This window comes from Pelodiscus sinensis, chromosome 5 (genome assembly GCF_049634645.1).
Source record: "Pelodiscus sinensis isolate JC-2024 chromosome 5, ASM4963464v1, whole genome shotgun sequence".
NCBI lineage: Eukaryota > Metazoa > Chordata > Testudines > Trionychidae > Pelodiscus > Pelodiscus sinensis.
In genome coordinates this window covers 79551511-79695689 of record NC_134715.1, presented here as the reverse complement: position 1 = coordinate 79695689, position 144179 = coordinate 79551511, and the positions used below count along the sequence as shown (strand labels likewise).

The 144179-nt window shown below is 42.0% G+C and overlaps 1 long non-coding RNA gene across 1 annotated transcript; it reads right to left on the bottom strand.

The window, feature by feature from the left end:
- Window positions 1-26212: 26212 nt before the first annotated feature.
- Window positions 26213-77551, bottom strand: LOC112546683 (uncharacterized). The gene is made up of 3 exons (XR_003090398.2): window positions 77450-77551; window positions 27557-27594; window positions 26213-27148 (listed from the first exon to the last, which is right to left on the bottom strand). It is a non-coding gene; the product is annotated as an uncharacterized LOC112546683 (long non-coding RNA).
- Window positions 77552-144179: the final 66628 nt, after the last annotated feature.

Genomic DNA, 144179 nt, shown 5'->3' with positions numbered 1-144179 from the left:
GTTCAAGATTTCATAATATATGGATAGGCCCCAAATATAATTTATATCAGACTTCTGACTTCTTAAAAGTGCATCCACTTCTAAGCTCCCTTTCCCACACACATGCCCTTTCTCATAACTTGCCATAACATTCCACTTTACTTCCCTCTCTTTTTCATTTATTTCCTTTGTGTTATCTTCCTTTTCCTCCCTTCAATGGCCCTCCAGTTCTTTTATGTGCTTCTCCCTCCTTTTACTCTAAGAGTACGTCTAGACTACATGCCTCTGTCGCCAGAGGCATGTAGATTAGGCTACCAGACATAGTAAAATGAAACGGCAATTTAAATAATCACCGCTTCATTTAAATTTACATGGCTGCCGCTCTGAGCCGACAAACAGCTGATTAGCTGTTTGTCGGCTCAGCGCGATAGTCTGGACGCGTGGGGGTCGACATCAAAGGTATTTGTCGACCACCCAGGTAAGCCTCCTGGGATGAGCCATGTAAATTTAAATGAAGCAGTGATTATTTAAATCGCCGCTTCATTTTACTATGTCTGGTAGCCTAATCTACATGACTCTGGTGACAGAGGCATGTAGTCTAGACGTACCCTAAGATATTCCTCTTTTCTCATCCCCTCTTTGTTGTCTTCTCTGTTCAATTCCCTATTCACCAGATATTTTGGTAGTTGGGCAGGAAGCAGTCTCCTCCCTGTGTTTTGCTCTCAATTCATTGCTTCAGGAACTGCTAAGGAAGGATGTGAGCTGGGTTTCCCCTTCCCCCAGAGCAGCAGTTAAGTTTTTTTTTTCTGCTGACCTGAAAGCATCAGACAGGGAGAATATTTCTATTGGCGGAATGGATGCAGGCAAGTTTGCGGTGCTTCTTCTCCAGGATTGGAGACCTCTGCTGCTTCTCCAAGTCCCTTTAGGAACTAATCAGAAGCAGCAGGGAAAGTGGTTATCTTGGAGACTTTCTCTGAAGTATGGGAGCAACTATCACATTTCCCTCCTGACATTACTTCCAGATGGTTGGACAATGCCCAATGAAAAGATAGCGTGTTCAGGAATTTGCTTGGGCTTTGGTTGCACAACCTCCTAGTGTCACCAAACCCCGTGTTTCTATTCATAGGAGTTTTTACAGAGTTTTGGGTTTCTGTCCTCCAGTGGCCTGAAACCATGTAGTGGTGTAGCAGTAACCCCAACATGTAGATACCAATATCTTTTAATGTACAAGTGTCCTGGCATTTAGCCACCAATGTCATGAGGTGGTGTGCCTCAATTTTCCCTTTCACACACTGCAGTGCAGGCTTCTTACACCTTTGCTGTTACTTTCTGATCCGAGTCAGGTTATAGGTCTCTGCTTAGAAGCTGCATGTTCATGGGACTCTTCTTCTCCTGTCCCTAGCATGCACAAAATCTTTTCCCAAAAATCAGATATGTTACACACTTTCAAGGGTTTTACCTTCCATATGAGTTCCTTTGTGTTGATCCAGAAGTGTTGAAGGAGAAGACATAAGGTTACCAGCAAACCAATGACAGTTCCCATACTACACCCTCTCTTCAAACCATTTGTGTAGTGCAGTACTTCTTTCCCCTTTTAGAGCCTTGGCATAGCAATGTATGCATTCAGTCACAGGTTTTTCTTGTCAATCAGTAAGGAAAATCAGATCTGCTAAATCAAATGCAGGGGATTCCCCCACCATTGTGAGGAGCAAGGGAAGTTGATGGGAGCATTTCTTCCACTGACCTTCTGTTGTGGGGCCACCCAAGAAAATTGCTGCAAGGTACGTTGACTCCAGCTACACAATTCATATAGCTGGAATTGCATTTCTTGCAGTGATTTTAAACAGAACATTTAGAATACATTTAAAATCACTACTAGCACTGAGAGCAAACAGCTGTGAACATTTATCTTGCTCACTGTGCCACTGTGATGGGGTGTGGTCACAGATGACTCTTTGGGGTTATTCCCTGAGTGCTGATTATGCATTGACTCTCACCTTCTTGCTCTCTGGGTCTCCCCACTACCCTGTCCAGCTGGGCCAAATTCTCTGGTCTGCCCCAGACAAGGGACAGAGTTGGGGGTAACCATCCCCCCGAAGGGCAATGTAGACACTGAACAACTTCAGCTCTCAGAGAATGCAGTTCTAGGGCGCAGCATCTGGGAAACCAACCCTTAAAAGAGATCAACCCTCCCTCCCCAGTAAATCTGTCTTTTCCTGAGTAAAAGTTTTACAAAATGAAAGCTCAGGGGGATGTTTACCCTCTTTATCACTGAAAGAGAGACTATGCACACTGATTGCTCCCCCCAGGTAACAATTATTTACACTGGCTTTGGTAGTAAACAAAAGTGACTTTATTAGGAACAAATGGTAAGATTTAAGTGGTTGCAAGTGAAAACAGACAGATCAAAGTAAATTCATAGCTATTTCTAATTTACTAAAAAACTTATTACAAGTAGTTCCTTACCATCTGAGGGTACGTCTAGACTACATGCCTCTGTCGCCAGAGCTGATCAGCTGTTTGTCGGCTCAGCGCGGCAGCCATGTAAATTTAAATGACGTGGTGATTATTTAAATTGCCGCTTCATTTTACTATGTCTGGTAGCCTAATCTACATGCCTCTGGCGACAGAGGCATGTAGTCTAGACGTACCCTAAGTGCTTGTTCATATTTCAGGCAAGTCTTCAAGTCAAGGATGATCATTCAGGCTATGTCTAGAGGTCAGCACTTTTCTGGGATGCCAGAAATATCCCAGAAAAGCAATGCCGCATCCAAAGAACGCATCTGCTTTTTTGGAAAAAATTCTGAAAAAGCGAATGCATTCTTTCACCATCCCTGTAAACCTCATTTTACGAGGAAGAAGGGATGGCTCGAAAGAGCAGGTTTTTCCAAAATTTGGCACCGGGTAGATGTGCCAAATTTTGGAAAAGCCTCTTTCGAAAGAAAAGTGGAAAAGATATGCAAATTACATTGTGCAATTTGTGTATCTTTTTCCGACTTTTCTTTTTAGTCTAGTCATAGCCTTACTCTCACTTGGGTCTCCAGTTCTCTTTATTTCTTTGTATCTTAGTATGCCAGCCCAAGACAAAAGGCTTCCCGTCATTTTCACAGAGTCTTCCTGGGTGGGAATCTTTTGTTCTCTCTCCCTACCTTCCATGGAAAATTATCTGATCAAACTGGTATCCACTACCAGGTGGTATGATCACATGTCTTCCTAAGACTAACCAGTACACAGACTTAAAGGACAAACAAGGCAGTTCTTAATTCCTTAAGTTGATCACTCAGTCATGAAGGTTTACTGGGAGCACCACTGATGGCTCACATTTGCATGCCTAAAACCATAAATAATCTCATACCTCATATCTATAACTATGCATACAATAATGCATACATGCACCCAAATAAGATATACAGATCCAGAAGACTCTAACATTAAAATGGATAAGTTACATGAAGCATTTTGTCCAAAACATATTTACATTCATAAGCCAACTTCATAAAATATGGGGAAGGGCTGTCCCACATACTTAAGCCCATGCAATATGTATTAGCAACCATGACTAAGTATGCTTTAAATGTTCTTTAAGTCTATCTGGGTTATACTCAGTCTTTTTATAATATCTTTTGTTGTTTTTTCAAACTTAGTTTTTTTCTCTTCCAATTTTTATATATTTCTATATAAATGTCTACTAGAGTCCAATGGTAAATAGTAAATAAATAAACATTAGTGTTATCTGTTTTTCCTACCCCGTGGAGTCAGTTTTATTAGAAATAACTGTAGGAATACAAAAAGGAGAGAGGGTTAGATTCTAACATGACCATTCTGAGAAAACATTATCCAGTGTTATAGAGAGATTCGGGGAGTAGCCCTTATCCTGATGAATCTAACCATGGGGTTTAGTTGTCATGCTTAAAATCTAATTTGACTCAGTTCAGAAGATCCACCATTTTGTGAATGGGTAGCAATCAGAGAAATCACAATACAATAGTATGCAAGTGTTCCAGAAAATATTTTCAAGTACTTTTGTAAATTTAGTATAGAAAAGTTCTGAGATCAATAGGATAATTCAGTCCCTATGACTGTTCCATCCTTTATCTCCTTCTGAGTTGTCCAACAAGCATAACAATTAATACTAAGTCTTATGTGGATAGATATATGATAGGATCACCAATCCACTCCACAGAGATAGATGAACAGCCGTTGGATAATACTGTTTTCCATTTCTCATTGCTCTAGTCCATATTCAAACCATCATTTTGAGACAATCTTTTTTGGTTTATTTCTTGTCTCGCAAGCTCATATATGTGAGTACATTTTTGGTAAGGAGCAATAGCTATTTTTTACATAATAATAATTCATTAGCTAATTTTGGCCATTCTAGAATGGACACAAGGAACTAAGTTTCAGCATTCCAAATTAATTGTCCTCTGTTGATTAAAAAATAAAAGAGAATACAGGGATTTAACCTACTGCACAAACACCATTTGTGAGCATTCATGCGCCTAACTGTTAATTCAAATCAGTGGAAATTGCAGTTCCAGCTGTGTTTGCAGCTGTGAGAGCTGAGATGATATCATAGGAAATGCCCCAAATGAACTTTTTCTATCAAGCTCTGAAGGTAATAATACTGATGCACTTTGAAACTGTAGAGAAGAATGAGCATGGTAACCAGATAGGAAAAATATATATATGATTTTGGGGGTGCTGTGCTGAGTCCAGTGTTACAATTATTTCTTTAAAATGTTTGCTATACTCGTTACTTTTTCAGAATTTTCTTTCGAAGGAAATTCAACAAAAAACAACCCAAATGTTTTTTTCTTGTGACTGGGTAGTTTATGTCTCTTGCTAATCCACCTTCAACTGGATTCTGTCAGATCTAATCAAAGTCAGGGTGGGCCATTCTGTGTATGGGAGACTTGGAAAGTGCTCTTATGTGTTGCATAGTGTGGCCTGAGGTTCAGTAAGTGGAACCCTTCTCTCTAAATCAGTATTAAATGAATCCCATAGGGTGGTGGCAGTAGGTGGAAAGGCACTTAGGAAATGTCTTCTGAAGGAAAACTAAACCAGAAGTTCTGATTATTTGCTGGTCATTAAATATTCAACTGCACTTGGAGAAGGATCTTGACCTTGGTGGTATGGCTATTTCCCAAATTAGGCAAGTACCTTCTATTTAACTACATATCCTCTGAAGTTTTGGTTGGAATTCACCCCACTCCCCTTAATTTATGGTCCTATACAATGATATGCTTAAACTGTGCAATGCTAAGAAGATAAGCTCTGATCCTGTAATGATCCCCCTCCCATAAGAAGGCTCGGGAATCTACTCACACTGAATCAGTTGCAGAATCATTGTCTTTGAATGTAAACCCTTCTGTCTATTACTCTATGAATAACGTGCAGTGCAAACATATTGTTTAACATTTGTATGTATGTGCAGTAACAACTAGTGATGGTACTACCACTTTTTTCACTTTTCACTGTTTTCTTGTAAAAAACATTTCTCATTCTTCATGCAGACTGGCTTTGACTCAATTTTTTTTTATTTTTTTTTGCTTTGGGGCAACTTGTAAAGTACTTACATAGGGTGGGACCTCTGTACAAATACCATCTTCTGGAAAAGAAAAAGTTGGAACAAGTTTTGACCTAGGGAAAATTTTTTTGCATTAATAGCATATTGTGGATTTCCATGTACAATCTGAACGATTTCGTATCAAAACAAATTAAAAAATAAGTGTGAATGGTATATATATCCATTACCCTTTCCTTTCAAATGTCTTTTAATATTCCATTTCTCTCATGAAGCCCATGACAAATCAACCAATTAAAAATAACTGGGTTTAGCAACAGTCAGAATTAGCTGCTGTTATTTATTATTTTTCAGTATGCCTTGAGGTCTCCATGTGAATAGGACATGATATAAACATGCAACACATTCCGGGCCTCGAAGAGAGAGCAATCTAAGTCCAGTCCTTCTTGTTATTTTCCAAACTAATTTATTGCATTTTTTTATTTTTCAAATTAGATCATTTAGTTTTGGGTGAAAATACTTTCCCTATCTGTTAGTACATATTGAACCTCTCCAGTACAGCATCCTTGGAACCAGATAAGTTCTGAACCAGAGTATTTTCCAGATCACAGGAGGTCAATATTGTCTAGCAGCATTACCAATACTTCCACTACTTACTGGACTTTTAAAGGACATTTAGGGGTAAATAAAAGCTGAATAACAGCACAGAACACTGAAAGCCAGGACTCATGGCTATAAACAAACTTTATGGGATGGCAGGAAACTTGACCACACCCAAAGTGGACATCTGTAACTAAAATAATTCCAGATGACACGTTTCCAGACCAGAGAGTTCTGGAATAGAGAGGTTCAGCCTGTACAGCATCTTGCACAATAGAGTCCCAATCCTGAGTGGGAACTCCATTGACATCAACACAATACAAATAATAATATAACAATTAGAAATTTTAAGAAGTCCGCTTCTCGTACTAAATGTCTTTCATCAACTTCAACTCATATTGAAGACAGGACAAGACCAGATCCAAGGTTTATTGTTCCAGGAACTACCATTGATATTATAGACATTAAAGGTAACATCTGGTTATTGAAATTTTGGATGAGGCAGGAAATAGGGTGTGTGTGTGTGCTTATGCAGAAACTAATTTAAAAAAATGATCAGCAACAAGGAACGTATCCAGTTAGGTATTTGATATTCTATTTATTATAAAAATAGGACAATAGTAGATTCAGGCTAGATAATTAATTAAGAACAGAGTAAGTGTTATGGATTTTATGATCGTTTCTACACTACAGTGATTCATTCCTTTGACTTGAGATTTGCTTTTAGTATGATGTATTTTAGGAATATCAGTCTATTCCCATGTACTTAAAAGAAAGAAATAACAGAAAGATAAAGGGTAAAATGAAACTTTTATTGTAAGTACATTCAAAAGTCTATTCCAGCTGAGAGAATTCTTGAAAATTGTGTAGTATTCTCCCCCATAAAATGACTCTGATGTTCCACCAGTACAATGTCCTAGAAAAGATACAAATTGGTGTTCTGTCAGTCTAACACATCCCTGAAATCCTTTAGGAATTATAACCAAGTTCAGGGTTTTTTCATTTAGCCTGCTACATGTTATACATTTATTAACAAAATGGAACTTCAGTGGAGCTACAGTGAACTGTGTTCTCCCTTCAGGCAAACAAGCCCCTCAATACTCAAGGGCTTTAACTCACAAGCTGTCTGCTGTTATGTCGTCTTCTCATTGCAAACCTAAATGCACTCAGCAGGAAAACCAGAAAGGGAAAGCTTAAAGGAAATGTGCAATAGTTCAACACTGAACTAGGGGGTAAATTTATGCTATGAAAAGGAAAGGAATCAACACAACCACTTTAGTGTAAGCTGATAGTTGGAAGGAGATCATGGCAGGTAAATATGATTTTTGGAGGGGAAGTCTGAAGTAAGTCACAATTCATGTTAGTGACTGTCAGAGCAATGATTACAATAGAAGTAATAGGGAATGAAGGCTGAACACAAATTATTTGGTAGCCAAAAAACATCAGACTCAGAGAAGAAGAGAAATTGGAATGTGTGGATGAATTAAAACAAATGTTCTCAATTTCTGGATGCTTAAGCTGGACTTTGCAAAGCCCAGGCTAGGTTTTACAGCAAGATCAGTGAATGCTGGATAATAGAACATTGGGAATTTAGCTGCTGTAAGAATACTTAGATACATAACGCTGACATTGCCTGGATGTTCAAAGATCTGTAGCCATCCAAGTTGGACATTAAATACTTAGCCTCATATAGGTGCCTAGATGAAAATTAAGAGATTTTCTGACAGGGCTCTATATTTGAACCTGGACTCCTATGTGTATACTGCTAGCAGTGCCTATATATTAGGTATTTTGGTATAGACAAGGGCTTAAACAGTCAACTGGGGGTTTCACAATGGTTAGGAGAATATATAGAAAGGATTGTGTGCCTGAATATTAGCTGTAGATGGGGCATACCCCATTAAATATAAGGACATGGGGGCTAAAAATCAGCTACCTATTGGCTGCTGGGCCAGCAGCTACATTACAAAAAAGATTATCTGAAACAGAAAGCCCCAAAACAAAAAAGACTTTCTGACCAAAACAGTCAGAAGACTAAGTTTACTGATAAGGGCAGATGGACAGTCAGATGGAGGTTTGGGAAAGCTACTATGGGTATGTCTACACTTGCTCGTTAATTTGAGCTAGTAGGCAAATGAGGCAACTGGAGTTGCAAATGAAGCCCAGGATTTAAATATCTCAGGCTTTATTTGCATGTTCCTGTCTGGTTGCCATTTTGAAATTTCACTAGCCTGAACTCACTGCCGCGTGGCTACACGTGGCAGTGAAACATTAATTCTAACTAAGTCCTTAGTTTGTATTAACTGTTATTCCTCATTCCAACCATGTAGCCACGCGACAGTGAATTCAGGCTAGTGAAATTTCAAAATGGCGACCGGATGGGAACATGCAAATAAAGCCCAGGATATTTAAATCCCGGGCTTCATTTGCAACTCCGGTTGCCTCATTTGCCTACCTAGCTTGAATTAACGAGCTAGTGTAGACATACCCTTTGTGAGGTATAGGTAGATTTCCATAGAATAGAAAAGAAGAATTGCTGGAAGAGCTGCCTGTTGGTAAGACCGTGATTCTTATTTGTAAGAGGGGAGGCAAGCAATGGAGCAGCCTATATAGTTTGGCCACAACTTCTCAGGAGGTTGTGGAAGAAAAAACAAACAAACAAATTTTACTTCTGACAAGGTTTGCCATCCTTGCTAGAACTTCTTGGGTCTCATCAAGCAGGGAAACATTTAGAGGTATAGGATCCACCATAACAATGTCTAAAGTCTTTGTGACTTGCTCAAAAATGACCTAATAAATACAAAATGCAACAGAGGAGTTACATTATCACTGTTCTAAGATCACCAGAGAACTAGTATCCTTATAACACAATCTTTTTCTGGGAGCTTAGAGAAAACACCTCTTGACATCTACAGGACCAACATACAAGAACTCAACGTTTCGGCCAGATGTTTTTGAGAAAATAGGAATACTATATATTCTATTAAACAATTCCAGTAGACTCATGGACAACCAGTCTTGGACACCTAAAACAATGTCTTGGTGCTCAGTTAAGCAGCTTTACAAATTCTTTCTATGGTCAATAAAGTTTGTAGCTATAGGTGAGTACTTCAAAAGTGGAAATCCCAGAACATTGGGACATCACCTGATAAAATGCATTTTTTCCATAGGCATGTCAGAGAGTGGGGCAAATGTTGTTCTAGGCCTCAAATTACATGTGTTAAACCAATGCTCCTCAAAATGCTCATAACTTTAAAAAAAAAAAAAGAGAGAGAAAGAGATTCCAAAGGAGCACTTTTAAAATGTTTCCCCACGATTCCTCATCCTAATAACGGGCACCAAAGATACTTGCAGAGGACTATTCCTGGAGACTTATTCACTTATTTTTATATCAGTCAACACAGAGACAGAAAGACTCATATTTCTGTGGAACAAATAATAAAATAGCAGGTTTCACTGCTGTTATATCTCACATCAGTCACAAACGGAGAGAAAGCACTTACAGCTTCATGAGTACATTAAACTTTAAGGAGCACTGTAGTGGCATGAAAATTCGATTTTGCTGTACTCCCAAGTGGTGATAACAAGTAAATACTAACCCTTGAGAGATGGAGAATACATGGGGTGCTGCTTTCAAATTAAACACTGCCAGACAGATCAGACCAGGTTGGAGTGCCTCATTACCATTGCTCTGATTTGGTTTTAAAATATCTTTCCAAACTGTTTTTTTCATAGAAGACAGTAGGGTGGATACAGCGTGTTTGATGTTTCATCAGAAAACCCACAGTGTTCTGGTATCCATTGAGATATATTACAAAAATTCACACGAACCCTTTTCTTCTTTGCCCAAACTGTGTAGTACAAGCCTGGAATTTCCTTGAGCAGGGATTGTCATATAATGCAAACATATATGCAGTTCTTTAGTACTTTTGGTATGACTGATAATCATGTTCAGGCTGTTGTCCCTTTAAGAGTCCAGGCCAGCTGGCTTAATAGCCCCAAAAGTTCTTGGCCCTTACCCAAGGCATCCATAAAAATGGAAAACTTGTCTTTCAATGAAAGGCTAAGGAGGCTCAATCTATGTAGTTTGTGGAAGTAAAGGTTATTTGGTGACTTGATTAAAGTCTATATATGTACAAGATACCTGGGCTCTTTAAGCTATCAGTGCAGGCATAAGTTCCAATAGAAGGAAACTGTAGCTATACAAATGCTGACTAGAAAAAGGAAAATTTTTAATAGGGCAATTAACCATTACAGGAATATAGTTAATGATGTGGTAGCTTTTCCCTTGAACTCCTTAATACTGGATATCCGTCTTAAAGATACAACTCAACCAGAATTTTAGGTTTGATGCAGAAATCCCTTGATGAACACTTTACAAAATCTGAGTTTTATGTTTTATAATTTAAGTTTCTATGCATTTTAAAAATTGATTTAAATGTTCACAACTGTGGGAAATGATGAGAGGTCAGAATGGAAGGAATCACTTAGTAATTGTTAAATAACAATAGTCTTTGAGATTCAAAAAAGTTAAAGGTTTATAATCTCTAAAACACAAATTGTCAACATCACATGTCAAAATGATAAAGCAAATACACTTGAGTCAATTCTAAATTCTCAGGCAGCATTTTTCTTTGCATATACAGGCAGTCCCCGGGTTACGTACAAGATAGGGACTGTAGGTTTGTTCTTAAGTTGAATCTGTATGTAAGTCGGAACTGGCATCCAGATTCAGCCGCTGCTGAAACTGATCAGTTTCAACAGCGGCTGAATCTGGACGCCAGTTCTGACTTACATACAGATTCAACTTAAGAACCCCAGGCATCCCCAAGTCAGCTGCTGCTGAAACTGATCAGTGGCTGATTCCAGGAAGCCCGGGGCAGGGGCTTCCTGTAGTCAGCCACTGGTCAGTTTCAGCAGCGGCTGACTTGGGGACGCCTGGGGCAGAGCAGCTGGGGTGCTGCTGGGTTGGTCCAGTAGCGCCGCCGCTCCTCAGCGCTACTGGACCAACCCAGCAGCACCCAAGCTGCTCTGCCCCAGGCGTCCTGATTCAGCCGCTGCTGAATCTGACCAGCAGTGGCTGAATCAGGACGCCTGGGGCAGAACAGCTGGGGTGCTGCCCGGTTGGTCCAGTAGTGCCCAGAGCAGCGCCCCAGCTGCTGTACCACAGGTGTCTGGAGTAAAGCCACGGAGCACGGGGGCAGCGGGATAGCCCAGACGCGCCGTGGCTGTCTGCTGCCCGCGTGCTCCGCGGCTTTGCTCTGCTTTGCCCCCCCCCCGTCCTCCTGGTCTGCAGACCAGGGAGATGGGGGGGGGGCAAAGCAGAGCCAAGCCCCAGAGCGCCCGGCCAGCTGACAGCCCAGACGCGTCTGGGCTGTCAGCTGATCGCGCGCTCCGCGGCTTGGCTCTGCTTGGCTCTGCTTTCCCCCCCCCCCGTCCCCCTGGTCCCCCTGCAGAGCCAAGCAGAGGCAAGCCGCGGAGCGCGTCTGGGCTGTCAGCTGGCTGGGCGCTCCGGGGCTTGGCTCTGCTTTGCCCCCGCCCTCCCCCTGGTCTGCAGACCAGGGGGACGGGGGGGGGGGGCAAAGCAGAGCCAAGCAGAGCCAAGCCGCGGAGCGCGCGATCAGCTGACAGCCCAGACGCTCTGGACTGTCAGCTGGCCGGGCGCTCCGCAGCTTGGCTCTGCATTGCCCCCCCCCCTCTGGTCTGCAGACCAGGGGGAGGGGGGGGGCAAAGCAGAGCCAAGCCTCGGAGCGCGTGGGCAGCGGACAGCCCTGTCCGCTGCCCACGTGTTCCACCACTTTGCTTCCTCTCCCTGGTCTGCTGGAGACCAGGGAGAGGAACCCCGTTTGTAACTGCGGATCCGACATAAGTTGGATCCGCGTAACTCGGGGACTGCCTGTATCTGTAAATTTTCATTATAATGAATGTTTTCATCTGTGTGGGTATGGTGAAAACTTTAACCGACAAATCTAATCTTTCCAAGTCTAGTTATTCAGGAGGTCAAACTGGATAATAAGGATACCCATAAAATCGATTTATCTACTCAGTTTTCAAGCTGCAGGTTTGCTGCTCACTCTCTGCTGCTTCTCAACAAGTTCTGTAAGTTGTAGCAGTGTCTGTCACTCAATGATTGCTTTACATATGGTTTTCCAGTTCCTACTCCAGCCTGCATCTCAGTTTAGCTTCCTGTGATGCATGTGGCTCCTTGACTTCTGAATCCTGTTCTCCTTTGCTGTCTTCCTTCTCCTTCAGCAGCACTCTAGCTCTGCTTCCCTGCTCAGCTTCCTGTTTGCCAGCTGACAGGGCCTCCTGTCCATAGAAAGAGCTAACTTCTGGACCCTCTATAGAAAGGTCCATTCCAAAACTATCAGCATCTGACTAATATGAAAGAGGTTATGAAACATGGGTAGGCTAAGACAGGAACGGTTATGAGTGTTCATTTTAACTCTGCAAATACAAATCACATTCTTAAATAATCATTGAAATAATTTTCCTCTGTCACCAAAGCTATACTATATGTTTGCAATATTGGCAAATCCATTAATGAACCTATAATAGGAGCAAAAGCCTGATAAAATATTCCGTATCTGAGGAGTTGGCCAGTTCTATACTATCACAGCTTTCCTTTTCCTTTTTCCTCGGTGGAAATTGCCTCCTTACTGCTTGTGTGCTGAGGTATATTAGGAAAATAAGAACCTAAAGCCAGGTGTTCAGTTACCCTCAGGCTATGTTTACACTGCTCTTATTCCAAAACAACATAATTCATGTCTACACTACAAGCAGTTATTTTGAAATAATGTCAAAATAAAGTTGAACTGAATGATGGCTTGCTCCACTTCCTGTAACCCATATTGTATTAGGAATAAGGGAAGTTGGAAGAGAAGTACTCTTTCTCAGACTTCCTGCTGTGTAGACAGTGCCAAATGCCAAAATAAGTTATTTCAACTTAAGCTGTGCAATTGATTTAGCTCAAGTTGTGTAGCTTATTTTGGCTTTAGCCCTGCTGTGTAGACGTGCCCTCAGATCAACACTCCAGAGATCTAACTTCCAGGGTTTGATTTAGCAAGTCTAGTAAGGACTGACTAAATTAATTGCTAATGGTATTTCCTTCAACCTCAGTACTCTATCAGGTTGCAAGGAATAAGTGAAGTTGATGGGAGAGTTTCTCCCATAGACCTCCTGCAGCAAAGCTGCTGCAGAAATTTGACGTCCATCTAGAAAGTTCATAGAAAGGTCCCTGGATTTTACTCTTAAAACTGGCCAACTACCTAACTGGATCTGATCTGCCAATTCAAATCATCATTACTGGTAAGTCCTTTCTGAGAGCCTTTTGATATTATCTGGTTTCCTTCTTTGATATCTGCAGTCTGTTCCATCTCAGTAGGATTACTAACTCACAGTATCTCTGCTCAGAGATGTCTTTATGAGTTTCTGAGGAGCAGTGCTCAAAACTACGCTCTGCCCTACCCCACCGTTTCCTGCCCTCACCTCTTCATGTACCCACTCTTCCCTCACCCTGTCCTCTCCCCTAAATGGTTCTGCCCTCACTCCTGTCTCTCCGCTCCATGCCTCCTTCATGATACTGAACTTCTGATTCCCAGCAGGTGGGAACTGCTTGGAGGGAGGGGCAGGAACCAATCAGCAGGGCCACTGGCAGGCAGGAGGCAGAATAAATGATGTGGGGGGAGGCTTCCAGTGGGTGCTCAGCACCCACTATTTTTTTCATGGGTGCTCCAGCCCCAGAGCACAACCTGAGTCAATGTGTCTACTTCTCTGCCTGGAAATGCTATCCCACTCCTGTACCAGTGCTACTCCTTAGGATTTTGGAATATAAACCATCAATGAGGAGAATGGGCCATGTATTTGTCCTGAGCTACTGTGTACAGTCTTATTACTCCTTCCAATATTGGTCCTGCTAGAGGTAACAATGCAGTAGACATTTGCCACACACTTCAGGGGAAAACCATTGGGGTCTAAAACAGGATGTGCTCTGCTCCTGTTATCTTGCTGAATGGAAACTTACTCAGACACCACTGGTTATAGAATCATAGAATAATAGGACTGGAAGGGACCTCAAGAGGTCATCGAGTCCAGCCCCCCGCCCTCAAGGCAGGACCAAGCTCCATCTACACCGTCTACACTGTCGTTCATTTATGTTCCCTTCACCAACACCGTTAGTTGACCTGCAACAATGCAGTTTACAGCATCCCCTGTGCTTTTGGCCCTTTCCCGGGGCTTGAGAGGAGCAGAGATTTCCCTTATCTCTGATGCTAGGCTCCACTAGTCCTGTACCCTTTGTATCTAACTTCAGCTGAGTGGCTAACTGTTTTTGTAGCTGACCAGGTCTGTCCCCACCTGATTATATAATTAATTTAAATTACTCAAGTTGGTCTTCATCAGAGAAACTAACTGATAACAGGTAACCTGCATGATGATCACTCTGAGAACTTCCTGCACTCTGTCACAGGGATCAAGTGGTGAAAAAACAGACAGCTGTTATTATAGTTCTTAAAATGCTACACTGGGACGTCACTGTAGTGCTTTAATGAAGATGGTCTATGCCAGGGGTCTCCAAACTTTTCAGCCCGAGGGCCGCATTAACTATCAAACAGCAGTTCGGGGGCCGCTTTCACGACGGGGAATTTCAGTTGCCCATTGCGCCCTCTGTCGCAGCGCGGCCGGTACTCTGACCATGCACTCCCTCCAGTGCTGAAGGGGAGGGAAAGGGGGGCCTGGGCCCACCCTCACTCACGGGCCCCAGCCCAGGGCCCTAAGGACACGGAACCAGCTGGCTCCGGTCCGGCTGACGGGGCTCCTGCCGTAACTCGTCAGCCCGCCAACTCTAACGAGTTCTGCCCTGGGCTGCTTCCTTTCCCTCCTCGTGTGACCCTCTACCTCCCCCCACCGTGGGGCGGTCACCTTTGATTCGTCCGTCAGGCTGACGGTCGTATATCCAGACGCCCACCCCTCCCGCCGGGGCTGGTCCTGCCGTCTGGGTGGCCGTCGGGTCTGGACTCCTGAGAAGGGGGGGGCTTTTCCCCCTGCTCTCCCCTTCCTCTGCACGCTGTCCTCCCCTCCTGCTTGCCACCGCTCACTCCTTCCCCCCCCCCCGGGCGGAAGGGGTCACCTTTTTAAAGTTCCCGCCGGGGTTCACATTCCCCCGCACGTCGCCGGGCGGGCGTTACCACCACCGCCCATCCTGCCCCCTGATTGGCCGGCTGCCCTGTCAGTCTGGGCGGGGGAACGCCGCCCGTGCTAACCCCCGCCCCCTGCACCGTTTGCCGCCGCACAGCCGCTTGTCAGCGGAGCGGCCCGCTTCTCCTGCCCCGGCGCGGCGTGAGTACACGCCGCACACCCCTGACAGGGCCCCCCCCCCGCGGCAAGAAGGGCCCGTTCGGCGGCGCCCCAGGGACGGGCGGGGGTCACGGGCGGGGGTCGCCTCGTCACACTGGCACGCGGAAGAAGGCGGGGCCAGACAAAAAGGTCTCCACGGGCCGGATGAGAGGGCCTCGCGGGCCGCATCCGGCCCGCGGGCCGTAGTTTGGAGACCCCTGGTCTATGCTGATGGGAGATAACTCTCCCATTTATACAGTTAGTCCACCAGTGTGAGAGATCATAACTATGTTGGCGGGAGAAGCTCTCCCTCCAACATAATGGTGCTATATTGGTACTTAGGTTGGTATAATTATATTGCTCACAGGTTTGGATTTTTCATTAAAATCTACAAGATCTGAATAATACCAACTGTGATGAATTCAGTGGCCCTTCTGAGAACCTGTTTTCAAATATGCCCTATAAATAAGATACATTAGATACTATTTATGGAAGAAGGGGTAAGGTGATGATTTAATGGGGGAAAAGAAGACAATTAGGAGAAAGAGATGATTGAAATGTACTATCTGAAGGATTCCAAAATTCAGCAGAGTCATCAAACCTGAAAAGAGAACTAGAAGAAGAAACACAAAAAGTTGCAGAATACTTCAGAAGCTGGTGATATTAGGGCCAAATATCTAAGTAGAATAAAGTGAGAATGAACTGAAGAAGAGCTATGTGTAGTTCAAAAGCTTGTCTTGCTAATGATAGTAGTTCCTATAAAAGAGATTACCTTAACAACTTGGCACCTTTGGGACCTAATTGGTCCTGAATGAAGGGATTTGCCAGACCAGCAAAGGTCCCCCTCCTCAGGGCTGTGCTGCTACCGGGCTGTGGTTCCAGCCTGTCCCTGCTACTGTCTCAGCCCCCCAGAGCTCTCCCTGACCCCACTACTGCTGTGGCCAGAGCACCTTGGCCAGACTTGCACAGCAGGGGATGAGCTCAGCAGCTGTCTGGCTCTGTGGCCAGGGTGGAGGCATGGGAATGGAGCTCTGCAGCCTGGGTCAGAACTCCCAGGCTGCCACTGGGACTAAGGATGGAGTTCCTCGGCTGCTGGAGACAGAACTCTGCTGGAGCTCCATGGCCATGGATGGGGCCAAAGCTCCCTGGCTGCTGCTGGGGTTGGAGCTCCCTGGCCGGGGCCAGAGGTCCACGGCCATGACCAAGCTAGAGCTCCCTGGTCTCAGTGGCCAGGGAGCTCCACTGGGGCCAGAATTGCCTTCCATGCCACGTGCCCTTCCCCCCCCCACACACACTCTGGGCTCCTGTCTGAGCCACTGGTGCCCATTACCAACCTCCTGCCCCACTGCCAAACCTGGCAGTGGAATGAGGAGTAACGGTAGTTCGAACTAGGAAGCCTAGTTCGAACTACCTAGTTTGTGCCGCATGTAGCCGCGTGGCACGGGGTTCGAACCAGCCGGGATTTAAAAATGGCGGCGCCCGGCTTATGCTTCATTTGCAAGTGCGGTATGCCTACATTACCCTCCTAGGAGGGTAGTGTAGACATACCCAGAGACAGCCTCACCCTGTTAGTGTAGACTCTCCAGCTTTCATACATTAATTGGCTTACAGTGGGGAAAAATCAAAATATGAATATTAGTAACTCTCTCCAGAAACCTTTTAGGAACTCAGTAGGTGGGTTTTCAAAAGGTCGCATAATCCCCTATTATGCATCAATGAAGAGTTTTAGGGAGAAAATATACAGTTTTAAAAGAGCCTGGAGCAAGAAGTAAAGGCATGTGGCCAAAATGGATATTTTTAAAGAAAAAAAAATCAGAGCATGATGTTCTGTTTTAAAATAATGGAAAACAGGATATGAACTCGAGAATCTCAATTTTACAGTCTTAGGAATAAACCCATAAATTCTTGGCCAAATTTTTCTCTGGCTCTCCCAAAGCAAGAACAACCCATTAGAAATCACAGTAGGCATTCTTATTCCAAGTTTTAGGAAACTGTAAAAATCTTTGCTAATCCCTACCAAAGATCTTCACAAAGGGAATTCTATTACTGAATTCAGTGTTGGCTTAACTCCCATTGATCACTTTTGAAACTCCTTATTCTCTGTATATGTTTATTTTACAACCCACTCTGCTTCCAGATATGCTATGACTAGTTAATGACATTTTGTTGCTAAACAAAGGGAAGGTTCTTTCTAAATTTACCTTCCACTTTCCTAATTGAACACAAATGCCAACGTTCTTACTAAGGATTCAATTCTAGCACTGCCAGGTGGAAAAGGATTGTACCTCAGGGAGACTCAGTCTCTAAGGGCATGTCTACACTAGGAAAGTATGAAGTAATTATGAGGTAATAACTCCCGAAATAATAATTTTGAAATAGCATGTCCACACGACAGGAAAGTCTCAAAATTAGTTTGTGGCAGGTTTCCTTAATGTGGATGTGCTACCTTGACTTAGAGTCCCCGGATACCCTAAGTAATTACTCTGCAGTGTAAGTCTACACTTGCTCCCCATCTCGAGATAGGGATGCAAATGTAGTGTACCAAAATTACTAATGAAGCACAGGATTTAAATATCCTGCGCTTAATTAGCATAATCGTGTCCGGTAGCCATTTTGAAATCACATTATTGAAGAATAAAATGCCCCATGTAGCAGCATTATTTCGAGAGAAAACCTTTTTCTCGAAATAACTGTTACTCCTCATACAATGAGGTTTAACAGTTATTTTGAGAGAAGGGTTTTCGCTCGAAAGAACGCTGCTACATGGGGCATTTTATTTCGCAATAATGTGATTTCAAAATGGCGTCCGGACACAATTATGCTAATTAAGTGCAGGATATTTAAATCCCACGCTTCATTAGCAATACTGGTACTCTACATTTGCATCCCTATCTCGAGATAGGGTATGTCTACACTTGCTCCCTATGTGACTGTGGGGAGTAGTTATTTTGAAATAACAGCAGTGGAGTAACCACACTACTGCTATTTCAAAATAACTATTTTGAAATAAACGTTATTCCTCAAGGAAAACAGGAATTATTCTTTCAAAATAACCAGCCACTTATTCTGAAATGATGGGCTTGGTAGTGTGGATACACTGCCTGTTATTTTGAAATAACTCCTTAGTGTAGACCCGAACTAAAAGAGCTTTCCAATGTGCAGTAAGAACGCACAGGATAACACAGTCTGCTGTCTCTGGGCATCTGATCCAATCTACACCTACCACAGAAAAAGCATAAGACCGTGACCTAATCTCTTTTCATGCTTTGGGATAATATGCTTGACTTTTCAGGGAGCATGTGGCAAGTGCAGCTGGGCAATGCTAAAGGTTGTAAGCTTTTTCCTCTCTGGTTTTGTCCCGAATAAAAATTCTATATAGCGACTTATAGGCAGAAATCTGACTGGCAGTGAAATCTCAATGCATTTCAATTATTGCAGGAAAGGCTGACTGTCCCTTCTGACCTTGCTTTAGAACTTTTATCTAAAGGAGTTGAGACAGTCCTATGCATTTTAAATACTTACTATTGGCTTAATAATGTTTTGCTTGTTCAACTTAATCTGAACTTGGCTTTATTCTTGGCAAATAAAACATGGTGGCAATATCTGAGCTGAATTTGCTGCAGTGTAACAACAATGTAGCTTTCAATCCCATATTTTTAAATAAAAAATACTTCCTGTACACAAACATTTGCTAATAAACATCCCATTTGGCCTTTTCACATAGAAATCAGTGCAATATAGTCCTTCATTTTAAAATTTCACATCGATGTTAACAAGCTACTGTGGTAGTGGTCAGACCTATTTGACTTGCTGCCAGAGCACCAGAACGATGCTGAGGGTAGCAGGGCACACCACAGTCAGAAGGCACTAAGTGCTGACTGCCCTCAGCCTAGTACCTTCTGCCCTCAGCCCTTCTCCTTCCAGGGTATATTGCAATTTCATCTAGAAGCCACTAGATTCAGTTTTGCTAGGTACTATACAAACAGATTCAAAATATTTTCTGCCTCAGAGAGCTTGCAATATAAGTATTGTAAAGTGTATAGTTCAACCAAGTTAAAGAGAATGATGTAAGCAGAAATTTAAACTAACATTCATTCCTTATCCCTTTTATTTAATTTATTTAATTTGGTACTGTTTAACTAGAGCACAAATCCTTCAAGAGACTTAACAATGTGGTTGTATACAAATGTATATGCTTGTTGAAGAAATATATTAAATAGTGCCAAAAACAAAAGTGGATTGGTGAAGAACTTAATGCAAAAAAGAAAAGGACTAACTTAAAAACTTCCAAAAAGAAAGAAAACTTTTAATTAATTCCAGAACTGTCCTTCAGACTGAACACCTTTGACATGCAAGCTCCCCAGCCAAAGCTGTTTTAAATAAAGCCCTTCACTGTTGAAGGAAACAGGCTACAGGGAAAGTTTTCTGCTTGCAGCCCAGAGAGTTGAGATTTCTGGAAAATATGGTTATAGTACTGAGGGGATAAGAGGGTATGAAGAATCTTCAGTAATTCTCTTCATTGCCTGGATATTGAGCTCTAATATGGCCAACAAATTCTTATAATTTTCACTAGACCTGAACAGAAAGAGTTGGGCTTAAAACAACTTATGACTTGAGCTGGGTGAATAATGGATTTTTCAATTCACAGACACCTCTTGAAAAATAAATTAAAAAAAATGTTTTGGGTTGAAATGAAATACCCATTTGTTGGATTTAAAAAAAAAATCTAAGTTGTAAAAAAAAAATGTATCAGGTGTTCTGCTTGATCCTAAACAAATTGTTTCATTTTGCTTGCAATGATTAAAAAAACACAAAAATGTTTCCTTCAGGATTCAAAATATATTTTTAATATTTTTTTCAGAACATATTTTTCATTGTTGTGAGAGGTGGGTTTTTTTTGTTTTTAGCTAAAGTAGTTTGGCAAAATCAACAATAATTTGTGAAAAGTTCTGGTGTCTATCAGATCTGCATTTCTTGCCTACATTTTTTTAGCTGATCAATTTCACCCACCTCTGCTCCATAATATTTATATAGGGTTAGAGTATCAATTTGTATATTGCCATTTGTAAGAAGCATTATGTTGCTTGGAGCTGCTTCCTAGAGTCACAGTCTCCCTGTTGGCCGCCTTATTGCTTCAGGATGTAGAGTACACCATAATAGGTATCTACCTGCACAGAATACAACTTCCATTGTACCAATGTATCCCACCCATTTCATCTTTTTATGGTCATTTGCATGTGTGAGGAACATAGCAGATGTGATCCCTGCTAAACTCTGCTCTCTGAAAGTAGCAGTTTGGCACACTGGTGCCTCCTTATTCCCTTGTGGCAGCATAACACAATTGCAGGCCATAATCTAGCCTATGAGGATTTTAGTGTGCTAGATGCCTTCTAGAATATTTAAGACCGTATAGAAACCCCAAAATACTTACCGTCAAAGAACAGACAAAAATAAAAAAAGGCTGATTTAGAGTATGTTAGATGCCAAAAGTAGACAATATTGTGAAGAACAGCTTCCATGTAAGTGTTTGCTGAATAAGAAAGTAGCCTAACAGTAAACCACATCATACTCACAAACTAGTTTTGTACTAGCAGTACCAGAGGTGAAGAAAGTAAGATCTAATTCTCTCCTACACAAAGTTTATGAGGCTGTATGCTTTATAAAGGACTCAACTTTAGTATAGTTAGTTTTAGTGTTTAGCAAATAGTCTGTATAATTTGCTCCTCACTGATTACTGTTGCACCTTCAAAATAAATTTCTACCAAAATAATACAATATTGTGCACTATATTGTAAGATAGGTCTACACTCACAATGGCATATAAAAACATGGAATACCCAGCTAATGTGTGTATAAATAATGGCATGGAATGTGATACACTGCTTAGGCAAGTAGAGGAGGGATGCATCAGAATCCTAAGGTATATACCTGCATGACTCTTTACAAAGCTTTAAAAAAATCAGTGTAGGGTTTGCAGCGTCCCATAGCCTCCCTGCTGCAGTGAGGAAAGGCTCTGAGAGTAGGGAGGCTTTTTTACTGCTGATTGTAGTTACACAGTGCAGCGTGAGCACAGTGTGCTTTTCATTTCAGCATATATTCCACATGCCACCACAAGCATAGACAAAGCCTAGCACCTTAAATTCCACAGCAACAATTACAAAAACATCTTCATTACTATTACCTGTACAATACATGTTCTCATCTAAAGGAACAGAAATAAGACAGTCTCCTAGGCTATGTCTACACTAGGAGGTTATTTCGAATTTACTACATTTGAATTCTAGGGACTTGATTTTACAAATTCAAAGTTCAGTGTCCTCACTACAGGGAAGAATCAAATGTAATCAAAGGCAGACTCTGTTAATGTAGACTCAGAGCCCCAGGAAGCACTCTGGGGAGTGGTGGGAGACCTTCCAGAAGCCTATTAGTTTGAATTAAAGGCACCAGAGCATCAACACTAACGTTATTTTGGTCTTACAAGTTCATAGCATTACTCCTTGTGAAAAGAAGGACTACAGAGTTTGCATTCCGCAGCCCCTTAATTCCAGAATAACAGGCTTTGTAGTGTGAATGCATCACTTAGAAAATTGACCTTGTGGGACTACTTTTGGACTAAGGTTCTAGTGTAGACCAGGCCCTACTTTATTCATTGCATTGGTTATATATATATATATATATATATATATATATATATATATATATATATATATATATATATATATATATATACAAATAATGTCTGTTAGTGTTAGCATAGTAGAATACATTGCTAAAGATTACTAGCTATAAAACTCTTTTATGAAAATGATATGATGTTAAAAGTCATGGGAGGACAGGTTGTTTATTTGCTTTATTATCTGTGGACCCAATCCTAAGAGGTGCTGCTTCTCAATGAAGCCAATAATCCTTGAAGTTGCTTGCCAATATAGGAGATAAGGTTTGTTTGTTTATTTTTACATTTTTTATATACATAATAAAAAGAGGATTGGTACTCACCTGAATTATGCAGAAATTTGGGGACTTCACTTTTTAGTGACAAAAGTGTTTTGACTCACAAATGTTGACAGGGTTATTTAGAAGAAATGCAGAACAAAGAGAAAGTGAGGTATTTTTAAAATTAGTCTTATATCAAAAGTAGTCCTATTATTAGTGACGATCACATGTACAAAACCATAGTCCTATTGACAGGTTTCTGTACTTGTGTGGCCTTCATCTACATTATAACTGAAAACCTGATTTTTTTTCCTCAGAACGCTCCCGTTAGATAAGGAATTGTCACTCCTGATAGAGAATCAAGACACAGACAAAGTAAGGTCCTGATTTAGCGAATAACTTGCGAAAGTTTAATTTTGTTTTGAATAATATGGATGTATTTAAGCAAATTCTTAGGTGTTTTGCTGATTCTGGACCTAAGTGATTTACATAAGGCCACACAAGATTCAATCCAAAGAGATTTAGGAACCTAAGTCCAAAATTTAGATCCTCAAATCTCTGCTCCACTGCCCACCTAATTGTTTAGGGGTATAAATTCCAGATTCATTCAAATCTTGCCTATTGAACCTGTGGAGGACAGTGAAGTAAGCATGCTATTAGCTAGGAAAACATGTTTTCTTTGGAGAAGGCATTTGAATCCAGGTCTCCTGTATCCTAGACCAGTGCCCTACTCATTGGGTTAATAGGTATTCTTTGGTGTCTTTCAATTTCCTCTGATGAAGCCATTTCACATTATATACATAATTAAATATTCTGTAAGCAGGGTCTGAATCAATGCTTCCATTACAGATAGCTAGAATGAGAAAGGAATCCTGGGTGTGGTTATGCCCACTCAGTTGCTTAGTCTTCTAAGGTATTCAATGGTTGTTATGTAATTACAGTTTTTGCTGGAATGGGAAAGAAATCCTAGATGTGGTTATGTAAATACAGTTCAGTCAGTTGCAATAGGCTTGATAGATATTCAATTATTAGAATGGTATTTTGCCTATTGTAACTAATTTGGCTGTTGTGGGGCCACAAATCATGTTGTCCTTAAATGTAGGAATTGTAAAATATGACTACCAATGCTTGCAGTTATTGGGAATGCAGAATAACAGACTGGCTGTGTCTACATTGGCATCCCTTTCCGGAAAAGGGATGCTAATGAGACACTTCGGAATTGCAAATCCGCGGGGGATATTTAAAGTAGGAATAAGGGATTATCTGGAAAAGGGCTTATTTTCCGGAAAATTGCATCTACACTGGCGCTTTTCTCTGGCAAAAACCCCGAGCCGGAAAAAAGCGGCAGCCATGTAAATGCAAATGCCGCGAGGGATATTTAAATCCCCCGCGGATTTGCAATTCCGAAGTGTCTCATTAGCATCCCTTTTCCAGAAAGGGATGCCAATGTAGACACAGCCACTGTGTTTAACTCAGTTCAAAGGAGAGACACTGTCATTGTAAAGAATGTCAGATGGACAAGCATTCTCTTCCAGACTCTGTGAAGTGAACTGGGGGAGAAGGGCAGAGCTCTGAACCAGCAGGCTACATTTTCTCCAGGTGTGAGCTGAAAGATTGGTTCAACCTGTTTTTCTCCCCTACTTCTAACGAGAGAACTAAACAGACTCCATAAGGAGTCTCTTTATTGCTTTAAATCTGTTAATCTCTTTATTACTCTTAAATCTACTGGATGCTGGAATCTTTTGGCTGCAGGCCAAGAGCTGAAATCACAGAGAGCTGAAATCACTAGGTTTGGCCCAGAGCCAAATCCGTCACAATGCCAGTGGCAACAGCTGGCAGGTGGTCAGCAGGAGTGGTTGGCAGGGCTGCTGGCATGAGCAAGCATGTGGCCAGCAGGTGGCTGGTGGGAGCAGTGGCAAGTGGCCGGCAGGCAGCCGATGGGAGCAGCTAGCAGGAGCAGTTGGCAGGCAGCCAGCAAAGTGGCATCAGAAAGCAGTGATCAGGTGGATAGTGAGTGACCAGCAGAGTGGGTGAGATGCCACCTACCTATCCCCCCCCCCCACCACAATGGGAGGTGAACTCTGCAGATCACCTCTGAACTCTGGTCTGCCATGACTAAGGGCAGCAACTGTGAGTGGGGTGCAGAGAAGGGTTGGGCATCTGAATGGGACACTTACATTGCTGGACTTGTGAGCCTGAGAGGCAAAAGGACATTGCCCTACCTACTTGACCTGGGACATTTACTGATGGCTTGGTTATGAACTCTGTTTGTGGTGTTTTCCCAAATTAATGCCATTTTCCTTCTCCCCCTCTTCATTAAAAGTTTATTTTCTACTCTCAAATTCTGTGTTTGTGAGTGGGGAAACATTGCCTCTCAGAGGCACCTAGAAGTGTGTGTGAATTTCCCAGGTTACTGGGTGCTGGTGGGGAGGTAGGGGGGGAGGAGGGAAGGTGTCTAACGAGTTCTTTGTTGGATAGATGGAAAAGAACCCTAACCCTGGCTGTTGCCCTTGCAGTCTGACAGAAGGGTTACATTCCTTGGAGCATGGTCTGGCAACTGCATCCTCCTACTTCCAGGTGGGTGCCCAAGCTAAGGCCACCAGTCTTTCTTTCTGCCTTTATGGACAAACAACTATCCAAGATAAGTGTTCCACCTGTAGTATACTGGGTGAAAGGGATGACTGCATCCTTGACATATCTTAAGAAATGGCTGACCTGGTTTAGCCACTTAGCTCTAGGAAAGGGTCCATAACTGTGAATTCTGAGTGAAGAGAAGCATTTCTATCTGACCTGGATTTAGGTGCCTGATTTCCCTTTCATGGGAAGGGCTTAGTATTTTCTACTGACTAATTTAGGTGGCTTCACACTCTACTTATCAATAGTATTCCTAGATGCCTAACTGTTTCCATGCACTGTGAAGGAAGACTGGATGCCTAAATTGGGGCTCAAAATTGTGCTGAGGTATAGGGCTCCTTAAGGTAGGCATTGTAATGGTGAGACCCCATCTTTGTGGATTCTGTCCACAGGAAATCTGTGCCAAAGGCAAGACTTAAACTTAGCAGTCCTGAGTCCTAGTCTAGGGCCTTGTCCACAAGACCATCCTTTCCCCCTTCCTCCTTGTGTAAATAGTAAAACTAGAATCAAGTATCAGGTATCCCAGTCAGAGGAGACAAAACCATGCTTGCTCTGATTCAGCCATCATGATAAAACTAGAGTGCTTCCATGAGCGTCAGGAGGATCCTGATGCCAAGTGTTCATACCTATCCAAGACATGCTCAGGGTGGCTAATCCCTCATGCCGTTCAAGTCACTGTAGCCAAACTCTAATATGAACATATTAGCTCAATCACCGCTAGCTCAGGTATGTCTGTCTGAGCTGGGAGTTTATATCCACTGCTCAAGGGGTGGACATGTTCTTGGATGGTTGCTCTTAAGGTATTTCCAATGTTGCTGTATGTGTGCTGGTCCCAAGCTATTAGAGAGAGGTGAGTGAGATAATATCTTTTATTCGACTAACTTTTGTAGGTTGAAGAGACAGAGTTTTTGAGCTACATAGAGCTCTTCTTCAAGTCTGATAGCCAATTTACTCTCACTGGAACCACACCATGATTCAGAAATTTCTCCATTTTTTGCATTACCAGACATTGCAAAAACATATGAAATTGATATGAATGGAGTGCTACATAGATTGTACCATTATAGATTAAAATAAAAGTTTGTTACTATGTTATGCTTTATGTATATAAAAGTACCTTTCATTATCTTTCTGCAATGTAAAAGAGAATGTTCTTACAGCAAATTCCACATTTTCTTACGATTTCAATGCACAAACGAAATTTTATGACTGTAACTACTATTTAATGCTATACAACAGTAAAGTACATTAAAGAGATTTTATTCACTTTAATTATAGATAAACTAAGCAGGTAATAATGGCAGAAAGCAAACTGAATGTGACCAGTTGCACATATTGCAAATCAATAATGTTACAGATTGTACACTTATAGCCCAGTTATTCAGTGATGAATAAAACATACACATCTATAAAAAGTCAGTCTTTGTTCTCTAAAAAACATAGGCTACATTCATGCATCCAATGTTAAATTATAATGCATCCTTTACAATTCTCCTTTGCTAAAAGTATACTTTGTATATGAAAGCCATTGTTTAATGTGCAGAGAGAGCAATTTAAATTCAGTAAATTTTGTATAGTACTTGCTCATAGCTAAAAACTTGGAAATGTGACAACAAAAAATGAAGGAAATCTCCAAATACCTGTTTCTTCTCTTGTGTTAGATAATGCATCATAGAATGATTGACATTACTGCAAAAGGATAAATTATTAACTCTTTGCTAATACATAGATATTCAGTCAGGATTCCCAAATGTGCTGAGGAACTCTCGGCCTGATACAAAATCATTTCCTTTCTGTGCCTACTCTTTAGTATGTAACTCTGATTTCAGTGGGACAATTCACAGTGCATAAAGTTAGGCATGTGTACAAGTCTTCACAGGCCTTGAGTCCAAGAACAGCAGACGAAGTATATAAGCTATCTAGATATATTGCAAATATCCTGTACAGATGGTAGTTGGTCTTATGTTGGCAGGGGCTTCTGGCCCACCTCCAGCACCTGTAAGCCCTCTTGATATGCCTCCTAACTTGATGACCTTATTTCTGCAGTGTCTACTGCTTCCTCCTCTGAAGCTGTGCTTCCTCTTTGCTCTCTCCTATCGTCCGGATCCTTCAGAAATCAACAGTATCCCTTCCTTGTGTCACCTGCCAATCAAACAAAACAGCAACAGTAAAGACCTCTCCATATCTGCTGCAATCCACTAAGCTGTTCTGGCTATATTATGAATTTCTTTTTATTCGCCAACTGGTGCCAGATTCTTTGTGATCACTGTTTCAAGTTTTTCTCTGCAATCATGATGGCTAGCAATATTTTTTATTTTAAATAAAGCAGAAATTCTCATGTAATCTTGTAACTCCAGTAGTCAGGGTAGTTTTATGTAAAACACCAAAATATCTGTCATGAGACTCATGATAAAATCACAAGAATTGGATATACTGTGATTTTCAACATCCATTTATCAGAATATTTCTCAGTCTCTCAAATGTCTTTAGTCCTTTGTGTTCCTGACTGTGAACGGTTTAATAGCATGGACCAATATTAGTTAACCTTACCTGAAATCATCTGGAATCAAAAGGGCACATTAAAATGCCTAGGAAAGATATAGACAAAAATAGTTAGATATGTTGATATTTCCTTTACCTTCCTTTTTATGGAGTCCCCTTCTCTTTTAAAGAAATGGAAACAGAAGGCAGTGCATTGCAGCAGCAGACATTTACAAGAATTCTAACTCCTCAGCCAACTTAAGTAGTTTGTTAAATGACATTAAAAATCAGCTACATGTTTCAGGGCAAGGACCTAACAATTGTGTTTATTCTTCTGATATAGAGAACCATGATTTCATAGACAATGACCTTGAAACCTGAGTGCATATTGTCCACTTGTGTATATTTTCTGCTTTAGCCCTACAGGCTTCAGTGAAGTTTCATCCAATTATACTAGCAGTGAACCTGGACACCACATTTTCTTGTAATTATTTGTATAAAATTCATTCAGTTAAGACTAAATATATTTTGCACTAATGGTACTTAGCTTGTGATGGATATTGGTCATTGCAAAGTTTATGTAAAAATCATTCTTATAAAAAAATGAGTGATATTTTATAATGACTCATATATTCCAAAGAAAATAAGGTAATATAAAATATATTTTAAAAGTTACAGTATTAAACAAATGTGATGCATCATTCTTAATGTGCCCTCTATCTATCTATCTACAGAAACACACACATTCATAAGAATGAATATAACTTCATTTTAGTGCACTTATTAAATAGTTGTCATTCTTGAACAGTTGAAAGCATTCATATTTGGGGATGTTACCCCCCTCACATTACATGAAATGAGCAGATACAGGGTACCATATAACCTGTAATAGCATAAAATAAAAACTAGTGCAGTCACATTAATCTAAAGCTTCTCATCTTCACAAAAAAGCATTCTACCACACATTTATTAGATAAACAGGATATTTATATTAGAGCTATTCTGAAACAAAATTCTAGCTCCAAAAGCCATCACATTTTGGGATAGTTTGGATCTGGATATTAATCTGGATCTAAACTTTGCAGCTTGACACAATTTTTTAATAGACAAAATCCATCAGAGTGCATTTTAGGAACATCACATCTGCATTCAGACTAGGTTCTTTTATAATTGCTTTAAATCACTCTGTGACAGTGCTCCAAATGTTTTTTACTTCTCACTGTTAGTCAAAATATGCAGCAGAAAGAAGTTCAGGCTTTCAAATCCAAAGGCTTTAACACAACAGCATATTGTCACCAGCCTCTTATTTTCTTTGATAATCCTGTGACAGAACACTGTAAGTTAAAACACGGTTCTTCTCTTTTTTCATCCCTGAGCAGATGCGCTGACTCAGTTGCATTGAATAATGCCATCAGATTCCATCTGTACAGTTATCAATGCCTGGCTCTGTGAAGTTCCTGTCTGCTGAAGAAATACGTATTTCTGAAAGCCCCACTGTTCTGTAATATAGCAACATATGATAGGAATAGCTACTTCTTGTTTAAATTATATCAGACCAATTGGTCTGAGAAACACACTGATCTCTGAAGTGAGAACCTAATGCTAAGAAAAAGCTATACATAATTTGACACAGAAATTGGTCAGTACCACTGGACCCATTTTGTTCCAAAATATATTTCCAGATACAGAACAGATTGTAATTATATTGTTTTAACAGATTGAATTAATGCTTCTAAAAGTGAGAGTGGGATTCAAAACTTTGTGGTAAGTATTTTAACAGGGCTAAGATTTGACATCAAAGAAGAGAGTAGGGATGTTTTAAGAGAGGCTGCCCTGAAACTTGCTGTAAACCAGCATAGTTGCACTGAAATCAGTTGAAGTCATTTTACGTCAACTATAGATTTAGTTCTACATCAGGAACTATTCTTTATTTGCATTACATCAGATGGAATAATCTTCTGCAGAAGTCAGGCTATATATATATATATATATATATATATATATATATATATATATATATATATATATATATATATATACTATGGAAGTTAGAGAAGGAATGGACCTATGGGTATTCTAGCTTATTTCCCTGCCAGTGAAGTAGTATTCCTTATGGTATATTTTTCCAGCCATATTTGAAATGTTCCAAACTATTATTGGATTGGGAAATATTCCACAGCAGAACAGGGCTCATTGTCAAGAAATTGTCTTTTTCCATATACATTATATCCTCATTGTTACTTTTCCTAGTTTCATGCCATTTTGTTCAGCTATATTTCATTTCAAACATTTCATTTCAAAACTATCATATCAAAATGTTTCAATTTTTTTCAGATTTTTTTTCTGACCAATGCAAGTCAGTGAATTTGATACCAACCTAAGAAATACTTTGACCTGAATCTGATCTTTATAATGAAATAAGTTGCAGCCCTAAAAATTCATCCAGGTCTACTGTGTACCCCCTTTTCCATATCTCTAAAGAATATACAAGACAAGACCATCCATGACAAGTTCAGGATTGATAAATTGGAGAAGGTTCAGAGAAGAGACATGAAAATGATTAAAGGATTAGGAATCTTAATTGACCTTGAGTCTATTTAGCTTAATAAAGAGAAGGCTAAAAGGTTACTTGGTTATAATCTATTAAGTACCTACCTGGGAACAAATATTTAATAATGGGCTCTTCAGTCTAGAGGAGAAAGGTATACTATGCTTCAAAGGATGGAATTTGTAGATTTTTATAAAAGACACATGCTCTAGAGATATTTTGGGGAAGTTCTATAGCCCATGTTATACAGGAAATCAGAATATACGATCACAATGGTCCTTTCTGGCCTTGAAGTATATGCATCCATGACACTCTCCAACATGCATTAATATAATCTGTCTATCCATTATATTTGTCCTATTTGCAAAAGAAAGCAATCATATTTATCTGTCAAGTTTATTTGTTTTTAAACCTGTTCTTGCTCAATGCTCATGAGCATGGTATCTGTTAGATGTTTATTTTTATATCATATTGGTTCTATTATTTTACCAGGAATTGAACTAAAAATTAATGGAAAATAGATCATTCAAGGCTGGCACCATATTAGCACTAGTTTCCCTTTCCTACATTTACATTATTTCCCCTACCTGTTCCCGATATGTACCCAGTACTCCATTACTCTTCTAAATGAATTGTCAGCGGTTCAGTAAATCTGTTAATTAATTCCTTTAAGCTTCAAACATGCACGTCAGCCAGACCCATTGATTCATTTATAAATATATTTTCCAGATATTTCCTTGCCTGATTTTTATCTATAGCTATCTGACAAGGTCTTCTTTAATTCTGCAGTGCTCTTCTTTTTCCCATGAAAGATGGAATTTAAAAGAAAGTTGCTTTCTCAGCCATTTAAAAATCATTATTGGTTAACCCTTCTTCCCCTCCATTATTAATGGATCTGCTGTCACCAGTTCTTAGCACATCTTGCTGACTATTACATTTTTTACTTATGCTCACTAAAAGTCTTTCTTCCTGATCTTTGTTAAACTGTATGCTCCAAGCCACTCACAATTGCTAAATACTCCTGCTACAATTGCCATCATTGCCTCCTTGTGTTTCCAGCCCTATCTTTTCCATTGAATACTTACAGATTTATAGTTCTGTGAGGATGTTAAATTAATATACTTTGTATCTGTATTTTTAACCGTGGGTTAATAGTGTCCTTAGAATGGCTTCACAAATTCTTGCCCTGTGTAAGAGATGGATTAAATAGCCTCTCTCATTTAGGAAAGTAATATTACACGGAGAAAATGCCCTCACAGGTATGAATCAACCTGAATTTAAATCTGGACATGGATTTTGTAACTGGCTATTATCTCTGTAACTATCCTGACTAGATCTCCTGATCAGAACATCCCAAGCCCCTGGAAGTTCAAAATCTAGATTCAATCCAAATTGTATTGCTCAAGCACATCATTGCTTTTTGGAGGAGGGCGAATGGAGACACTGCTAACTGAAAGCCAACTGAAATCAGTGGTAAGCTTTGTATGGATGTGAATGGGCACTAAATTAGGTGCTAGTTTAAGCTACTCCCACGATGTTCTTCTCTTTCTCCATATGGCTTTCAAGTAAGTATTCCACAGTTTCACTACATCCCCTTTATTAGTCTGAGCATTGAGCAGAGTAAATTAACTGCCTCACCAGCCTTAACTGAGCCTTCTTTTAAGTCCTGTAGCACGACACTTTCTCTGCTTTCCTTTATTTGCCAATTTCTATCATAACAGAATGTTACTTAGATCCATTTTCAACTTCTTTATACAGTCTCTCCTTCTCTTTACAAGGTGCATGCTCTTCACTCATCTGTACACACTTAGTATTTCAATCACAGTATTATTTGAGAAGATAGGAATTTGTCACTGGCTCTAGTTGAGTGGTGGGCAATAATTTTTCATGGGGAGACATTCAAAGAATGTGGTAATTGGTCAAGATGTGGGGTTTGGGATGGAGGTTGGGTGAAGAAGGGACTTAGGGAAAGGAACTGGGGCAGGAAAGGATGTGGGGTGAGGAGGGACCTTATGAGAATGTGGGGGTTGTGCTCTGGGACAGGGATGCAGAAGGGGGTGCAGGGATTTGTGTTGTGATCAGGAGTTGGGGTGCAAGGTCTGGGAGGGTGTTGTGACCTAGAGGAGGGGTTGCAGGGATTTAGGATGTGACCTGGGGCAGGGGACTGGAATAGGGGTACAGGAGTTAGTGTGCAGAGAGCTGGGGGGAGGGAGAGGCTGGAGTGCAGAAGCAGGCTCTGGCTGGGAGGCACTGACCAGGGTGGCTACCAGCCACCAGCGCAGCAGGTTCCACAGGCCTCTGTCCCATTTGTGGCTGGCACTAGCTGTGTTCTGAGTTCTGCAGTGGCTGGTCAGTGCAGGCAGGCAGCAGTCAGTTACTTGTTGCTTTTACTGCCCTTTAAATCCTCCTCTTCTCAATGTTCTCTTCACCAATACCACCTTCCCCTGGCAGCTCATTCCCTGTTCTGTGTGGAGAAACAGCTGCTGATCAGAGTGCTTGGCTCACCAACAGCCTGACTAACAGGTTCCTTCCTTTCCCCACTGCCGTAGGCTGGGCCAGTGGCTTAGGAAAGCTCAAGCCCATCCAGCCCAGGGCACTGGCCAGGAGTCACAAAGCACTGTGTGCACCAAAGCCTGGCACTGTGCTGACATGGTAAAGTCTCTGCCTTTCAGCTAACCTCTGGATTGCAGAGTGAGGAAATGTGACTTCCAGTCTGTTGGTGCCCCAATCCTGTAGGCTCCACAGCCTCTTCACCCAGCTGCCCTCCCTCTCCCTGTATGTGACTGGATAGTAGCATGATGGCAACCATGTTTTCATAGTCAGTTCAGTCAAGGGGAAATCCAGTGGTGCTGCCTCATCCCCCCAACTTTTTTGCACCCCTCAGCATCCCAGGCTGGGTCACACCTAGAGTTTCCAATTCTCCAGGAATGGACACCATTTGGCAACCCTGCCACAGCTGGAGGCAACTGCAGAGCCTAAGGCCAATAGCAGGACCTAGAGCAGTGGTGTAGTCTTCATGGCTGGTAGTCTGAAGCCCATGCATGGCAGGCTGCAGAACCCATTGGGATGGTGGGTGGCAGAACCCCAACGGGTGCAGAAGCTGCTAGGGTCCAGCAGGACTGCAGAGGGTCTACTTGAAAGTGTGGACACAGGCCCAGCTTCCTGAGCAGTGTGGAAAATCAGAGGGTGCTGCAGCCTCCCCCCCCCCCTTACTTCCTGCGGCTATGGACAAATAGTATAGTATCACATCAGCTAGTCATGGATGAACTCTGTAAGGCCAGGATTTAATTATGTCTACCAGATACAATAGTGAATATGACTTGTCTTTTTCTGTACAGACATGATCATGACATGTTAGCTAAACTGATTCTTCAGCTGTGCTGTAGCCCAATAAAATTATTTAGTGCAACTGCCTTTGGGAGACTTAACACATTCGCTCTCAAAGGGAGACAGCTCACCGTCCTGATTAAGTACATGTGAAAGAATGGGTAGCAAGATGTATCAGCTGAAGAGATCCTATATCACATCCTATATGCATGTTCCCCAGGAGTCTCCAGTAGGTATGCTGCCTCTGGATTTAAAAGTCCTCTTTGAAATCTCCTTAAGGTGGTATGGTTTTACACTGCTTCATACAGAGGCCTATACTTGCTGGTACAACCTGATTCTAAAACTATATAAGAAAAAATGGTTGATTCTAATCTCTTCTGGCTTTATATTAGTATAATTGAAATCAGAATCAGTCTTTTAATTTCTTAGGGACATTTAATATGAACAATTCATGTCTCAACAATAAATACCTATTAGGGATATTTTTATCTATAATTAATATATATGCTTTGTCATGGGTTATTCCTTTAGTTATTGTTCAAAGCTGAGACTCAGATGGGTACTTAGTTGAACAAGTCACAACAAAACACTAAATCTTTTGGATATTCAATTAGACAATGTTCAGTCCAGAGTAAGACAATTAGAATGAATAAAATATTGTTCAGTAAAATATCAGCTTTACATATCAGGACCTTGGTTTAGACATTAAAAAGATATGATAGATATTTAAAGGGAAATTTCAAAATAAGACTTAAAAATGAGTATGCCGTATCTATAGAGAGATGATACAGATAAAGAGATCAGTCAGTGAATCATCTATCCTGGAAAGTTATTTAGAGAGATCAAAGGATTTAAGTGAGAGAAACAAGACAAATTATTTGTTTGTTCTCTAGTCCTTCTAGACTTCCTGTGATTAAAATGGTAAGATCCTGGATAAAAATGAAGTTAAAGCAGTGGGGATTGATGACATGAGTTTCATTCATTAAGAAGGTTTCACTAGCTTTGTCTATAATAACATATTTAGATATTGTTTTTGGGCTGTCAGCAGCTAGGTCCTCTAGCTCAAAAACTGTTGTGAAACATTAATGAAGACCATCAGATACAGAGACATAATGGACCTTGATTGCAATCAGAATCATGGACAAGAGGTTGTCATATCCCAGAATGTAAAAGTAGGCATTTAGTTCTAAATCATATGAAAGAGAATTTATGATGACATTTATGATTAGATAAGTTTTCCTCTGCCACATGATAAATCGCTATTTTTCGCAGCCAGATATATTAGTATAATGAATCTCATATCTGGTTAATTTTAGAATTAATGAAATTCTCTAAGTTTTTTTTCAGCAAGAAATCTTATTTCCTTTTAGAGACAGATTCACTGCTGAGAAAAGCAGAAGAGTGAGGATAAAAAACAAATTCACTGACTTTCATGATGATGTTTCTTGGAAACTAGAAACATACACCAGCATTTTCCAAAGTGGATTCTACGATGGTGTAGTGGTCAATTGCGGAAGAACTTTGTACGTGCTAGTTTAGGGGTGGTGAGGCCTGCTTTCTTTCTGCCATTTCTCCCTACATCTGATGAGTCAGAAGCAAGTCTTTGAGAACATACGCCACTTAAGATAAGCATTGTTGCCAGTATAGCAAGAACAAGTATAAGATAAGGGTAAAGGGCAAGAACGCATAAACAATTCTGTTTACCCTAACATACTGATTACATAAACAGGGCCGAAGAACAAGAAGATCCAGATCAGAACCAGATCAATAACTAACAGCTAAGCCCTACCTACATCAGCACTAATGAGTAAGCCCTGGAAATTTCCAAACTGCCAAACAAGGCAGGAAAACTGTATTTAAGGCTGCCTCAGAGCCTACCAAATTGGACCTCACTGATGGGCTTTGGGTACCGGTGCCTCGGAAGCTGAAACAACCTTGCACTTTGTCCGCAGCCTACCTGGGGTCCCAGGCTTGCAGGAAGGGACGTAAGATATGCCGCTTCTTTGTTATAGTGTTCTTCCATTTATGGGGCACAGCTGTTAGCTGTCAAGAAATAAACTACTTGTGTTTGACAGATACCTGTGTAGCATCCTTTGTACTTTGGGAACCCAGTGTTGGACCTGAGACTTACTCTTGCTGACTACAGATGGGATGTTTTTACTCTTGGGTTTGACTGTGTTTGGAGTATAGCAGTGAGTGAAGCATCAGGGACAAGGAGCTCTCAGGTAGTAATATGAAAGGTACAAGACTCTGAGCCCTTTGAACAGTGTGACCTCTGCAGAGAAAGAAACTCAAGAGCCTGAAGAGAACCATGGTCAGGTTTCCAAGAGTCAGTCTAATTGCACATTGGAATCCAGACCAGAGATCTAATAGAATGATCTTGATGTCCTTTGTGTGTACTTTATAAGAACATTCTTTGTAGGAACACAATTCCAGAAGAATGTTGATAAATTGGAGTAGGTTCAAAAAACATCCATGGAAATAGTTATTGGCTTATCAAACCAGTCTTTTAATGATAGACACAAGGAGCTTAATCAATTTAGTTTAACAAAGAGAAAATGGAGAGGTGACTTGATTACAGTCTACAAGTACCTATATGGGGAACTAATATTTAATAAACTCTTTAATCTAGAAGACAAAGATGTAGTACAAACCAATGGCTGGAAGGGTAACTTAGACAAACTCAGATTGGAAATAAGGTGTATATGTTTAATTATGAGAGTAATTGACCATTGAAAAAAATTTAACAAGGATTGTGGGGATTTCCAATCACTGACAAATTTTAAATCAAAGCTGAGTTTTTCTCCTACAATATGCTGGAGGAAAGTTATTTTGGGGAAGTTCTATGGCCAGTGTAATACAGGAAGTCAGAGTAGATGATCATAGTGTTTCCATCTACCCTTGGAATTTATCTGGAAGGAGCCATCTTAAAGTAAGTTGAGGTAAGATATGCCTCACTGTCTTTTAGACCAGCCTATTTTTCCTCTCTCTGTTTTTAGGATTTTGTGTGTTATTATTCAGAATGCAAAGAAGTAAAGTGTCACTACATGAAAACCTGGCAAGGGCATTCAAGTTTTTATCTAATTTCTTCATTTGTTTGCCATCTACATAACAGATGACCCCGTATTCAGTTGGTCCATAAATTATGGATCTACTGGACACATAACCTTACTGGTGGTAGGGAGAATTTGGCTGTATGCCATGAGCACTATTACAGCTTTCTGTTAAAGTAGAAGATTTGGACCTGCTGCTTACAGGTTGCAGGAAAACTTGCTGCTTCACTGATTATATTTTGCTTAATGAGAAATGAGTCACTCTCCTATCCTCATTTACTGCTAAAGAGTAGATGAGAATTTCTGCCAAGCTTATAACTGAGCATAGCTCTCCATCGAAGACAATGATTAGACCACCACTAAAGGAAATGTTGCAGCAAATACATCTCTGAATTCTAAAGATCATGTGATCTGGACAGTACTACATTTTCCCCCAATGAGTCAGATGACATTCCAGTTATAAATCAAAGTTCACATCACCATAGAGGTAATCAGAAAATTAAAACCTAGGCCCTTTTCATCATCCCATTCTCTATAAATCCCCATCTTAATCTCAAAGAAAACAAACCAAAACTTCAGAAAATATTCTCCATAGTCCTTGAGGAGAAATCTCATGGGGGATTTGTTTGTTGTCCATCTTGCCATGAATCTCTGGTCCACTCTATCTTGTAACACCCTTGTGCTATGTATGTGATTCTCACCAACAACTTGAGACAACACCAAGAGACAATAAGTCCTGTTTGGGGGCACTACCAAAAGGGAGACTCATCTAGCTTGGGCAACACGTGTTCCCCCCACAGAACTTAGAAAGTTAAAGATATTGCGGATGCTCATACATAATTTCTGTGAAGTCCACACTCTCTCAAAATCTATCTGTTCCTCTCACCATGTCTTGAAAAAGCTACTTGCTTTCTCATTCTGGAATTTTTATTCTTGTGAGACTGTAGAACAAAGAAGTCATCAGGTTTGTGAGTCCTTGTGGACCAGAGGAGTCCTTCAAAGGAACCAGTAGAGCAGAGATGCATGCTGTACGTGGAATTGATGTTTCTTTTATAGCTGAGCAGCTTCATCTGGCAAATTTAAAGTAAGCACTGTTTTGCTCCCGAGAGTTGCCTGAGGCATCAATGATGTAAGGATATAGCAGTGTTCTGAAGCACAGCCACTTACCATACATTCAGACAGCTGAGGAGCAAACTGGTTTACAAATCCAATGAAAGGATCAGCCCATTTGACAAATGCCCAAGACTCTATTCCAAATGTGGATGTCAGAAAAGTGATTCTGGGTCCAGCAAATTCAGTGCTGTCATGGACAGCAGTATTTCTCCTTGAAATATGATAGAGCTATCCTGTTACTTGGAACACATGACCAGATAGATTCTTTCCTGTAGCTGTCTCTCTCCTATGGAAAGAGTACAGTGGAGTCAGAGATTTACCAAGCCCCAAATCTTTGTCATTCATACTGCATCATGGTTTTAATACTAAAACATTACTACTAGATGGGATTAATTAGTGTCTTGTTAATATTTGCCCGCAAGACCTCACTTTCAAACTGTACAATCATACACAGATTCAGAATGAAGCACACTTTCAACACATTAAAAATGTACTGCAGGTTGAACCTCTTAGTCTGGCACTTTCTGGTCTGAGAACATCTGTGATTAAGCTTGATTTTAGTTAACCAGATGTCCACTTATCGTGGGTGTGGCCAAGTTTTCCCATGTTGGTAACACTGCTAGACAATATTGACCTCCCATGGTTCAGCAAATTCTCTGGTTCAGCACTGGTCTGGTCCCAAGGTGCTGGAATAGAGAGGTTCAACTTGTACTGTATAAGGATAATTCCTGCATTATTGAGGATGTGATCTCTAAATGACTTACTAGCGATCACTTTCAATTCTAATTTCTATTATTTTGTTATATTATGGTTATATTTGTGTTGGCATGGATTTATTCATTAAAGCATACTACACAATGAACAGAAATCATATGAATTATGAAAGATTTCATGGTAGCTCAGAAAACAAAGCATAAATTACACACTAAATTAGTTTTGATTTGTTGAGTTGTCATATAGTCTAGAATTACACAATGGGCAGAAGACAAAGTAGTTAAATGACACAAACACAACACTTCAGGTTTATCTGAGAATTTTGTGATAATAAATATTTCATAATTAGATTATTCCTAAGCTATTTAAAATGTGTCAACTGCCGTGAAGAAACCTACATGTACGTCAGAAAGAGAGAACATGACTGGATGGTGTCAACAAATTAATTTTGATTTTCTCCAGTGATCTGAAGAAGTGGGCTGTACCCAGGAAAGCTCATGATACCATCTACATGTTTTGTTAGTCTATAATGTGCTACCAGACCAAAATTATCATTATATCTCCATCTCTGCATACACACACACACACACACACACAGATGTAGTTTCAAAAATCCTTGCTTTTGAAATTAATTTGAGAATATTGGTTCAGTGTATAAGTATTTATCACGTGTATAACTGATGAAGTAGTATAATAGTTCCTGACAGCGTCCTTTAAAATTCTGCTCAGCTTAGTAGAAAAACAGTTATTCATACTACTGTAACTTGCACTAGTTTGGAATTGTCATCCAGAACATCTTCAAAAGTTTAAACAATTTCCTAAATGTAGATCAAGAAACTTTTTGCTTAGAGAATTCAGTCCAAAGTTCAGTCCAAAGTGAATTGACAAAACAAATAACAAGGATGTGATTTCCTCAGTAATGATACTCATGAGAAATCACTGAAGACTACCTTGATCAGACTCTTTTTAATGTGGTGAACAAAACCAACAGAAGAAATGTATGCTAAACATCAGATCTAAATTCACTGGAGTGGATGAAGGAAAGTGAACATAAATATACTGCAACCAAATTGGCAGATAACTTGATTTCTTTTTAGATAGCATATGGGCAATTTGGTGAATTTGGGTTAAAATTTTCAATAATTGATGTTTTACAAATTGCAAACAGTTTTGCTCAATGGCCTTCAAAGACCACATTGAAATAGCCTGCAGTGGTCACTGAGGTTATGTCTAGAACAATTTCCAAAAAAGCAGGCACATTCTTTCGGCATCCCTATATTCCTGTTGTTGAAAGGAATAAGAGATGTTCCAAAAGAGGAGATTTTCCCGAAATTTGGCCCCATGTATATGGGCCAAATTTTGGAAAAATCTCTTCCAAAAATAAAAAGCGGTAAAAGATACACAAATTGCAGTTTGCAATTTGCATATCTTTTTCTGAACCCCACCCTCTGCAGTCTAGACGCAGTCTGAAGTACTGGAGGTATCCAGTAGCTATCCCGTGTCTTAACAGCGAGTCCATTATTTGGAAATATAATTGGCTCACTATTTCGACATCCCTGTAAATAAACCTCATTCCACAAGAGTAAGGGACGTTTCCGAATAGTGGATTATTTACAAATAAGCTATTTTGGAATAAGATTTAAATAAGATATGCAATTTACATAGCAGAAATTGCATATCTTATTTCAACACATGGTGCAGTGTCAACATACCCTGCGGATACATAATCTTCCAAAACTCAGATTTCTACTGTAGGCTGACACACTCATTTCTGATAATCCAGAAAATTAATATCCTGTCTATGGCTCTTGACCAGAATCATCTGAAAACTCTGTTCTGAGCCAAACAAAATTTATCAAAATTATATTTCCTTCTAGTCTTTCCTTCAGTAACCCTTTATTGTTTGTTATTAATTATGCCAATTTGGTGCTTAAATGTTCAGAATTAATGATGTTTTCTGATTAGAAATGTATACGCAGAGACAATCCCTGCAGACTGAGCAGCAGCAATCAATCAGAAGAAACTCACTACATTATAATAAAAAGGACTGCTTATTGTAAAGATCAGTAATTTAAGCACTGGCATCACACATAATGTGCTTACATCATCTCTGATAGTACTAATAATTACACCAGGGATGAATTTGACTGAATCTGCTTCAATGCATTTTTGAGCTCCTTTTTGTAAAGTCAGATATCTGTCCTGTACCTTACAGATTATTTTAGATAGCATTAGACGAGAGGTGAACAAAACCAATTACTGTGTGTCACAAAGCACTCTGTGCCCCCTTTATGCTGGCCTGTTTTGCTCAGTGATATGTCTTGAACAGTTCAGACAAAACCATCATCTGCAGTCTCCAGTCTCCTTGCTATTGCCTGAAGTTCCCCTGTGACCAAATAGTTTTGTGCAGCTATTCTCTCTGTGTCAGCTGAGCTTCTGAGGTATAGCGAATAGGCACTCAGAAACAGTGGTGATAGGCTCAGGGAATAACTTCATTTCAGATAAACAGCAAAGGCTGGGGTTTTATATCCTTACTCATTTTGAATAGCAACATGTTCCACAAAAGAAACATTCACAGTCAACTTCAGTGGAAAAAGGTGCTAATTGATGGGAATGAGGAAAAGAGGATGTGTCGTGAAGGGTTCAGGTTAGATAACATCCTGTCAATTACCGTGTATAAGTCATGAAAAGAAATCTGTCTGTGCATTACAAATAACAAGTAACTGAACATCTATATTGTCACCTGGGTGTAATTCTTAAAATCATTTGTGGTTTAATAACCCCCCAAATGGTGGCTCTTGATTCCATGCATTGTGCTATAGGGAGCAATGTTGGTGTTGAAACATGTTCCCTGAAATTTGTGCACAGAGCTGCCTCCTGGCTAGAGGCCCAACTATTTTGGTTACCCTGCATAGCTGTTATTCCCATCTTCACTGAGCAACTGTTATATTACAACTACTACAAAATCTCTGGACATCAGCATGCCATCTGGTTCTCGTGGGACCTAGTAATGATTGAACTTGGTGCTGTTTCTAAAAGAACTCTCAACCACGTATGTAGCGATTTCCATCACTTCACAAAGACAGTGCATAGATTAATACTATTTTTTGTGTCTGATAATTCTCTATGTTAAAAATGTTGCTTTTATTTTACAGATAACTAAAAACATGTAAAAACAAAAATAGAAAAAATGAAAAACAAAAATTTCCTTGTTATACTGGGTCAAAATAAAACTTGTGAGTAAATACAGATCAGTATATACCATCTCATAAGTTGAAAGTTTTTTTCTCTCATGGCAGCATTAGCTTCATTGACCCTTCTGAGTTGTGTGTTTGGCTATCAAACTCTTCTGGGATATATAAAGAATTCTTCTTTTAATGAAACAATAACCCTCTATAAAATTATATAAGGAAAAACATTATAAAGTGCCTTGGCTACAGACTATTTGGGGTCATATCCCTAATTAATGTAAACAGGTTCTTTGAAGTCAATGGAGCTATACTGATTTACACAAGATGAGGATATTGTCCTATAGCTTTATTTTAAAAATGTACTTGCCATAATTAATTATCAAATGCATTCCATACACAGGCATTATGCAGAGATTCCTATGAACTACATTTATGACAGTTGTCTTCACCAGGTATTTCTCTTAGAACTTCAAAACATTTTCTTTTTTTCTTTTTTAATTTAACCCCGATAGTAACTGGAATACATGTTTGAGACACTATAATACAATTTAATGCAAAACTTTCATTGAATTTTTAGTTAGATAAATTAATTTTCATTATTATAAGTGAACTGAAGTTCTAAAATTCTAAAAGATTGAAGATCTGGTAAATAAATATATTAAACAAATATATGTTTGAGCTTTGGGTAGAGTGCTCAAAAAGACCCTTCCATGAATTTGCATCCTGAAGTAGATATAGCTGTAGCCTGATTTTAAAAGATCTTGATTAATATATTCAAAAATAACTAATGATTTTGGGTTCCTCAGTTTTGGGGTGCCTGCTCTGAGAGCCTTTTAAAAGTCTTGAGGTAAAATCTTGGTCTCATAGAGTGTATCTACACTGCACCCTTACCTGGAAATAAGCTAAGCAATTTGCACAACACAAATTGTGTAGCTTATTTTGAGTTAATTTCAAAATAAAGTGCTATTCTGAAACATCCCTTAACCCTTGTGGAATAAGGGTTACACAGATGCCAGAGTAGCACACCTTTTATCTTGAAATCTATTTTGAAATAATGAGCTGCTTTAAAGACGCGGAATAGCTATTGGGGGATATTTCTGGTATCCGAAATAGCTCAGCAGTGTAGACGTAGTCATAGAAATAAATGGCAAAACTCTCATCAACTTCAGAAAATCCAGGAATTCACCATTCAGTTTTAAGAGTGGGGGCTCAGCACTTTTTGAATGTTTTTTAGTTTCTTAAATTATGTACACAAAAATGGGGGTACTTTAGAAAATCTGGGCTATAAAAATACTGGCATAAAGGCCCTGGTATCAACAGCTTTAACTACAGAGAGGATGGAAACAGGGTGTTTTGGGGAAAAACTTCTAGTCTTTTCAAGTGTTTAGTAGACCTTTCAAATATGAATCTCTATTATGCTACAATTTCAAGAACTGAACTCAGTTTTTTAATGATTAAACTTTCTGATTGCCAAAAAGGTGAAGAGTTAACAGCACAGCATTTGAATTGTGTGACCCAGGGAATTACCTTTCTAGATAATTATATATTATTTATTTCACTTTTACATCATTTATAGGTATGTCATCAAAATTAAATGACCTAAAATTGTACATAGTATTTGTATTATGTGTTTAAACATTTGTCTGCTAGCATTAATTAATGACTTAGATCAGCTTAAATATGCTACCCAGTGTTGTGGATTTTTTTCAGACCCTTGACCAACAAAGCTAACCCAATCTAATTTTCTAATATAGATGAGGGATTATTTTCTTTCTAAGTAGATAGTGTGAGGATGATAGAAGAATTTTTCTATTGACCTAGCTACTACTACTCAGGGAGAATCCCTTCCATCAGTGTAGGTAGTATCTACACTAAAGTGCTATAACGGTGCACAGTAGGACATGCTCCATCGACTTTATAAAATCAGATGCTAAAATGTTGACATTAATAATTTTAACCTTATCTAGTAATATGGACATGGCCTCAGAAACAAGCTGTTTTAATAGAATGCATTTCTATAATTAGTTTTTTTATTTAGCAACAATTTATTTTTTATTTATTTAAGAGTTGAACACACTGTGAGCTTGATGCTTTAATATTTTTGTTAAATATTATGGAGTTAGTAATGGTTCAATAACTGTTGTCTGGGTTGCAGATGAAATCAAACAGAAATAAAATAATGTGGAAACATCTCAGAAATCAGCTGGAGGAACAGAAACAACCTAGCACATTTTCCTCCTTTCCCTGAGCCCATGGCAGAGATGCTGGAACAATCTGTATAGTGGGGGTGCTTAGAGCCATTGAACCAAACTGTAAAAATGTACATAATAGAAACTACTGCAAGCCAGGGGGTTCAGCAACATCCCTTGCTCCAGCATGGAATTTTTATGCTCCTACTCCACTGGACTACATAGTAGGATTTCAGGAGTGTGCAGACAGTAGGAGGAGGCAGAAAAGGGATTCCAGGAAGATCTTCCTCTACAGCATTCTTCCCTCTGGAATACATACATAACTGAGCAGAACGTCAGTGCTGTTCAATGCATCATTTATTTCACTTCTATATCTGTTTCATCCTCAGAGGAGGAGTAAAAAGTAGTACCCATCTCAGAACATACTTTCTGAGAGCAATCAGTCAGGCACAGAGAATAGCCCAGATGTCTCCTAAATAAAGCTGCATGATTTTTTGATGGATACTTTATTTTCTGAAAAATACAGTTTTGTTCAACCTTAAATTATTTGTGAATTTGACAAAAAATGCCAAATTGTTTTGGTCATTGTTTTCAGGCTGAATTCACAAAATGGAGGAAGAACCCTTTATAATTTTTAGCCCAGTGGTCGGAGCATTAATCTGGGATGTGCAGAGACCCAAAATCAGATTCCAAGTTTTGGGAGAGACATACAACCCAGTACTCCTTCTTCTTAGGGGATGTGCCCTAACTACCAGACTGAAGTTTATGAAGGGGGCTGCTACCATTACTGCTTCTGGCCATCTTGTGAAGTCAGCACAGGGGAGCCAATGGCTTGCTCACCAAGATCCTGAGCAATATGGGAGGAGATTGGTTTGTACTCCTGTAAGGCCAGGGTCTTCAGTGGCAGGGGAGGGGCTGGAGCAGCCGATCTCAGTGCCACCTCGACTGCATCATGCCCCCTCACTCTTCAGCACTGCCAGGAGTCTGGCTCACAGTGCTCCAGAGGCAAATTAAAGGGCTCAGTGGAGGACACTGTTGCCACAATGAATCACTGACTCCTGGGGCAGTTGCTTCTTTTGCCATCCTCTGCTGGTGGCCTTGATCTTGCCCTTAAAATTCATGGGAAAAAAACATTTCAAGGCAAACAAAACATTTTGTTCAACTCAAAATGGACATTTCTGATTTGACAGAATTCTGAGAAGTTCAGATTCTGTCTAGCTGAATCATTCTCCCCACCACCAGCACCATTTTTTTCAGAACTGCCAACAAGACACAAATGATTTGCTTAGCTCTACTTCAGTTATTCTCCACAGAACTCCATTTTCCACAGGGATGATGGATGAGGCCTTCTTGCATTGAAGAACCAAGCTAATAATCTGCATTTAAAATTTTTGGATTTCTCTATATACTCTTGTGGGTTTCTCTGAAGAGAGGGAAGATAGGCTTAGGTCACTGTACACAGAGCTTTCTGGAAAAAAAAGCCCACATCAATATTAGCTTTGTTATACTCTTCATTCTGAAGTGGAAAAGTAGGTCTGTAAAATCTTATGTCAAAGAACCATAAAATGATTCTTATAAAATAATGGAGGGATATTTCACTCTATCCTGTACTTAGCATTCAGTTGTTCAGACTCTCTAGATATGTAATTATATAATGGACTGAATAAGCCTGGAAAAAATAAATATGGAATGGAGAACAGAGTGTTTCCTTCAGTCTTTTATACAAGTGGAGAAAACAAATGTTTCTTGTTATTGTTCAACTCATATTTACATCATTCATATATCTACCTCATGGATGAATTCATCAAACAGCTCTTATAAATTTCCCAGCCATGTAGAGTTAATATTATTTTAATGCTGTATCCAAAATTATTCTAGGCATTTTATAGATCAAATACAATATTTGAAAATCCGTTCATGAGAGAATATATATGTATGTGTATATACATAATGCTCATATACTTATTACATATATAAAAACCATCTTAATAGGATTAGCATAAACATTTCAGCATTTTACAATAACTCAAATATTCTCCTTTATCTTACTTTATCTCCTATTCCTCTACACATCCTTGCACCCATGTTCCCGATTAGCCTGCTAACTTTGCTTATAATCACATATTACTGCCGACTGTCTGGGGATAGAGGATCTAGAGTGAAGTGAAGAACCAGACCTGGAACCTCTGGAGCCTAGTGGATGAGCCTCTATCACTTGAGCTAAAAGATAGCTCTCAGCTAAGGCTATGGGGCAAACTCACTTTCTCTGGCTCTAAACTCTCCAAGTGCCATGACATGGGATAGTATATCACACCCAGAAGGTGTGTGGATTACAATGGCATTGTTGAATCACATCATTAAAAGGTAGAGATTGAGGAAACAATTAGGATAATTAAATATTGTAACCATTTACCAAGGGTTGTGATGGATTCTCCATAACTAGCAATTTTTAAATCAACATTGGACTTTTTAAAAAAAGATACGCTGTTTCAAAAGTAATAATTTCAGATAGATTCTATGGCCTGTCTTATACAAGAGGTCAGACAACATAATCATAGTGGTTTCTTGTGGTCTTGGAACCTGTTAAAATTTACTTGTATACTAAGAATATCCTAAAAGTTATGAGTATGCATATAGTTTCTTCCCAGCTTTGCATGATCGAGGCATGCTAGACTGTCAGGCAAAAGCCATTATTTCAACAGGAAAATATATTAACTGAAAGTTAAAAAGGCAGAGTTAGGCATTATATTGATCACAATATTTTCTGATTATGCAGAGTGAAACATGTTTTCGCTATATAGAAAATCACATATGCTGTATTCTAATCAAAGTCAGTTTTAGTGGCAGCATCTAGTGCCCATTCCAACACATTGCTTGTTTTAAGTTGTTATTTTTTAGTAATGGTACTAAAAAATCATGTACCATTTTCTGGTATCTTGAGCAGCAGGAGGAGGTTGGTTGCTTTCTCATTCTAACAAGTCACAAGCTCAGTTACATTTTATTGTCTATAACGTTTGGTGTGTGAATATTTCAAGAGCTTTTGCAAATATCAGATAGTATGTAACAAGGTGAAGTTTAGTATGTAACAAGGTGAAGTTAGTAAAGTATATGGCTCAGTATGCCACGGGCTTTAATTTAGAATTTCTACACATAGTGACTTCCAGAATGGAGCATGCAGCAACTGGTAAAATCAATATTTTCAATTGCCAGGCAGTTGGTGTTAAATGTTAATAGTATAATATAGCTCTCTCATATAACATACACACTGCAAAATGAATCTATATTGATATTCATGCAGTAAAGATGAACTTCTAGTGAAAGTGTATGGATATTAAAAAAGCTGAAATGTCACTAAATATTTCCATCTAATAAAGAAATATAGTACCACTAAAATCTATTTGGTTTTCCTCATAAGTGGCCTCCATTGAGATTAGATTTCTGAAAAGAATATATGATGTAATAAAAATGTTAAGTGTGTGGAATATAAGCCAACAGCTTGTGTGTTGGAGTAAGAAACTTTACTGGATGTACCACAGCTCCAAGACTGCACTGGAGATGTGAGGCTATTGACATGTTTTCATTGATGAAGCTTTAAAATGCCTGCCAACACTTAGATATGGTGATTTCCTTTTCTTTTCTTTGGGTCATATGACTTAAGTTTCCTGAGCACATAAGAAGAACTCCATATAGAATACATGACATTGTTAAGATTTAAAAAAAGTGTGTACAGGTTGACCCTCTCTAGTTTAGCACCCTCGGGACCTGACTAGTTCTGAACCAGGGAATTTTCCAGACCATGGAAGGTCAATATTGTCTAACAGCATTACCAATACATCCACTGCTTACTGGGTTGTTAGAAGACATTTAGGGGTAAATGAGAGCTAAATAACAGCACAGAACATTGAAAGCTAGAACTGATGGCTGTAAACAAACTTTACGTGTCCACAGGAAACTTGGCCACAGCCATGAAAAGTGGACATCTGACTAAATAAAATCATTCAACAGATATTTCTGGACTAGAGAGTTTTGGACTAAAGAGGTTCAACCTGTATTGCAGAAAGGATGTAGAATAGGTTGTTTCAGGTAGTAAACAGCCTGTGGCCCAGGCTACTGAATAATTCACGAGTACTGCATTTATATATTTCACTTTGTATACTCTATTCATAGTAAAGCACAAAGAAACTCAACTAAATCAACTAATAAAGGACAGAATTAGAGAGTGAGAAAGCATTAGCTGAACCATTTAAAAGTAAGTGATCTTAGTTGTGTGGTCACAAAGGGCAACCCCTCAGACTGCACCTCAGTAAATAGAAATGTTCCCTTGCAAATTGCAAGGTGAGCTTAGATCAAATGTGCAAGTCAATAAGCTGATGATTTGGGTCTAATCCTGGTCACTGGTATCTTAACAGATGTACAGGCTAGTGGATATCAAACATTCATGATAAACCACAAAAGGTTTATGATAACAGAACTTTAAAAAATGTTTGTAAATTGCACAAGAGCACTATACACTGCAGAGTGGGATAAAGAGATCTAGTATAAATAAGAATCAAACCCTTATAGTTTCTGAATAACCCAAAAAACTGAGAGCCTTATATTCAAAAGTTAGTTTCCTAAATTGTGCATGAAAATGTACAGATGAAATGGACACACTCAGGAGTCATGTTCTGTATCTGTGGTGGGCCCAGCGTGCCATAAATAGCTATTTATTAATGCCCACAGGGCAGTTATGGGCTATGGTGCCTAGATGTTTGTACAAATTCCCAATGTTTGTGCAAAATAGACATATTCAGCTGATAAACGTAAAATTTCCAGGCACAAATTAGTCACTCCCATTAGAATTTTTGCCCTGATATTTAATTATTGACATTAAAGCCCCTATTCAGCAAAGCACTTGGATAATTTAAACAAATAGTCCTCTTAAAGTTAATGGTTAAGCACTTAAACAGCAAACGTAAGTGCTTTGTTGAATCAGGGCCTAAGAAATCATAAGCTTATTATTAATTTTTGAGCTATTGTCAGGAAAACCATGGCTGAAATCTGAGCTTTCCCCTTATTTTGTCCATTCTGTTTTTCCATGAGGAACCTGTGTGATACTTGACTTAGTGGTGCTTCAGAGCACTGGCTGCTTTAAGAGAAATCATGATGGGGGAGGAGGGGAGGTCCTTTTACCATGGGTCATTGGGCAGAATGAAGAACTGTGCCCTATATTACTAGACAAATATTCAATCATGGCTGACGAGCTCAAGAATTCTACCATATAGTCAATACAGTTCCAGCTGGCTGAATGAGCTGTTGAAGGGCAAGAGCATATTACATAGCTACATGCAGACAAATATCTCACAGGCATGAATGAAAAGTATGTAAAAAGTTCTCCTTGGCTGTGTCTGTAGTGTCAACTGGAAGGGCTGTGTCACTAAAGCAAAGGCCTAAGAGTGTATAGTATGCAGCCTCCTCTTTTGAATGTGGAAATAGATCATGGCACTTTGTAGACTCGTAAAGTTTAGCCATGTGTTTGAATATATAGGGAGGAAATGGGGAAGATGCAGCTCTGAAGCATCAAACTTTTGATACCCTCCCTCCCTCCCCTGTGGTTTAGAGAGGTAAAAGATTGCCTATAATTGAGTGATCAGAGACAGGAAATAATAGTTTCAAGAGTGAGTTACCCAGAATGCCACTGCATTACTTAGATACAAAGGGAACATCTGCACAGCGACTGGAGGTGCAATTTTCATCATAGATAGATGCACATGTATTAGTTTTGATAGAATAAACATGTTAAAAAAAGAAGTGTATCAGTGTGAGTTAGACAGGCAGGTACATATTGAATGTATCAGACAGGATTATGCTCAGATAGCCAGCCAGTGTTGACACCTACACCACCTTGGCTATACTGCTATTTTTATTGCACTAGTTCAACAAAACTAAGTGCACATACTGGAAATCTTCATGCTGGAAATTACACCTCCCACTGCCATTTAGACTCATCCAAAGAATATGGGCACAATGAGAAAGTGCAGTGTTCAGTTCAGTGCTTAATTAATTCAGTTCAGAAATTATACTGATTTAAATATTTAGTTCTTGTCTCCTGAAAATGAAGTGTATATTGTATTTGCAGTGCTTTCTGAAACCGTGAACAGGTACAAATGGGGACAGCTCTAAATTACAACAACCTTAATACAGTTGCCTGTGAGCTTCTGCACAGTCCAGAACTGCTAATGAAGCGTAGTTTATTTAAATCCCAGCTTCATTTATTATTTTGAATGCCTACATTTGCATCCCTATTTCTAAATAGGGTGCAAGAATAGACATACCCTAAGATATTTCAACTGTGATGTGCAAACCATTCCATGTATATAACAGTAAGGGTGACAGAGGACTACTGGTTCCTCTCTAAATTGTGATAGGTTTCTGAGAATAGGTTCTAGTATCATAACTCATCTTAAAAGATACAATGGTAGTGGTGGAACAAGACAGATAATGATTGGAAAGACTGTTTCAAGTCTTCCCTGAAGACAATAGATTTACTATGGTGTGAAATTAATTTAAAATGAGTCTGTAAAGCTACATCTATACTATGGGTACATCTAAACTACATGGCTCAATTGATGGAGCCATGTAGATTAGTTTACTTGGCAAAGGGAAATGAAGTGGTGATTTAAATAATTGTTGCTTCATTTAAATCAAAATGGTCGCCGAGCTGTGCCAATCAGTTGATTGTTGACACAGTGCGGCAGTCTAGACGGGGATCTGCCGACCCCAGAATCCTTCGTCATCAGATCCTGTAAGCCTCGTTTCACGAGGCATAAAAGATCTGCTGACAAAGCATTCTGAGGACGGCAAATTCCCGTTTAGACTGCCACACTGTGCCGACAATCAGCTGATTGGCACAGCTCAGTGACCATTTTGATTTAAATGAAGCGGCGATTATTTAAATCACCGCTTCATTTCCCTTTGCCGTTCTGCCTAATCTACATGGCTCCATCGACGGAGCCATGTAGTTAGACACACCCTATATGTTTAGGGGTGTGAGTCCCTTCCTCAGCTCCATGTACGCATGCTAGATATCATGGAGCTAACAGAATAATAGCAGTTTAGTTGTGGTAACAAAGATAAGAACATGAGAACGGCCGTACTGGGTCAGACCAAAGGTCCATCTAGCCCAGTATCCTGTCTACTGACAGTGGCCAGCACCAGGTGCCCCAGAGAGGGTGGACTGAAGACAATGATCAAGCGATTTGTCTCCTGCCATCCCTCTCCAGCCTCTGACAAACAGAGGCCAAGGACACCATTTTATCCCCTGGCTAATAGCCTTTTATGGACCTAACCTCCATGAATTTATCCAGCTTCTCTTTAAACTCTATTATAGTCCTAGCCTTCACAGCCTCCTCTGGCAAGGAGTTCCACAGGTTGACAACACGCTGTGTGAAGAAGAACTTCCTTTTATTAGTTTTAAACCTGCTACCCATTAATTTCATTTGGCGTCGTCTAGTTCTTCTATTATGGGAACTAATAAATAACTTTTCTTTATCAGCCCTCTCCACACCACTCATGATTTTATAGACCTCTATCATATCCCCCCTCAGTCTCCTCTTTTCTAAACTGAAAAGTCCCAGTCTCTTTAGCCTCTCCTTATATGGGACCCATTCCAAACCCCCTAATCATTTTAGTTGCCCTTTTCTGAACCCTTTCCAAGGCCAAAATATCTTTTTTGAGGTGAAGAGACCACATCTGTACACAGTATTCAAGATGTGGGCATACCATAGTTTTATACAGGGGCAGTAAGATATTCTGGGTCTTATTTTCTATCCCTTTCCTAATAATTCCTAGCATCCTATTTGCCTTTTTGACCGCCGCTGCACTCTGTGTGGAAGTTTTCAGAGAACTGTCCACAATAACCCCAAGATCTCTTTCCTGATTTGTCGTAGCCAATTTAGCCCCCATCATACTGTACGTATAGTTGGGGTTATTTTTCCCAATGTGCATTACTTTACACTTATCCACATTAAATTTCATTTGCCCTTTTGTTGCCCAATCACTCAGTTTGGTGAGATCTTCTTGGAGTCCCTCACAGTCTGCTTCTGTCTTGACTATCCTAAACAGTTTGGTATCATCTGCAAACTTTACTACCTCACTGCTTACCCCTTTATCCAGATCATTTATGAATAAGTTGAAAAGGATTGGTCCCAGGACTGACCCTTGGTGTACACCACTAGTTACCCTCTCCAATCTGAAAATTTACCATTTATTCCTACCCTTTGTTTCCTGTCTTTTAACCAGTTCTCAATCCAAGAAAGGACCTTCCCTCTTATCCCATGGCCATGTAATTTACACAAGAGCCTTTGGCAGATAGTGGCAGAGAAGCCATGATTGAGCACATGTTCATAACCCCTATTTATATATTAAGAGTGATGTGTTTTTACTTTTTAAAAACTATCTCAAAATGTGTTTCTTAGTGGTACTTGTTTAACTGTGCTAGCTTAGTCTCTGATTCAGCAAAGCACTTAAGCATATCATTAATTTTAAACATGTGCCCCTCCCCATGAAAGGTGCCAGGTATTTCAATGGGTTTTCTCAGCTGAATTAAATTAAGTATGTACTTAAGTATTTTGCTAAATTATGGTCTTACATTAAAGATGAAAAATGATCAATATAAAAGAGAAGTCTTTTATGGATGATACTTTAACATCATTTTAGCTATTATTTTGTGTTCAGAAATAGTTTTGTGTGATGTTCATTTCAGAATAGCTCATTAATGAGAAATGTACTTTGAAAAGGAAAGATATGGAGACTTTAAAATACCACAATAAATCTGCATGCCGAAAGGTAATGGCGGAAATACTGAACGATAGCTAGGGGCTGATTTTGACAGATGCATGTGTACAGTTGTGCTCCTATATTTGTTTGTGCCTATGGTCAATTGGCTATGCAAATACCAGATGTTCCTGTGAAAATTTAATATTTGAACATGCATTTGGCTGCAGGAGCACATAACTGACATATACATTCACAAATATGTGATGTGTGTGTATGCACATCAGGGATTTACATGCAAAATTACATGCGTTTATTTTCTAAACTCAGGCTCTTAAATTGCTGTCTGTGTTTTTTTTATTCAAACCCATCATTTTCCAATTACCATTTTTACGATTTAGGAACTTCTGCTACATTTTAAGCATTACAAAGAGTTACTTTATGGAAAGTGGGTATATATCTTTTTTTAGAATAGCATTTTTAAATATTAAATATTTTCAGGTTGATCAGTAAACGTTTATGGAAAATAAATTTCTTCTGTTAGTGCATGCATCCCTATTTTTCTCAATTATATATATTTTATTCGTTATATATTTTATATTTCTTCTAGGAACAAATTATCCATGTGGCCAGTCTATTTAAAAAAGGGAGGTATATATAATTGGATTTTATAATAATGTTATGGCAATGTTAAAACCTTTATAATAACTATGCTTGCACACTGTATGTTTTATGCAGAACAATCTACAGTATAATAAGCACACCAAAGAGCCATTTACTGGGCTGGCAAGCAATGAAAACATTATAGTCCAAAAGGCTTGATTTAGGACAGGATTAAACAACATGATTTTGAATAGTACTGCAGAAGTGGGTGATGTAAAGACTGTATCTGTGGACATATGATGTTTGCAATTTGTAAGGCTGTCGACCCTGGTCTACACTAAGGAGTTATTTCAAAATAACCCCCTTTATTTCAAAATAATAAGCAGTGTCTACACTACTAAGCCTGTTATTTCAAAATAAGGGTCTTCTTATTTCAAAATCAGTACTCCTGCTGATTATTTCAAAATTAGTACACTTGGGGAATAACACTTATTTCAAAATAGTTATTTTGAAATAGATTTAGTGTGCATGCTCTGCACTAGTAATTACTCCCCAGTGTTTCCTGGGGTTCTATGTTGAGGTCTTATCTCTTATCCATGAGTCTTGTGGAAAAGGGAGAAGTGGTGGATGTGGTATGCCTAGACTTTAGAAGGCGTTTGATACGGTCTCGCATGATATTTTTATCAGTAAACTAGGCAAATACAACTTAGATAGGCCTACTATAAGGTGGGTGCATAACTGGCTGGATAACCCTACTCAGAGAGTAGTTATTAATGGTTCACAATCCTGCTGGAAAGGTATAACAAATGGGATTCCACAGGGGTCTGTTTTGGGACCGGCTCTGTTCAATATCTTCATAAACAATTTAGATATTGGCATAGAAAGTAACATAGAAAGTTTGCAGATGATACCAAGCTGGGAGGAGTTGCGACTGCTCTGGAGAATAGGGTCATAATTCAAAATGATCTGGACAAATTTGAGAAATGGTCTGAGGTAAACAGGATGAAGTTTAATAAAGACAAATGCAAAATGCTCCACTTAGGAAGGAACAATCAGTCTCACCAGGTCCGGATATAGGGAGGGCAAGCGGGGCGGCCGCCCCGGGCCCCGTGCTTCAAGAATCCCGGCGCATGATCCATGGCGCCACCGCGCATGCGCCATGTCAAAGCGGGGGCCCTGCAAAATTGTGCTGCCCAGGGCCCCGCAAAATCCTCATCTGCCCCTGAGTCTCACACATATAGAATGGGAAGTTACTGTCTAGAAAGGAGTATGGCAGAAAGGGATCTAGGGGTTATAGTGGACCACAAGCTGAATATGAGTCAGCAGTGTGATGCTGTTGCAAAAAAAGCAAACATGATTCTGGGATGCATTGCTGGGTGTGTTGTGAGCAAGACACGAGAAGTCATTCTTCCACTCTACTCTGCGCTAGTTAGGCCTCAGTTGGAGTATTGTGTCCAGTTCTGGGCACCGCATTTCAAGAAAGATATGGAGAAATTAGAGAGAGTCCAGAGAAGAGCAACAAGAATGATTAAAGGTCTAGAGAATATGACCTATGAATGAAGGCTGAAAGAATTGGGTTTGTTTAGTTTAGAAAAGAGAAGATTGAGGGGGGACATGATAGCCATTTTCAGGTATCTAAAAGGATGTCATAAGGAGGAGGGAGAAACTTGTTCATCTTGGCCTTTGAGGATAGAACAAAGAGCAATGGGCTTAAACTGCAGCTTTACTGAGGTTTAGGTTGGATATTAGGAAAAAGTTCCTAACTGTCAGGGTAGTCAAACACTGGAATAAATTGCCCAAGGAGGTTGTACAATATTTTAGTGTAGGTTAGATAAATGTCTATCAGGGATGGTCTAGACAGTATTTGGTCCTGCCATGAGGGCAGGGGACTGGACTCGACCTCTTGAGGTCCTTCCAATCCTAGTATTCTATGATTCTATGAGGTAGTATGTTCACATTAACAGAGCCTGCCCCGGACTAATCCAGTGCTTTCTGGGGCTCTACATTGAGATAGTGTGTCCATATTAACGGAGTATCCCTCAGACTAATTTCAAGGCTCCCCTATAGCGGGGACACACTACTTTCAATTTTTAACTCCTACTTATTTTAGGAGTCATTATTTTGAACTTAGTTATTTTGAAATAATTTCCTAGTATAGACATGCCCTTGTTGAGCTGAGGCTGCTCAGGAGTCTGAGTAGAATACCAGCACAGACCTTTTGTGATTTGTGATTTATAGTGATCATTTATTTAAATCATATTTACTTGTAAATCAGTGTCTTTCTGTTTGTTTTTCATTGTAAGAGTGCTTGTAACATACAGGTGAGAATTGCTCAAAAGTAACATATAGTTCTGATTTATACTTACAATGAGCCTGGAGAGGCAGATGTTATTGTAAACAACATCTGTGTCTTCAGTTGAAGTGCAGGTAATGGAACATATTCTGATTTTCTTTAACGTGTTAAATAAAGATCAAAATATTCCTCAGCTCTCTACTTAGCTTACTACCAAAATGTTTAAAAAAGTGAAAAAAAACCCAACAACTTTGTAATCAAAATGTTTATGAAAAAGTAAGATTGATGTGGTGTTTTTTATTAAAAAAAATCCTACTATAAAACATTAGATACAACAAAACAAGAATCTTTGTCTTTACAGTATTATATGTTTCCATTTAAAGAATGATAGAGAAACAGAAAGTGTTTGCAGGAAGCCAGGAGAGAAAATGAGAACAAAGTGTGGGTTTTTAAATTGGAGGCTGTCTCTTTCTGCTGCAGTCTTTGTGTGACCAGAGGAGAGCTGGACAGACATAAATTAAGCCAGGAAGCAAGACATGAAGAATCCAGTAACATCATGGCCTAGGGAAGGACTAAACCTCTGAACAACAGATATCTGAGTAGAACAGAAAATGTTTAGTCAGACTCAGTCAGGCTTTTTCTTTATTTTTGGACTTTTTGGACTTCTCTGTGCTGAGTCCATATCCCCCCACCTCCTTACACTGTAACTTTTAAAATGAATTCCAGAGAAGCAATTTTCTTTTTTTAATTTTGCTTTTTTCAGTTGTAATGTAACACCTTGCAACAAAGTAATGTTTTGTGAATATGTCTTCTTTGTTTAGTTAATAAAAATCATCCCTTTAAAACCATGTTCTGAATCCTGTGTCCTAGAAGGTGGGAGGTTCAATGTGCATTTGCCCAAGAATGCATTGTCAGCTATTAAGTATTTTACAGGAATTTTTAAAGCTCTCTCCAGAGGGAGGGTTAAGGAGCTTGAGGGTACCTCACAGGAAGAAATTCCCAACTGCCTCTTCCTGGGTTTTCAAGGGGGTTTTAGCATTTGGTTGATGGCAGTGTACCATCCAAGGTCAGAGGATCTGTGACCTTGGGGACTTTTTAAAGAGAAGCCTTTAGTGGCAGAGTATTTTAAAGTGTCTTGCAGACATCCACCTTCTGCATTCAAAGTGCTAGCGTGGGGAACAGCTTTGACATGCCACTCAGTCAATAACTTCTGATAGGTACTTTTCTGCCTTAGGTGAGGTGGATGCTTACAGATAGGTTAATTAAAGGAAATGCTCACACATATATCTCAATGGGTTTTTGAGTCAAAACCTTTGACCCAGTTCATAATAATATCTTTAAAAGGCAGCAACGGGCAAATATATAAATTATATTTGGCTGTATAGTTTAATATAATTGAGCAATTCAAGACTCATCTTTGGTCCACTTCACAATCAATGCAGGATTACTTAGTTTTAAATAAAATTTTATATCAGTGAGTTTAAGATAAGGCCCTTACTATGAATGGAGGATTTCTAAAACTAAAATAGGCATTGGATTATACCTTATTTCTCAGAATTATTTAGGAATTTTGATACAATCAGTGCTACATGTATGGTTCCACCGCCCCAGTCCTCTTCTACCTTCTGTTCTCTAGTTGCTCTTTAATGATAATTTCCAACAGTAAATGTATTAGCTAATTCTCTTTACCTTAAGGCATACATATTATTTGGACTTGCATATTTGTACACTGTATATATTGAGGGCAAAAGTCTCTAACAAATGTACATCCCCTTTTCCTCTCTAAAAGAATGGGAATGAAGAAAGGGTATGATGGAGCTAGGTTATGCCTATCCTTCACTGGTATAGGGATCACAAATGAGTGAATTTTGCAGTGCACCCTGAAAATTACAAAAGTGAGATTAATGCTTCTCCATTCCTTTGGGGTATTAATAAGTATGACCATAAATGGAGTATAGAAGGATTTCCCTGACATACATCTGCCTACTCTCTAGGGCTGTGTCCAGACTCAGGGGTTTTTTCGGAAAAAGTAGCCTTTTTCGAAAAAACTTCATCTGCGTCTAGACTGCAGTCGCGTTCTTTCGAAATTAAATCGAAAGAACGCGGCTTTTCTTTCGACGCCGGTAAACCTAATTTCACGAGGAAGAACGCCTTTCTTCGAAAGTGCTCTTTCAAAAAAAGGCGTTCTTGAACGCAAACAGGGGTTTTTCGAAAGAGAGCATCCGGACTGCCTGGGTGCTCTCTTTCAAAAAAGCGGCTTGCTTTTTCGAAAGTTCCGCTTGCAGTCTAGACGCTCTTTTTCGAAAGAGGCTTTTTCGAAAGTATCTTTCGAAAAAGCCTCTTTCGAAAGAGGCTTGCAGTCTAGACATAGCCTAAATGCTCTTGTTCTAGAATAATTTACATGAGTATTCTAGTTCCTCAACATTGTAGTATACTATAACTAGCCAGTCTTTATCCTTTCTCTCTGTCCAGGGAAATCACACCTGTCTTTACCTTTAGTTTGTCACTTTATCATTTTTGAAATCCCAATTGCTTTGTTTGCCACTTTTGCTTGGGGTGCAGGCAGAAGAATAAATGCTTATTTATAAGGTCTTCAGTTCCTTAAGTCTTTCATACAACCAGTTGGGTAGAATATATTTCATCTCCACTATAGTAAAGCCAAAAAGCTTTATAAAAAGAAGGTAGAAGTAATTTATGGTTACACTGGCTTGCATGGGTTTTGTACAAAACACAGAATCAGTGTCCACCTTTGACCCAACGTACTCCAGACTTTTCTGTGTTAATGGTGTACAGTTTCAGGCAAGAAAAAAGAGGAGCTCAACACTAAATGAAAAGAGGCAAAATACATTGAATATTGAATGTCAAAATCAAGAGGAAAACATGGGAAACACATTAAAAGTTCTTCTCAGGGGATTGTGAGAGAGCCAGCTTTAAATGGAATACAAAGGCTTTCATTTCCTCAACTATAACAAAAAAAGAAAAACCACAAACAAAAATGAACTTGCAGTCTTGTCTCAGAATAGAGGTAGTTAAGTGTGCTGCATAAAGAACCCTCTGTAATGTTTTTGGCTACATGAAATGTTTTGTGTCTCTGGATGAATACAACCTAGAGGCAGTAGCTACAATTTCATAAATAATTTCAGTTAGAGTCTCATAGAGAAATAGGCTTTACTCATTCAGTTTACAAAAAATGTAAGTTCAGTAGAGCTGTCAACAAGCTTTTATTTGATATTTCAGTGCTATAGGTTTTGTTAAACAGAACTAGTTTTAAATATTTTTGTTTCCCAATATATTAGTTATCATTTTCAGTTGAGATTTCTCATGTGTTCTTGCCTTATAGTCTGCTCCATAATCATGATACAAGTATGTGTCTGCAGCTCATACCCTTTCTCACCAACAAAACCATTAGGAGAAAAAAACCCTCAGCTACCACCAAGATATCAATAGCATACAACAAAACAATATTGAAGATTTCTCTAAAGTATGGTTGTGATTAAACAAAATAAAAAGGGAAAACAGGATGTGTGCAAATATACAACAAACGTGATTAAATATTATAAATACAAAACTATGAAAATATTAAAAATATTTATATTAAAATGGAAAGAGCAACCTAAAATCCATAAAATAAGTGGTGATTATATTTTTAAATGTAATCTTACACAAAAAAGAACCTATCCACGTTCATCAAACTGCTACTGTAATTCTGCAAAAACAAATGTACATGACTTCAGTGGATTAATCATCCTAGTAAATTTACTCCTCATGTTTTTAAGGATTTCCAGTGTTGGATCTTTATGTATTTATACAAGTTAACCCTGTTGGCTTTGTGCATTCATTTGCCTATGCTGAATAAACATGCCTTGCTTCCAGGTACAATTTATGATACACATTTTTAAAAGGTCACTTACAATGTAGGAAATCTTGGTTTTATGTGTCAGTCAGTTTGGCAGGACTCTTGTGGGGACTCCATTACCAGATAGAATGACTTCAGCAAAAATGTTAAGGCCTGATCCTATTGATTTGAATGAAAGATTTCTAAATTATTTTAGTTTCACAACGTTCAGGCCATTAAAGATTAGATGACATTGGGTTCAGTGAACTTGTTGATTTGTTGTCATTGTGTCTTTATTTATGAGAATGAGAGGTTCGAAATAATATTTAGGATCATCATGGCAAATTAAAATATATTGCCACATAATTCATTAAGTAGGAAACAAAATATTGGTGTTAATTTTCAGACTAAATAATTGCCTTTTATAGGAATTTACATCTAGCGGCTTGAGTAGCTCTCTGAATATATGTGAAAATATGGCTTCATTTCTCTTGGAAAGGTAATTATTATTACAAGCACCCTGGGCAAGATAGGCATCAGGTAAAGCACCCACTATCTGCCACATTCAGGCAGTCAGCCTTCTCCTTAGCAGAGATTTAGGTTTGTCGTCTTCCCCTGGGGTAGAGAGCCCAGCCTATCCTCCTAAAGCATCTATCCAGGCATCTGGTCACACAAATGATTGTCACATTTCTGGTATCAATGAATTTTAAAGCTATATGGGAAAGTTTTCATAAAGTGACATTAGCATTCTAATGATAAACGTATGTGGCCTTTGCAAAGCCGTGGGAGAAGCCGGCGGCAGGACAGCCCAGGCGCGCCTGGGCTGCCCCGGAGCCCCAGCCCCTCCGCGGCTTTGCAAAGTCATGGGGGAAGCTGGCGGCAGGACAGCTCAGGCGCGCCGGGGCTGCCCGGCTGCCCGAGCCCCTCTGCGGCTTTGCTCCGCGTCTTCCTGGTCTGCAGACCAGGGAGACGCAGAGCAGCTTTTCTCGCCCCGGAGTACACGGGCGGCGGGACCGCGAGGTCCTGCAGTCCGTGTCCTCCGGGGTGAGAAAAGCCGCGTTCGTAACTGCGGATCCGACATAAGTTGGATCCGCATAAGTTGGGGACTGCCTGTATTAGACATAATTAGCTAATTGGGCATCCAAATTATTTGATGCCTTTGAAGGCATAATTTAATGTAAACCACTCTGTAATACATGGGGCTCTCTTTCCTATTGATCAAATTACATGTGGTCAGTTTAGGTTTGATTTGTAACCATTTAACAACCATTTTCATGATATGAAGTGAAAATAAACTGGACAAAGATGTTTTTATCCCACTAATAGTGTACATAGGAAAACAGATTTAATACTTTTAGAAGCATAGCATAATTTTACAAACTTTAGTTTCAGTTACAATTAATCTAGAGAAATGTATATTTTCATATAATATTATTTCTCCTTATATCAAAAGTTACTTTTACTTCTGCTCGATTGTTGTTTTTAACTGTGGTCATTGAACCAGATCCTTTTGTGCTGATGCACCTCCATGTTTGTATGCAAATATGTTTTTGAGTATCCATAGGCATAGCTCACATATGCTTCATGAAAATTGGGGCATGTAAACTGTCCTTGGAGAGCTTCTAATCATCTGAGTGCTCTATTTGTGTGCATGTATTATTCTTGAATCTGAAGCTGAGTTATGAATCATAAAGCCACTTCAATGTAGATGTTCTAATTGAGGTCATTAGCAGCAATTATGTTGCTCTGCTGTGGGCTATGCCTTTGATGGGGGACACCAGAGTTGGCTCAATGGGATAAGGTGATGGGGTGCCCCAGAGGACAGGTATTCAGCCTCTCAGATGACAGTCATAAGGGAACCTCTGTGACCTAGTCCATCTTATCTGTAAAGCTTTATTCACACACATCTTCCTTTACTTATATTTGGAAGAAGGGATAATCTTGTGGTTAAGGAACTAGATGGAGTCTCCAGAGATGTGCATTCAATTCTTTTTGTTAATTGGACTTAATGTTCTGTGCCTTGGTTCCTTATCTGTAAAATGAAGATTTTATCCTACTTTACAGAGGTGACTTTAGGATAAACCTTTTAAGTACCTAGGAAGTACACAGGTGGTATTGTGATGATAGTGTGGTCTTCACCATCAGAGCTATCTACATAACCTAATATATAAAAATGTATGCAAAAATAAGAACCAAACACAGAAGAGCAAAAGGATGCTCTCCCAACAATTAGCACATTTTATGGTCTGCTGCTGCATTATTGTAATCATCCCCCATCTATTGCCTTGTATCTACAGTACTGCATTACAGTTCATTGACTGCTGCTCCCCTCTGCCCCTCCCATCCTTCAAAAGAATTAGCAGAAGTGAGGAAGGATTTTTCCTTCTAAACTAAAAGGCACAAATGAACAGATCAATTGCGGCTGGGGAGAAGATAGCTTCACCTCTCTTTGGTGCACCAGGCATAGCCCACTGCTGGAAACAGAACAGTGGATTTGATAAACCATAGGTCTGGTCCAGAAAGGCTGTGATCCAGCAAAGCATTTACGCATAGTATCTAAACACAAGTCATCTAATTAAAGTCAATTACTTTTTCACTGGAATCACACAGACTGATTTCAAAGAAAAGCATGCACTCATGCTTTGTCAATTTTGATGCTTATAACCATATATTTCTCCTCATTCCACCAGTTCTCTGAATGCTTGTTTGTCTGCTCTTAAACTGTGAGCTCCTCAGGGAAGAGACCTTTTTTTCTTCTGTGTGGAACTTTCCTATCCCCTAGATAGCATTAGCAAAGCCAAATAATAATAAAAAAGACAGGGTAAAAACTTCTGTAATTAGAACTGTCTATTTCTGCCTGTAGTTGTAGTATTTCCTGTATGTTTTTTCCTGAGCACAGAAGAATAGTTCAGGTTCTTTACGTCAGGGTAATAAGTGAGGTATAATATTGTGGAAAGTTGTTCTTGTTTTGCTATTTTTTTCCAATTAATTGTAAAATAAGCACGATTGGAAATAAATATAACATTTCATGAAGTCATCCAAATCAGTCAATAACTTCCCAGGAAAGTATCAAGGGAAAGAGATTAATGAGCCAGAGGAAACAGTAAGAAACAACAACACAGACTGCACCTCTATAAACTGGGACTCTCTTGTCTGGCCACGTGTATTATTCGATGTTCCTGGGCCAGAGAGCCCCAGTGGCAGGTGTCGGATGGCAGGAGGGCCAGCAGCTAGAAGCCCTGCAGAGCCTGGGCTGGGGCCACCACAGCTTGGCAGTGGACCCGGGGGAGCCTGGGATGGGGCCAGAGCAGCTCACTGAGTGGGGGCCAGTGGCAGGCAGCCCAGTTGGGACTGTCGGCAGGTTGACCAGCCAGGCCAGAAGTGGAGCTGGTGGCAGGCTGGGGAGCTGCTGGCAGGAGACTTCCACTGGTTGGCCAAATCCCTTCATTCAGTCCCAAGGGTGCTGGACAAGGGAGGAGCTATACTGAGGAGCTATACTGAAAAAAAAAGTGTTATGCATTATGGCAGGTCAAACAAGACAACACAGACAGGTCACAAAGACAAAATATTTCACTTTCTGCAGCTTCTGATCAGTAGGCTCCCAATTTCTTTTCTGCTTTCACCTTTCAAGTATAAATGTTCTTGAATTTAATAATCACATCTTTATTCAGAGGGCTTGTAGCTAATAACAGCATCCCAGGATATTTTGTTTAATGAGCTTATTTTGGAATCAATTTCTTATGAAAAGGTATCAATGAAGCAGCGTCTTTCTTCTGAAAGTGCCACACCTCCTAGTTCCGTATAACAACCATATGGAATATTTAAATAGATGTTACAGAAAAACTATCCCTTGTCAATCTTCACTACAGATCTTTTAGGGTGTATCTAGACTACAGGATTTTTTCGACAAAAGTTGGCTTTTGTTGAAAAAACTATACCTGCGGCTATACTACCGCCGCGTTCTGTCGACTGTAAGTCAACAGAAAGTGGCAGTTTTGTTGACAGAGGGTGCGTGTGGACACAGGGAGCCAGTTCTTCTGAAAAAAAAAGGCCTCCAGGAAGAAGCCCTGGTGGACAGTCCATCTGCATGCCTGGCACCTCTATTGTTCCTGTCTGCAGCCATCTTTTAAAGGGATAGGCACCTTGCCAGCCATTAGTGGCAGGAAACCAGCCAGAGCACATGGCTATTTCTATCCCACAGGATCCCAGGCATGTCCCAGCCCCAAGATCATCCTAGCCCTAGCAGAGAGCCTTATGAGGACACACCCAGGAGCTCCAAATGCCGGGCACTAGCATGGTCTGGGCCAGAAATAAAGAGTCTTCTCGAGCTGTGGTCCTAGGAGGAATCCTTACAAACCCTCCACACACACCTCAGGAAGGCAGAAATTTATAGCTGCCTGGCCCAGGGACTGGCCTGGAGAGGGCACCACCCCCACACCCTGGAGCAAGTGCGGGCCAAAGTTAAAGAGTTGTGCCAGGGGTATGTAAAGGCCTGAGATGAGAGCTCCCACTCTAGGGTAGTCTCACACTACTGCCCATACTACGTGGAGCTGGCACACATCCTCAGTGGAAAAGCCCAAACTCCACTGCGTCTCATGCAGTCTGGGTTATTGGAGCCTGTGGTGGATGAACCCCAGAGCAGGACCATGAGCAGTCCAGGGAATCTGGAGAGCGAGACCTCTTGCTGAAGGAGGAGGAGGATGACAACACCATGACCCTCACCCTGGAGCCAGACCCCAGAGGCCTCCCAGGTGTCTTCGGACATCGGGGAAGAACCAACACATGAGTGCTGTGAGGTTGTGCCACACACAGGATGGAGGTGGTGGGTGCACAGTGGGTGATGCACAAGGGAAACGTGTCATGCTCTGCCTGGACATCATGCAGCTGGCTGTGCATGTGCAGTGGTAGAGTGTGACACGTGGGAGGGAGCCATATGGTGCCAGGAGCCATTTCCACAACACACACAGGTGGGTTGGCAGTGTGAGGGGGCATATGGTCCCATTTGCACTTTGGGGCCCCTGTGTTGCTCAGGCTGATGCCCAGCTCACAGATGGTGTTACTTTCAGAACCTCTGAGTCCCCTGTCTGAAGGAGAGTCCCTTACAGCGAGGGCATGCCCTCATGGACAGTCCCGACACCGAGGCCATGGTGGTCTCCGCATGCAAGGTGGCAGGAGCTTGTGAGCAGGGAAGCACTGTCCCACCTGAACCCGCTCCCCTCTCCAGGTTCTAAGCCTCCTCATCCCCCCAGGTTTTAAGCACCCCCCACTACCCAATTACAGACTGTGACTGGCCCACTTGGACCCGCACTGCCCCTAGGGGGACCTCACCCACTCTCCCTGCAGAGGGGCAGGGCAGGGCAGTGAGGGGCGGCAGCACTCTTGGCACTCGGCCCGCTGTGGCCGAGTTTGAGCGTGGCAAGACACAGCGAGTTTCGCCAGGGAGGAGGCGGGGTGGAAAAACACCAGTCTGCGCCGGCTGGCCGCCGCATCACCAGCCAGCGCAGAAAGTCCCTCAGCATGGGGGCCCAAACTCGTGACCCGACATCCCAGGGCATGAGGACCCCCAGGGGGGCGGAGCACCGTGATGCACTGACCTCACCCGAGCCGTTTGAAAAGTGGCCGGGACATAGGCAGCGAGGCGGCTCAAGGGGAATGAGCTGCTGGCCAGCCTCCAAGCAGGATATCATTCCTCCGCATTGGAGGAGCATGAAGGGGTGCACCTGTACACGGCAAAGCCTGACCGAGCCCAAGGAAGACGATGGATGGGTAAGCCCCCAGGACCCATCGGCCGGGCCAGTAGCTGGGGAGGGAGATAGGAAGCAGCACAGGGAAGAGCATTTCTGGCACCGGTAGGCTGATGCGCTTCAGGGTGGAACCCCATCAGCCGGGTAAGGGAGTTAACTCTCTGACCCTTAGGGCCCCGGGCTGGGACCCAGAGGATAGGGCAGGCCTGGGTCCCCCAAGTCCCTCCCCATCACTCTGCCCTCACCCGTGCGACATTGGGCACCAAATCCAGGTGAACACAGGACCTCAGGTCACTAGAACATGGACCCTGGGGAGGATCCATGAAAAAGGGGCAAGGGACCCCATAACGTTAACAAAGACCAGATGGTGTGTCCACTGGGCCCCTCTCTCAGCCAGGAGGGGGTGCTCGTACCCTTAAAAGTCTGTTGCAGGCTCAGACCCCTAGCAAAGACCAGACGGTGGGTACACAGGTCCTCCCTCCTTGCCGGGCGGGGGGGGTCACTCGCACCCTTAAAATCCGTCTCACTGACAATGTTGGTTATTTAAGAACATGTTTATTTTTGAATCAGAAACTATGCACAATGAACAAAAGATTTTATATTTTAGCTACATTTCTAGATGCCTTCAGTTAATGATATTGATAACAATAAAACAGAATGTATTCTTTTCAAACAAAACCTGATGTTTATTATTTCTAGAAAGAGGGTCAAGGTGAGGGTTACGGAGGGAAGATTGTATTGGGTCAGGGCCAACCCCCCATAGAGAAGACCCTCAGGAGACTCATTGGTCTCCTTCAGAGAATTGCTCCCTAGGGGCCTCCCCGATGCGAATGCCAGACTGGTGAGCCTGGCAGATGGCAGCTGTCTGGGGCTGCTCAAATTGCTTCTCTGCGCCATCAGCACCTGTACCCCACCCTGGGAGGAAGACCTCCCCCTTTCTCCCCACAAGGTTATGGAGAATGCAACACGCGACCACCACCTCAGGGATGTTGCATTCCCCCATTTCTAGCTGTGTGAGAAAGTAACAGAATCTCCCTTTTAAATGTCCGAATGCGCATTCCACCTGCATGTGAGCTCAGCTAAGATGAGCATTAAACTGCTCCTTGCTCGTGTCCAGGTGGCCCATGTAGGGCTTCATTAGCCACGGCATCAGGGGGTAGGTGGCATCAGCCACAATGCACACTGGCATGTCAACGTCCCCAAGGGCAACGTCCTAATACGGGAAAAATGTTCCTGCCTGCAGCCTCTGGTAGAGGTAGGAGTTCCTGAAGATGTGGGCATCATGGGCCCATCCCGACCACTCAACACAAATGTCAGTAAACTGTCCCAAGTGGTCGACCAGGGCCAGGAGCACCACTGAAACGTAGCCCTTCCTATTAATGAATTGGGCTGCTCAATGGGGCGGTGCACAGATTGGGATCTGTATCCCATCGAGCCCTCCTCCACAGTTCGGGAAGCCAAGGGCAGCGAATGGTGTCCAGGTCTCCCAGATGGACGAGCCTGTTCTGCAGCTTGGAATTCATAGCCCTCACCACCTGGAGAGAGAGACAAATAGACAGACAAAAAAAATGTTAGCCTGAGCCCTTGGGAGGAGAACACCCTCAACTTTCCACCCCAAACACCCCAGGAATCCCCTCCTCAGGACTACACCCCCCCAGAGCAGCACAGGGTGAGTGTAGGAGCTCCCTCCCACTCTCACTCCACCCCATCTCCCACTCCTCCTTGTCCTTTCCTGACAGTCTCCCTTTTTCAACCCTCCAGCAGTGACTGTCCCCCTAGAATGACTTACTTCCATCAAGATGGTCAGAACAGTAGACTTGACCTCGCCAAACTGGTGTCCCACGGAGCAGTAGCTGTTGGGCATTGCAAGCTTCCAGAGGGCAATAGCAACCCTCTTTTCCAGAGGGATGGTGGGACACAGATGTGTGTTCTGTCGTTGGAGAGCAGGGGCAAGCCAGGCACACAGATCCTGGAACATGGCCTTCCGCATCCAGATGTTGCGGAGCCACTGCTGGTCGTCCCACAACGCCATAACGAGCTGGTCCCACCAGTCAGAGCTGGTGTCAAGCCTCCAAAAATGCCTCTCCAGGAAGAAGTTTGGAGGCAAGAGCATGGTCCTGCATCCCGGGTGAAGCTTTCATATCTCTGGTCTGGGTCCAGATGGGGAAGGAGCATCATGACTGTGTCATGCAGATGTAGTAGAACTTGCAGAATGATGGTGTGAGGCCACCGCCTGCCCAGGGGCAGTTCTGGCTCCATGGCAAAAAAGGGATCAAAATCAGAAAAACCTCCAAAAAATCCCAAACTGCTGTGGTGTCCCAGGAAGCAAGGGATTCACAGCAAGCACTGCAAGACCTTTGCTTTCCTTCTAGGAGGTAAGCAAGGCAGCTGAAGGAGCAAAGCAATGGCTGTTCGGGCGGGGGGGGGGGTCTCCTTAAGCACACGTCTCTGCAAAGGGCAGGCAGCAGCACCAGGAAGTAAATACTGCCCCCATACCCTGCCAGAAGCAGTTCCGGATGCCTTCTTTTTTCGACAGAGCATCCGGCAGTCTGGACGCTCTTTTTTGAAAAAGCAGATCAATTTTTTGATCTGCATAATGTAATCTAGATGCTCTTTTTCGACAAAGGCTTTGTCGATAGTATCTGTCGACAAAGCCTCTTTCGAAAAAGGCATGCAGTCTAGACGTAGCCTTAGTAACAGAAGTTCTAGAGGCAGAAAAAATGTGTCTGGTGGGGCGAGGGGGAAGAAATGGAAATAGCAGATCTAGTTTTGGGTACAGGAGAGAATTTTGGCTCATATCTTCAAAACCATTTAGGTGCCTAATTCCTATAGATTTCAATGGAATTTATGATGCTTAAATACCTTTCAGGATCTGGACCTTTGCTGCTAAGTGAGCTTTGCCTGAGGTAATTCTTTAAATGGACCAATAACATTTAATATCACTATTCTTCATTGATAAGAAAGCTATCCTTGGGTGTGTCTAGACTGCAGGCTTCTTTCGAAAGAGCCTCTTTCGAAAGCATCTTTCGAAAGAGGCTCTTTCGAAAGAGCGCGTCTAGACTACAATGCGCGGATCGAAAGATCGATCCGCTATTTCGAAAAAGAGCGTCCAGACTGCCGGACGCTCTTTCGAAATTGAAAGCCACCCGGAACTGCTTCTGCCAGGGCATGGGGGCAGCATTTCCTTCCGGGTGCTGCCTGCCTGCCCTTTGCAGAGACGCGTGGTGAGAGGGACACTCCTGAATACCCGTTGCTCTGCTGCTGCAGCTGCCTTTGCTGTCCCTTGAGGAATTTGGCAAGGCATCGCAGTGCTGCTTTGGAGTGCTCAGCTTCCTGGGACACCCCAGCAGCTTTTTTCTTGTGAGGTTTTTCTGCTTGCAGACCCTTATTTGTGGCATGGAGCCAGAGCTGCCCCTGGGCAGGCGAGGGCCCCACACCACCATACTGCAGCTGTTGCTGCATCTTCGTGAGACAATCATGAGGCTCCTTCCCGAGCTGGACCCAGACCAGAGGGACGAGGGGTTCCCCTGTCCGGCAGCCACACTGCCCTTGCCTCCGAACTTTTTCGTTGACAGGCGTGTTTGGAGGTTTGACACCAGCTCTGACTGGTGGGACCGGCTCGTGATGGAGATCTGGGATGACCAAGACTGGCTACGGAACTTCCGCATGAGAAAGACCACTTTCCAGGAGCTGTGTACCTGGCTCGCCCCTGCTCTGCAACGGCAAGACACCCACCTGCGGCCCGCCATCCCCCTGGAAAAGAGGGTCGCCATTGCCCTCTGGAAGCTGGCAACCCCCGACAGCTACCGCTCCGTGGGACACCAATTTGGAGTGGGGAGATCTACTGTCGGGGCCGTCTTGATGGAGGTAAGTCATTGTCTGGGGACAGTCACAGTTTGGGGTGGGGGGAAGGGAGACTGTCAGGAAGGGCCAACTGGAGTGGGAGTGGGAGTGGGAGTGGGAGGGAGCTCCTCCACTCACCCTGAATTGGGGGGGGGGGTTCTGAGGAGGGGATTCCCGGGCTGTTTGTTTGAGAGGGAAGGTGGGCGGTGGGTTATCCTCCTAAGACATAAGGCACCCCTTCTAACACTTTGTTGTCTGTCTCGTTCTGCAGGTGGTGAGGGCCATCAATTCGGAGCTGCTCAACAGGCTCATCTGTCTACCGGATCTGGACAGCGTCATGGCCGGCTTTGCTGCCCTCGGCTTCCCAAATTGCGAAGGAGCGCTCGATGGGACACACATTGCCATCCGTGCACCGCCCCATCGAGCAGCCCAATTCATAAACAGAAAGGGCTACTTTTCTATGGTTCTCCAGGCCCTGGTCAACCATCGTGGACAGTTTTCGGACATTTGTGTTGGGTGGTCAGGGCGGGCACACGATGCCCGCATCTTCAGGAACTCGTACCTGTACCGGAGGCTTCAGGCAGGAACTTTTTTCCCCCATCGCCAGTTTGCGGTTGGGGATGTGCACATGCCGGTGTGCATAGTGGCTGATGCCGCCTATCCCCTGATGCCGTGGCTGATGAAGCCCTACACCGGCCAGCTGGATGCGAGCAAGGAGCAGTTTAATGCTCGCCTTAACCGGGCTCGCAATCAGGTGGAATGTGCGTTTGGCTGTTTAAAGGGCAGATTCCGGTGCTTGCTCACACGCCTCGACATGGGGGAGACCAACATCCCCGAGGTGGTGGCCGCGTGTTGCGTCCTCCATAACCTCGTGGAGAGGAAAGGGGAGGCCTTCCTACCAGGGTGGGGGAGAGCTGCTGATGCCCAGGAGAGGCTCTTTGCCCAGCCCCGGACAGCTGCCATCCGCCAGGCTCACCGGTCTGCAGTTGGCATCCGGGAGGCCCTCCGGGACCAATTCTCCAGTGGAGGCCACTGAGTGCACTGAGGGGCTTCTGCCTGGGGACTGGGCCCTGGCCCCCAATAGAAGCTTCCCTCCACAACCCATCTCCTGACCCAGTTTGGACACATCACTTACACCAGGGTGTGTTTCAAAATAAAATGTTCTCTTTACTTATTTATAATTTTGTACATATAATCAAACAATGTGGCAAAATAACAAAACTTTTCTTCATTTTTGTTGTGGCCAAACTATATACAATAAACAAACAGTGCCTTTAACCCTTTGTTTGTGCTTTAACTGGGGTGATGGGGGTGACTGAAACCTGGACGGGGGAAGGGGCCTGGAAACCTGGAGGGGGGAAGGGGATCAGGTTGAACGGGGCTTGGCTGATTTCCCTTTCCTGGCTGGGCCTCGTGTTTGGGGTGCTCCCCGGCTACGGGATCGGGTGATGCACCTGTCGGTTGGCTGGCTGCTGGGGGGCTCTTGGGACGTGGAAGCCTGGGGGAGAGGAGGGCCAGGGGGAGAGAGGGGCTGGGGAGCTTGGGGGGCTGGGTGAGAGGGAGGTCCAAGGGGGGAAAGGGCTGCTGTTGTGGAAGGGGGCTTTGGTGGGGTGGGGTCATGGGGTGCTGGAGGAGCAGGACCAGGCACAGCAGCAGGCAAGCCGCTGACCTCCCTCAGGGTGGCGTACAGCACCGTGCGCTGCAGGACCAGCTCATTCATGAGCCGATCACGCCACCGCTCCTCTGCCTCCGCCCTCTGGAGCAGGATGGCGTTCTGCTCCTGCACAGCCTCGACATGCTGCCGGAGGATGTCGGCGTAGACACGCCTGTGTCTGCGGCTCCCATGTCTCCGAGGTGGAGATGGAGATGGAGGTGGGGCTGGGGTGCTGCGGCCCTCTTCCACGGCTGGTCCGGCTGTGGAGGAAAAGAAGAAGACACAATCAGTCCTATAAACTGGACTCTGTAGCACTTACAATACTAACAGGATGGTTTATTTGGGGATGAGCTTTCCAGGGCCAGACCCACTTCCTCAGATCAGAGTAACATGGCTACATTTCTATCACAATCAGTCATGTGTGCAACAGCTGTCCAAAAGGGCATGCCCTCTCCCTTGAGACAGGGGAAGCAGACATTGTGAAGGTCACACTGTGTGTGTGTGTGTGACCTGGGCATCAGCCTGAGCATGACAGGTTTCCCTTGTGCATCACCCACTGTGCACCCACCCACCTACCTCCCCCCCCCCCGGGTGTGACACAAACTCACTGTACTCACCTGCTGCTTCCTCTCCCGTGCCAGATGACGCCTGGGAGGCCTCAGAGGTCTGGGTGACTGGCTCCAGGGTGAGGGTCGCCGTCTCCTCGGTGTCCTCCTCCTCTGGGCCCATGTCCCCGTCTCCAGACTGCTGTAGTTCCCGCTCTGGAGCGTCCACCACGGGGTCTGCCAATCCAGACTGGACGAACCGCCGTGGTGTGCGTGCTTCTGCACTGCCACCCAGGATCTGGTCCAGCTCTGAGTAGTAGGGGCAGTAGTGGGGGGCTGCCCCAGACCGGGAGCTCTCCTCCCTGGCTTTGGCGTAGCCCTGCCGCAGCTCCTTCACTTTGGAGCGCACCTGGTCCTGGGTGCGGGGGTAGTGGCCCTTCTGGGCCAGGGCTTCAGCCATGTGGCCATAAATTTCGGCATTTCGCCGGCGGCTTTTGAGGGCCTGTAAGGCCTCCTCCTCTCCCCACAGCTCCAGCAAGCTCTTTATCTCTGCGCCGGACCAGGATGGTGCCCGGCGCTTGGAGCCCTTGGCTGGGTCCCCAGAAGGCTCGGAGGAAGGGCCAGGACGCTTTTGGGGCTGTGACATGCTGCAGCAAGGTCGCCGTGTGCTCTGGCTCCTTGTCTGCAACAAGTGGCTGTGAGGGTGCGCCTGTCCCTTTAAGGAATGGCTGCAGCCAGGAACCACAGACGTGCAACCCATGGCCCAGATTGTCCACCAGGGCTTGTTCCTGGAGGCCAATAATTTTGAAATAAAGGGCTCCCCCCGTCCAGACTCACGTTCTTTCGACGGATCTCCCTCGAAAAAGCCGTTCTTCCTCGTGAAACGAGGTTTACCGCCGTCGAAAGAAAAGCCGCGTTCTTTCGATTTAATTTCGAAAGAACGCGGCTTGAGTCTGGACGCAGGGGAAGTTCTTTCGAAAAAAGGCTACTTTTTTCGAAAGAACCCCTGAGTGTGGACACAGCCCTTGTGTTTAATATACTGGACTAGAAATAAGAAGATCTGGGGTTAAATTCCCATTCTGCCACACACTCCTTCAGTGATCCTACACAAGTTCCTCAATCTGTCAGGGATGGTGGGTGGCTAATAAGTCTTTCTTTATCCCATGTTGTCTGTTTCAGTTGTAAGCTTTTCAGGGCGGGGCCAGTTGCTTATTATGTGCATATACAGCACTGAGTACAATAGGTTTATAATCTTGGTGGATAGGTTTCCTAGCTGGAAACTTTTCATAGCAATTTTGAAAGGTTGGGTTAGTTAAAGGAAAGTCCAAAATAAAACCCCTGGTTCATACACTGCCAAATTTGGGATAAATTCAGACTGAATTCCAATTATGATTTTTTTGTCTTGGGTTCATCTCTGCCCTTAATGAGGATCATGACTTTTATATGGAATGAAGAAATGAATTCAGTTTATAAGGACTTTGAAAACTATCATGATTTTATGTAGAGAGACAACAAGAAAATGTAATATTTCACGAGATTTTCTGTATTCAAGTCTGTATTAAGTGATCTGTCAGCCATATCTGAGTGCTGATATTTTATCAAGAAAAATGTGGAAATATTTAAAGTAATGTGAACAATCCGAACGGTGAATTCCCTCACTGGATCTGTCAGTTTCACTATATTTTTCAGTGTCAATTAATTTCTATCACTATTAATGATTAAAATAAAATCATGATCCGACTAAGGTCACCTTCTATAAAATAACAGCAGTGGAAGCTTCTTTGAGCTGTTCTATATTTGGAAAATGCCTTTGGTATATAAATATAATTTGTCAGAGACAACAGGCCTTGACATCTTTCAAAATGACATACATTGTTACTGGCCACTGTGTCATAGCAGTGTAAAAGAAAAAAATCCAGCAAATTCTATGAAGCAGTAACCTCCAATAATCATACATTAAAAATAGTTATATTAGGGCCTGAGCTTGCCTTCTCTATAGAGAAAATTGAAGGAAGTTTTCTCTGAGGTTATGTCAATACTATAGAGTTTTTTAGAAAAAACTTCACTTACGTGCACTCTGCAATCACGTTCTTTCAAAAAAAATCAAAAGGACAGCGGGTTTTTTCTGACATTGGTAAACCTCTCTACGAGGAAGAAGCCTTTTTCTGAAAGAGCTCTATCGGAAAAAGGCATGTGTGGACGGGAAAGAGGGAGTTCTTTCAAAAGAAGAGGAAAAAGGAAAAGCACAGGTGCCCTGGTGACCACTCTATCCATAGTAATCACAGCTAAAATGCGAGATAGCATCTACACAGAATGGATGCTATCTTTCAAAAAAGCAAATCACTTTTTCAACGCGCTTTGGCAGTGTGGATGCTCTGTTTCAGAAGAAGCTTTTTTGGAAGATCTCTTCAGTCTAGATGTAGCCTCAGTAAGAAATATAAGACTGGACTATGAATGACACATTTACTAAAATGCAGAGTTGTTGACTCAAGTCCCATGATGAACTCGAGTCCAACTTAAGTCGCCTAGGTGATTTGACTTGAGACTCGACTTGAGACTTGCTGATTTTGTTCAATCGACTTGGTGAAAAAATTGTCAGAAAATGCCAATATTGATGGCTTGTACAAAAGTGACTTGACATTTTTTAAATTAAGACTTGAGACTCGACTTGGGACTTGACTCGCAAGTGACTTTAGGGACTTGAGACTCGACTTGAGACTTGAACTGTAGTGACTTGAGAATTGACTTGGACTTGACAATGACGACTTGAAGACAACACTGCTAAAATGAATATACCACTACTTTCCAAATGGCTCTGTCTCCTTTCTATCATAAATAGAACCATGGGTACCACTCTCATAGCACTTTGAAGTAAAATATTAGCCATATATCTTTCTTTCTTTCTTCCTTTCTTTCAGTTTCAAATTGGAAAGAGGAAAAAATGCAATTGAAAATATAAATTTTATAAAACAAATGCTAAGGATGAGTAGTAAAATGCAAGAATAAAAAAATGCAAAAGGCAGTCATGAACATGTAAACTAATTACTCTGGCCATTTATGATTCATGACAAACACCTTAATACTTGTATTTTAAAATAAAGTATCTACCGCTATTTCTCGGCCAAACATAGACAGTCTCAAATTAGCAAAGCAATAAGTTCAGTAAACCATCACAAACTCTAGTTTTAACTCTAACTCAGGAACCAATCCATGCAACAAACCTTGGTGCCTACTCTGCCCACATATCTACACCAGCAACACCATCACAGGACCTAACCAGAACAGCCACACCATCACTGGTTCATTCATCTGCATATCTACCAATGTAATATATGCCATCATGTGCCAACAATGCCCCTTTGCTATATACATCAGCCAAACTAGACAGTCCCTACGTAAAAGAATGAATGAACACAAATCAGATATTAGGGATGGCAATATAAAAAAACCTGTAGGATAACACTTCAGTCTCCCTGGACACACAATAGCAGATCTAAAGGTAGCCATCCTGCAGCAAAAAAATTCAAGACCAGACTTCAAAGAGAAACTGCTGAGCTACAGTTCATCTGCAAATTTGACTCCATCAGCTCAGGATTAAACAGACTGGCTACGTCTAGATTGCATCCCTTTTTCATAAAAGGGATGCAAATTAGATGTATCGCAATTGCTAATGAAGCGGGGATTTAAATCTCTCCTCTTAAAATAAGGGATAAGGGATCTTTCGGAAAAGGCTTTATTTTCCAAAAGATCCACATCTAGACTGGCGCTTTTTTCCGGCAAAGCTCCGTGCCGAAAAAAAGCAGCAGCCATTTAAATCCCCGCTTCATTAGCAATTACGATACGTCTAATTTACATCTCTTTTACGAAAAAGGGATGAAATCTAGATGTAGCCACTGTGAATGGCTAGCTAACTACAAAAGCAGCTTCTCCTCTCTTGATATTCACACCTCCAGATCACCTGCTAGAAGTGGGCCTCATCCTCCCTGATTGAATTAACCTTGTTATCTCTAGCCTGATTCTGGCCTGCATGTTTATACCTGCCTCTGGATATTTCCAATACATGCATCTGACAAAGTGGGTCTTTGCCCATGAAAGCTTATGCTCCAATACATCTGTTAATCTATAAGGACTCGTCGCTTTTGCAGATCCAGACTAACATGGATACCCCTCTGATACTTGAAACCCGAGTTCAGTAAACCATCACATTATATTCAGCTCTAACCAGAGTATCTGGAACATTTTCTTGATGAGGTTGTTCTCCATCCCATGCAGAAAGCCTGTCGTACAATGATGCAGACGGGCAAATATGTATTAAGCTGTTGCAATTAATTAGGTAGTAGTTCTTTGGAGGGCAAAAGAGATAAATACTTTAGCTGAAACGTGCATCCTCTGGCTGCTATGCACATCACACCTTGTTAAGTAATGATGCCCAAACTGGTTGCCTAACACCTGTATTTGGGTGATCATATATTAGTTTTAACCACTAGAGTGCTGACATATTCAGTGAACTACACAGAATTTAGCAGTTGGACGGCTAGTCACCAAGAGAGATTTCTTGGCCAACGTCAAAGGCACAAGCCTCTATATGAAGCCCAGAGATGGCATCACCTCTAATATAAGAACAAAATATGTGCTGCTTTGGTAAATCATAATTTCCCTAATTTTGTTATTTAATTTACTTGAAAATATACTTAAAATATGTATCTGAGGATTAATTTGATCTTGTTCTTACTAACTTGCACATATTTCTGAGCAAAGATATTTCACATATGAAATGTAGAACAGAGGTGGAAAATTATTTTTTGTTCTTAAAAGTACAAACATTTTATACAGCACACATCATATGCTCTGATTTTAACTATTTGGATGGGGAATGAGGAATAGGGGACATTTTTCTGACATTTCCTTTGTTTATTTCTTTGTTCCTTTACCCAGAGGATGGAAGAAAACAGATAAACTCTCTTTTCTTCCATTCTCTGGGAGAGTGCAGGAGTGATTGCAATGTAACATTATTGCAACATTTCAAGAACAAATTTTCCTAGTAAATTGTCTGCATAGAAGTTGTTATAGGGTCTGGGTACTTTCTGGTGACCTGCTAGTTATTTCTTAAGTAAATGTAATAATTTCACCTCTCAACCAGTGAACATGCCTCTCAGCAGCCAGTAGAGTGCTGCTGGGAGAAAAGAGTAGGTATTTTATTTAATTAAGTGACAGAGGACCACAAGAGAACGGTGACATTTTTTTTCTGGCTTTCAATAACTCCATTGGATAAAGTGGTTTTCCAAGTCTCTAAAGCTGAGGATCACTGTCCTTCCATAAATATACCTTCCAGCAGAGTTTCTTTTAGAAAAGTCAGTTCTCGCAACATAGATTTATAAAGGCATTCTCAGGAGAGATGGACAAAAGCAATGCATAAAAGAAGGACCCACCAGTGCAACTGACCAATTTGGAGAGGAAAAGTCATCTGCTACACAGTAGACAAACTGCTGATGTCAGTACAACTCTACTGATGCAGAAAGGTAGCATTGGGTATCAAAGTGCCAGCAATATCAAGGATATAGTTGCAATATATCTAAATTACTGATTATATACTGGAGATGAATTTAAATTATACTTTTTATGTTTCATAATAATCATTCTCTGCTTCTCATTATCCTCTTAAGTATAACACTAACAAGCTGGAAGACAAATGAATCAAATACTGCCACAGTATCACTGGCATATCTACCAAACAAATTGTGTTGAAAGTATGTTATGGAGATGCCTGTGGCCATTTCATATTATCCTGTATGACCTATGTATTGTAATATGTTTTGACTAGCAGTATACTTTATTCTGTCTAGAAAACTGCAAATCCATGTATACTGCTTATAGCACTGCCCAGGAAAAAGTTGACACATTTCTGTCCCAGAATATTTATTTTTTCCCCATCATGTCATATCAGATTAAGCATATAAAAATTCCAGGCTTTAACCCTGAAACTGTTGGGATATAAAATAATCAGTTTAATATGTATTGCATTTCAACAGCACTCTAGTTTCATTTGAATACTAACAATAAGTAATGAAGACCTAGACCTACAGCTTGAATATCAGCAAAGGGAGGTGTGACGAAGCTAATTCCACACAGTGGGTCCTGCATTCCTAGACAGCAGGCGATTGAATATTATCTTTCCCTGTCTGGCAGGAAACAGCAACTCACTGTCTAATTTCTCACATTAGTGGCTGACTACAGCACTCAGTCTAACCCCTTTACTTCATGTTAGGGGCAAGCAAAACTCTAATTTATCCACTGTCATCATTGGTGTAACAGGGGAAAAAAGGAAGTGGAAAAATTTCCTAGTCTGTAGGATATGGAAGCAACAGATGAGATTTCTTATAACAGTCTTTCCCCCTCTAACAGAGATTTTTCTTCCTTGGACTTCTGGGGCCTGAAGGGGCTATTCCCTGAACAAGGTTTTCTCTGCCCCTTGCCTCTGTATCTCCTAATACCTGACAGCATCTCTACAGTTACTGTTCTCCAGCAGCATATCCTCCTCCCACCATTGCTGACATACCATTAAACTTTAGTAAGGAGAGGCTTTTAACCAGTTCCAGCTGGTTCTTGATTGGCTCCAGGTGTCCCAGTCAAGCCTAACTGTCTCAACGGGTTCTAGCAGGTTCTAGATTGTCTCCAGGCATCATAATCAATGTAAGTGTCTCAAACGAGTTCTGGGATTCTTAATTGACCCCAGGTGTCTTATTAACCTGAAATAACTGTTGCTTGGTTGTCATGACAACAAAGATTTGTTCGCAGTAGGGCTAATATATCTATCTTTTATTGCTTTTATTACTTTCTGTTAGCCATCTGGCTCTTCCCCACTACAGATGCTGCATGAATGAGAAAAGGTGGATATTTTCATTCTTAAAGTAAGCTCAAGCATCAATGTTCATATCTGGATTTTGAATACTGCAAAGTTCAAGGTTGATCAGATCTGGTTTAATGTGCATGCTAAGTTAGATTTTTAAATCCTATATTAAAAAATAATTAACTGATTTCTTTGATTGTAGATTTCAGAAAAGAATGTGTATTGAAACTTCCGAATATGTTGTATATTGTGTGATAGAGAATATAATTAGTATGCTAATTAATGCACTGCTGATATATGTAGATATAATGAATAGTAATAAAACAGGACGACACATTTAGAATGCTGGGGATGAATATTTCTTAATAAGCAATTACATCTTTCATTGCCCTATTTCATGACAATCTTAACTTCACCTTTTCTCCCTCTTTTGTATAAGAGCTGCAGTTCCCCATTTTATCAACACAACCAGTCTAGTGGGATTATTTCTGTTAGAAGTGGAACTAATTGCTATTTTATTCTATCATAGTCATTTCTAAATCATCCACTACCACAACATTTAGATCCTACACACACTAATTAGATTTTTTTCATAAGGTTGACCATAAAAAGATTAATATGTAAGTATATGGGCCATTGACTTCAATGGGACTACTTGTGCTTAAAGTCGAGCACTTTGTTGGATCAGGTCATGATCACTATCATTATAATATCTAATCTATACACAAAAATTAGTGTCTCTTTTTACAGGTGAGAAAAGAAGGCAGAGTGAGATTAAAGACCAGATCTTCACGTGGAAAATTAGTACTTTTCTTCACAAGTAGTCCCTGTAAAATCAATGAAGAGTGCAATGCAACTTATTATGAACCAGGTTATCAAAATCTGGCTCTAACATGACTTTCCCAATATCTCATGGGAAGCTTGCAGCTGACTGAGAAACTCTACCCAGGTCCTCTGAGTCTAAATCATCTGAATTTTATTTTATTTTGCTAAGAGATTATTGCTGTTTTCCTGCTCCCTGGGGTTTGAGTTTCAGTAATTATACAATTTCTTCAAGCAGCTTTAAGCACAGGTTTAATAAAAAAAGACCATTGCTTAGGCCAAGTCTGATAAAGAAATGAGTTTTTCTTTCAGTTAGCTTTGCTGAATAATTATTTTGAAATATTTCTTCACTTTTATTCACAAAACATATGTACTTTAAACTGGCAATTATAAAAGTGTCATGGGAAATCAGGTGTTATGACATGGCATAGAATTCTGAAGAGCGAAAGTAACACAAGGGAGTCTAATTCTCTCCTAAGGCAGTGTTAGCCTCATTTTGGAATTAGGTACATAAATATTTTTTCCAAAACAATGATGAATTTAATTAAGCTCTGTCACACTACCATGTTGATGGGAGTGGCAATTAAAAATAATTTTGTGCATGTAATGTTTGTGAGAAGTAACGATTCTCAAAAGTGACCACAAAATACAAATGGCTAGACTGTCACTTCAAAAAAATTAGGAAAAAACTTGTTCTTCTTAGACTCTGAGGATAGGACAAGAAACAATGGGCTTAAACTACAGCAAAGGAAGTTTAGGTTGGACATTAGGAAAAACTTCTTAACTGTCAGGGTGGAATAAGTTGCCTAGGGAGGTTGTGGAATCTCCATCTCTGGAGATATTTAAGAGCAGGTTAGATAGACATCTATCAGGGATGGTCTAGACAGTACTGGGTCCTGCCATGAAGGCAGGCGACTGGACTCGATGACCTCTCAAGGTCCCTTCCAGTTCTAGTGTTCTATGATTCTATGAAAAGTCCAGGGACAGACCATGGACAATAAGTCAGTGTTATTTTATTCTTGCCTTGCTTTAGATGGGAAGTAATTTGCTATTGGTCTATACCAGTTCAGCTATACCAGTTTAGCTGTGTGGGAGAATGTGAGACCTTGGATGGAGGGTGGAACCCATTTCCAGTCCTGTCCCTGGGAATTAGAGAACCAGCCTTGCAGGATGCTCTCCCCAGCTTCAGTGCTATGGCCTGGAGTGCGGTAGCCTTCAGAGGACGAGAGACATTTTTTCCCAATGAGGATATAAACAAGAGTTAGACTGCGCACAGGGCCTATGCACTGTATGAGACAAGTATCTTATATGCCTGTCTAAACTACTAGGCCCTTGGCATCTCTTTCTCTCCCCTCAGTTAAATTCGACAACATGCTCTCAGAATCAGAACTGTATATAGCCTAACTTTCACAGGTGCTGCATACCCGCAACTCCCACTTAGAATGTCTAGATTTCAGGCATGTAGGAGTCTATATATGGGTTTAGGATCTTGCTTTATGCATGTGTGCCTGAAAAGAAGATTAAAAGAAAATATATTTTTTTTGTGTGTGTTCCAATGACTTAACAATAGCTAAATCAATTTTCATGAATTTTTGCAAAGAAAAATATTTCTGGATTGAAACTGACAGGTTTTTTTATTATTTGTTTATTATACTTTAAGCCCCTCACAGTGCTCTGAACAATATATGATATGAAAACCACAGTTACACTGCTAACAAAACACTCATTTCTCTCACTCCTGCTAAATGTTTCGTACAAAATTATACTCACATCCAAAACTTGGAAGAATGAATAGAATGACCCAAGTAAATTTCAGAGCCATTACAAGCATTGAGTGGCATCCTTATTTCCTCTCACATCTTTGGAATCAAGCGAATCAGATTTGCAATATGCTCACCCCTAAGTTGCTTGTAAAAGAAAGAAATTCACATTTCTCTAAAAGAGGATTTTGCAAGCTGTCCCATTAGACCTTATCTACTTTTCAAAGAGGTAATTAATATAATGCAGTAAGGTTATGCATTTTAATTTGCAGTTGCAATGTAATAATTATCACCTAGTCAGGCATTTTATGTTCAGATTTTGTCATCTCTGTGATTCACCCCCCAAGGGGATATAAGGTAGGCTCTTATCTCTATGTATCTAAATGTTTTCTGGCTTTCGGTCTTCAAGGGTCCAAATTCAAGAGTGCCTTTCGCTAGTTAGACCTTACTTTTCTTTTAGAGATTTTATGTGATTCTTCCCCCACTTGCTGCTCTTGAGCTTTTTGACTATGGGTACGTCTAGACTACATGCCTCTGTCGCCAGAGGCATGTAGATTAGGCTACCAGGCATAGGAAAATGAAGCGGCGATTTAAATAATCGCTGCTTCATTTAAATGTACATGGCTGCCGCGCTGAGCCGACAAACAGCTGATCAGCTGTTTGTCGGCTCTGCGCGGTAGTTTGGATGAGTGGGTGTCGACATCAAAGGCATTTGTCGACCACCCAGGTATGCCTCCCGGGCGGGGGAACCGCGGCGCGTCTGGGCGGTCCCCCCACCCGGGTCCTCCGCGGCTTTGCTCCACATCTCCCTGGTCTGCTGGGGACCCCCCTCCAGCAGACCAGGGAGATGCGGAGAAAAGCTGTGGAGAACCCGGGCGGGGGGACCACCCAGATGCACCGCGGTCCCCCCCAGAAGACCAGGGAGACGCGGAGGACCCAGGCGGCGGGACCGCGGCGCGTCTCAGTCCTGGTGCCCGCGTGTCCCTGGTCTGCTGGGGGGAGGGGGGCGCAGCTAGTACTCCCCCCTCTCCCCCAGCAGACCAGGCTTTTCTCAGGTCGCCTGTGGTAGAGCAGCTGGGGCGCTGCCGGTTGGTCCCGCAGCGCCGCTCTCGGTGCTACTGGACCAACCCGGCAGCACCCCAGCTGCTCTGCCCCAGGCGTCCTGATTCAGGCACTGCTGGTCAGTTTCAGCAGCGGCTGAATCAGGATGCCTGGGCAGAGCAGCTGGGGAGCTGCTGGGTTGGTGCAGCAGCGCCGAGGAGCAACCCAGCAGCACCCCAGCTGCTCTGCCCCAGGCGTCCCCAAGTCAGCCGCTGCTGAAACTGACCAGTAGCTGACTACAGGAAGCCCGAGGCAGAGTTGCTCTTCCCTGGGCTTCCTGGAATCAGCCGCTGATCAGTTTCAGCAGCAGCTGACTTGGGGATGCCTGGGGTAGAGCAGCTGGGGTGCTGCCGGGTTGGTCCCCTCAGCGCTGAGGTGTGGCGCTGCGGGGACCTACCTGGCAGTGCCCCAGCTGCTCTGTCCCAGGCGTCCAGATTCAGCCACTGTTGAAACTGATCAGCGGATGATTCCAGGAAGCCCGGGGCAGAGCAACTCTGCCTCGGGCTTCCTGTAGTCAGCCGCTAGTCAGTTTCAGCAGCGGCTGAATCTGGACGCCAATTCCGACTTATATACAGATTCAACTTAAGAACAAACCTACAGTCCCTATCTTGTACGTAACCCGAGGAATACTTCGGCAAGGAAAATGGTAAAGGAGGATCATTCCATTACTAATTTACCCTACCATAATTTTCTCTAGGGAAAAAAAATCCTCTAGATTTCACTCCCAAAAGTTAAAGCAGAATTTCATATCATTCGCAGGATTTCTTCATTTTCCTTCCTTCAGATTTCATCTACAATCACAAACATTTTTCATTTGTAGTTGGTTAATAGGTAATAGCTATACCCATCAATCAAAGTATCAGATTTTCCTTAGCCTGAACAAAATCATTTAAGACACTAAAGCCTATATTTGTCTTTGATCTTGAAAGGGGTAGGTACCAGTAGGAGCATAACAGGGCATATCAGCCTAACGTATAAGCAAGTTAGTCATTCTTCAGGTCTGCTCTGTAAGTTTCGTAATCAGTTGTCTGGCAGAGGAACTGAATAACTCGTTATAGGTGTTAGTAAAGCTTTTGTTATCCTCTTTAAAATCCTCCCATCAGCTGTATTTGTGAGCACATCCAAGTTTAAACACACAACTGTAATATTTGTAAAGCACTCTGAAATCCTCAATACTTGCTATAGAAATACATCATATTGCTTAATATCTTTGTAATAATTTATGTGAAACTAACAGGATGGGGAAGAGAAGAAATATGAAGATAATAATAAAAGCAAGGAGGCCAAAAAATCTGTTGTCAATTCAAGCAACCCATTTTCTTTTCAGTCATGTCAATTATGATAAATACAATGACTAATCAATGAGTAACTTTTACTGGCTGCACTGTCATCTCCAGCCTAAAAGGGAAAAAAATGGCCAATTTAAATAAGATCTTCAGATGTGAAGCAGCTCTGAAATCCAGGCCACTTACTTGTGGATCTATATGTGGGGAGGTTCAAAAGGCCTCAAACACGTAATAAAATATTATTGAAATCCTTGTTTGCTAATACAGCAATATTAGGGTACAGACGTATCCTACACTGCGGTAGTATCCTGAAATAGCTATTCTGCTTCTTAACAGCGCGTCCGTTTTTTCCGAAATATAATGGGCTCATTATTCTGATGTCCCTGTAACTCTTGTTCCAAGAGGATTAAGGGACATTTCAGAATAGTGGTTCATTTTGAAATTTGGCGCTGTCTAGACAGTGCCAAATTATAAAATAAGCTGTTTTGAAATTCACTCAAAATAAGCTACGCAATTTGCATAGCTCAAATTGCGTAGTTTATTTCAAGCTAAGGGTGTAGATGTACCATTAGGGCGCGTCTACACCGAAAGACAAAAGTCAAATTAACCTACACAACTTGAGCTATGTCAATTGCGTAGCTTAAGTCAAAATAGCATAATTCGGCTTTTGGTCTACAGGAAGTCAAAGGAAGAACACTCTTCTTTTTAAACTTCCCTTACTTCTCATAAAATGAGGGTTGCAGGAATCAGAGTAAAAAGTAATCCAGCTCAACATTATTTCAAAATAATGGCTTGCAGTGTAGACACGTTCTTTGTTATTTCAGAATAATATCAGTTATCCCAAAATAACGCTGCAATGTAGACATAACCTTAGGGAACAAGGATTTCATTAATATCTTATATTTTGTTTTTGGGCTTTATATAAAGTTATTGCTGGCTTACTCCCATTGAATAAGCTACATTTAAAAGACTTTTCAGTCATTTATTAAAGATACCCCACACTATTTAATATTTGCAACTTAAAGTATTAAGTAAGGCTTGCATTTTAATAATCCCTTATTTCCTTTAGCGACATGGAGCTTTTCTAAGGCAAAGGCCCCATTTGATAGTATTAGAGCTGATATTAATTGTCCTTTGGGGGGGGGGGGGAGAGGAGAAATTTAGTTGAGATGGGCTAGAGATGTTTGTTGTTATTGTTCTTAAAATTCTATCTTGTTTCCTTGAAGACAAAACAAGGCAAACACACACTCAAAAGCTGATAGAAAAGAACAGCAAAGAAAAGAGAGAAAAAGCAGCATCAGTCTCTGCTGCCAGGTCTCATTTGCAGCTTTGCTGTTGGAGCAACATAGGCACAGCACACAGTCTTATCAGCCACGCCAAGACCTGACAAATTTGTACCACCATCTGGATGTTTTACTGCCACACTACTCACAGGATCTCAGCAGTGTTTCAGATGACAAACTCCTAGCTGGCTAAGGCAAATTTATGAAATAGAAGGTAAATGGAAAGAGATAGGAAGGAAAAAAAATAAGGCAGGGAAGAAAAAGGACACATGAAGGAGGGGATGGCAACAGTCTTCCAAGTCTTACGTTCTAGGAGCTGTTAAATGTTTTGCCCCAAGCCAGTGAAGGTGGTGATGTCTTCAGTTTCCTCTCTGGATTAATCTGGTCATGGTGACTTCTAGGATCAGGATGAGGAAAACCCAATGGTGTCATCATAGATAGGGGGTCCCATGAATCAGCTGGCATTACAACAGCCATGATGGCAAAACTCACTATTTCCAATCACATACTCCCTCTGCTTCTATTTAGTAACTCCCCGATAAACTGTATCAAAGAAGGGATGTCACCCTTATGCCATTAACCTTATGCAGTCAAATCACACTTTGTGATTTCAACATACACCTCCCATTTCCAGAATCTTTCATCTCCTTTGCCAAGACAAACTAAGACTTTCCCAGGTCCCCTCATCACTTTTAACTTAAACACTTTGATTTGTACCAATCTATTTGTCTTTAGCTTTTGCTGACTTTCAGTTACATGTAATAGGCTGAACTAAATAAAAAACAATTTCAGTGAAATTACAGATAATCTTCCTATTTAAAAAATTATAGTCTGATTATAATTCTCAAGAGTGACCGTGATATATTGGTCTGATATAATGCAGTTATAAAAGAGTGTGTCTTTCATTCAATTACTATTGAGAGAAATAATAGCTGAAGAATCAAACATACTGTGTTACCTAGATTAGCTGTGACAATTCTATGCGTACTTAAGGAGGTTATATTCATGAACAAATTAGATTACAGTCTTAGTGAGGTCTCAGTAATTCCCTCTTCCAAATCTAGAATGGCATTGGTTAAAAGAAGCATTGTAAATCTTATTTCCAATTAGCTTAAGCACTATAAACATCCATTGAAGTCCTACTAAATCTGCTTAAATTCAGAGGCCATCCACCATTTGCCAGCTGGTAGTTCCTATCTGGAGATTAAAAAATAGATATCTGAGGGATGGAGGAAAGCTGATTTTAGATGAATAATGAAGAGACACCAAATCCTCATTAAGCAGTTCTCAAACCAGAGTCTAACAAATGGCTCCTGTGCTATTAAATAGTGGCCCATTAAGCAAAGAACTGTTGTAGTAGATGTTTCTTATGTGGACATAGTATTCTACTTGTCTTCAGTCATCAATTTTTTTCCCAAGAAACTGTATAAATTAAGCAACCTGGCATTTCAGAAACTGCCAGTTAGGTATTTGGTACATGAAGTTATAAGAATGGCTGTCTTGGCATGAACAAAGCATTTGTTCAAAGTATTTCACATTAAACAAAAAGGAGAAATTATCTTCCAGAAACATAAGAATTAAAAGAAATGTGATCTGGTGTACAAAAGCATCTGTGGAGTTAACCGGAAAACAATTTTTTTCTTATGGTGTCTGCTTGCAAGGGGCATTATATTGAATTTCCTCTTGTATCCACTACTGAAGTTACGAGGAAAGTCATCTTTGAGTGCGATATCTGAGCTGCCAGGCCCTCCAATCAGGGCTTGATATACCCACCCCCACGAAGACAATGGGGGTGTGTCTAAACTACATGGCTCCGTCGATGGAGCCATGTAGATTAGGCAGGACGGCAAAGGGAAATGAAGCTGTAATTTAAATCATCGCCGCTTCATTTAAATCAAAATGGCCACTGCGCTGTGCCGATCAGCTGATTGTTGTCACAGTGCGGTAGTCTAGACGGGGATCTGCCAACCCCAGAACCCTTTGTCGGCAGATCCTTTATGCCTCATGAAATGAGGTTTACATCATCTGCCGACGAAGGGTTCTGGGATCGGCAGATTCCCGTCCAGCTGATTAGACTGCCGCGCTGTGCCAACAATCGGCACAGCATCGATGGAGCCATGTAGTTTAGACGTACCCTGTGAGTCTTTCCATTAGCTTCAGTGGTCTTTGGTTCGGAATTACAGAGGGGAGCTAGATGTGAAACCTATAAGAGTCTCTAATAAATGTACAGACCAATCCCACCATTGGTGCTCCTAATTAGAACATCTTCCTAGAAAACAAACAGAGGCTCTGCTTTCTCTTAGGGCTGAATATGCTGCCTCAGATTCTTCTCCACACTTGCCACCGTGTGTAGCTCCACAACAAGCTTGAGGTTTCAGGGCAGCATGTTAGGCTTTCACTGGATCTCTGGATGATCCATGAATTTTTCTATTTAATATCCTATTTATATATTGCCATTTTGCAAACTTCACGGGTAACAGTTACACTTTTTGCACCTTTAAGAGAAAGTAATTGACATTTGGATATATTAGATGGGTTTTCCCTTTCTCCTGAAGCACCAGACATTGCACATCACTGGAGACTTGATAATGGATTAGATGGATTACCGTTGTGTTTTATACGTCTAAACAATAATAAAAAAGAAGAAAAAATATCAGTTTGTTCTCCGATCTTCCTGTCTGGGCACATTTTGCTATTATATATTTGTATAATAGATAACTGAGAATTATTAGGCTATAATTTCACCAGGATGTTCTGCTGACAGCATAAATCAGAAAAGCTGAGCTAGAGTGGTTTATGTTGTCGTTAGAACCCCAAGATGGGGTTATATAAAGCCCCATAATTCACAAAGTGCCTGTTTATTTTATGCATGGAATGACTGATTCACTGCCTTTGTATTCCCACCGAGGCCATTCGTTCCCATTCCCAAATAACTCCTTGATGGCCAAATGGAAGCAGTAGAGTTTGTCATAACATAATAGACAGATTTCTGTAACTGGTAGCTGAGATGTCTTCCTTTTCTTTATCTACCATATATCACACTACAATAAGATGGGAGGGAAAGGTCTGTGTCTTTGTTACTGGGGGGCCTGAAAAAGATGTAAATAGCTGAAATGAAATAGGACTGAAACACTGGAGAGTTAAGTCAAGTTGGGGTGCTCTTCAGTGGAAGAGGATACTAAGAGGGATGGGGATGGGAGGGCAGTTGAAATTGGGTTGTTTGTCATAGGAGCTCCTTTCTCATAACCCCTTACGAAGAGAGTCTCATATATTCTCTACTTCAACATAGCATGCTCCCATTTCAGCAGAGATACTGGCATGCGATACAGTGGGACTCAGCAGAGAGGCAGCCATATTGTACTCCAAACCACTCACAAGAGAAGTGCTTCTGCAAAAGGAGTGTCACTGTAGGGAAAGGACATTCCAGGTGCAAAGGATGTATCACTGTCACTGTGCCTGCTTTTATCCTGTCAAAGGAAGAAGATGAAAGCTGCTAAGCTGTGAGACTGTGGCAGAGCTGGCTGCATCTGGTCTGCTGATTTTTGTCATGTGGTTCACACCAAGTCTCTGCACTGCATGGATGCCCCAAACATAAGTGTGCTCACCCCCATTGGGCTGGAGCCAAGAGCGCCAGGTCACCAGCATGCCCCTGCATCTCTTAGGTAAAAGGGCTATCAGGGAAGCTCAGTGCACTGCTCCTACCCCCCCAGCGCTGTCTCTGCAACGCCAACTGACCAGGATCCATGGCCAATATTTGGGCAGTGTGCACTGTGAAGAGCTGCATAGCTCCTCCACCTAGCAGTTGGATGTTGTGTCTGGTTCTGGTACTTTAGCTCTGCTTCACTGCCCACCAGCAGTGAACTGAGGTAAGCACTGCCTGGCCAGAGCCCAAACTCTGAACTCTTTCCTGAATCCTAACCCCCTCCCAGACCTTGCACCTAACATGCATCCCAACCCTGAGCCTCCTCACATGCACAAATACCCTCCTGGAACCTGCACCCCACCCCAACCCCTGCTCCTACACACCAAACCTCTTGGTCCCAGCCTGGAGTCCCCTCCTGCACTTTGTATCCCTCATTTCTCACACAACCCCAGAACCCGGAGGAAGCCCAACTTCTCTACACTCTGCTGCCCCCATCTCAGGGATGTGTGTGGCCTGCTACTGATTTTTTCTGTGGGTCACTGGCCTCTTTAGAAGAAAGATTACCCATTCCCGCTCTATGGCTTCAAACAGATCTGTATGCAGTCACTCACTCAGCACACGCTTGAGAGTAATTCAGTATGATAAATGATACCTTAATGATACAGGAACTTGTAATTCATATCAGTACACAGCAGGTAATGTACCACTGTGATACTTGTTGCAGAATATAATAATTTTTATAATAAGTGGCAAGCACTGATAAGAGGTTCACTAGTTATTAATGATTAAGGGCCAAATCATACACCACAAAGTTTATTTCCAAAGGGAGAACAGAGTGCCCTGAGCTTGATTTTTAATTTACAGTATGTCACATTGTCACAGACATAATTTATATTTGCTTTCACTTAAAGCCCTTTACACCGCCACTGGTATACTGTGGCCTAGTGAAGCGATTCCCAACTGCCGGGAATTATGTGACTTGGGCAGCAGTGCTCAACTGGCAGCTGGGAAGCAGCTCAGTGCTAAGTGAGGGGAATGGGGCAGGAACTGGGAGTTCTGGAAGGGGGCAAATAAAATGTTACAAGTCTGCCAAAAGTTTGTGAATGGGTTTGCCAGTCTCCAGTATAAAAAAGGTTGGGGACCACTGGCCTAGTGTAATATGACTTTAGTGTAAATGAGACATAGGACCATTGAGTTCTAAAAGGTAAGTCAGTAATGGGTTGTGTTTCCTTCTCCACAAAACTAACAGCGGGTCCAGCTTCCAACCTTTTGACCTCCCCACAAATACCCCGTGACTCACCCAGCTCACGGCTTTGGCCTTTTTGCCTGTGTGTCCCTGTCAAGTGTTGCCAACACTTGTAATTTTATCATAAAACTCACTGTATTTGGTAGTTTTTAAAACCTCCAGCTCCTGAAGTCTTGTGCTTATGTGAGAATTTCAGTTTTCATTTTAAAAAAATTTCTAACACTCATAATTGCATCAAAAAGCTTTAAACTAACAGTTCAAAAAAAGAGGGGAAATAAGAAACCAACTCTGATTGTTTTAAAAGACAACTCATGAAATTTTAGTAATAAGCTGTAGTTTTGAACCTTTGGATAGCAGTGGTAAAAGTTGGATTCTATGGTACCCTGCACTGCTCATTTCCTTCAAACTCTCCTAATGAATTACTGAAGGCAACGAGCATAAATTAATGGTGAATATCAGCTGTGTATCTGGGAGCCCCTGAGAAGCTGAGGGATAGGGGCAAGAGAAGAGAAACATTGGGCGCTTCCCACTCCTGTACCTAGCTGCCTTATTCCCACCTGGGGACTCCAACCCCCATATAGTTCATTTGGAAGTAGTGGCAAGATGTAACCCTTCATAGTGAGGGGACACTCATTGCCTCTGGCTCCTTTCCCACTCTGCTCTGTGCCTTTCATATCCTCTCCAAGCTGGCAACACCTTGCTCCTATTCCCCTCACTCACGCTCCTTCCCCACCTCTCCCATTGCTTCCCTGCTGTGGGTACAGTGCAGGCTGGAATGGACTCCAGACATCTACAGCCAAACAGGTAACTGAGGGTATATCTAACAGCATCATTATTTTAGAACAACTGATGTTATTCTGAAATAACAATGAGAGGGTCTACACCTCAAGCCATTATTTAAAAAATAATGGCAGCTGGAGTACTTATTACTTCGAGTTTTGTAACTCTAATTTTTTGAGGAGTAAGGGAAGTCAGAGGAAGAATGCTCTTCCTTCGACTTCTCGTTGTGCCAAAAGCCAAAATAAGCTATTTCGACTTCAGCTATGCAATTGATGTAGCCCAAGTTGTGTAACTTAATTCAATTTTAGCCCTGCTGTGTAGATGTGCCCTGAGGCTGCAGGCAAAGAAAGGATACGACTCAGTTAGCTTCCTTGCACTCAGTAGTGGACCTGCACTCGTGATGCCTCATAGCAGATCTTAGTGGGAAAGTGCCAGTCCCTTTCATTGTCATGTCTCCCTCAGCTGCACTCAGTCCAACTCCTACCCCAGCAGAAATCTGTGACCTCCATGCCCCTCTGCCCCATACATTGCATCTGACTGGAGGGAGCTCAGGGGGATTGTGAGGATAGGGAAGCGTGCCAGATTTTTTTCTTCCATTCCAGTGGAAAGGAGTATTTGTCCTCAGACATGAAGCAATTACTGACAGACAAGCCTGTGTGCTCAGACTGACATTCAGATATGCTACTTAAACAGCTTAAGAAAATCCAGTAGACATTTAATGCCTGAGCGTGCCCTCCTCCTAATCGCTCTTAAAAAAGTAAAACAGATAATGCATAAGTAACTTCCTCCCAGATCATGCTGACAAAAGCATAATTCATCACTATGTTTATCCCATCAGAGTACTTTTAAAATGTGGCTGGAGATTTTAAACTCTCAAACACTAGCAATGTTAAGAATGTCTTCTTTGAAAATGAGGACATCAGCACATACTTGACCTCATAGTTATCATTCTGAAATTATATTTTGTTTGTCAGAAAGTCTATTATTTTCCAGCTGACCATTGGCAGGTACTGTAGACTGTACCCTAGTTACATTATTGAGCCTAAATTCTCATTCACAGAGTGCAATCTATAGCTACCCACTCTCAGCAGTGATATGACATAAAGGAAAGAGACCTGCAGAGGAAAGGGGACGAGTCCTTTCAAGGAGTGGCACTCAAGCTCTTTCTTCAGGGAGTATTTAAAATAGATGTGTTTTCTTCTGGTACAGTCATGAGACTGATAACACTAAGCAGATTAAGTACACACAGAGGATCTTTTATGCCTGACTCCTTTGAGTGAAGGGTATTATGTTTGTAAAGCAAAGTCCAGTTGCTGGCACAGACTGCAAACTACATAAGCCCGTTGAAATGTTTATATCTTTAACTATATTAATATGACTGACAATGTAACTCTGTAACTTGACCATTGCTTCTGCTCAACAGCAGCAATAGGCACATTAGGATATACTGTCTTCTTAATGAGTCATAATGATAATTAAGCCAGGGAAGATGTTTCACTTAGACTTGTTTCTGATGAAAAAAGAGGAAGCGGAGGAATTTCTGGAGTAAAAAGACAATGTGACAATTAACAACATGTATGTGTGCATTAGAACTATGTGCAACTTATTCTGATTTCACACTTGTATAAAGTAATTGAATGAAAGCAACAGTTATAGCAGTATAAATCCAATTTGATACTGAGGCAACGTCTAAACTGCAAGACTCTTTCGAAAAGGAGCATCTAGACTGCAACCAGTACTTTCGAAAAAGCAAGCCACTTTTTCGAAAGAGAGCATCCAGACTGCCTGGGTCTGGATGCTCTCTTTCGAAAATGCAGTTTGTATTACATAGCGCCTTTTTTCAAAAGAGCACTTTTGAAAAAAGGTGTTCTTCCTCGTAAAACAAGGTTTTCCGCGGTTGAAAAAACGGCCGCATTCTTTCAATTAACTTTTGAAAGAACGTGGCAGCAGTCTAGATGCAGGGGAAGTTTTTTTCAAAAAAAGGCCACTTTAAAAAATAAAAAAAACCTGTAGTCTAGACACACCCTGACTCATTCTAGGTAGGCTGGTTCCACCACTTACAATCAATATGGCCCGTCACTTCTCATTATATGATCCTGTTTCCAGATGTTAATAACTTTGGAAAAATGTTTGGGCACAATTTTCCATGCTGGATGTCTGCCTCTGGCCAAATTGCTTTGTAAAATTTCAGCTAAAATGAGTGAGCCATTTCTGATACCATGGCCAGAAAAATAGATGTTGTTTTTTCCTACAAGCATTTTTTTAGCAGATCCAGAATGCCCATGCTTTGGAACCGAGAAGTGAAATTTGTCACTCAGGTGGCTTTTGTGTCAGCTTGCATCTCTTTTTTTCTCTCCATGAAAATCTGCTCAAATTAGGCCAATTTATAAGCTGCTGGAAAATCAGAATTCACACATGCTTGTCTACACATGGGATAATGTACTTTGTGATGGTGTGATTTCTAAAGAGTTCTAACATATGCTGCACTAAGTGGTTCATTTGGACCCTTCTCCTGCTCCGTCTCATATCCCCATATAGCAATAGTGGAACAGCGAAAGCCATGACTAGAGCAGGATATTAAGGTATCTTACCCACGGTAATGCAGAGGGGGTAGTCATGTGAATCGCTGTGACATCTCCAGGAGAAGCATAGATTGAGCACCTGTTTGAGATTTGTCTGACAGTTTGAATCACACCACAGTCACAGTTCAGCAGTTCCTTCACATTCTATTTATGGAGTAAGCCAACACATCTTCCATGTCTGGTATGGTTATAGTTTAGAGATGTTCCTATGTTCTATGGGGAGGAGAAGCCTGGCATTTGTGCAGTTGGGCCAGTAATTAGATTTTTGTTTGGTAAGTCAGCAGCCATGTTGGTTTCAGATCATTGTCTGTTAATATCTCTATCTGGCCCAGCACTGTAAGGGTTTCCTTGATTTTAGTCATTGGTAAGGAGCTTGTTTTAGATCATGATGGAGTGGTAGTATTATATTTGTCATGATGTTTATGTACTCACTAATTGTCTCAGGAACACGTTGGGTATTTGCTAGCACAGTGTTAGCGAGTACTGAAGGCCATGGACTTGGTATTGATAGAAGGGTGTTGCTGATTATGCAAAGAGCAAGGTTAATTTCAGCATCCACTAAAAATGGCTTGTTGGCTTCCACTCCAAACTGGGGCACATAAGAATGGTCATACTGGGTCAAACCTACAGTCCATCTAGCCCAGTATCCTGTCTGCCAACAGTGGCCGATATCAGATACCCCAGAGGGAGGGAACACAACAGGTAATCCTCACATGATCTCTCCCCTGTCACCCACCTACAGAAACACAGAGGCTAGGGACACCATTCTTACTTATCCTGGCTAATAGCCATTGATGGACCTAACCTCCATGAATCTATCTAGCTCTTTTTTGTCATAGCCTTCACCACATCCTCTGGCAAGGAGTTCCAGAAATTGACTCTGTGCTGAGTGAAGAAAAACTTCCTTTTGTTTGTTTTAAACCTGCTGCCTATTAATTTCATTTGGTGACCCCTAGTTCTTTTATTGTGGGAATAAGATCTTTTTCTTGAGTAGTTGTAGCCAAATTAGTCTCCATCAAATTATATATATATATTGGGATTGTTTTTTCCAATGTGCATTACTTTACATTTATCAACATTAAATTTTATTTGCCATTTTGTTGCCCAATCACTTAGTTTGGTGAGATCTTTTTGAAGCTCTTCACAGTTTGCTTTGGTCTTAACTATCTCGAGCATTTTGGTATCATCTGCAAATTTTGCCACCTCACTGTTTATCTCTTTCTTTAGATCATTTATAAATCAGTTGAATAGGATTAGTCCCAGGACAGTCCCTTGGGGGACCTCACTAGTTACCACTCTTCATTCAGAAAACTTAACATTTATTCCTACCCTTTGTTTCCTGTCTTTTAACCAGTTCTCAATCCATGAAAGGATCCCTCTTATCCCATAATAATTTACTTTACTTAAGAGCCTTTAAGTCAAAGGCTTTTTGGAAATCTAAGGACACTATACCCACTGGCTCCCCTTTGCCAGTATGTTTGCTGACCCCCTCAAAGACCTCTAGCAGATTAGTAAGGCATGATTTCCCTTTACAGAAACCATGTTAACTTTCATCTAACAAATTATGTTCATCTATATGTCTGACAGTTTTATTCTTTATTATAGTTTCAACTAATTTGCCCGGTACTGACATTAGACTTACCAGTCTTTAATTGCCAGGATCACCTCTGGAACCCTTTTAAAATCGTGGCATCACTTTAGCTATCTTCCAGTCATTAGGTACGAAAGCTGATTTAAAGGATAAGTTACTAACCACAGTTAATAGACCCGCAATTTCTCATTTGAGTTCTTTCAGAACTCTTGGGTGAATGCCATCTGGCCTGGGTGACTTGTTACTATTAAGTTTACCAATTTGTTCCAAAGCTTCCTCAATGTGGGACAATTCCTCAGATTTGTCACCTAAAAAGAATGGCTCAGGTTTGGGAATCTCCCCAGTATCCTCAGCTGTGAAGACTGAAACAAAGAATTCATTTAGCTTCTCTGCAATGACTTTATCATCTTTGAGTGCTCCTTTAACATCTTGATCATCTCAGGGCCCCACTGGTTGTTTAACCAGCTTCCTGCTTCTGATGTACTTAAAAAAGCATTTTGCTATTACTTTTTGAGTTTTTGGCTAGCTGTTCTTCAAACTCCTTTTTGGCTTTTTTTATTATATTTTTACACTTAATTTGACAAAGTTTATGCTCCTCTCTATTTTCCTCACTAGGATTTGACTCCCACTTTTTAAAAGATGTCTTTTTATCTGTCACTGCTTCTTTTATATGGGTAAGCCACCGTGGCACCTCTTTGGTTCACTTACTTTATTTTTTAATTTGAGGTATACATTTAAGTTGGGACCCCTATTATGGTGTCTTGAAAAGTTTCCATGAAGCTTGCAGAGATTTTACTTTTGTCACTTTACCTTTTAATTTCTGTTTAACTATCTTCCTCATTTTTGTGTATTTCCCCTTTCCGAAATTAAATGCTATAGTGTTGGGCTGCTGAAGTGTTTTTCCCACCACAGAGATGTTAAATTTTATTATATTATGGTCACTATTTCCAAGCGGTCCAGTTATAATTATCTCTTGGACCTGATCCTACGTTCCACTTAGGACTAAATCAAGAATAGCTTTTCCCCTTGTAGGCTCCAGAACCAGCTGCTCCAAGAAGCAGTCATTTAAGGTATCAAAAAATTTATCTCTCTGTCCCGTCCTGAGGTGACATGTACCCAGTCAATATGAGGATAGTTGAAATCCCCCACTATTATTGAGTTTTTTTATTTTGATAGCTTCTCTAATCTCCCTTAGAATTGCATAGTCACTCTCACTATCCTGATCAGGGGGTCGATAATATATCCCTACTGCTATATTATTATTATTGGAGCATGGAATTACTATCTAGAGAGAGTCTATGAAACATTTAGGCTCATTTAAGATTTTTACTTCATTTGATTCTACATTTTCTTTCACATATACTATATGTGCCACTCCCCCACCAGCACGACTTGTTCTATCCTTCTGATATATTTTGTACCTTGGTATGACTGTGTCCCATTGATTGTCCTCATTCCACCAAGTTTCTGTGATGCCTATTATATCAATAACCTCCTTTAAAATAGGCACTCTAGTTCATCCATTTTATTATTTAGTCTTCTAGCATTTATGTATAAGTACTTTAAAAATGTGTCACTAGTTATCTGTCTGCCAGTTCCTGATGTAAACAGCATTTCACTGTGGAATGGACTAGGACTAGCGATGTTATTTTCAGTTTGTGGGATAAGAAATGACAAGCTTGCTCCCTTGCTACCTCTGTAAGAAAAATTAATAACATCAAATTGGCGACCAAATGTCCTGAAAAAGCCTCCTGGTGAGCAAAGCAACTGCTAAAAAGGCCACCATTCTCCCTGATGAGATGCTTTAATATGGTGTTTGAAACAGTGCTAAAAGAAAGCATACTAGGGAAGCTTAAGTGCACACCACAGGTCTAGACACACCAATTAATGCACAATACAGTAGTGTGCTTTAGAAATCACACTCCTTTATGGCACATTACCCCACCTATAGAGAAACCCATGGAGTTTAACCAATAAATCTCTGAAGATTCTGTCTGCATGGGTCTCAGTAGAGCTTTCCGTACAATTGGTACTCTGAGAGGCTACAGCATGAGACTGGGCACCCAAATGAAGATCTGGGGGCCTCTGCTGTTTCTTCCATTTTCGATATACCTCCCGCTGTGTCAGGGCAATATGAAGTAGAAATCTGCCTGATTTAATTGCCAGAGGTTGAGGAGAATAGACTAGGACATGGATCCAGGGTTGAGGAACTGTATGCTCACTGAGGGAGACGGAGGTGGGGGCTAAATAGAAAGTGGAACTTGGCATGTGGGACTCTGGGACTGGTTTGGCAAGAGAGGTCAGAGAGGATTGGGACTTGGAAGCATTGGAGATGGAAGAGTCATGAGAGGAGACATGAAAAGAAGCAAGGGTTTGCAGAGGGAAATTGTGCTTGGCTGCGCAAAGAGATTGGGACAAGGAACTAGGAAGAGGGAAACTGAGCTTTGAAGAGATGTCCAGCGAGAGAGAGAGAGTGGGAGTTATTGGCACTAGGAAGCGAACAGAAGGCATGGGGGGAAGAGAAGAGAAGAGAGAGAGAGAGAGGATAAGGGGCAGGGTTGAGGAAACTGGGAATGGAGACTGGGGTACAACTTTGCAGAGTTCTGCCTTTTCTGGGTCTACATAGTCCTCTACCAAAAGTAATGTAAACAAAGCCAAATCTTCCTTACAGGTGCATCACAACAGCCACAATTTGTTCTGCTGCTTTGCATCAGGCTCCTGTGTTTTTAATATTCCCACTGTTCAGTGCTAAAACACCTACCACTCATATAGGGGTTCAGGCAGACTGCAGCATAGAATTCTAGCTACTTTCAGGTTGCTTCCCAGAGAGAAGGAAATCTCTACATACTCTCCTGCAATTAGGATTACTCTGCTCTTTAACAAACTCTGCTCTTCCCTGCAAAGAAGGGGTTTCATTTCTAATTAGGGTGGGCCCATCCTCGTAGTGCAAGTAAGCAGGTTACTTGGCCTCTTGGACCTGCATTAACCCTTTTCCAGAATGTGTGGGGTGAATCTCAGCCTCACAAACTCACAACATTTCAGTTTGAAGAGCCACACAAAATAAGTATGTTAAACTCCACCCCAAACCTCCCCACAAAACTAAGCCTGGATGCCTCAATCACTAGTGCACAATGTACTACTGAGATGAGTAATGTTAAGTAAATGCATAAGTGATTGTAGGATCAAGGCTGTCAGTGAAATATTGTGCCAGTCACTTGTATGATGGGAGAACATGTGGAAGTGTTTTTTTCATATTTAAAAATAAAATCTTCCAATTTTTTGTGCCTAAGTTTGAGCCTCACATCTGTATTTCTCTAGCAGTTGCTATGTACCAGCTCCAAAACATGTTGTTCGGTTGGGAAAGCTCTTAACTGCCAGAACTATGCTGATATTTTTCTCCACATGGGGCAGCAAGAAACCAGTATAGATCAAAAAGGTCTGTAAGTGAATAGATGGAAGAAGAGCAGAGTATTTTATTCTTTTCAGCCTTAGCTATCTCTGGGATTTGTACAGTATAACAGAAGCAAGCAACCTCTTTCCTGTACAAATTGTCCTATGTTTTACATGCAGGTTTTAAAACCTCTGCCGAACATTTCCCTTCAAGTCTAATTCACTGAACTGACATTTATAAATTTACGATCCAAATTGCAAATCATTTTGAGCTGTGTGCGTGGACTAGATTGTTATCTCATGCTAAATGGGATTGAAATGGAAATCCTCAGCCTACATTGGCTCTCACAGGAGAAAATGAAATTGTGCTCTTGTCGATATGTCATACTGCTTAGTATGAAATGGGACTTTCATAGGATCAAATTAAAGTTGTAAACCAATTTTTAGTGACTATTAGTGACTTTAACCTTAACACATTACTAATTTTGTTAAAATATAAGAACATAAGAAAAATATTGGCTCAGACCAAACGTTGATCTAGCCCAGTATCCTGTCTTCTGACAGTGGCCAATGCCCGGTGCCCCAGAGGGAATGAACAGAACAGGTAATCATCAAGTGATCCACCCACTCTTGCCTTTTCCCTGCTTCTGACAAACGGAGGCTAGAGACACCATGCCTCCCCATCCTAGAGAACAGTCATTGATGGACCTAACCTCCATGAATCCATCTAGCTCTTTTTTGAACCCTATTCAAGTCCTGACCTTCACAACCTCCTCTAGCAAGAAGTAATATTTCTTTTTATTTGTTTTAAACTTACTATCTACTACTTTCACATGGTGACCCCTTGTTAGGTGACAGTGTTGATGGGAGTTTGCACAGAAGGTCATCTACTATGCTACAGACCAAAATGAAATGATGATTCAGTATCGTGTCATCACATATGAAAAAATAAACAAACTGATAGTTACTCAGCAGTAGTGGGATCCCATTCTCTGTTCTTAAAATCTCAGGTAAAAAGTTTCATTGAAATATTGCCACCAGTATTTGTGTAATAAAATAATTAAATATACAGTTTAGATATTGACTGGCAATCTAAAATACTTTTATCTTTAAACAGAGCACAGGTGGGGGAAAAGAAGATAGCCCCATCACTATTTCTAAACATACTAGACAAAATTCTACACTCTGCTGCATTTAATTTGCTTCCCTTTTGCTTTAAAAGAGTTGACCATTGGATTTTAAAGTAGGGTCAAAATGGTTTGGATAATACAAGCAAAACTAAGGTCCCCCTCCTCCAACTGGATCTACACTGGAACATACATTAAAGTCAAGAATATAGAAGATTCTAGGGGTCCAGATGGATTGGGTACATGGATCAGCTGTAGGACTAGGTTTAATGATAAACTTGATCAAATCCAGGCCAAATACATTTTAAAGATGGAATATATATTGTAGCGTATATAAATATGTTATTCCCCTCTATAGCTGAACAGAAAGCTTTACAAAAAGGAGCAAAAATAAATTGAATTTGAATACATTGACAATCTTTTTATTAGTGACCTGTAAACATTTGTAGAAATGTGAAATTTCTTTCACATTAGATGTGATTACTGGACTACATATATATTGACAAATTGCGCAGACACCCAACCCACTAATTTTTTGGGGGAATGGAAATAAGGATGTTCACAGGGAGGACAGAGATTTGAAATAGACAAAACTCTTGGGGTGTGTCTAGACTACATGCCTCCGTCGACGGAGGCATGTAGATTAGCCAGATCGGCAGAGGGAAATGAAGCCGCGATTAAAATAATTGCGGCTTCATTTAAATTTAAATGGCTGCCCCGCTCTGCCGATCAGCTGTTTGTCGGCAAATCGGGGCAGTCTGGACGCGACGCGCCGACAAAGAAGCCTTTCTTGATCAGCACAGGTATGCCTCGTGAAACCAGGTTTATCTGTGCCGATCAAGAAAGGCTTCTTTGTCAGCGTGTCGCGTCTAGACTGCCCCGATCTGCCGACAAACAGCTGATCGGCAGAGCGGGGCAGCCATTTAAATTTAAATGAAGCTGCGATTATTTTAATCGCGGCTTCATTTCCCTCTGCCCATCTGGCTAATCTACATGCCTCCGTCGACGGAGGCATGTAGTTTAGACGTACCCTTGGATATGACGAAGCTTTCTGATATGACTGTAGAAGAAAATTGAGGAGTGGGAGCTAGGGCAGACATTCCAGTGAAAAGACAAGACAACTAATTCCAAGAAATGCAGATTTGTATGCATTTTTCTTGTATTTGTGTGGGACACTCTCTTTATTAATAAGGCAGGAAAGAATGTCCTTGACACCCAGGGGCAGAGGCCTGGAATTGAGGTAATTAATCAAATGAGATGACAAGGATATATGACTGTGCCCTAGACAAACACTATAAATGCAAAAAGCAGTTACTTTGTGTCACTGTGACTAAAGGAAATTGAAAATAAAGTCTGCTATTAACAACCAATCCATCTTGCCTCCAGTAGCTTATACTCTTCTCTTTCCTTTGCCAGGAAGGAACTCAGATGATTTTAAATCTGGGTACAGGTAGATAGCCAAAATATAATGCTAAGTTAGAAGAAGAACTAAATAAATATTAAAATTAACTAGTTTTTCCAGTGACTGTTTCCTCTTTTTACTGGTGTCTGAATCAGGGGTGTGAAATAATTTTTAAAGTGGGGGCACTTCAGAAATTTCAGAAGTGGCCCCTAGCTGCGCTGGAAGGGGTGGGGCCTCAGGCAGAAGGGGCGGGTCCAGGAAGCTAGTCGGGCCGGACATGGCCCAAGGAGGCTGTGTTGCCCACCCCTGCTCTAAATCCTATTTTCTGCTTAAGAATTTTAAAGGCCCAATGACTTATTCAGGTCAGCCTCCTGCTTATAAAAGTTATTGTCATTTACAACCCGATCCAACTCACATTAACTTCAGTAAGAGTTGATTTCAGCCTCCAGTTTGGAAACAACTGAATCATGGCACTTATAGGCTCAATTATACATCCTGAATATTATAATTCATATAGGGCAAACTCACAACTGTGCAGTCAGTGAACAATCTCATGAAACCTGTAAGTACTCTTTGTCACAGAGACAATGTGTGACTCCAAGAGTGTCTTTTACTATACAGGCAGTCCCCGGGTTACGTACAAGATAGGGACTGTAGGTTTGTTCTTAAGTTGAATTTGTATGTAAGTCGGAACTGGCGTCCAGAACTGGGACAGAGCAGCTGGGGCGTTGCCGGGTAGGTCCCCAAAGCGCCGCACCTCAGCGCTGCGGGGACCAACCCGGCAGCACCCCAGCTGCTCTACCCCAGGTGTCCCCAAGTCAGCTGCTGCTGAAACTGATCAGCGGCTGATTCCAGGAAGCCCGGGGCGGGGCAGAGCAACTGGTCAGTTTCAGCAGTGGCTGACTTGTGGATGCCTGAGGCAGGGCAGCTGGGGTGCTGCCGGGTTGGTCCAGTAGCACCGAGGAGCAGCGCTGCGGGACCAACCCAGCAGCGCCCTAGCTGCTCTACCCCAGGCATCGTCGGCGAGAAAAGCCTGGTCTGCCGGGGGTCGCACTAGCTGCACCCCTCCCCAGCAGACCAGGGAGACGCGGGTGGCGGGACCGCCAAGACGCGCTGCGGTCCCGCCCGCATCCTCCGTGGCTTTGCTCCGCATCTCCTGGTCACCCAGATTCGCCGCGGTCCCGCCGCCCGTGTCCTCTGGGATGAGAAAAGCTGCTCCGATCTCCCTGGTCTTCTGGGGGGCCTCCCCCCCCCAGAAGACCACGGAGACGCGGAGCAGCTTTTCTCATCCCAGAGGACACGGGCGGCGGGACCGCGGCGCATCTGGGTGTCCCACCGCTCCCATCCTCCGGGGCGAGAAAAGCCCCATCCGTAACTGCGGATCCGACATAAGTCGGATCCGCGTAACTCGGGGACTGCCTGTAATTAACAAGTTTCAGGAACTGTTAAAGGGAAAGACACATGAGGCCATGACCTCATAGGGTTCTAGATCCTGAAAATAGTGCCTTTACATTAAAGTTAGAAGAGACCATATTGATCATCTAGTCTGACTCTGTACACATCACAAGCTACAGAACTCATCCACACACTCCTGTAATAGACTCCTAAACTCTAGCTCAGTACTGAAATCCTCAAATCATGATGGCTAAATCTAGACTGGCATGATTTTCCGCAAATGCTTTTAACAGAAAAGATTTTCCGTTAAAAGCATTTGCGGAAAAGAGCATTTAGATTGGCACGGACACTTTTGCGCAAAAGCACTTTTTTGCGCAAAAGTTTCTGTGCCAATCTAGACTCGGTTTTGTGCAAAAAAGCCCCGATCACCATTTTCGCCCTCAGGGCTTTTTTGCGCAAAACAGTTCTGAGCTGTCTACACTGGCAAATGTATTTTCGTAAAAGGGCTTTTTTCCCCGAATGGGAGCATCATACTGTTTGCGGAAGAACATTGACAATCTTACACTAGATCGTCAGTGTTCTTGCACAAATTCAAAGCGGCCAGTGGAGACAGCTGCTTTTGCGGAAAAACTTGCCAGTCTAGATGCAGCCTATGTGTATACTTCAAGTTACAGATAATCCACTTTTACATAAATTTAAATCTGCAAAATGACCCATTCTTCGTGCAGCATAGGAAGGTGTACCTTCCTCCCCCAGGCCTGTGCCTATTAAGATTGCCAGCTTTCCACACCAGATGGGCCCGACACCGCTGCAGTGAATAGCATCTGGTCTGACTGGTCAGGAAAGCTGTCAACCTTGTATCTGACTCTAAATACTAATCACTGCTCTGTACAGGCAACAAGATAAATTTGCCCCGTCTAAGGTCTGAGGTAAAGAAAGAACTTATGTAAACTTCTCAGCTTCTTTAAGATTAATGAAATATGAAACAACCCATGCAAGTCCTGTTGTGTTTAGGGTAGAGTTGATTGGTTAAAGTGTCTACAGCATAAGGGGAGAGAGAGTGGCCTATGGGAGCTTAATAAACACAACCTGTCTTTTAAAAAAAATCACATTAATGAGACATCTGATAGTCTGTCTCTTGGCCTCACTGGATTTCTACAGCTCAATAATGTGGGGGTTACTATTGAATGTCCTTATGGCTTTAGGAACAGAGGAAATATATTCCTTATTCATTTCCCCCTCCCCCCTCCCAGAAGGAAATAGCCAATTGATTTTTAGGAGCTTTGTGCTCCCTCAAGGTATGTTTCCGTAGCATCTTGAAGCAAGTAGGAATAAGCCCCCCAGCCCAGAGAGAGAGATTTGGGCTAGCAGAGCTGATTTTGGGATTTGGATGAGCTTCAGAGCCCAAGCCCTGGTTTGATCATCAACTTCAAAGTGTTATCTATACAGTGTTTGTGTGAATCCTGCTAACCTGGACTCAAGCTCAGACACTCACTTCCACTTGCTCCAAGATGCTGTGCAAATGTACCCTTAGATCTGATGGCATTAGTAAATGCACTATTTCAGGTGCCTTGTTTTTCTGTAGAGAACTTTTGGAATCTACCTCCCTGCTAACAACTCTGCTGAAACAGACAATGGGTCAGCAAAAATGGATCAGATATGTTTAAACTGACCCCTGTTTCACCAGCTCCAGGTTATTAGTCAAACAACTACTTGTTTTTTTAAAAACTCACTTACTGTTTTTAATGTAGCAGCTGAATAGCCAGCTTCACAGTGAAAAGGATAGTGGGCCTGATTATTTGAAAGACTGATTTCAACATCTACAGATCCAGTAATGCAAAAGGTTCATAATCTTTAGGTCTTAATGTTAACTCTTTCCATGTCTTGGTTTCTCTGCAGTTTCAATGGGCTAGGACCACAAAGGAGGTTTACTATTGCATGCATTGGATTGGGAGAACTAGGTGTCTAGGAAAGGGATTCACATAAGCCAAGAATCAGGGAACTTCCCAAGCTAGCCAGGAGAAAATGCCCGTACCAAGGGAGGTATTTATGGCCGGCCTTTCAAAGGTGGGTAGGGGATCCCAGGAAAATCCCATCTCTGTAGGGGATTTTCAGCCATGAACCTTCTCCTGAAGTTAGATGCCTAAGTTAGGTCTGCTTTTAGACACAGAGAGAGAGAGACTCACTCCATTAAAGCCAGTAGCCCACTGGTAGGATGCATATCAGGATTATGAGAGACCTATTTTAAAATCACTACTTTGCCTGATTTAGAGCAGGGACTTAAACTCTGGTTTCCTACATCTCAGAAGGGTGTCTCAACCACAAAGAAACTGGGCATTCCAGGGGTTTCCTTGTTAAAGCTGTTCCAATTTGTATAAATTAAGTATTCATGCTCCACAGACAGAACAATCAGAGATTAATGCTATAGTCCAGTAATTAGGGCATTCATTTTACATATGGGAGATTTGGGTTCACGTACATAATGAACAGGGCACCAATTGGGGAAAACCCTACTTCCTTCATCCCCACTCTCCAACCTGCAACAAAATAGCCACTATGCCAGGACCTGAGAGACATGGGCTAAAGTCCCTGTTCCAAACTTGGGAGAGAAGGGATTTGAATATAGGTCTCCCCTATCCCAGCTGAGTGCCCTTATTGCTAGGCTATCTAAAATAATGAGGTACACATATGCCAGCTGCCTTTTTTTTCAGTTTAAGAATTCTCAGAGCACATCAGGCTCTGCAGGTAAGGTAAGCAAGGAAGATCCTAGTCTGAAAATGAGCATGAGAACCCAGAAGCTCAATGGCATCAGAATTAAATAGTTTTTTTTTGTGTCTGCTTGTGTTGGCTGAAGATTAGTGGTTGGGCAACAGTTGAAAAGGGATTTTGAAGATCACACTTTATTTTGGACTTAGTTGCCTAAAGTGAGAGTTAGTCCTTTTGGGGATCTAGCCCTTTGTGACTGCGTACCAAAACTGATCAGTATGCAATGGCATTTGGTTTAGTCTAAAACAAACTCCAGTCCCAGTACATTTTTGTAAGAGAGTATCTTGTTCGGTAGTATTTCAAATACAGTACTTCAAGAGAAATTACTTCTTAAATTGTCGTTGATCCAAACAGCCAAGATTCACAAGTGTTCAGATTTTAAATTCAAGTACTTCATCTGCCCACCCACAAAGAATTTCACCTGGAACAAAAATATGTATATTGCTAGCATTTGCCAGCTTGGCAATTGAAACCAGCAGTGATTCATCACCATTGCAGTAAGTAACATGCCACAAAGAAATCGTGATGCACTTTTTAATGTATTCTAGAGGGAGTTGGTATACTATGTACTGTAAATGGAATATTCCCTTGATTAACCTACTCAATGCCTTGACAATGTCAGAACATGGATAAAACTAATTGGGACTAGTTTGTGTTTCTGATAAAATGCTATGCAGTCTTGCAGACAATTAACTTGATTTGTTTGAAGCATAGATATAGCTTTGGAGAGCTGGGGATCCTTGCCCCTCCAAACCTTGTGCAGGGATGCAATTTGCCTCCTTCTTCCCACATGTGGCTCCGTTGGCCTGACTAGAGTCCACTCCCCTCCCCAAGTAAAGAAGTCAGTCTATGCCTATGATGTGAGGGAGTGCTTGAAAAATGACTTACTGCAAAGATCACTTTGTTCTTTACAAATTCAGATAGGCTGGAGGCAGCGGTGGATTTAGGGAAGGGCGAGCGGGGTGGCTGCCCCAAACCCTGTGCTTCTTGAGGCCCTGCGCATGCACCGTGGCGCCACAGTGCATGTGCCGTGCCAAAGGAGGGGCCCCGCGAAATTTTGCTGCCCGGGGCCCCACAGCACTGCCCTGGACCCTGTGGCACTCTTGTCCGCCCCTGGCTGGAGGCAGTAGCATTCAGGTTTGTGAATGAAATAAAATCTAATACACAACATAGTGCAACTGTTCCCCCTCTCCCAACCCATTATCATCACCAAAGCCTAAATCTATCTGGGTATGTCTACACTACAGCACTAATTCAAACTAACTTAATTCGAATTAGTTAATTCGAACTAAGCTAATTCGAACTAGTGCATCTAGACCTTAAAACTAGTTCAAATTAGCATTTTGCTAATTCGAACTAGCATGTCCACATCGAGCGGACCCTGAACCGAAGTTAAGGCTGGCCAGAACCAGTGCCGGCAGGGCATCAGGTTAAGACTTAGAGTGTGGAGCTGCTGTCTCAGGCTAGCCGAGGGCTGTGCTTAAAGGGACCTGACCCCCACCCCAGACAGACAGTTCTCAGGGTTCCCCACTTGCTTGTCTACCTCGATGAGGGACAGCAAAGCAGTCCTGACTTGGAGTTCCCTGAGTGCCCACACTGGGCACATCACAGCACTCGGCCATCTGCCCGGCTGCACTTTCCGCAGGCTGCCATCCGGGGGGGAGTCAATCGGGGGGCTGCAGGAGAGCTTCCACCCCGAGGAACCCGCAGAGCCACCACAGTCCTCCCCATCAGGGGCTCGTACCCCATTCCTCCCTCACCTCCTTCCACTTACCTCTCCCTAGCCCCCCTTCCTGATGTAAAAAATAAAGGACACGTGTTCAAAAATAGAAACTCTCTTTATTTAACAAAACAGGGGGAGGGGGGATTAACCTCTGGGGAGACTAGGAAAAGGAGATGGGAGAGGGGAAGAGAGAGGGTGGGAGAGGGAAGGGGGAAACCTGGGAGGAGGGAGCTGGAAGGGGGAAGAAGGAGGAGGGGAAGTATCAAACTATGGTATGCCATATCTTCAGTACTGTGTACAGATGTGATCTCCTCACCCCAGAGAAGATGTTTTGGCCTTGGAAAGGGTTCTGAAAAGGGCAACTAAAATGATCAGGGGGTTGGAACAGGTCCCATATGAAGAGACGCTAAAGAGGAGACTGAGGGGGGATATGATAGAGGTCTATAAAAGCATGAGTGGTGTGGAGAGGGTGCATAAAGAAAAGTTCTTCATTAGTTCCCATAATATAAGGACTAGAGGACACCAAATGAAATTAATGGGTAGCAGGCTTCAAACTAATAAAAGAAAGTTCTTCTTCACAAAGCAAATAGTCAGCCTTTGGAACTCCTTGCCGCAGGAGGCTGTGAAGGCTAGAACTATAACAGAGTTTAAAGAGAAGTTAAATAAAGTCATGGAGGTTGGGTCCATGGAGTGGTATTAGCCAGGGGGTAGAAATGGTGTCCCTGGCCTCCATTTGTGGAAGGCTGGAGGTGGATGGCACGAGACAATTGGCTTGGTCATTGTCTTCGGTCCATCCCCTCCAGGGTCCCTAGTGTTGGCCGCTGTCGGCAGACAGGCTACTGAGCTAGATGGACCTTTGGTCTGACTCAGTATGGCCATTCTTATGTTCCTATGTTCTTATGTTCTAAGCTCAGGGTTCAGGGTCGGGGGTCTCACAGGACCACCTTGATTTTCATGCAAACCTGCTCCTGGGTTTGCATGTGGCCTTTGGTGGCCAGGCTGGTAGCTATCCTGCCCTAGACAGCCACTTTCCTGTGCCTAGTGCGGAGATCGTGGACATTGGAGGCCTCCCCCCAAACCTGGATGAGGTCCACGATCTCCGCACTAGATCAGGCGGGCGCCCACCTCTCGCAGCCCCGGGCAGGTTCCTGGGAGATGCCAGCCTGGTCCTAGGAAGAGGTGGAGGGCTGGGTGGCAGCGGGTGGCTGGCTAATGCTGTGCCAGGTGCAGGGTCTGCTGGCTGAGTGCTGGCAGACTTGCACCTGGCACGGGCACCGTAGCCAGACTATCCCCTTTAAGGGCTTCGGGGCTGGGAGGGGGGCAGAAGAGTTTCCCTGGTTGTGCCCAGAGTGGCCACCAGGGCAAGCAGTGAAGGGCTAGCCTCCCACTAGTTCGAATTAAGTAGCTACACAGCCCTTAATTCGAACTACTGAATTCGAACTAGGCATTAGTCCTCGTAGAATGAGGTTTACCTAGTTTGAATTAAGCACTCCTCTAGTTCGAATTAAGTTTGAACTAGTGGTTTGCATGTGTAGCGCCTATGAAAGTTAATTCGAACTAACGGCTGTTAGTTCGAATTAACTTTGTAGTGTAGACATACTCCCAGTGACTAGTGGTGCATAAAAATTGGTTAGTATTAGTAGCGATGACCACTTCCCCATAAAGCCCAGAGCAGGGTAGTATCCCACGGTATGTCTACACTACAGTGTTATTTTGAAATATCTTATTTCAAAACAGTTAATTTGAAATATGATATTTTGAAATAAAGCATCTACACACAAAATGCATTTCGAAATAGCATGTCCACAGTGATTGGATGCTGAATCGCATTTAAGGGCGGCTGAAACTGGTTCCAGCAGGGCATCCAGCAGTAGTTACTTAGTCTCAGGCAGCAGCCGCACAATTTGAGGCTTGTGCTTAAAGGGACTTCCCTGGACAGCCAGTTCTCAGATTTCCCTGCTTGCTTGCCTACCTCGTTGAGGGACAGCAAAGCATTTTTGTCTCTGTCTGCTTTGGTTGCCCTGACTAGGAACACCACAGCACTTGGCACCATGGAGCCAGAGCTGCCTCTGGGCACTCTGGTGCTCATTTTGGATGTCTTGATGCAAGCCTGGCAGCAATTTCTGGAGTCTGCCTCCCAGCATCTGCTGCTGCCAAACCCCCAGGCCCTCTTCTGGACCTTCCTGGGGAATGAGGAGGAGCAGCAGCAGCGCCCAGATGCCAGCATGCCCCGCCGCATCTGGTGTCTGGATACCAGCAATGACTGGTAAGACCACATCATCCTGGAGCACAGGGGAGACCAACAGTTGTTGGTATCTTCCTCGCAGCATCTGCTGCAGCCCAACCCCCAGGCCCTCTTCTGGACCCTCCTAAGGGATGAGGAGGAGCAGCAGCAGTGCCTGGACACCAGTGTGCCCCGCCGCATCTAGCGTCTGGACACCAGCAGCGACTGGTGGGAGCACATTGTCCTGGAACACTGGGGAGACCAACAATGGACCCAGAACTTCAGAATGAAGAAGGACACCTTCCTGGAGCTCTGTGAGTGACTTGCCCCTTCTCTGCAGCGATGGATACGCACATGAGGCCCGCCATTCCCCTCCAGAAGCGTGTGGCCATCGCCCTCCAGAAGCTCTCCATGCTGGATAGCTACTGATCCATGGCAAACCATTTCGGTATGGGGAGATACACCTTCGGAGCAGTGCTCATCCAGATATGGCAGTCTCTGGCCACTGTGCCTGGGGTGGGGGGAGGGCAAGGAGGGATGGGTTGCCCCAGGGAAAAGTGGGGAAGGTGGTGCAACTCCCCTCCCCAGGAGGGTTTGTTCTGTCCCGCGGTGGCCAGGATTGCGGGGGTGGGGGTGGGTCACTCCTGGAGAGCGGGTGCAGGGCAGTGGTGGGGAAGGAGCACTGTCAGCCACCCTGGCACCCAATGACTATCGGTTTTGTGTGTCCCTCTGCAGATGGTCAAGGCCATCAATAGAATGCTGCTCCAAAGAGTAATCCGCCTCGCTGATGTGATTGTCGTCATCGAGGGCTTTGGTGCCCTGGGTTTCCCCAATTGCAGGGGGGCAATCGACGGAACGCACATCCCCATCCGTGCCCTGGACCACCAAGCCTCCCTGTACATCAACCGGAAGGGATACTTCTCGGTCATCCTGCAGGCTGTGTCTTACCACTGGGGCCACTTCCTGGACATTAATGTGGGTTGGTCCGGCAAAGCAAATGATGCACGGGTGTACATAAACTCCTCCGTGTGCAAGAGGCTGCATGCCAAGACTTTCTTCCCTGACCGCCACCTCAGGGTCGGGAATGTGGACATGCCTGTGTGCCTGGTGGGGATGCAGCCTACCCACCACAACCCTGGCTCATGAAGCCCTACATGGGACACTTTAACCCCTCCCGGCAGGCCTATAATGCCAGGCTAAGCAGGGCCCGCATCATGATGGAGGGTGCCTTCAGCCAGCTGAAGGCCCGATTTAGATGTCTTTTCACCTGCCTGGACCTCTCTGAGAGGAATATTCTGCATGTGGAGGCAGTGTGCTGTGTGCTGCACAATTTATGTGAAAGGAATCAAGAGGCTTTCCTGCCAGCCTAGATAGCAGAGGCCGACCACTTGGCTGGCCTGTATTCAGAGCCCTGCACAGCTGCCAGCCAGGAGGCCCAGTGGGGGGCCATCAGTAACTGGGAGGACCTGCGGGAGAGCTTCCAGATGTAGGAGGAGTGAAGTCTCCCTGGCGTGGCCCCCTGGGGCCTTGTGCCTTATTCCACCCTTGCATCCTTCCACTTATCCCTCCCTAACCCCCCTTCCTGATGTAAAAAAAACATACGTGTTTTGCCAAAAACAAACTCTGTTTATTGAACATAACTCAGGTGGGGGGGCGGGGGGAGAATAAGGGCGTGAGAGGAGGGGAGGCGAGAGGGTGGGAGAGGGGAGAGGAAAACCTGGGAGGAGGGAGCTGGAAGGAGGAGGCAAGGGGAGGAAGGGGGAGGAGAGGCTCAGGGTTGGGTGTCTTACTAGTCCACCTGTCTCCCAGCACTGCTGGTGCGGGGGCATCGGTGTCCCCAGGGAGGAGTGGGTATGGAGGATGCAGTGGGTGGGGAGAGGGGGAGGAAGAGGCAGGAGGGGGAGCAGGAGTGGAAGGAGGAGCGATAGATGGGGCGGCAGCAGGGACTGGAGCAGCAGGAGGCACCAATCTCTGCACCAGGGTCTGCAGGTGGTCGCAGATGGCAGCTCCCGCCAGTTCTCGCATCACAGCTGCAGGTCTTCATGCACTCAGTGTTCCAGGATGTGAACCTGCCTTCGCAGAAGTCCCAGCTGCTGCCGCTGGTACTCCTCCTGGTTCCGGGTCAGCCTGCTGAGTACCCGGGTGCAGGAGGATGTCCTGGATGGGGTGGTGTGCCCTGCACTTGCAGCTGCTGCGGCTGTGGAGAAACAATAGAAGTGATCAGTTATCCCTTGGGGCACAGTGAGTGAAGGTCATCCCCCCCTTTGCAAGGTGAGGACGGCAGGTCTCCGCACCATCAGAGCCAATGTGCTTGCACACAGGCCATGTTTGGCATGTCCAGCTATCCCCAAGAGTGTGAGCTGGCCCGGGACTTCACCCATTTCCCTGTGCTGTATATACTGTGGGGGATGGGGAGAGGGGAGATGTGCGCCCTGTCTCTGCGTAGAGGGGGCTTGTGGAGGGAGGGCATTGTGCAGTGTCCCTCCCCAGGGTCAGGAACATGTCATGTGCCTTCATAAATACACACGTGTGGGTAACAGGCCAGGGCCCCTGTGTGTCAGCCAGCCAGGGCCACATGCCCAGGGTGGCAGGGCACATGCACAAGTTGCTGCATGCTCTGTGGTCAGCAAGGCCCACATGAGTGGTCCCTGGTCTCCCTCCCTCTCCCCCACCCTGCCCTGCATAAGGGACAGTGATGGCACTCGCATGTCGAGGCCTCCTCAGCCTCGGATGACACCAGGGACATGGCCGCTGCGATGCTTCGGGGGTCTTGGGTAAGTGCCATGCTCCCTCTGGGCTCCTGCAGCTCCTGGCTGTTGTCCTCCTCCTCCTCCGTGCCCTGCGCAGGGCCTTTTGCCCCAGGGTCGATGACCACCTGGGAGGCACGGACCGTCTGACCCCCAAGGATGCGGTCCAGGGCATCATAATAGACGCAGGGGTCTGGGTCAGCCCCTGGTTGGGAACTGCATCCTGAGGCCCTGGCATAGGCCTGCCGCAGCTCTTTGATTTTCATGTGTACCTGGTCCTGGGTGTGCATGTGGCCTTTGGTGGCCAGGCTGTCAGCCATCCGCCTGTAGACGGCTGCATTCCTGTGTCTAATGCGGAGATCGTGGACATTGGAGGCCTCCTCCCAAACCTCAATCAGGTCCACGATCTCTGCACTAGACCAGGAAGGCATCCGTCTTTTGCGGCCTCTGGGAGGCTTCTGGGGAGCTGTGGAGGTCTGGGTGCCAGTCGATTGCTGGCTCATTCTGGGTCAGGGGCAGCGACTGCTGGCTCTGTGCTGGTAGGCTTGCAGCTGGCACAGGCACTGTGGCCAGAGTCTGCCCCTTTAAGGGCTGAGGGGAGCAGAAGAGTTTTCCTGGTTTGGCCCAGAGTGGCCACTAGGGCACCCTAGGAAGGGCTGGAGGCCCCCTATTTTGAAATAAGCATCTACACAGCACTTATTTCGATTTAGCTATTTCAAATTTGGCGTTAGTCCTCATGGAATGAGGTTTACCAAATTCGAAATAAGCGCTCTGCTATTTCGATTTTATTTTTAAATAGAGGTTTGGCTGTGTAGAAGCTAGTAAAGTTATTTCAAAATAACTTTGCTGTGTAGACATACTCTTAGGGTACGTCTAAACTACATGGCTCCGTCGACGGAGCCATGTAGATTTGTTTTTTTGGCAAAGGCAAATGAAGCCGCGATTTAAATGATCGCGGCTTCATTTAAATTTACATGGCTGCCGCGCTGAGCCGACAAACAGCTGATCAGCTGTTTGTTGGCTCAGCGTGCTAGTCTGGACGCTCCCCTGCCGACATCAAAGCCCTTTGTCGGCAGCCCCGATAAATGAAATCCCACGAGGAATAACGGGGCTGCCGACAAAGGGCTTTGATGTCGGCAGGGGAGCGTCCAGACTAGCTCACTGAGCTGACAAACAGCTGATTAGCTGTTTGTCGGCTCAGCGCAGCAGCCATGTAAATTTAAATGATGCCGCGATCATTTAAATCGCGGCTTCATTTGCCTTTGCCTATTTGTCTAATCTACATGGCTCCATTGATGGAGCCATGTAGTCTAGACACAGCCCTAGAGACTAGAAAAATGGGAACCTATCATTTGTTGAGTTCATGAAGAAATGCTGTATATACTTCAGCCACAACAAATAAGGAACTTTTTACCTCTGCCAGACTAGAAGTAAACAAGGATTACAGGGGATTGTTGGCACATGCCATAAAATATCACCCTATACCATAGCAGCATAGCACACTAAACAAAATAACTATGTGGGTCAGGCTTTCTCCTTGGTAGGCTGGAATGCTGAGCCAGTTCCATGACTTACACTCCTTTCTTTGGTCTGGCTCTGGACATTGACTAGGTTTCCTTAAGATGTCCTTGAAATGCTCCCTGTTCAAGTTGCTTTTCATGAGCTGTTTTTTCTCATAGTCGTGTTAGACAGGCTTAATTCTGGCTTTAACTTCCCTCAGCTGAACTCTGGTGTTTTCCCTCTTAGTCCAGAGGGCTTGCCTCTTTTTCTGATTTTAAAGATGCCACAATCAGACTTTTCCTTGCTTTGGGCCATATCCTAGGAGCTTTTCATTCTCCTCTCATAGATGCTTCCTCACATCCACTCCTTTAAACTGTCCTCCAGTTCCACTGCCAATGTGAAGACCTCTGCTGTCCATCAAAGCACCAGTGTTTCATAAAACCAAAAGCTGTATCATCACAGACTCAGCCCCACTCTAGGAAACACCACACTGCCCTTTTCAAGTTCTATTACAATAATGTCTATTGAATTTACGCTAATCACATTTAGAGGATATTAATTGAAATGACCCTTACATAGACAGAGGACAAATAGCCTCAGAGTTTCAGACATCCTTACATCCCCTTTCTCTGTATAGGGCTGAGAATCTTTATATCATAAATAAACACAAAACAAACAAGAAACCCCCCATGTCCATACAGGTTAGATGCAGTTGTTAGTGTTTCACAGTGCAATATTCCCCAACAAAATGATAATATCATAGCTGAAACTCAATTGAAAGTATCTTTCAATTAAGTCCTCCTCACCATTACCCAAATTACCCTCTCAATGAAATACTGTTTTTAGTATTTTAAAGCACACTCTTCTTTACACAGAGTGTTCCATTTCCTGAGGCCCAACATAGGGGGTTCCAGATTAGGGCTTCCTTAACCATGGTCTAAAACATATTAACTTAACCAAATGTAATGCTGATATTTGAGGGTGTTTTTGTTGGTTCTGTTTGGTAAGTAAATATATACCTTATTTGTGTGTGTGTGTGTGTGTGTTTGTATACAGATATTCCTCTGCTGTTCCCTGTATCCCCGGCTAACAGAATACCTTAAATGGTCTGTAGTTTCTCCACCGCCATTGTTCACTGCCTAATTCTTGGATGAGAGGTAGGGTATTTAAACTGCAGAAGAGGAGGATGTTTTAGAATTTCATTGTAGGTGCTCTGCACCTGTCTGAGTTATACTCCCAAATAAGGGCCCATCTTAAAATGGATATTTGTAATAAATGCACATACAAAAGTCAAATACAAGCCTCATTGCTGCCCAGTCCTTTTAGAGCACACACAGCTATGCTGCTGCAATCAGAGAAATCCTATTTGAACCCTTTAATGCATAAAATGACAGAGGAAAGGTAAATCAAACCCTGACACTCCCTTGTGAATTCTAAATCAGATGGGAATCCAATAAACACTCAAACTCTGCTTCAGGAGAGCACTTAAACATATGTTTACATCCAGCACTATTCAACCAATCTCTTAACTCAGATACATAACTCCAAATATGTGATGACTGATTTCAATTAGACTTAAGCACATGCTTAATTTTAAGCCTATGACTAAGGGTCTAGCTAAATATAAGTGGTTTCTTTTAACAAGGCTTAAAGGAGAGAAACAATCCCATTGCTCAGCAAAGAGTATTTTGTAAGCTGCCCCATTAGTCTTCAACTGTATGTCAAAATGGCAGTAAATACAATGGAGCAAGTTTAGAACACTTTTGCTTGAAGTAGTTAACTATCACAGCATAGTAGAAAACAACTGACATTTATTTTTCATATTTAAAGAGTGAAACAAATCTAGCCGTGGTGAAACATTAAATTCGTTTAGTTTTTTGAGAGTATATCCTTTATTTCATTAAATATTTTATATAAAATCATTTAAGCAGTTCCTCCCTCTCCCAAATATTTGTTATACTGTTATGATAAGCCAGTCATCTATTATATCACTAAAGACTTCTGCCTCCTGAATGGCAGATAGTCAATGAGAGAGAGGGACTTAGTTACAGTTATCCATTTGTAACAAGCAGAGAATGTAATGTTTTGTCTTTAAACATTAGCATTACAATGTAAAATGTCTGGTCTGTTGACAAAGCAGCTCAGGTGTTTTTCATCTGTTACAGTGGGAAATTTGAGCTCAATGATTTTTTTATGTGGATTCTCACTTTCTCTTACCTTCTTCTCCTATTATCCTCCCACTGAGACAAACTGGTGGAGAATTATACTTCAATATTAACAAATGGAAAATGGTTATATGTGATTTGCAAGGGAGACAGCTAATAAACACTAGTGAGGAATGGTTTTAGTGCCCCTTTTGTTCTCTTTGTAAAGTATAAATAAGTTCTGGATTGTTTTTTTCCCCTGAGTTTGTTTCTGTTATAAATATCTTGTATTATTAGGCTATAATTTAGTCATGGGGGCTATGTCCACACGACGGGTTTTGCCAGAAGAGGCAATGAAAATGAAGCACTGATTAGCATTTTCTTGTGCTTCATTTGCATAATCTTTTCTGATCTGTTTTTGTGCGAAAACAAGCAATGTGGATGTTTCCATTTTGCGCAAAACCTCCTTTTTGCGCAAGATCCTTATGCCTCTCAGGCTACATAAAAGGCATAAGGATCTAGTGCAAAAAAGGGTTTTTGCGCAAAAAAGAAACATCCATACTGCTTGTTTTTGTGCAAAAGCCCCTTGCACAAAAACAGATTGGAAGAGATTATGCAAATGAAGCACGAGAAAATGCTAATCAGCGCTTCATTTGCATTGCCTCTTCCAGCAAAACCTGTAATGTAGATGTAGCCGTGTATTTTTAGCAAAAGTCATGGACAGATCATGGGAAATAACCAAAAAACATGTATTTCAGAAGTAAAAAACAAGCAATGAAAAAATAAAATAAAGAGCAATTATTTCTGGACTTATTTTCTATATCACAAAAAACAAAAACCACACTTTTTTTCTTTAAAAGGTCACCTTTATTCATTTGTTTTGCTGTACATTGTTAAATCAGAGTTTTCTAGAATTAATAGCCTATCAAACAGGTTGCACTCTAAAGTCTTAAACTATTTTTGTATTTAAATGCAATCTAAAATGATTACTTTCTTACAATATCCAAATTTTCTTTGTTTTCTCTAGAAGCAAAATAAGAACATTGCATGAATAATAAGCAGTATCTGGGTAAGTAACTGTAAGATTGTATAACATAGGAACAAACTTGAAGGTAATAATAATCTAACAAACTTGAAGGTGATAGCAGAACTCCAAATTGTTCAGAAGTTTGGTTTTAATGTTTATCAACATCTATTTTGACTAATTCTACAAAGGTAAACTGATTCTTTGTTTCTTGTCCTTTGATAATCATTTTTGGTTAATTAATGGACAGCAAACTTACACAGACAAAAATGTGATAATTTTGGATGAAATTCATGCCTACTGTATGTATAAAGATGATATATTAAGTAAGACTCTTACTGCATTGTCATTATGCTGCTATTGAAAATTAAATTATATTTTCAATATGTTTTGTTATTGAACTGTAATCTGATAAAGACATGTTCATTTCTCAAGGGCATCTGACAAGATTTCAGCCAGGTATCTGATATTGGATTCAGGGCACAACTTAGATTTTTTTCATTTCACAGGATAAGATTTTATTCAGTTTAAACCATAATCTTCTGATTGTTATTGATTGTTACATCTGAACACCTTTAAGACAGCTAAAAATTATCCTTTAAACAACTGTTATTAATAAATGATTTATATAACACTTCTGCAGAAAGTTTAAGAATACTAGTCAACTGCTGAAAACAGACTAACTAAAATCAGCAGTTGCAGCGAGGACACAAAATATCTACCATATTATCAGACCCAACTAGCATGATAGAGCTACCACTAATTTTGTGTACCTAATTTTGAGGGATACCATACATTTCAGTCCCAAAAATGCAAATTTGGTGTCTTTTCGCTTTTATGTTGATAAGTGCTTATAATCGAAATGAAGAGCTAGTCAAATGAGGTGTCTTATGTGTGTTAAAGGAGAGAATTTCCTCAGCATTCTAAGTTTCTTGCATGAATAATTTTCTGTTCTTCTTTTTGTCTCTCATACATTGCATTCCCCATTTTGGCCTTGGCAAGTTAAGAAGTATGATTTGCATAGGAGTTGTGGGAACAAGTTAATACATTCTTAATTAAAAAATGTATGATATATTTCTAAATAAAATCTGCGGGCTGTGTCTAGATTGGCAAGTTTTCCCGCAAAAGCACCTGCTTTTGTGGAAAAACTTGCCAGCTGTCTACACTGGCTGCTTGAATTTCCACAAGAACACTGACGATCTCATGTAAGATTATCAGTGTTCTTGCGGAAATGCTATGCTGCTCCCGTTTGGGCAAAAGCCCTCTTGAGCAAATGCTTTTGCGCAAGAGGGCCAATGTAGACAGATGAAAACTGTTTTGCGCAAAAAAGCCCCGATCGTGAAAATGGCGATTGGGGCTTTCTTGCGCAAAACCACGTCTAGATTGGCACGGACGCTTTTCTGCAAAAAGTGCTTTTGTGGAAAAGCGTCTGTGCCAATCTAGACGCTCTTTTCCGCAAATGCTTTTAACAGAAAAACTTTTCCGTTAAAAGCATTTGTGGAAAATCATGCCAGTCTAGACGTAGCCGCGGTGTTTTGTGTTATATAGTCTGAGGCAAGATCACCATATTAAAACCTGTCCAAAAATACCCTCTTTTACTCATATGAGGAATTCTCACTCACTTGAAATGCTCAACTGAACCAGGTAGGATCAGCACTGTAGGTCTGGGTTACTCCCATGTCAAGGTGAACAGATTCAGGCCTTCCAGTAGTACGTCACAAGAGCATGCTTGTGCAGTCTTTAGATGCATTGCAGTCACATAAGAATCTCAATCTTATGACAAAAATTTGCCCTTATTGTATATAGCTGTTTGAGGGGTTAATAGAGGTTACTAACTGTGGAGAAGGATTTTGAACCTTTCTGCCAATTCAGCTCAGAATGGCTCAAGGTGAATAGGGGAAACATACAGTGAGATGAATTGGATTACTTGATGTATACTGCTCCTTTTTTGCAATCCCTGTTATTGCTTGCTACCAACCACAACACAAGTGTGGGGAGATATTCTACCTATCCCCCTCCCTCAAGTTGGAAGACCATGCTTCACTGAAGCCACTGTGTTTTGGTGGGTAAATGAGCTATTCCCATACTCCTGATATGGTAGAGCATTCAGTTGCAAGTAAGGGAACTGCATTGACCTCGAGGGACCAAATTCTTCAGGAGTTGTGAAACTTCATACTGGTCTTGTGCTAAAGAGCTGGAATGAGAAATCTGTGATCTTGTCAAAGCAAAATCACAGAATAGTTTTCAGTTTTCTTGGTTCTGTAACTTTTCCTTCCTAACCTATGTTGGTCCTGTGTGCTGTTAGAACATGTTTCCCTCTCTGTACAGAGCTGAGTTTATGAAAATGTTGTTAGTATATTATGCAGTCAATTGAGCCTTTTTCTGTATTGTGAGCAGATTTTATTATTCAATATTTGTTCTTGTGTTCTATGTTTTTAACCTCTCAGAATCCCTTTGTAAGTGTTCTCTGTTTTCACTGGCATTCACAGCTTCCTATGATTTAGGAATATATTCAATTAATAAGTTGTTGTTCCCTCTTCCAGAACATTAACAAAGATGAAAAGTGAAACAATTCCTATCACCAATCCTTATCCCACCTCAGTTAACAGAGTAAGGTCTTCAGCAAGTGAACTCATAAAGGTTTTTCATGACAGCCCTTGGCCTCAATTAGATGCAGTGACATTTATCGTTAACCTTTCTTTGCACTATTATTTTTAGCCAATTTTCCATTTGTAGGGTAGTTTTTTCATCAAAGATATGGAATTGTTTTCCACTGTAGCTTTCAAAAGAGACAGCCTCAGATACTTGAAAGGGGTTGCACCAGAGCCATAGAGAGCAGAATTTTGGCTTATGTTCTCTTAATGATGTGAGATTGAAAACTGTCACATTCATCTGTGAATGGTATGAAGTAAAAATGGCATTTTTCATACAGCTCTGCCTGGAAGCTTTCAAAAAACTATTAAATAGAATTGGGAAGAATTAGCAGACCTGCTTGAATATGCCATTGCTGGTCTCACTGCAGTAATTTTCAATGTCATGTTTTAGAAAGATAAAATCTTTAGCCAAAAGATGATATGCACTACCATTTTCCTTTGTGTGTAAACTGGTCAAGACACAGAGATCAGTTTGAGAAAATTGTTACCTCCTCTTCATATTTTTAGTTTAAGGGGTACATATTAACCTCCCAGCCATTTGACTCCAAGGTGGTAGTATTAAAATGGCTTCCATGCCAATCAACCAATAGTTGAAATTTGCTCTCTTCAGCCTAATGCCTTGAATTTAGCCCACCTCTCGCCATCCCAGCCAGATGAAATAAGGATACACAGCAAGCATATCTCAATTTTGAAGACTTCAGGTCTCCTCTTCTTTCTGTAGGCTAATAGGGTCCACCAGATATTTCCTGTACCTCTTATTCATGGTTACCTCTGGGAACTGGCCCCTGTTAGCCTCTTACTTGGATTGGATATTGGTGGCAAATTGTGATAAAACTACACAAACATTTTTTAAAAAACTTGCAACTTTAAAACCTTGTCCCTGCTCCTTATGAACCAAAATCCAGACCAGAATGCTGAAGGGAAAGCAAAAAATTCACCAGGTCTCATAGGGTATGTCTACACTACCCCGCTAGTGCGAACTAGCGGGGTAATGTATGCATACTGAACGTGCAAATGAAGCCCGGGATTTGAATTTCCCGGGCTTTATTTGCATAAGCCGGCCGGTGCCATTTTTAAATGCCGGCTTGTTCGAACCCCGTGCCGCGCGGCTACACGCGGCACGGGCTAGATAGTTTGGACTAGCAAGCTATTCCGAACTATCTGTATGCCTCGTGGAACGAGGTGTACAGATAGTTCGGAATGGCTTGCTAGTCTGAACTATCTAGCCCGTGCCGCGTGTAGCCGCACAGCACGGGGTTCGAACAAGCCGGCATTTAAAAATGGCACCGGCCGGCTTATGCAAATAAAGCCCGGGAAATTCAAATCCCGGGCTTCATTTGCACGTTCGGTATGCATACATTACCCCGCTAGTTCGCACTAGCGGGGTAGTGTAGACATACCCATACTGATTTTGCCCCAAGTGAAAAAATTCTTTCCTATTATCAAACTTGATGATAGGTTACACCCAGATCATCCTGAAAACACAAGTCAGTATGAATTCTGTCAGAAGCAGGGAGTATGGGGATGCAAACCTTGAAGTATGGTTAATGCCTGCAATAAGAGCTGCACATACAGGATGATTGGGCAAATGCGTCAGTCAGTTCTCAGTAAATTCCCCAACCAAGATAGCAGGAAAAGACAGAGAAATCTCCATTCCTTCCCTTGACCCTCCCCATTTAGGCACATGATTCATATTTGTTCTGGATGGATTGGGAGGAGAAGACCCCAGAATAACTATGCCTGATCTCTTCTCCAGCTCCCTTGTGATCTTCAGGGTCGTTTCTTTTCCTGATGGGCCTTTTCTTGCTGAGATGGATGGCAGTCCTTTCACATTCCAGAAATTGCTGCCATGCACACAAAAGTGCTCACACAAATAGGTTCACAGGCACAAAATGACCTAATATGTTCATGCATTGGTCTATACACAGTAATTTTTTTTTAAAACCCTATGAATTTATTTAGCCAGAAATTAACGTTCTATTTTTCAGATTAAAAGGTTTTGATTTTTGTAATCTTTGATTTTTCCATTCCACCCTGTGTTGTGATTTCTGACTAACAAATCTCTGTTTACAATGTATGAACTATTTCTTTTAGAAAGTATAGAAACTATATAAATGTTGTGCATCCATGCATACCTTTGAGACTTTCTTGAAGTCAGGAAACTAGGGGATAATAAATAATGTGTGTCATCAGTTCCCTGTATACTCTTTAGGTCTTGAAATGCTAACTGCTTTTGTTCAATTTCACAGGTAGTTTCCTAACGTTTACAAAACACATACCATACGCCAGCTGCAAGGTGGATAATCACTTCTTATATTGCTATCAGCATCGGTAATCTCTCAGGGAGATATACTTCTTGTTCTTCAAATTTAATAGTATATTTTCCTTCATGATTTTTTCTTGAGGTATGTTTTTTCTTCAGTGTGATATAATGGGAGAAAAGCACCGGTGGGTGGGAGGATGGGGTGGAGAGAAGGGGGAGAGATATAAATATGTTAAAATTGTGTGCATGGGGAAAGGATTCCTCTCATTTCCCCCGTTTTTACACTGAAATAACTCCCTTGTGGCTTCTGCGGAATTACCCTTGCTCTATGCCAGAGACAGGGTTCTTAGTGAAATCTACTAATGCTCATGATTCCTGCACAGAATTCACACTGTCATAGTTAAACATACCACCGTCATAGTTAAACATACCAGAGAAGAGCAACAAGAATGATTAAAGGTCTAAAGAACATGACCTGTGAAGGAAGGCTGAAATAATTGGGTTTGTTTAGTTTAGAAAAGAGAAGATTGAGTGGGGACATGATAGCAGTTTTCAGGTATCTAAAAGGGTGTCCTAAGGAGGAGGGAGAAAACTTGTTCATCTTGGCCTCTGAGGATAGAACAAGGAGCAATGGGCTTAAACTGCAGCAAGGGAGGTTTAGGTTGGACATTAGGAAAAAGTTCCTAACTGTCAGGGTAGTCAAACACTGGAATAAATTGCCCAGGAAGGTTGTAGAATCTCCATCTCTGGAGATATTTAAGAGTAAGTTAGATAAATGTCTATCAGGCATGGTCTAGACAGTATTTGGTCCTGCCATGAGGGCAGGGGGCTGGACTCGACCTCTTGAGGTCCCTTCCAGTCCTAGTATTTTATGATTCTATGATTTTTTTTAATGAAAAACAACTTTCTGGTATTCACTCCAATGAATTAGTTCTCCCTTCATAGTAGAACTTGAGATACATGTTTGTGTGTGCTATTTCCTTTCTTCTTTCAGATGAAGAAAATATAATCCAGCCAAATTTGAACTGTAAATAGAACAATATAAATTTAGACCCCTATCTTTATAGATGGATGACTTTCAACTTGAGCTCAGCCATAGTATCTGAGTCTCTTGCCCCTAGGTCTTCTATGGGAACCTCTGGTCCTGGGCAAGCTTACTGTTCCCAGAGGCTGTTCAGCTCACTCATGGGATCTCTGTGGAGCCCAATTTACAGTTTCTTTGGCTACTGACAGCACTTCCCAGGCCCCACAAGAGCTTGTTATCTGGAAGCAGCTCTCCTGGGCCCTTGCTCTATGTCAAGCTTGTAGTGTTCACCTGGCATGAACAAATAGGTTGATGGAAAAGAGGAGCGACTACTTCAGACTGAGCTTCTCTTGCTACCAGAACTCCCTAGTGGTCTCTCTTCTCCAGGGAAACCCAGAAAGCATGGATACATACATGTTTCCCTTCTGTGGTCAGTTTCCCCATTTGAAACTTTACTGCTTCAGATGGTCAGTGTTCTGTCAGTATACCCATTTGTGATCACAGTTCTGAACACACTTTTGTACATGGCTTCCTGGAAGGATGTATTTTCCCTAGTGCTAAGCCCCCGTGCTGTTTTATAGAGACCCCTGAAATGTAGCTCCAATATACCCATGTTGTTGGGATTGGGGCTGCAGTGACCATAAGGCATACGTTCAGACAGTCTTGGACACTGTGGGTGGGTGGGCAAGCCTTCCACGCTCATAAATGTGGTGACAAATCCTTCCCTCTAACAGAACAGTGTAAGAGAATCCCCATGGGAGGGCCTTTTTAGCATTTTTTTTTTAATTAGGAGGAATTGGACTGCCACCTTGGTTTCAGTGAGAGGCCCTTACTACCAAGCTCTTTCTTACATCTTCAAATTCGGTTTGTTTTGTTCAACGACCTTCAATCATTAAATGGAGTTTTGAGTTTGAGAATAGCAGATATAAACCTAGTAAAATATTTGCATTTACTGATGTAAGTGCCACTTCTCAGATACCTTAATCCAGTAATAGCTAGCAAAGCTGTTTCTGAGGCACTCAAGCACAATGCCCACAAAAGCTTCTGAAGCCCTGAGACCACCACCATTTCCTGGTTCCATTCAGGTCATATGCAGTTGGGAGCAAGGCTGTCCTGTCCCAGTGTCTTGGGTCTTCTGCTTGTAGTCCACCTGGAAATGCAGAGGCAAATTAAATGGGAACTGTTTTTAAAAAAAGAGTTAATTATGTTTATTTGACCCTGAAATTTTGGCTTGCATTCAAATGAAGGTTTGGGTCAGTTCTGAACTGATGATCATGCTCATTCCTACACAGGAAAAAGGGCAAGATAACAGGATCATTGAACACAGTAGTTGCCCAATGTTGCCTAATTACAGGAACACCTGTGCTGAATAACTTTCTGCTGACCTACTTGCAGAGTGTTTAATAGTCCTTAAATTCCTAATTTCTTAGCTGCAACGGGCGGGTGACGTTTGCATATTAAGTTGTGTAAGATACAAAAAGACCAATTAGTTGAAAGACTTATATAGCTTCCTTGTATCTCACCTGAAACTTCTGACAAGGTACTTATTCAGATACCTCCAATAGCTCTACTAATTAATGACTATTACCAAATGTTCTGGATCATTGTGTTTTAGGTTGTGCTGTTCCCTTTTTGTTTCTGCTAGGAGTGCTCGTTACTGGGGAAAAAAAACCCATTGACTTATCTAGTTAACACAGAGAATCTATTTACATGTGCAGGATACATTGCTACAGGCTTGTCAGCTCTTGTATAAATATTCTTTTCCTTTAGGTTATGGAACCCCTTTTCAGGAAAAGTCGTATGCATACATTTTTTTCTGTTACCAGAGGAAGTGGGCAGTCATTACTTCATTTTATTCTGCAGCTTCCAATAATTTAAAATTGATAACATGTATATAAAATTGCTTTTTAAACAAATTCTGCAGGCCTGAGAAGTTAGAAAAAAATCCACTGGTAGACCTTGAGTAGTTATAAAAGATAAAAGCTTATTTATCTTCCCATAAGTTCTTGTAACACCTGTAAAATCCTTTGCTATGGAATGCCACAGTGGGAACGGGTAGGAGAGACAGAAAAGCTATGTTTACACTCTCAGCTTCTTGAGCAAGTACAGCCATTCTTGCGCAAGAATCTACAGAGCGTCCACACTGCCTGCTAGCTCTTGCACAAGTAAATTTACAGTATGGCATGGTAAGAGAGGGCTTCTTGCGCAAGAGCTATGCTCTTTTTTAACAGGTGTAAGCCCTCTTGTGTGCAGGAACTCTTGAGCAAGAGGGCAGTGTGGACACTGCAGGGATTTCTTGCGCAAGAAAGCACTATGGCTAAATGGCCATGAGAGCTTTCTTGCACGAGAGAGCATCCACATTGCCATGCGCACTCTTGCACAAAAGCACAGCTCGTACATCACAGTGTGGACGTTTTCTTGCGCAAGACTTCTTGCACAAGAACCCTTGCACAAGATGTTCTTGCGCAAGAAGCCGTGAATGTAGACATAGCCAAAGGGACTAATAAATTCAGAGGATGCTATATTCCTTCGTTCCTTCCTGCTTGTCAATCTGTAGATCAGGATGATGTTGCTGCAGACAACAACGCCTTGTTATGCTGGCATTGGAAAAAGTTCAGAAAAGGGCAAATAAAATAGTTAGGGGTGTGGAATGGGTCCCATATGACGAGAGATTAAAAAGACTGGGACTTTTCAGCTTAGAAAAGAGGAGACTGAAGAGGGGGATATGATAAAGGCTTATAAAACCATGACTGGTAAGGAGAAAGTAAATAAGGAAAAGTTAATTACTTGTTCCCATTATACATGAAATAGCGGGTCACCAAATGAAATTAATTGGTAGCAGGTTTAAAACAAACAACAGGAAGTATTTCTTCATACAGTTCACAGTTGACTGTGGAACTCCTTGCTAGAGGATGTTGAGAAGACCTGGTCTTTAACAGGTTTTTTAAAAAAGAGCTAGATAAATTCATGAAGGATAGTGTTCCTACTAAACTGTGAGACAACACAGCTTCACAGGTGATTAATCATCCCCGCCCAATCAGAAGCTCAGGACTCCATGACTGGGTGGGGCTGATTAATCACCTGTAACACTGTGCTGCTGCACAGCTTAGAGGGAACACTGGATAAGTCCATTAATGGACTTAATCAGCCAGGATGAGTAGAAATGGTGTCCCTAGCTTCTGTTTTTCAGAAGCTGGAAATGGGTGACAGGGAAGGGATCACTCAATGATTAGCTATTCTGTTCATTCCCTGTGGGCCACCTGGCCTTGGCTACTGTCAGAAGACAGGATACTGGGCTAGATGGACCTTTGGTCTTACTCAGTATGGCTGCTCTTATGTTCTTATGCAGTTTTATCTGCTTGCCTTAGCATCAGTGAATCCAAGGATAGTGAAGTGCTTTTAAAATCTATAAATGAATCTGAGCACCATAAGTAAAAGGCACTTCAGAAGTAAAAATTAAAAATTATAACCTTGGGTGGATTCCCTATCACTTGATGTCTAGAAATAAAGCTGTCTCTTCAAAAGAATAAACTAAACTAAACATCTACATGTTTCGTTAGTCTATAAAGTGCTACTAGACCATTTGTTGTTTTTGTCTGTTACAGACTAACTCGGCTACCCCCTGAAGCTCCCAAAGCTCAATGTTTTTCGAAGTGGTCCGTGAAACCACTTTGAGAAACTTGTTAACTGGCCACTCCGGTTTATTTACTGGCGCTGCGGCCACAGAGCCTTGTAACTCCTATTGGTTCCATTTCACCGTTTGCTGCCCAAGGAGACACAAAATGGAGCCAATAGGAGCCGCAAGGCTCTGTGGCTGTGGCACCGGTAAATAAACAAATCAGCACAGCCAGTTAACAGGTTTCTCCAAGTGGTTTTGTGGACCACTTTGAGAAACACTGCTATAGCCTAATAGAAGTTGTGGGATAGATGAAGAAATTATTGGGTGAGGTTTTGTAGCTTGTGTTGTTCAGAAGGTCAGACTGAGGCTATGTCTACACTACGTTCTTTTTCTGGAAAAAGATATGCAAATCATGCACTACAGTTTGAGTACCTTTTCCTTTTTTTTTTAGAAGAGGCTTTTCCGACATTTGGCCTGTCTACACGGGACCAAATGTGGGGAAAACCTCCTCTTTTGGAAGATCCCTTTTTCCTCATAAAATGACAAATACAGGGCTTCAGAACAAATGCACTCACTTTTCTGAAAACTGTTCCAAAAAAGCAGACGCATTCCCTGGACGTGGCAGAGTTTTTCTGGGATACATCTGGTATCCTGAAAAATCTCTGTAGTGTAGACATAGCCTCAATGATTTGGAAGATCACTTTTGTCCTTTAATTCTATGCCCTCTCCTTATTGGTCACCTTTTCCAAGCTACTCTTGGAAACTGCACATTCCCTGACTGGTTCTAGATACATCTGCTTACCTCTATGAGTCAAGTCTCACTCCTCCAAATCCATTCCTGCCCATAATATCTCCTTATCACCACATTCTTTAGGTGCTGGACCCTGAAGTCTTCCCCGTCCCACTGATCCCCTGAATCTAGTGTCTGGATCCTTTGGTAAGAAAGATGTTTCAACATAAAAGATGCTAGAGAGCCAAATTAAGAGACGACTCTAAAAGTGAAATAGCTACATAAGAAATAGTGACATATCATAGAATTGGTCTACTAATTTGTTGTCCTCTAACCAGGCCACAAATATAGCTCTACTGGGTAAGATTGCCTAGAGTCTAGTCAAGTTTTGTAAAGAAGATGAAACTTCGATCTGATCTTCTGGTTTTGTAACACATTTAAGGTACAATCTTCACTAAAAATTGCAAGCATATTTGCAGTATTAGGGGAAAACAAAAATGTAAGATTCTTTGAAGTGGTGATGCAGTAGTTAAAATATAGACAGAGTCTTTGGGAATCCAATTTTCTTTAATTTATACCTTCTTCAAGCCATAGCAATGCGTATTCAGTTTATACTCCTATAAATGCCTCTTCTGCTACATGAAGTCAGCAGTCACAAAAACAGGGTTCAATGCCCAGGCCTTTGTCTTGACAACATAAAATATAATTCTCTCAACACCCCTCCCCAGTTACCCAAGAAATCTGGGGAAACTCAACCCTATTGCTTAGAATCAAAACTTCTCTGCCCACAAGCACTAAGTCCGTGTCTAACAAAATCTGACAATTAAAAGGGGACACAACATTAGTTTGTGAAAACACTTCCATATAAAAACACCTCCTCCTGCCTTCACTGGAATTTGGCATCACTAACTGCATACCAAATGAGGTATAGTTTTGGGTGACCTCTTAATGAGGGTATTCCACTGCCCTTTACTTCCTAGAGTAAGAATAGGAGCATTTCACTACTCAGATATTAAAGTGATCTGCGACCCCAAATTAGCCAAAGCTGATCATTTTGGCAAAGCAGTTCCATCCACTGTACATAAGGTTGACAACTTTCCTGAGCAGATTGACCAGATGTCATTTGCGGCACTGGTGTTCATTCAGCAGTCTTAGAACTGTTCAGCTCGGCAGAGTAGGCCAATGTATGCAAACATAGTCTGCTCTTGTTGTCTTTTCCTCCAGTTCATCACTAGCTGGCTGATGGGTGGCGAAAGCATGCAAGTTACTCTAAGAACAGGATAATTTCTCTCGGTATGAGAAGCTCTAAACTATCCAGTATTAAACATTTTGTATTCAGCTCTGAGTCTAGAGCATGTGGTGTTACTTATTCTGAAAACACACATATGCTCACTGCAGGGTTCAGTGAGCTATTTGCCAGAGATTCAAACTCAGGCAAACAAGCCCCTAGGGTCACAGAAAACATGTGGACATACCTATTTGTTTGCCTGTTAAGCTCTCATTCAGTTTGCTTTCCTCTCTCACAGAGAAAATTTATCTGATCATTTTAGCCAGGTGTAGCAGAGAGGCTGCTGACATCTGCACTAAGTAGTCTGGTCCTGCTCTGAAGCAGTCAGTTAAAATTGGTGTGAAGGAGAGGCAGGCACCTTTGGAAAAAAAAACCTCTAGGAGAGGTGGGATTTGTCTTTCCTTGTGAAGTATTTTTTGGAATGGAGGCAGAAAAGGTTCCAAAAAGTGAGTCTCTAGCTGGAGAAAGGTGGCAAGACAGGAGGAAAAATGTTTTTATTTCAGACATCTATATTAATGTTGGCTCAAAGCTGGGAGGAGGAAGCCAGGCACAGAAAATCTTCTGGTTTGTTTAAAACATTTAATAGGCGCCTACGGGGGTCAGATGATATGCTCAGTTTAGCTGCTAAATTGGAAAAAACGTTGTGATTCAGCAATCCCTTAAAACCTTTCATACTGTACTTGAATTTAGGGTTTTTAAATGCGATCAGAGAAACAAAAAAGTCCTAATTTTTTTCTGTGATTCCTTCTTTTGGATATAGTATAACTTCTAAGTGCAAGACCTGTACATTACTTCTGTAGACCATGCACCTGGCAAAAGAGGAAAATGAGTGTCTAAAACCTGGAACCTTCACATAGAGCTCAGTATTTTAATCATGAGGGAATTAAACGTGTGTTGAAAGCAGTGATGGGATCCTACACAAGTGAAGAGCACCTTTTCCTCCTCAGCTAGATGCTAATCACTTGAAGCCATTCAAATGCCTTCATCAGGTATGGATGCAAGTTGGAGATTTCCACTTTACAGAGATGTCAAGAACAGCAGCTAATATTTTGAAGGCACTAAGTACACTAGGAGCAGCATTGAGGCACACCTACCCATCCTCAGATCTCAGAGCTGTGTGTAGGCACGCTACCACAATCCTCTGGGGGATCATTGAAAGAATGAGATCATTATACTTATCTAGTTTGTCTAGAAGTGATAAATTAAACTCCAGTGAGATATTTGCCCATCCCAAGTTATAGCCTGTTTTCAGATTTCTTTTCTTAATATTACCTTAAAATAGTATTTTGTATTTGAATAGTTCAACTATACTGCAGGATGATTCATCTCTGCTAAGGTGAATCACGCCAGTATAATCCCTAAAGGTCCCGATCATTCTTTCTTCCCCCTCTTTTTTCCTCCTCAAATGAGCTCCTTTTATTCTTTTTTATGAAGTCTCTTGGAAGTATTCAGTACATCCAATATTGCTCTTTAAGGGGTGATAGCAGAGGTGTGATTGTGCCTACTTGTCATGTAAATTGAAGAAAATCAGTAAGGTTCCTTAGAACTCTATAATTCAGGTTTATAAAGCTGTCATATGTTGTGTGTTTGTTCTCTAAAAGGCCCCACTTGTAAAATCATGCATTAAGAAAGCATAAAGTGCTCTTTTCTAGGGATCCATTCTATATGCCAAATTCTGCCTCATATGCTTGTCTGATTACTATTGACTGGAATGGGAACTGTGCATGAGTATCTTGGTGGCAGATTTCACCCTATAGAAGGATGTGTCTCATTACATTTCAGGATTCTGAAATTGTTTTTCATATGTTATCCCACTTTCTTTCCACTTCCAAATCTTCTTTGTATTACTTGCAACAGTCTGGCTGCTCCCTACAAACTTGCTTTGCTATCCAGTTGTCACTGTGGGTAGTTACAGGAACCTCTATCTTATCTAGACAGTCTATCCCTGAGAAGTGGTGCAATAGAGAATTCCCATATACAGGCTGGATCTTCCTGGTTCAGCACTCTTGAGATCTGACCGCTCCCAAACTAGAGAGTTTGCCAGAGCAGGGGAGATCAATGCCAGCCCCTGTGCTGCTGACCTCTGGCCTTCCTGTAACTACCCCCATGCCTAGTTGCTGACCTCAGCCATAGGCCCTCAGTTCCCAGGGCTCCATCCCAGCCACTGGCCCTACTCTCTCTGGCAACATCTGTGGTCCTGCTGCACCATTTTTTTCTCCTATGAGGGCTCCAGTCCTGGAGTAACCATGGAGTCCCTGACAATGCCAGACCATGGATATTGCTAGACCAAAGTGGATGTTGGACTAGAGAGGTTCAACTTTTATTAATTTGAAAATAAAATGTTTCTCCTACACACTCTTTCTTCTCCAGCTTCCTTTGGTGAGAACAGGGAATCCACCCAAAATGGCCATACTCCATGAAATTCCCAAAGACAAATGCAGGCATAGGATGTCAAATCTTAAATGCATTTGGTGGTTTCTGTCTTTTCCCCCATGACAAATAGTTTCTTTCCCATAAAACAGTGCTAACATTTGATATGCAAGAGACTGAGCATTGAATGGACTTGAAGAATGAATTGTCGATTCAGCCCTAGAGCTGGGCCCCTCCAAGGCCTGATTGAGGCACAGGTGTGAGGCAGGGTAGGAGTCTTTGCCATGCCTCAGCCTGTGCTGTATCTGTTTGAAAATTGACTGTCTGGTGTGCTATAATATTTAAGTTTCCTGAGCAGGAAGGATAGAATTTGGAAAACTGCCCGAGTGACTTAGTAGCACAAATGTCAGACTTTCAATGGGACTTCTACTTAGAAGTTGCAGATGGAATGCATCCCATTGGAAGGTGGAGGGGTAAAAAGAAGACACTGGTGAGACAGTGTGGATGAAGATGTCTTTTGTCTGCCCTGTCAGCATCACAAAACCCTTCTCAACTCCATTCCGCACCACACCTTGTGCCTGTAGGGATCCGGTGTCACAGCTCTGCAGCAGTACAGGAAGACCTCTTCACCCACACTGTCTTAGGAGTGATACCACAGAAATTCAGGGCCTGGAGTGTAGGAAGAAAGAGGACAAGCCCTTGGCTGTGTGGGAAGCCACCCTACTGCTGAATGGCTCCTGCCCTCTTAGTTATCCAAACAAAATCTGGTTCCCACGTGATATGTGGATAATTAGGAGTATTCTGTATGTCAAATCTTCATCCATTCCTATAAAAAAACCCTGTGCTTCATTTTGCTTTTTGCTCTTTGTGAGAACAAAATGTCACTCCTACAGGCAGGTCTCTGTGTCAGAAAAGCCCAAGTGTTGTTTAACGACATTCACAAAAGGAAAGTTACATACAGAAATAGGTCCATCCTGGACATAAATATGCCTGACCTACTTTGATGATGTAGCTCAGAATGACAGCAAGCATCTCTGATGTAGCACCATATTATATCTACATAGAGAGCCTTAATATTTTTAAACAGACTTGCTTTCCAATATTTCCAAATCATGCTGTGCTTTGGCTTAGGAAACTGGATTAAATTCTGTGTGATTGGGGTCACAATATGAATAATAATATTTAACTCTTATGTGGCACTTTTCATCCATACAGCTCAAAGTGTTTTACAGGAAACCTAAAAATGGAAAATGATGGAAAGGAAGAAAGAGGTTAAAGAAATTCTCACTAAAAATGAGCTATCCCTCTTCCCCGTTCAGACATGAAACTGATAGAAAAATCCAAATCATCAAGTGGAGGTTATGGTGAACGAACACAGTGGTTCTCAAAGTGCAGTCCCACCTCCCAGGTGGCCAGCAGCTCAAATGCAGTCCCTTCCCCGCCCCCCGCCCCCCGCCCCCCGCACCCCGCCCCCACCATGCAGCGAGGAACCTGCACAGTCGTGAGGCTTGGAACACCAGTTGCAGTGTCTGGCTTGTAGAGTGCATGAGGAGGGGAGAGGAGGGGAGGGGAGGGGAGGGGAGGGGAGGGGAGGGGAAGAAAGCCCTGACCAGACCCGGCTCCCCACTCATGTCTACCCCCAGTGTCCCCAAGAGACGTCATGGCTCCCCACCCACCTCCACAGGGCCCTTGTGCAGAGCAGAGATAAACCTCCTCGGGCCCTGATCCTGCACACGAACTAGGAAGCCTAGTTCGAACTACCTAGTTCGTGCCGCGTCTAGCCGCGCGGCACGGGGTTCGAACCAGCCGGGATTTAAAAATGGCGGCACGCGGCTTATGCAAATGAAGCCCAGGAAATTCAAATCCCAGGCTTCATTTGCAAGTGCGGTATGCCTACATTACCCTCCTAGTTCGAACTAGGAGGGTAGTGTAGACATACCCCCATTCCCCTTCCCCCCTGCCAAGACTCCGCCACCCAGCTTGCTCCTACATTTTCCCTTGCTTCTGCACACTCCCTCCTGGGCATGCTCTGCATTCTCCCATGCTCCTGCACCTTCCCCCTGGCCAGACACCCTCCCCCCACCCTGCTCCTGCATCCACCATTGCTCCTGCACCCTCCCTCCTGGCCACACACTGCACCCTACCCTGCTTTTACTCCCTCCCCACTTACTAGACACTCCTACTCCCAGGCTGCTTCTGCACCCTACCTCCCACCCAGACCTCGCACCCTAACCTCCTCCTTTACCCACCTCTCACCCAGATCCTGCACCCCCATCCTTATCCCACTCACTGGCAGCCCCGTCTTGCACAATGAATCCTTCATTTTTGTCCCTAGAGCCTAAGGGTGTCCACAAAAATCCACTAACTCTGGGACCCCAAAAAAGTTAATCTGTACTGTGGGAAGCCCTGAACCTCAGTCCTCCCTGTGCCTTTCCCTCAGCTTATGGGACTGGAGCACCACAGGTGTGAGGTGTCTCAGTTCGGGGCCGCATCAGTGAGAGTTGTGGGATTTTTGGAGGAGTTTTTTTGTCTCTCACTTGTATGGCCTCCAACTGATTTTTCTGTGGGTCATTGCCCCCTATCCAAAAAAGGTTCCCCACCCCTGCGATAAATAAAGAAAACATTGAAACCTTTTGTGTTGTACATAAATTAATATTTTCCTTTATTTAAAATGAAATTTGTTAAATTAACATGGGACAGTTACAATGCTAAGCTGTTTAATAATTTAAATTAAACTATTCTCCTTAGCTACTGCACTAGCAAAATGGCATAATTATGTAATTAATGGTGAGTTTCTATCAGTGACTAGTGGTCCGTGGAAAGGTTTGCATTGAGCCAGGTGGTTCATGGGCCAAAAAGTTTGAGAATCACTGTTCTAACATGATCATACCCTCCTTAATTACTGGTCTGGGAAGAGGACCTTATCACTCTGATACCTACACCTGTACAGTGCAGTCCATAGGGGAAAGCAATTAAATGTAATTGAAGACGTTATTTCTAAACCAAGATATATTGATTGGGCCAAATGCTGCCCTCAATAATGTCAGTGGAGCTAAAAATATATCAGATTTGATGTTTTGAAATTAGTCCATTTTCAGAAGTGCTATTGAGCATCTACACAGCAAGGCTACGTCTAGACTGGCCCCTTCTTCAGAATAGGCATGCTAATTTTGAACTTTGGAATAGGGAAATCCGCAGGGGATTTAAATATCCCCCGCGGGATTTAAATAAACATGGCCGCCGCTTTTTTTCCGGCTTGGGGAAAAGCCAGAAAAGAGCGTCCAGACTGGCGTGATCCTCCGGAATAAAGCCCTATTCAGGAGGATCTCTTATTCCTACTTGAAAAGGAATAAGAGATCCTCCGGAATAGGGCTTTATTCCAGAGGATCGTGCCAGTCTGGACGCTCTTTTCCGGCTTTTCCCCAAGCCGGAAAAAAAGCGGCGGCCATGTTTATTTAAATCCCGCAGGGAATATTTAAATCCCCCGTGGATTTCCCTATTCCAAAGTTCGAAATTAGCATGCCTATTCCGAAGAAGGAGCCAGTCTAGACGTAGCCCCAAAAGTTATAGAAAAAGCAATCTGCTTTTTCAAAAGATAGCATTCACACTGAATGGACATTTAAGCTGTGATTACTATGGACAGAGTGGCCTCCAGGGCACCTGTGCTTTTTTCTCTTTCCTTTTTCTTTTGAAAGAACTCCCTCTTACCCATCCACACACGCCTTTTTCTGAAAGAGCTCTTTTGGAAAAAGGCTTCTTCCTCATAGAAAGAGGTTTACCAATATCAGAAAAATCCTCTCTGTTCTTTCAATTTTTTTTGAAAGAACATGACTGCAGTGTGAACATAAGTGAAGTTTTTTGGAAAAATGGCAATTAAAAAAAGAACTCTGCAGTGTAGATATACCCTAAGAGTGCGTCTACGCGGCACCCTAAAGTCAAAATAAGATACTCAATTTGCGCCTCACAAATTGCATATCTTATTTTGATTCTATTTTGGGATAGTTTATTTAGAAATTTGACACATCTACACAGTGCCAAATTTCAAAATAGCTCCCAATTTCAAGGTATCCCTTAACCCTTGTGGAATGAAGATACAGGGATGCTGAAATACCGTGCCCGTTATTTCAAAAAATATTTTGAAATAACGGGCAGCTTGTTAAGACATGGGGTAGCTATTTCGGGATCCCAGGATACCAGAATACTGGACCTGCATAGTGTAGATATAACCAAGAATGCCATAGGACTACTCACAGTTTTGACATTTAAAATTTATGAAAACGTCTACAAAATTTGCTTCTAACATTTTTCTTTGAACAGTGACTATTCACCTTTCAATTTTCATTTTCTGAATAAATCCTAGAACATCTTACTTTTTCTGGAGAGGGAATAAAATTAATTCAAGTAGAAGAGTTTAAATTTTTCATTGATTTTTATGACCAGAAGGGTCCATTATGATTGTCTAGAATTGCTAATCTCTATGCTGATGTTGTTCCCATAGATCTATTGTGTTTGTGGGGTTTTTTCAAAAGATTTTTAAGTGTTGCAGTGCTGAGTGTCACAATATCTAACATTTAGGTGCTCAGAAATTCATAAAAATAACAATCATATCCATGAAGTTTGACTCCATATACTATAAATAGGGAGAGACAGGCACCTTAGGATGCAATCCACAAATGCCAGAATGCTAGGTGTTGAACTGCTTAAGTTAGCCAATGGGAGATGTGTGTCCAAAGACCAGAACACATAATAAAACTTGATGACTAAATTTGGGCTACAGGGAGGTGCAAATATCAACTAGCAATCCATACCACTGTAGTCTATTGTCCTCTATTTCTTCTCAGTTCAATAAGGGAGGTATAAACCTCCACCACATAAGATACACTTTCAGAATCTCCTGAGGAACAGTGGCTGGAGACCTACCCTGGTCTGGCAAATTCTCTTGTTCACGACCAGTCAAGTCCTGACGATACCAGACCAGGGAGGTCCAACCTGATATAAATATTATGAACTTTCATGATCAGTGTAGGTAACCCATACACCTTCTGGGCTTAGTGTACTGTCCTGTTTAGTAGCACTGAGACTACTTACAGAGACAATAATGAGTCTGCTCTCCAACCTTAGCTGAGAGCCATGTGGCTTTTAACTTATGTGGTAGAGGCTCATGTATTAAGCTTGAGAAATCCCAGGTTCAATTCTGGCTTTTGGCGTTACATACACATGACCAAAGACATCATTTTTGAGTTGCCGCAAAAGAGGTAGCCTTTACTGCAAAAAAGTAATCTGGTTTTTTTTAATTACTAATGGCACTAAAGAATTCAATCTAAACTGTTTATAATCTCTATACAATACTTGATATTACCTGAAAAAGGACAGTACATGCAGCATAGTTTAATATTCTGCACCATTAGATTATTCACTTTAATGTAGTCTTTGCGAGGCTATTTACATGTAATTTTTTTGAATACTGTAATAACAATGCTCTTCATTTACATAGCACTTCACATAATCAAAGCACTTCACAGTAGTTACCTGTTCAATTAACCCTCATAATACTTGTGGCAGATACATAAGTAGTATAATCCTCATTTTATCAATGCAGAAAAATTAAATTACTTACCCAAGAGTTTACAAAGGTTTAGTGGCAGAATTAGGAAGTACGTTCTCTTGATTCCTAGGTCCCTATTTATTCTTCTAGACCAGGGGTGTCCAAACTTTTTTCAAAGAGGGCCAGATTTGATGAAGTGAACATGCGTGAGGGCCGACCATTTTGCCTGACATTCTTTGAACCATTAAAATTAAATGCAAATTAACTATTTTATGCAAAGTTTATTGCAAACGGCAAACGACATAACACCAACTATACATGTTGTGTCCAAATATATTTATAACTGATTTAGACCAACTGACATTAACTGAGATTTTACAATGTATTCATCTCAATTGAAAAAAAAACTTGCCTACACTAATGTGAAGGGTGAAACTGAGATCTGGACTGCAGTACATAGGCTAGGTCTGGTTCAAAGGCAGTGGTTTTGATGCGCAAAATGTCACGCAGGTGAGAGTCACTTAGTCTTGTCCTCACGTGGTTCTTGTTACAGTTCATAGCAGAGAATGTCTTCTCACACATATATGTTGAGCCAAACAAGCTCAGCATTTTCTTAGCCAATGTTCGAATCTCTTGAAACCGGCTCTTATCCAGTTGGTGGTAAAAGTTCACAAGAGAGAGCTGTTGGTGACGACTGCGTAACTCGCTGTCACAATGCAGCTCAATGAGCTCGAGCTGCAGCTGATCTGGAGCATCATCGGGGTCAACAGAGAATGGAGAGGAGAAAAGGCTGATCTCCTTTTCAATAGCTGCAAAGTCCTGAAAGCGCCGTTTAAACTCCCCAGCCAGAGATGCAATGTCTGCTGCATACCTGCTCGTTTGCGCACTGATATTGTCCTGTGGAAAACTGTTCATTATTTCCTGCAACGCTGAAAAATGTATGATATTGGGCTGTGTTTGTGACAACTGCCTTATGAAAAGTTGCAGCTTTGTCCCAAAGGCTTTGAGGTGTGAATAAAGCTGGTTCACCGCTGCATCTTTCCCCTGAAGACTCGTGTTCAGTACATTCAGATGCTTTGTTATGTCAACTAGAAACCCCAAATCAGCCAGCCAAATAGGATCAGATAGTTCTCGCATTGGTTGTCCCTTTGTTTCCAAGAATTCTCCGATTTCCTTTCTGAGAGAGTAGAAACGCTGCAGTGCAGACCCCCGACTGAGCCATCTTACATCGTTGTGATATAAAACATCTTCGTATTCAGCCTGGATGTCCAGTAGAAACTGTTTAAACTGGCGGTGGCACAGGGCTTTAGAGCGAATAAAATTAATAGTCTTTAGCACCGGTTTCATAACATGATCATATTTGAGATGTTTAGCACAGAGAACTTGCTGATGAATGATACAATGGAGTTTAATAGCTTTGCCTCCTTCTTCGATCACCTTGTTACAGATTAGGGTTGATAATCCACTTCGTTCACCAACCATGGCAGGTGCCCCATCAGTAATAATCCCAGTAACTTTGTTCCAAGGCAGTTTCATGTCATCTATGGCGGAACTAACAGAAACAAATATATCTTTTCCTCTTGTTTGGTCCGTAAGGCTCTGGAGGTCAAGTAGCTCTTCAGTCACATTCATTTCATCGTCCACCCCTCTCATAAAAATCAGCAACTGAGCTGTGTCAGATAGGTCCGTGCTTTCATCACAGGCTATTGAAAAGAAGTCAAAATCCACTCCTTTGGATGTCAACTGTCTCTTAATATCTGATGAAATCTCCTCAATTCTCCGTGCTACAGTGTTACGAGCCAGGCAAATGTTGGCAAACTCTTGCTTCTTCTCGGGACAGATATTCTCAACCATTTTCATAACGCATTCTTTGATAAAGTCACCCTCAGCAAAAGATTTGCAATTTTTAGCAATTAACGTTGCCACCTCATAGCTCGCCCTTGTGGCATTTTCATTTGACTCACGGGCTCTTATGAAAAATTTCTGTTGTGACATTAAAACAGCTTCAAGTTGCTTCAACTTTTCACTGCGGTCGTGCCCTGTTAGCTTGTCGTATGTGCTATGTCTCGACTGGTAGTGTCTCTTGAAAATTAAATTCCTTATAAACAGCCACAGTCTTTTGGCATATCAGACAAACACAGTGATTCTCTATTTCAGTGAAGAAATATTCCACTTTCCACCTGTCCTGGAAGCGGCGGCCCTCACTGTCAACTTTCCTTCTCTTATTTACAGTCGCCATTTTTTTTAATTGACCAGAAGGGGAAGGGATCATGTGAGCGCAGTGCCAGAGGTTTAATACACTGCCCAAGTAATACACTGCACTAATACACTGCCCAACAAGAATTCTCTTGCCTTTGTGGCTGTTTGTGGCGAAGTCTCTAATGATGAGCTCCACGTGCCTGCGCCCGTTTGTGACGAAGTCTCTAATGTTCGCAGCTCCACGTGCCTGAGCCCGCCAGGAAGCTGACAGTGCGCAGGGCCAATCGCAGATACTGAGCTTGAGCAGCTGCGGAGTCCATCCCTGCACTCTCAGCCCCAAGGTAGAGGGCTTGCAGGGTCAGAGGCGGGTGGAGAGCGCAGGGCACGCTGGCCTCACGGCGGCCCGGGGGCAGGGCGAACCCGTAGCCAAGCGGGGGAGCAGGGCTGTGGACGTGCCCTACATGGTGGACTTTAGGACCGCAGCGGCCGCCATGGACGGCGGCAGAGCGGCCGGAAGCGGCGTCAGTCAGAGGAGCGCCGGGGAGCCTGGAGAGGGGCAGGAAGCGGGGGCTGTTCCTGCACTCTCAGCCCCAAATCGGAGTGCAGGGGCAGGGTTTGGGACCGTGGCAGCGGCGGCGGCGGTGGCGCGCTGAGCGCGCCAGTTAAAAAAAGCACCGGGGAGCCGGGAGAAGCGGGGGGCCGTATTAAATCCGACCGCGGGCCGCATTTGGCCCGCGGGGCGGACTTTGGACATGCCTGTTCTAGACCATGTTATGACCCTCTTCCAAAAGACAACTTCTACTTATTAGAAATGCTTCTACCAAACACATGGAAGCACAGCACAAAATATGAAATCACAAGTATGAATTTACATTCTTCTATTGCCTTTGTTCTGCTACATACCTGGTGTTATATTAGAATCTAAAGACTACATTTATTTTAATCTTTGATAGAAGACTAACACAATATAGTTTCTTGGTCTCTCAGAAACTTGTATTTTGGGGGCAAGAACCAAAACATGCAGCATTTGGAAAGGCTTGCTCATGGAGACCCAGATCACAGGAGTGGACAGAAATGTGATTTTTTCCTCCATCTTTGATGATCCATTTATGTCTCCAGTTCTGCAGCAAGCTCTGTCTAGTGCCCTTGGACAGCCCATTGGCTCAAATGGGTTTTTATGTCAGAGTCATGCCGTGCTCATTTCAGGATAAGTTCCTATTGCCCTCACCTCTTGGAGGGGACAGTCCATGATTTATTTTTTATTTTTAGATTTATAAAGTGTGCTTCTTGATGGGGCTCACATCATGCACACAAGAAGTGTTTGGTAGAGCTCTACCCTGGTCCAATTGGTGTCACTAATAAAAGCCTCACAAAGAATAGCAGGGAAAAGTAATTGAACAGAAAAGTTAAACCCCTCACTGCTGAAAGATAAGAAAGACACTAAGAACTGACCTCAGGATTAACACTTCTTAGGAAAACGGGGTGAATAAATTAGGATTGTCCCTTTCTCCCCAGATGACAGTATACAGAATGATTCTGAGAACAGTTGAGAGTAGAGCCTGGTGGAAATATCCTCAGCAAAGGCTGATTCAACAAAACAAAAATGCGGAAATCATCAGATTCTGCTAACTATTAACAACCCACAGGATTCTATCGAAACTGTCTAGTTTTCTAGCAGTTTGCTGTGGAGTCTAAACTTCCAAGTACTAGAGTCCTGGGGCTGCTCCCACGCGTGGATCGCTGATGACAGTTTTTAAACCAAGGGACATATTTTTAAATGTGGCCATTGTATATCTAAATTACACTTACACTAAACACACAATCCCCATGATAGTCAAAGAACATTAAGGTTACCAAGTCATGCACTCAGAAGTTGGAAAATAAGAGAATTGTCTGCTATTTGCATCCTTAAATCAAACCTGTTGTGCATACATTCATTCTGAAATCGTCTTTAATTACATAATCAAATACTACTATTTCACCAGGATCCTTGTCTTGGATAGGATACAGAATGGATTGTGTTCACTTAATGAGTAATTATTCAATATTTGTTTTATCCCCATTATTCAGTGTAGGGACCAGGGCTTATTGCAATACGCTATTCAAATCTTTCTCTGAAGGCAGATTTATTATTCCATGGGCTTTTCTATGGTACTCACCACTATAGTATGAGTGCTTCTCAAACATTAATTGATTTCATAAAACCCCCATGAGAGGAAAGGGTATTAATATCCCTATTTTATAGATGGGGAACTGAAACACATAGAAATTAAGATCAAATTTATGCACTAATTTTAGGTATTCAAATATAAGCGTCCTAAGCCCTGACTTTTCAGAGTACTTAGCACATAATATTGCACTTTATGGCTACGTCTAGACTACATACCTTTTTTGTAAAAGTGATAAGGGATCTTTCCGAAAAGGCTTTATTTTCTGCAAGATCAGCGTCTAGACTGGTGCTTTTTTCTGCCAAAGCTCCATGCCAAAAAAAAGCGGCAGCCATTTTTATGCTAATGAAGTGGGGGAGATTTAAATCTCCGCTTCATTAGCAATTGCGATACGTCTAATTTACATCCCTTTTACGAAAAAGGGATGTAATCTAGACGTAGCCTATATGTTTAAAGTATAGTTATACATGGCTTCAGTTGCTGTTATGAATGCCTTGGCACTTCTATAGATCAGACAATAGGATTTCAAGACAGGAACACACAAGGAACAAACAATTAGTGATCATCTTTGAAAAGTTTGGTTTAAGCTCTGTGGAAGAAGCAGGAATAAAATTAAGTTCTCCAGGACAGTTTTCATCTTATTTAACTCTCCTTGTCCTGAAGTTCACTCTCTCAAATTTACTTCACACCTTTCAAATTTTGCAACTAATAAGAAAGTGATCATACAGACAAAAGTTTGGTTCACTACACATCCTGTTTCACCAATAGAGCAGATCCATCCTGTGAACTGAATGAGGAAGGGGGCCTGTGAAAAAAAAATAGTGCTTCATAACACATAGGCCCAAGGGAGCCAAATAAAGGCTGTATAGGTTAACCATGTGCTAAAAGTGCTTTCCACGCTGATTTATGGACAAACTTCTTGAAATGTTCCAGCATGACTTTAACTTCAGTAGGAGATGCAGAAAGAGAGACTGAGCAATAAAAACAATAACCCATGGCTCAGTATAATCCTTTCATCTTCAAACCATTAAAAATCCTTTAATAAAACTGTCTTTATTGAAAGTAGTACACATGGCATATAAAAACTGTGTTACACCTAGCAAGATTTCAATTATATAAGCATGTAGGACAAGGTTAACTGTTTGCTGTTATCATTAATTGTGATAGAAGGAAATGGGCCTTCACTAATTGGCACAAATTGGTTTAACAAGAGAATATTGAATTAGAGTGCTGTTTACCACATGTGAGATACAGCAGAGAAAGTAAGATAAACTTATAAATCTGTTTTTGATATACATATATGGATCAGTGAAACTAACAAAAAAATAACTATAGGTAGTATAAGGAGCCTTAACTTCAATTTCTAAGGGTTCATCCTATTTTCTATGCTTTGCTGATTATCTGTAGAAAGACAATTGAAGGATTACAGAAACAAAAAAAATGCTGTTTAATAAATGACAATTTCTTATTATTTGTATTTTAACCTGATAATTTATATGAAGATTTGGAGTGACTATAAAAGCATCAAATCTTAGTAGATTTGGTGTAGAATTCCAAGCCCCACAAGATTTACTTTCTAAAGTATCAGGAGGATAAATGTTTAAAAAAAATTGTCTCAGAGTATCATGAATCATTAGTGCCTGGTTCTTTTTTAAAAATATATTTAATGCATATAAATGTTGTTTAAGGAAGAAAGATAACCACACTGTTGGTAGCCATTTTTGACCTAATCCAAAGAGTAATGAATCAGGTTCTTTACCTTTACTTTCAAATGTGGCTTGTGCTTGTAAGTCAATTTAGCAGGTAGAAATAGAGAACAATTGAGAAACTTTAAAGAAGTTTTGGAAAGTATTCTTATGACATTCTCTAGAATAGATACAGGTGTACTCCTAAACTCAACATCAAAAGCCATTGGAACAGTGGCGGTCAAGACATATAATAGATGAGACGTGTGTCCATATTTTGGTAGAAGAATGAAGCTGTCAGCTCAGAATAAGTATATAGTTTGTGGTATAAAACTAGTAATTCAAAAACGTTTACTGATACCATACTAGATGATTATCAATTTATCACTAGCGTAGTAAAACTGAGGCATTGTGGCTAGAAATTATTTTGGACACATTTTGATTCAGATATTGAAAGAGAGATAAATCAATGAGAACTACATTGTTAGCATCAAAACATACCACACATTACCCCATAGATATAAGACCAGCTGAGCACATTGGATTCAAGGGATAGGCTCCTATTGATTTCAGAAGGTACTGGATTCAGTCTCATCTCATCCATATAAATGGGTTATTCAGCTTTGGCAAAGATAACACCATTGGAACCAGCTTTATTTATTACAGCTGGCCAGGTCTGGTATAGGACAAACACTACTGCTGATGTGACAAGGAGTCCTGTGGCACCTTATAGACCAGTGGTCCCCAATACGGTGCGCCCACAGGGGCATTTGTGTGTGCCTGCCAAGTGCTCGAGGCTGGACTGGCCCCAGGCACATGGTGCATGGTGAGCGCCGGCCCCAGGAGTGCCGCGGATTGGCCGCCCGCACTCTGGGCATGAGGCGCATGGGGGAGCGCCGGCCCCGGGTGCGCAGCGCTTGGGAGGGGGTGCCGGCCCCAGGCACGCGGCGCTTGGGGGGGGCGCCGGCCCCGGGCGCTCGGCTATGGGGGGGAGGCCTGCCCTCTGGCACCCGGCGGGCAAACAGCCACGCCCCCTGGTGCCCGGCAACCTTAAATGGTTGGGGACCACTGTTATAGACTAACAGATGTTAGTCTATAAGGTGCCACAGGACTCCTAGTCGCTTTTGCTGATCCAGACTAACACGGCTGCCCCTCTTATACTACTGCTGATAATATTGTTGAGGAATTGTGGAATTTGACTGATGCATGTGGATTACAGGAGTCTGTTTCACATACGACCCTTGGATTGTTTCTGAGAAAGTTTAAATTATTCTCACGAGAGAATCAGTAACACTCTAGATCATTTGCTAATCAGCCAACTTCAAATGAGCAAAATTAGCAGAACTGTGCAAAAACTTAACATCATTAGAGTTTAAAATGAGGGTAGACCTCATGCAACACTGTGACTTTCTTTTACTGCTCATATCAGCACCACAGAAAACTCCTGCAGGTTCGTCTCTTAAATGTCAGATTTTATGAGCTCACACTTAGCAAAAGAACTAATGAAATAACATCTGAGACTAGGAAAATCACAGAATTTTACATCTAGATTAAAGGTTGATTCTGATCTGTAGATGGAAAAGTGGGAAAAGGACACTGGAAGAATGATATTGGGGCAGTGGCATAACTGGCTGAGATAAAGGGAGAAATAATGAAGAAACATATTTATCAGCTGTTACTAGAGAGCTTTTCCGAGAAAGAGAAGGGAATTGACATTGCTGCTAATTATATACAACCCTTCTATCTTTCTCCACTCTGAGATTAATAGCCTTTAAGACTTAAGCCTAAGTAGGTGAAGTGATATAATTCTACTTATGAGTTCTGGCACACATTTCTTAGAGATGGGTACGTTAAAGCAGCAGTAAGAATACATCTTCTTATTTCTTGTCATTCTCTGATAGTTCTCCAGTACTGTATATTCTTTTTTTTTGTTCCAATTATATTACATAAGCAATCAAATAATACTGCCCCTGTGAAACTATTAGAAATCTTTCTAAATTGTTGTATTCCACAGTTATAAAGAATATATTGTAGCTGAGACTGTGCCTTTCTTTAAGTCAGATGTCTTTATCTTCCATACCACTTGATAAAAGAACACTCTTATTTTTGCTAATACAACTTTGTGTTCATGGCAGAAATGCAGATACAATCATTTGCACCAAAGAATGTGCTACTCCCAGAGTAGAACTGCTTGTCATAGAATACTAAAACTGGAAGGTACCTGGAGCAGTTTAAAGTCCAGTCCCCTGCCCTAACGACAGGACCAAGCACTGTCTAGATTATCCTTTATAGATAGCCAACCTGCTTTTAAATATCCCCATTGATGGAGTTTCCAAAACCTCCCTAGGCAATTTATTCCAGTGTTTAATCACCCTGGGTATGTCTACACTACCCCGCTAGTTCGAACTAGCGGGGTAATGTATGCATACCGCACTTGCTAATGAAGCCCGGGATTTGAATTTCCCGGGCTTCATTAGCATAAGCGGGGAGCCGCCATTTTTAAATCCCCGCTGCTTCGAACCCCGTGTAGCGCGGCTACACGGGGCTCGAACTAGGTAGTTCGGACTAGGGTCCTATTCCGAACTACCGTTACTCCTCGTTCCACGAGGCATACAGATAGTTCGGAATAGCTAGCTAGTTCGAACTATCTAGCCCATGCCGCGTGTAGCCGCGCGGCACGGGGTTCGCACTAGCCGGCTTTTAAAAATGGCGGCGCCGGCTTTATGCTAATGAAGCCCAGGAAATTCAAATCCCGGGCTTCATTAGCAAGTTCGGTATGCATACATTACCCCGCTAGTTCGAACTAGCGGGGTAGTGTAGACATACCCTGGAGGACTCCTTATTCTGACTTCTGTAACCCTCGTAGTATGAGGAGAAAAGGAAGTCGGGGGAAAAGTACTCTATTTTGAAATAAGTGCTATGTAGATGCTCCCAATTTCAAAATAAGCTATGCAATTGACATAGCTCAATTTGTGTAGCTTATTTCCAACTAAGCCCTGCTGTGTAGATGCACCTGAAATGTGATAAATAGGTTACATTACACATAAAAACTTGTCTATCAGGCACCTTGAGATTTGAAAATCAGCTTGACTTGACACATCCTGCTTATTTACAATGGTCCCAAATTCATGAGTGATGCTACCAAACGCTAAGGCATAGTTTGGAGACAAAGATGCTAGAGGTGTTTGGCCATCAGTTTCTTTGTTACTGTGGACAAAGGTGAGAAAGTAAAGTCATTGGCAATAGTCTTGTTTGAGCAGTAGCAATCAAGAGCCAGATTAGTAAAGGTGCAGATAAATGCATAGTGGACTTTACAAAGTATGTAGGTATTCATGGGAATTAAATATCTAAGCATCCT